This window comes from Dryobates pubescens, chromosome 2, assembly GCF_014839835.1.
Source record: "Dryobates pubescens isolate bDryPub1 chromosome 2, bDryPub1.pri, whole genome shotgun sequence".
NCBI classification, from domain to species: domain Eukaryota; kingdom Metazoa; phylum Chordata; class Aves; order Piciformes; family Picidae; genus Dryobates; species Dryobates pubescens.
In genome coordinates this window covers 50,204,730-50,308,725 of record NC_071613.1, presented here as the reverse complement: position 1 = coordinate 50,308,725, position 103,996 = coordinate 50,204,730, and the positions used below count along the sequence as shown (strand labels likewise).

Genomic DNA, 103,996 nt, shown 5'->3' with positions numbered 1-103,996 from the left:
TCCCGGTAAGTTCTGGCGGCGAAGCGGGGGCCCGAGGTGCCCCGTGGAGGATGGGCGCCGCCGGGCCGTGCCCGCTGCCCGCCCTCCCTGCCGTCCTGTGGGGTCACAGGGAACCGCGGCCCCGGGCGGGACCCATGCGCGGGGCTGGGGCTGAGGCAGCGGCGGGACCTGCCCCGCTCCGCCCCGCGGAGCCGGTCCCTTGGAGGGGCGGCCGCGGGGTGCGCGGGGCGGGGACTGCTGCCGCCCGCTCCCAGTGAGCTCATCCCGCCGACGCGCCGGGCCGGCCGCCGAGCAGCCGTGCCTGGGCCGCGCCGCAGGAGCGCTGGGCGCGGGGGCCGGGCCCCGCGGGCGGAGGTGAGTCCTGCCGCCGCCCCCTCGCCGTACGGGGCGCGCCCCTCGCCCGGCCTCTCGGGGGCTGCGCGGGGGCTCGGCGGAGCGCGATCGCGACAGAAACTTTCTGGACGAGCAGCCAGTCCGGGCATGTCGGGCTGCGGCCGCGCCCGGCGGATGCGGGGCGGGGGCCGCGGCCGGGGCCGAGGCGGCGCGGGGGGGCGGGTGGAAGGTGGCGGGACGGAGGCGGCGGCTGCCCCACGCCGGCGGGGCCGGGACCGGGACCGGTGTCGGGGCCGGCACAGGTGGGGGCAGGGTGGGGAGGAGCGCGGACCGGGGCGGGCGGCAGTAGCTGGCCGGGGCCCGGGGCGGGAGGGAGGAGGCGGCAGCGGCACTGCCGGGCGCTGCCGCGGGGGCGAGGCCTGGTGCTCCCTGCGCGGCCGCGGTTTCCGTCTCCTCGCACACACCTTTCCGTCTCTGCCTGGCACAGTTCTCGGTGCCTTGGCTAGCAGAGATTGTGGAGAGGAAGATCCTGCTTTCAGGAAAACTTGGGTTTGCGGCTGGTTTTGGTAGTGAGATGCGAAGAAGCGCCTGCCAGGGACAGGAGCCGCGATTGCCGGGGCGATGGCACTGAAGTTGGCGGCGGCGGCAAGGGGAGCTCCGCGGTGCACAGCCGGGTGCTGGGGTGTCCTGGGCAGCGCTGGCAGGGGGAGAGGTGTGCGAAGTTCAGCCATTCACCCTGCAGACTGGCAGGGATGTGTGGCCGTGGGCAAGGACTTTCCTGTGACTGCTGCAATCGAAGGTCCTGCCCTTGTGGTCGTTACTGTTGCCTGCTGTGATCTCGAGAATAAAATGATAATTTGATTTGTCTTTTAATGCTAATAATGTATAGTAACTGGGTATTTTACCCTGTGCTCTCTAAAGCTTCCTCATTTCTCAGCAATGTTATTTCAGTTAACTGCCCCTAGCCTCTTAATGTTTATTGGACAGAGAATAACAGTGCTAAAGGATTGCTTTCAAAAATAGAATCTATCTGAAGATGTTTGTGTGAGGATGAGCATGGGCAGGAAAAAAGGGGGTATAGATCTGAGTGGGTCCCCTCAACCCCATTCTCTGCTCTATACCCACCTGGTTGACCCCTTTGGTGCCAGAGTGAAAGTGGCACTTGCCTGGTCTGCTTCAGAGGTGGTGTTTTCTGACTGAACCAGCAAGCGCTGCGCTAGCGTTTGGAGAGCTAAACAGTTGGGGGTGTGGGAGGTTTGCTTTGGGCTCCTGTCACTGCTGCCTGTCAGCTTGCAGGAGGTGTGCTGCCTTCGAGTATGCTGAATGTTTTGCTCATCCAAGCTGCTTCAGAGTTTTGCAGGATTATTCAGTGCAAGCAACAGTCCTGTTTTAGATGGTATTTTTTGATAGCTGTTGCTTAAAAATAGCCTGATGCTTATAAAATAAAAAATACCAAGGAAATAAAGGGAATAAATGTGAGAGCTTGGATCCTGCAGAATTCTCTCCTGCTGTGGCCTGATGTGGAGCTGCCAAAATTGAACCTTTCCCATTTGTTCTGATCTGACAGTTAAGTGCTGGAAAAATAGAGCTATGTTATTAGATAATTCCCCTAAACAAGGTCAGCACAAATGCAATTTCTTTCGGCTTACTGCGGTGTACTCGGAGCCTCATTTACAGGGATGCTCTAAAGTGCTGGTTGTCTTGCTTTCTCGGTTTAGCTAACCATTGGAATGTCCAAGTGGTGATGAATTATGTCTGCTTTGGAGCCAAAACATATTTGGTTCATGGCCAGAGTTGCTCAGCTTCCCATAACAGTCTGTAGGAAAAAGACGTTTTGTGTGTCTGACCACAGTCCTGAAGTTGATGCCATAGCAACTTTGTGATCTGAGCATAGACTTCTGAAGGCAACTAGGCAGCCTCAGCAGAGCTGTTCTGTTTTTCTTTAGCTGAACTTCTTACTGTCATCAAGATGAAACCTTTCTTTGAAGATGAAAGATTAATCAGCAAGCTTTCAAACCCTTGCGTATAAGAACATCAGCCCGATCTGTTGGTTATTTGTAATGACACCCATAAACATCTGTAAGTTGAAATGGATATTAATGGGTTTTAAATTAAGGTTTAAACTGAGAGATGTGGTTTTGACTAAAAAAAAAAATTGGTATTTTCAGGCTTTATCAGGAGGTAGACCTTAATGTTTTCCAGAAAAAAAAACAAGAGAAAGGTCAGCTTTGTTTTGTGTGTGGCTAAGGTCTGAGAAATCTGGGTTAGTTCATTTCTTTTGGTTGCTTTCAGCTCCCAAGACTTTACCAGGGAGGTTGGAGAGTTTATTATGACAGAGCTGAGGCAGTGGAAAGAGACAAAAGCATATGGCCCAACGAATGTGTAAGGTCTTACTGCTAAAAACTACGTTTGTGTGTAGGAGACGCTGCTGCTATTTCTAGTGGCTGCTGAATAATAAGTAAGGCATTGAGCACTTCCAGAGAGGGGGCATCCACAACTTCCCTGGACAACCTGTTCCAGTGTCTCACCACCCTCATAGTGAAGAACTTCCTACCATCTCATCCAAATCTACCCTCTTTCTGTTTAAAACCGTTACCCCTGGTTGTGTCATTGCACCCCCTCATAAAGCGTTTCTCCCCACTTTACCTGTGGCCCCCTTCAAGCACTGAAGCCTCCATAAGGTCTCCCTGGAGCGTTCTCCAGGCTCAACAACCCCAACTCTTTCAGCCTGGCCTCACAGCAGAGGGCTTCCAACCCTCTGATCACTGTTTTAGCATCCTCTGGACCAACACAAGCAGGTCCATGTCTTTATTACACTGGAGGCCCCAGAGCTGGACACAATATTCCATGTGGGATCTCCCCAGAGTGGGGGTGGAGGTCATCTCTCTGGACTTCTGCAGGGACTTTCACATGATCCCCCACAACATCCTTCTCTCTAAGCAGGAGAGAGATGGATTTGATGGGTGAACTGTTTGGTGGGTAAGGAATTGTCTGGATGTTCACATCCAAAGGGTAGTGGTTGATGACTCAATGTCCATATGGAGATGGGTGAGAAGTGGTATCCCTCTGGGATCCATAATGGGACCGGTGCTGTTTAATATCTTTATTGACAATACAGACAGCAAGATTGAGTGTCTGCAAATGACATAAAGCTGAGTGGTCAATATGCCAGAGGGACATGATTCCATTCAGAGAAACCTGGACAAGCTGGAGGAGTGGGTCCAAGTGAACTTCATGAAGTTCAAGAAGGCAAAGTGCAAGGTCCTGCACCTGTGTTGGGGCAGTCCTTGTTAGCAATCCAGGCTGGGGGATGATGAAATTCAGAGCAGCCCTGCAGGAAAGGACTTGGGGATGCTGGTGGATGAGAAGCTGGGCATGAGCCAGCAGTGTGTCTTTGCAGCCCACTTGAAACTGAAGCAGGGTAGATTTAGAAGTTTTTTTACTCTGAGGGAGTTGGAACACTGGAATAGGTTGCCCAGGGAGGTGGTAGAAGCCCCATCCCTGCAGACATTCAAGGTCAGGCTTGATGGGGTGCTCAGCAACCAGACATATTTGGGGATGCCCCAGCTGACTGCAGAGGGGTTGGACTAGATCACCATTAAAGGTCCCTTTCAACCAAGTGCACTCTATGATTCTATGACCTTGCACTTGGCCTTGTTGAACCTCATGAAGTTCACATAGACTTGCCTTTTGGATCTGTCCAGGTCTGTCTGGATAGATCCCTTTCCTCCAGTGTGTTGGCTGCACCACACAGCTTGGTGGTGTTGAGGGTGCATTGATCCCACTGTCCACATCCCCGACAAAGGTGCTGACCATCAGCAGTCCCCGTATTGATCGCTATCTTGATACCTGAACTGCAGTGCATGGTCTCTCTGTGTAAGGTTCCTGCACCTAAGGAATATTCATGAGAGTCTGGAGGCTGAAGGCCAGGTAACCAAGGTGTCTGTTGAAGTTCTCTCTCCAGTGTGTGACTGGGAGCAGTTACTGGAATATGTGTTTGATTTCCCTGGGCAGTGCCATCTCCAGCTTCATGTTTCACTTACCCTCCTTTATCTTCTTGGTCTAGAGTAGTAATTTCTAATGAGGGTGCCAATTTGACAGCAGAAGTTCCACTAGCTCGTTGGACTAAATGTCTTGCAGAGCAGCCAGCTTGCCAGATTTGAAGTGTCTCTTCACTGGTGTCTTGTTGTGAGGGATGTCAGTTGGTAAGTGCTGGAGGAGGACAGCGTGATGGGTTTCAGGGACTGTCTCATGCTTTCAGCTTGAGAATCTCCCTGGGTCTTAGAAAGGGAGCACTTCAGTGATAGCAGTAACTAAGTGCTTTGCTTAGTTTTTCACAGGAATTTCCTTGTCTTTGAGGTCAGATCAGGAGCAGCTCTAGGGTCTCGATGTTGTTGAAGTTGGTGGCAGTGCTCGATAAATCACTGCACATTTCACCCTTTGCTGTAGATGCTCTGTGTCAGCAGGTGGAGGGGTTGTGGTTTTCTTGTGTCTGCACAGTGACTGACCTGGTGAAGCACTGCTTTGTGAAGTGCTTTTTGGGCACCTCTGCAGTCCAGTGACCAAACCAATTTTGGGAGCAGGGCTGGTCTTGAAGTTCTTTAGCTCTTCCTTGTGTGCCTTGGTGAATTCAGCTATACCTAGACCTGTATGAAACTGCAAAAATAGATACAGCTTAGAGTTCTGGTATTCTTAACTATTGTACCCATGACAGGTACAAAGCTGCAGATTCACAGCTGGAATCTCTCTCTCTGTCTCTGTGTTTTTTTCTCAGCTGCCTTAAATTCCTGGTGTTGTCTTTAAGTTTGAACTTGTTAATTATCAATAAACATTTCAGATTTATAAACTATGGGTTGGTATTAAAAGAGAACAAAAGTCGCCATAGTCTAAGGTCCAGTTGTTCACAGTAACATTTTGGCCCTTAGAAGACTTTCTCTGATTAGTGATCCAAGTATTACTCTACCACCTTTAAGGACAAGATGAAGGTATTCCAGCACTGCTGAAGAAGAGTGTGGAAGGTGAGTGTCTGACGTGTGCTTCACTGTGTGGGAAGTGAAGGAGTCGTGCTGCTGGAGTGGAAACCGCCAGCGTGGGCGGTCTGGAGAAGGAGCTGCATTGGCATCTTGGGACAGTGGAGGTGTGTGAATGTGCCAGTCTGTGGCTGGAGTCAGCAGCATGGATGTTGAAGCTCCTTCGCTTCACCTGGTTTCTAACCCTTCTACCTGCATATCCCCATCTGGCTCAGACAAATCTGTAATTAAAGCCTTCAAGAATTAGCACGTTTGGAACAAGGTCTGAAGACTTTGTAAGGCGACTTTTCGGCTTAATCCCAGCTACTGCTGTGGTTAGTCCTCTAATCCAGATAGCAAAGCACACTTGGCCATAGCAAAGAGCCTTGGCTTCTGGCTGAACTCCTGACTTCCCCTGTGAAGGTCACTCACTTCTCCATCCATTTACTGAATTAGCAGCTGGTGTTAGTGCTTGTGTTATCTACACCTCCTGGCATACAAAGCACCGCTTCAGAAATGCATAGGGCAAAAGGGTGAGGGGCTGCTGCTTGTTCTCTGTATCACTATCACAGATTTGATAATTAACAGCTTGAAAAGCAAAGGTGCCTCTGAAATGCTTGCTGCATTGCACCGAAGTTGCATAGCTGGTGTGGGTTCGTTTTTCCCCCCCCCCTTGTTTCTACTTTGTAAGTGGGTTGGGTTTTATGTTTTTAATTTGGTTTGTTGTTGGTTTGGTTTTTTTGTTTGGGCTTCTTGTTGTGTTATTATTTTTTTTTTTTCTTCTTCCTAAGACTTGATCTTAGTCTTGGTTAAATTTAGATGGAGCAGGAGAGAAGCTGGAACTTGTTAGCAGCACAGGAAACGCCCTGCAGAAGGTTTTTGATGTGTGTGTTTGTGTGAGCGTGACCTCTCAGCTACATGGCTGGAGTTAGGCTGCTGGGGAGCTCTGCTGGGCTCAGAGCAGTTTTGCACCTTCAAATGTTTTATTAGGCTCTGGAGGAACGTCGCTGCCGTGGACTTAATGCAATTAAGTATTAATCATTAAACGTCTATGACTTGTCAAAAGCTGGGAGTTTCAAGTCAAATTCAAAGCTATGGCCCTTAAAACAGCTGAGATGTTTAATTGCTGGAAAGACAGAGTACAGATTAAACTGTCTCAGCCTTGTTCTACCTGGAAAAATACTAGGACTTGAGTAATCTAAGGATTCTTGCAGTCATTTACAATTAAACTAGCCCATTTTTTTCCTAACAGATGTTCCTTTCCTTTCCTTAGAATGTGTGTTTCTGACTAGACTTGAACAAGGTTAGGGTTTGAACAACAATAAAGGGAATAAAAAGAAAATAAAGAGAAGCAGAATATGACCTTTGCTTTTTGAAACTTAAATGAGATGGAATTTGCTGGAGACTTTAATGTGTGGGTTGGTTTTCATTCAGCCTTGGTTTTAGATGGCTTCCCCTCCCCCTTTTTCTGTGGTGTTTTGTGCCTTTTTTTCCCCCTTCTTCTTGTTTTTGATCAAGAATGACAAAACCCAAAAATATTCTTAATGGTAATTTTGGAGAGGAACAGGTTTTGTGTTTTACACCAGAAATGCCTTCGAGTTGTGTTGATTATTTAGTTAATATCCTTCAAGATCTGTTTTCCTCAGGGCTAAATTCCCATGGAGATCACAAAGGTTTGGGTGGGTTTTTTTTTGTATTAGTTAAGGACTGAGTTGCTGGATTTTTTTTTTTAACAGTATTTGCCAGAAACTGAAAGTTTGAAGGATGGAGTGAGGAATATATTCCTGCCACAAAGTGTAAACATGGGTTTGCTATGACAAAGTAAACTTTTCAGCATGCAAGTAAAATTTTCTTTGTGCATGCAAGGAATCACTTTGAAGAGTTCAAGAGCCAGTGGGAAGGCAGCAAGGTTAAACTTCACTTTGTCTTCAGGTAAATTATACTTGCAAAAGTAGAAGGGAGTGTAGGGGCACTGTGCCTCTGGAATGATGTGCCCAACTGACCTACAGCTTCAGATGCATTTCAAACCTCTAGGAATACAGAGCTGGAGTGTGCAGAGCTCTTGTTTGTTCTCCGCTTAAGCTGTGTTTTGTGCCTCTCTGGTGCATTTCCAGATGTGTTTTCTCTAAGTCTGCAGTAGGTCAATCAGTGCCTGACAGGAACACTTGATAATTTACACTCATTCAGAGGGTGCTCGGCGCATTTTGAAAGCTCAGGGGAAAAAAAGATCTAATTAATGGTGGTTGGGTTTTTCCCTGACCAAAAATGCTGCTCTTTGTCTTTAAAGGACAATAAAGAAAGGAGAACAAAAGTGACATTAAGTTATTTTCTTCTGCTAAAGTTCAAAGCTTTGTAAAAGTGGTTTGTTACAGAGGACTTTGTTCTTTTTCTCCTCCTTGCCCTGTGCCTGCGTCGAGGGTTCTTCCAAGGCATCCTCTGCAGCAGCGTGTGCCACCAGCACGGCATCTTGGGTCACTTGGGCTTCTTGAGAGGGAGCTTCTTTTATTAGCAAAGTGTTCCAAGAATCTGGCTACCTGGATCTGACTGAGAAATCCAACCCTGTCCTCTGGTCTGGTGGAAACAAGATTGGTTTCTTCCTGTTTTTATCATGTCTGCTAATAGGAGAAACAAAGGCTTCTCTCCTCAGTGAGCCTGGCTTGAGCCTCCTTTCTTCAGTTCTTACGTTTTCCCCTGGAGAAACCTTGAACTCCATTTCTTTGAAGCTTTTCCCTCTGTTCACAGGATTTGGAGCTAAGTGAGTTCTTGGTGGTGTTACATCTGTTCTCCTTGTGAATCAGTGAGCTCTGTTCCCTGAGTTACACAGGACTTGAAAGCATCCCTTTAACAGGTCAAGGTGAGGCAGAACAGACTCTCTTGGCAAACTTGTCCAGATTTAGACAGACCTAAGAGTTTAGTGAATATTTAGGTTTTTGAAGGCTAAAAGTTGCCATCCCACCACTAGGTAAGTTCTGGCTGTGTGGTTGTAATTTTTGTATTCTTTTTTAGCACTTGCCTGTGGAGGGAATGCTTTCTGAATCAGAGGTGTTAGTGGTGTTGGCTGTTTAATTGCTGCCAGCAATAGGACAACTGTAAAATTTTCATAAATACAGGCTTGCCAGGTATTTCATATTTTTGGTAAGAGCATGTAGGATCTTGTCTACACCAGGGAGTTACTGCAGAATGAAGCAGGGTGTGAATGTGAAGCACTCTTCCCCTTGTATAGGCAAGCCTTTATATTTTCTTCAAGAGCAAACTCTGGGATGTTCCATGCATGCTTTTGTCCCTCGTTTGAGCCCTGCAGTGGACTTACAGCTGACAAGGAATAATACCCAAAGCGTGTGTATAGTTTCTGTGAGTAATCTCATTGATTTCAGTGGTCTGCTTGTGTGCAAAGAGAGTGCATACATGCTGGGTGGGGGCAGGATTGGAGGGCTCGCTTGTAAGCCCGTTGTGCTAGATACCGCTGGTCATAAATGTTCAAACAGAGCTTATTTTAACCCTGGAACAAGGTCTCTTGATGCTGCTGCACTGCACATTAACATGGAAAGTGCTTTAAGGGAAAGGCAATTAGAGGAATATGGATGTTAGAGTTTTCCCTTGTAGTTTACACTCTAGAAGAATGCCTGAGTCTGGTCCATGAAATAGCATCATCAAGTAATTAAAACCAGAAGGTTTACATTTCACAGGAGACAGAAAACTGTGGCATCCCAGGATCAGTGATGGGAAGCAGGGAAGGTAATATTTCTGATTTGCCACATTCCTATGGGTAAGAGATTTCAGGAGATAATTGATCTGTGATTCAAAGAAGTGTTTTTTCTTCTTTCTTTACCTTCCATGAGATCCTCCTGCTCTTTTTTCTCTGTCATCTTCACTGCCTGTCTGACTCCATGGTGCAGTTCAGCATACTGACAGAAAATCTTGTCAGTGCTGGCATGGCACAGCAGGAGCACACAGCTGACCCCTTTGGCTGTCTTGTAAAGACCTGGAGCCTGTTCTGACCTTGAGCAAGCTGGGTTTTGCTCTTCTTGACTAAAATGGAACTAGTACTCCTACTCTCCCTGCAGGCTGCTAGGAGCTGTAATCTGTTTAGAACTGCTCTGAGAGAGAAAAGGCAGTAGATGGAGATGCCTGAGATACATTGTGATCTATATATCCTCTAGATGATGTTAGCTTCAATGTCTAGTCTCTGGATGGCCTTGAGAAAGTTCATTTTAGATTCCCAAGTTTGCTGATTCATTTTATCCACTCAGTTTACAACTTTATACTCTCCTCTTGTGTGCATGTGTGGAATTATGCTGATGTGTCCTGGACAATGACTACAACCCTGGTACGTCTGAGTCTTATTTCCCCACTTCTTTCCACGTTTCAGTCACTGAGGAGTTGCACCTTGTTCCCCCTTTTTTGAGACATGTTTATTAACAGATCCATTTAGACAGCTGCATTCTCTAAAGGAAATAAGTCTGACTGCATTGCATTTTTAATACCAGTTTCCAAGATTTTCTCGTGTACTTGCTTGACTCGAGGAGGGGGTTGGGCCAGATGGCCTCCACAGGTCCCTTCCACCCTCAGCTGTTCTGTTGCTCTCCCTAATCAAAGAAATCTTATTAATGAGTGTGGTTACTTCTTGTCATCATGGGTATTTCAAGCTGTTGTTGCACATACACCACTCCAGTAAAGGAGGCTAGAAGATGAATGTCCTAATGTGAAAATGTCAGGATCAGTTTGAAGGCAGAGTAGTGTATTTAAAAAGTCCTGTTACAGCCTCCAGAAGTGCTCACTTAACAACAGACATGTTTATCTCCTTCTTTAGGCCTGTGAGGCAGGAAGTGTATAAATAATGTGTCCTTTGTATGCAGGGTAGGGATAGAGCTCTGCTTTTGGTTTCTGGCAACAGTGAGTGGCTGTGATTCCCAGCCATTGCAAGATGAAGTATTTTATGATTAGGGATTATACAAAACATACTGTCCTAGAATTTGTAAGGGTAGCTGACATGGGAAAAAACACCCAGCAGCCCAGGACGTGGCACCTGTGTTGGACATTGGTGTCTGAAATGGAGACCTGTAGCGTTAGGAGAGAATTCTTAAGTAAAACAGGAGGAGAAGGACCATTTTTGGATGAAGAATATAGGAGATCTGGAGTTAGATATGATAAAGACCTAAAATAGGAAAAAAGCTTTGAGTTTTATCAGCACCATCTTGCTATTATTCAGGGAAATGCAGCTGTCCCAGTGTGTCCTTTTTTAGCAAAACCCAATCTCAGGCATTTTGGATCCCCTGCAACCATGGGAAGGAGCTGTGGTAATGAAGCAGTCATGTTTGCTGTGCTCTGGATGTAATGCTGCCCTTTCCTGTGGCCAGCTTTAGCAAAGGGGCACTGTGTTGGGGCAGCTGGGTTCCAGGGCATCTCTGCATCATGTCCCTGAGCAGCAGAGCAGTGTCTGGAGGAGCTCTGGGCTGGAGGGGAGATGTTGCACCAATGGAACTGCTCCCTTGCCAGCTCACTTCACTCTAATGGTAGTGGTGGTACTTCATTAGTGCTGGTGGTTCAGCTTCCTTCACGTGTCTGTAAAAGCATTCAGGAACAGACCTGGTAGGACTGCAAGCTCAACAGCTGTGTGTAAGAGAGATGGTGATGTACCAGTGTGCAGAGGCTGAGGGCAGCTGGGTGGCTGCCTCCTCCACCTGTGCATTCATTGCAGTGTCAACTCTCTCAATATTTTTCCTCTTCTGATAGATCTTCTCAGGATCTGTAGGTATCTGTCACACTGAGTATCTGCAGCCAGAGACAGGGCTGAAGACTCTGAAAGGAAGGAAGCTGTGGGGCAGTGGCTTTGGCAGGCAGTGCACGGTGCCAGCACGTATCAGCACTCTGTAAATTCAGCAGGGGTTTGGCTGGTCCCCTTTCCTGTTTGTTCCAGAGAGATGAGGACAGTCATCCATACTTGCTGCAAATTTGCTTTTCAGTGGATGAAAGAAATGGTGGAGGAAGCCTTCACTTGCAGGCACTAAGCATGTATTTTCATACTGTCTCCTACAGTGTTTTCCTTGAGTTCTCTGTCTACTGATCAAATACTGCCAGGCTTCACCAAGTGCCTGCTTTGGCTTGGTATCAAATGCCTTCACTTAGCATTTGGAGGGAATTTGTTAATCCTTTGCTGCAAGGATCGCCAGTTAGTCTGTTCCACTCTTTGGGACTCAGTGATCTGTTGGTGTAGGAGGTGGTACCATTGCCAGAGTACCTGTGGTAGATGTGGCAGGTGGCATTCCAGCTTTACAGGAACATCCTTCTTTTAAGCGTCTGACCGATGACAGCCATGCTGCTTGTGTAGTCTGGTGGTAAAATCATCTCATTTTGAGGTACAACAAAGGGGTTTTTCCAAATCTGGAACCACCTGATGTTGTTTATCCTTTGCTTTTGTTTTGATTTGCTGGTTTTGCTGTGTGTATCTCTGTAGACAAAAGAAACAAAGAGGGAAATGAGGGTGTTTGTTGGACCATGTGCTAATTTTGTATGTCCAGGTGGTACCTGTGGTGGTACATCACTTTGAAGGCACATTTTTTTTGGCTATTACCTGGAGTGCTGTTTTGAGAGCTGCCTTAGCTGACCAATATGACTGGTGGCCAGTCACTAGTGGTGTGCCCCAAGGATCAGTGCTGGGCCCCATGCTCTTTAACATCTTTAGTGATGATCTGGATGAGGGCATCGAGTCCATCATCAGTAAATTTGCTGATGACACCAAGCTGGGGGCAGGAGTTGAGCTGCTGGAGGGTAGAGAGGCTCTGCAGAGGGACCTCGACAGGCTGGGCAGATGGGCAGAGTCCAAGGGCATGAGATTTAACACATCCAAGTGCCGGGTTCTGCACATTGGCCACAGCAACCCCATGCAGTGCTACAGGCTGGGGTCAGAGTGGCTAGAGAGCGACCAGGTGGAGAGGGACCTGGGGGTACTGGTCAATGGTAGGCTGAACATGAGCCTGCAGTGTGCCCAGGCAGCCAAGAGGGCCAATGGCATCCTGGCCTGGATCAGGAACAGTGTGGCCAGCAGGAGCAGGGAGGTCATTGTGCCCCTGTACACTGCACTGGTTAGGCCACACCTCGAGTACTGTGTCCAGTTCTGGGCCCCTCAGCTTAGGAAAGATGTTGAGTTGCTGGAAGGTGTCCAGAGAAGGGCAATGAAGTTGGTGAGGGGTTTGGAACACAAGCCCTACGAGGAGAGGCTGAGGGAGCTGGGGTTGCTTAGCCTGGAGAAGAGGAGACTCAGGGGTGACCTTATTGCTCTCTACAACTCCCTGAAGGGAGGTTGTAGACAGGCGGAGGTTGGTCTCTTCTCCCAGGCAGCCAGCACCAGAACAAGAGGACACAGTCTCAGGCTGCACCAGGGGAGGTTTAGGCTGGATGTTAGGAAGAAGTTCTATACAGAAAGAGAGGTTGCCCATTGGAATCTGCTGCCCGGGGAGGTGGTGGAGTCGCCATCATTGGAGGTGTTCAGGAGGAGACTTGATGGGGTGCTTGGTGCCGTGGGTTAGTTGTTTGGGTGGTGTTGGATTGGTTGATGGATTGGACACGATGATCTTGAAGGGCTCTTCCAACCTGTTTTTTTCTATTTCTATTTCTGTTTCTATTTCTGTTTCTATTTCTGTTTCTATTTCTGTTTCTATTTCTGTTTCTATTTCTATATGCTTCACTGGAATTCTCCTTTTAGCCAGGTCTGATTTTGGGAAAGACAGGCTGCAATTGTTTTCTTTTCCTTAAACTATTCAGGCTGATAAGAGCTTGGTTGGTGTTCTTTGGACTGAAAAGGAATAAAAATGGCTGCCTTGCCAGATCTGGGTTACAAATAACACATCTTAAATCTGCAAACAAAATTCTGTGCAGGCACAAAACTGGGTAGGTTCATACAGGATTTTTTTTATCTGTAGGATTTCTTCTCTGCAGTATTTGGCAAGTTGAAAGTGTTAAGCAAGATGAAAGTGAGACAATACCTTTATCCATCCTGTTGTTGGTTTAGCCTGATCTTTCCCTCTAATAGAGTATTTTATGTTATTAAATCTTTGTCCATGGGATAACTTCCTTCCCTTAATTCCAAGGTGGTTGAAACAAGCAGTAATTTATTTGTTTGTCTATGTGAGCTGCAGTCTGAAAGCCACAATAAACAAGCAGATGGTGGCTCCCCCGGCTCAGCTGCAGTAGGTCACTTGCTAAGCTTGCGGATTTTAGTGATATTTAGTGAGTCTCGGAAGGTTAGGTCATCAGTATTCAACCTCCCTGGGTGGACTTTATAATCTTCTCAGTAGTCCCAAATGAAGGAAACGCCACCCTTGGCTGCTCACTCATCATGAGGCTGGAGAACTTACCCATCCTTTGAGGGGGCTCCAAGTAGAAGTGATAAATCTTGGTTAAGACATTTCTGTTCTGCACTATGACAGCCTGCAAGTGTTGTGTATGCTGTCTGATGAGGAAGCACTGGCCAGCTTAAAAGAAATTTCTGCACCAAAAACCTGATTAATTCAGCTGCCATGATGTCATTTTCCTGACCACTAAATGAAATTTGGGGGGGTGGGTGGGGTGGGTTGGTTGGTTGTTTTTTTTCTCCTGTGGAAGAGAGCATTAAAATTGCACACAGAGCTGGGGGAGGCAGCCCTGTGAGTTGCAAAGCATCGTGGATCCGATGTGCCAGGTAGTGTTTCTGAACCAGCTGGTGGGATTACAGTGCCATGCAGACACCAAATGAGCTGTCACTGGGCTCAGTTTTCATGTGGTGAAGACATCACTCCCGGTGCTCTAGGAGAAGCTATGTTTTTTGCTTTTGCTGCAGCACGAAGGAAAGAGAATCCCTGACCAGAAATAGATGTTGTAGCCCTTTGAAAACCCTGCCCAAAATGATTGCAGGTTTGGTGTGTGGCTGGTCAGTTTGGTACTGTTACAGGAAGTTTTTTACTACAGTCACAGATTTTTTTTGCAAAGTAGGCATTACTTGTAGTTATTGCTTGTGTTTAACACTAAAATGTTTGTTCCATCTGGAGGGGTTTATTCTTTTGGGGTTGGTTGGTTTGTTTGTTCCCCTGCATCACTTTCTAGACCATGAAGATTCCTTAATAATATGTGTAGGTTAACAGGAGCAGAAGCAGCTTGTCTAAACACAAACTGCAAAGACTAACACATACAGGCTGCCTGTCAAACTTATTTAGAGAAGGGGGAACCCACAACTCTTCTGAAGGGTCTGCTGGACACTGCATGATGCCTGAGGAGTCCAGAGGCCCAGCCTGTCGAAACATCAGTTAATGCAGATGCCAATGTGATCTCTGATCCCAGTTTCACTTTGCTAGATCAATCCTGTCTTCAGTTTTATGGGTCATGAAACAGTGTCTGGAATTGCAGCAGTGTGGAGGAAGCAGGTTTGAACTGGAGTGGTGGGCTGAAGGAGGCTGAAACTGCAGCCTGGGTAACGTCAGATGGATGCATTCTGCATTGCACTTCCTTTTGGCTGCTGGGAGTGAGTGGTTGTGTTGTTTTACAAGCAGCTTGTTGATGTTCATCTGGAAATTAGGACTGTATCTAGGGCAGTTGAGAAACTGGAGACAGATTTTTATCTCTGTACTCATCTTCCATGGTTTGTGGAGAGGACTGTGTTGTCATAACCTCAGCGTACAGCTGGTTGGTGAAACAAGACTTGATTGCTGTGAGTTGGGTCAGGATTTGGGGTAGCATGATTGTCACCTTCCTTTCATTTCCTGTGTGCTCCTAAAGCTGCAATGACAGTTTCTGACCTAGTTTTCATCTAGTTTTAGGCTTCTGATTTTCTGCTGACATAGTGTGTGCAGGGTGTCACTTCTGCCAGCTGGAACGCGGTGAGTTTTCTTCCCCTATGTTTTGGCCCTTTCATAATTGGTTTTAAAGTAGGGAGTTTGTCACTTTTTCTGCATTTAACATGGGAAGATGGAGAGAGATGTGGTGAGAGTGGCCATTATGACAAAGGCAAGAAAGAAACAGCTCTATGGTTATATTTAATTTTCCTTTGCTCACTCCTGCCTTAGTGCAAACTGTGTCTGTGACACCCACTGGTTCCTAGGAATTGCTGGCTGGAATGCTGGCAGTGGGGGTTCATCAAGACTCCTTTTTTTTAGGCCTTATTTCACTCTAGAAAGCCTCTTTAAATAGTGACCTGCCACTTAAAGAGGGACCAACTGGATTTTTGAAATCTTCATGTTGAGGAGAGGATTATTGTTGCACACAAGCAGCAAGGAGTCTTCTCCTTATCCACCCTTCATTATTCTGCTCTCACCACACCCACCCACCTTCTTCTTGCCCCTGAAGCAAAAAACTGGTTTTGTGGCATGATCTATCTGCACTGATGCCTGTCTTGCAAAGCTGGAGGAGGGGAAAGATAAACCATTGAGTTCAGAAATAAGTGGCAGTGGAATGGTAGAGGGTAATGTACTGCTCCGATACCTCGAGGCAAACTGGATGGAGAAAACAGCCCTGGTCAAAGCAGAGCTAGGCTGAGTGAGATGAAACCAGGAGGGCACAGTGGAGCTTTGAAGAATTTGGCAGTATCTTGTGAATGAGAAGAGCTGGAGGGGTGAGGTTCAGAGCGAAGGAACAGCTGCAAATCTCAAGGATTTTACAGCTCCTCTGTTGACAACTGCGGCTCATTTCCCCAGTGCAGACTGGCAAGTGACTCAACCCATGAGTCTTCATCTGAATTACGTCTGGAACCGTTCAGGTCCTCTCAAACAGGTGCTTACAACCTTTGGAGTTGATGTTTATGCCTTGTTGAGTGCTCTTCATCTGCTCCAGGGCAAGAGTAGTTTCTTCAGTGCTTCAGGGTAGTAACAAGTAGCTGGGGAAGAGTAATCTCTGAAACTAATGAAGAGCCATTTCTGCAGTGTCTGGCACCTGACCAAGAATTTTTGGACAGCAGTCAAGTGAAGAGACCATTTCTTCCCCTGTGTTCACAGTCTGTAGAGGCTCTGGCCAAATTTGCAGCTAAAAGAGTAGCCTAGCAGAGAACTGGGGGATTGCAGGCTGAGCAGATACATCTGTGACATCTGAGAAGCCAAGTCTAGAACCAGACTGGTGGGAAAAAAGCTACTGCAAAAGCACATTCTAATAGCTAACATGATAAAGAGGGTTTTCTCACGCTTCCTCATCTTTCACCTCTTTCCTTGTATTTTAATAGTGCTCCAGGGCATCATTCCACTACTGAGAAGTGAGCAACAAACTGGAAACCTCAGTGCTCTTTTGCAGGCTCCTGTTAAACTGGTGCATAACTTTTAGGAGTGTCAGATGGAAGTGGGGGGTGATGTGGATCTCATAGGTTATGTAATAATTATTTATGGAGTGAGCAGCAGTGAAACAAATGCAGTGTAGCTTGTCAGTTGGGTTATCTATATTGATCTTCCCACCTAAGAAACATCTAGAAAGGGCAAAGACCATGTTTGTTTAGGGCATCGTAGAAAAATAGTTCAATAAGAGCTGTTGAACTTTAGTTAGTTTGTTTAGATTTGGCTAAATAAAGTCCACTGGAAACACCATCAATGTAATTTACCTTTTTATTGCTTGAAGTCAGAGTCCTTCAGTGTATCTGTTTTTACTGATTTTTTACTACCCAAAGAGTGGTGGTGAATGGTGCCACATCCAGCTGGCAGCCGGGCACTAGTGGTGTCCCCCAGGGATCAGTACTGGGCCCCATCCTCTTTAACATCTTTATTGATTATCTGGATGAGGGCATTGAGTCCATCATCAGTAAGTTTGCTGATGACACCAAGTTGGGGGCAGGTGTTGATCTGTTACAGGGTAGGAGAGCTCTGCAGAAGGACCTTGCCAGGCTGGACAGATGGGCAGAGTCCAAGGGCATGAGATTTAATACATCTAAGTGCTGAGTTCTGCACATTGGCCACAACAACCCCATGCAGAGCTACAGGCTGGGGTCAGAGTGGCTGGAGAGTAGCCAGGCAGAAAGGGACTTGGGGGTACTGGTTGATAGTAGGTGGAACATGAGCCAGCAGTGTGCCCAGGTGGCCAAGAAAGCCAATGGCATCCTGGCCTGTATCAGGAACAGTGTGGCCAGCAGGAGCAGGGAAGTCATTGTTCCCCTATACTCTGCACTGGTCAGGCCACACCTTGAGTCCTGTATCCAGTTCTGGGCCCCTCAGGTTAGGAAAGATGTTGAGTTGCTGGAAGGTGTTCAGAGAAGGGCAACAAATCTGGTGAGGAGTTTGGAGCACAGCCCTATGAGGAGGGGCTGAGGGAGCTGGGGTTACTTAGCCTGGAGAAGAGGAGGCTCAGGGGAGACCTTCTTGCTGTCTACAACTCCCTGAAGGGAGGTTGTAGCCAGGTGGGGGTTGGTCTCTTCTCCCAGGCAACCAGCAGGCAACAAGAGGACACAGTCTCAAGCTGCACCAGGGGAAGTTTAGGCTGGATGTTAGGAAGAAGTTCTTCCCAGAAAGAGAGACTGGCCATTGGAATGTGCTGCCCAGGGAGGTGGTGGAGTCACCATCACTGGAGGTGTTTAGGAAGAGACTGGATGAGGCACTTGGTACCATGGTTTAGTTGAGGAGATGGTGTTGGGTGATAGGTTGGACTCGATGATCTCAAAGGTCTCTTCCAACCTGGTTAATTCTAGTCTATTGTATTCTAATTCTATTCTATCCTATTTTAATTTGTGCATTTGAATAATAGTAAAACAAACACATGTCATCAGAAGCAGCACCTTAAAAAGAGAGTCACAAGCACTATTCTCTTGCTTTCAAATGTTTCTGTTCATTCTTGCAGTACGAGTCCCTTAGATCTATGTTTTATGGTAAAATATTAGTATTGATGACCCAAAATGCAGTCATTTTAAAGGTGTTTTTTTCTTTTTGCTTACCACCTTGTTTTGGTTTCTGTCACATCAGTAACACCTTGCTGCTTCAAGCCTTTTCATTACCCACGTCCTCGTTGGAACGATGCAGTCCAGCTGAAGGAACTCAAATTTGCCAGGAAAGGAAATACTGAAACTTCTCTGTATGTAGACAGGCAAATTGTTAATTCATTTGAAGGCAACAAAAGCCTTAAAAGAAGTTTTCTGGAAACCTTAGGACCAAATCTGGGGATCCATTTACAAAGTCTACTCTTTCAAACAGAGCTTTTTGGTTTTGAAGCATCTGTTTAATAAATCCCACGCTGAAAGGTGGCAAGTCCTTAACACTTCTGTGCAGGTGGTGGAATGACCAACAAGTCCCACTCTTCATTTCCTTGCAAATACATGCCAGCTGGTTGTTGTTTTGTTTTTTTTCTTTCAGGATTTAAATGAGAAGTTGAACACCACAGCTTGGGGAAGCAGGAAATGTGGGGTTCATGGGAGTTAGGTGAGGTAGTTACATGCTGTTTAGTTTGGGCTCTCCGGAATTGATGAATTCTCATAGATAGATCTTTGAAAATAGAATAGAATAGACCAGGTTGGAAGAGACATTCAAGATCATTGTGTCCAACCCATCATCCAGCACCATCTAATCAACTAAACCATGGCACCAAGCACCCCATCCAGTCTCCTCCCAAACACCTCCAATGATGGTGACTCCACCACCTCCCCGGGCAGCCCGTTCCAATGGGCAGTCAAAATAACCCACTCTGATGGGTAAGGGATAGAAGGCAGGCAAACAGAAGCCATGGATCATGTTGGTACTGTTGTTGGTATCTGTCACTTGCAGCTAGAGGTGGAAAATAGTCTCATGCAGGGAAGCTGCTGAGTTTTGAGGAGAAACTCACAGAGTAAGATTTTTATTTCTCATCACCATAGAATCAATAAGGTTGGAAAAGCCCTCGGAGATCATCAAGTCCAACCTGTCACCCAGCACCTCATGACTACTAAACCATGGCACCAAGTGCCGTGTCCAATCCCTTTTTGAACACCTCCAGGGATGGTAGCTCCACCACCTTCCTGGGCAGCCCATTCCAATGGCAAACAACTCTTTCTGGGAAGAACTTTCTCCTCACCTCCATCCTAAACTTCCCCTGGTGCAGCTTGAGACTATGTCCTCTTGTTCTGATGCTGGTTGCCTGGGAGAAGAGACCAACCCCCACCTGTCTAAAACCTCCCCTTTACTTTTCAGAGGGGGTTTCCTGAGTAGTGAGGTTAATTTGTAAGAGGTTAGTAATGAAGTAAACTGTTGTGTCTGTGCTCCCAACTCTTTACATAACCCAGCATTTGTATGTCAATAACCCTCCATCTTCTCTTGGAGTCCCTCATTTATGAACAAGTTGATCATACACATTCTTACATAAGGGACCTTCTGCCTCTTCCCTTTGTGCTCTGAGGATAAGGCAGTTGTGTGGAAGCTGTCATGGATCTGAAGACAAACAGCTGGGCTAGTGGGAGGGTAGCATCCATTTTAAAATGTATGCAGCACGAGCTGGGATCCAGTTGGCAGAGTTGATCTTTATACAACTGTCTAAGTGGTTTATTTTCTCATATCATCAGATGGGCTTTTCCCAGCTGACCATGACCGAGTCTCTCAAAAAGTCATTCTTTTTGGCTAACAGCATAACTGGGGCTGTGACTTGCCATCTTCCCATGTCACTGCTCTTTGAGCAAGCTGCTGAGTAAGGGAGAAGTGCTGCTTTTTCCCTTGGCAAAGCCAGAAGGCGTAAGTCATGGGAAAGGGGAAGCCATGAGCGCACACAGTGAGTGAGAGTGGAGATCCAGCACTTGGTTGGCTTTCTCATTCCCCCCAATAACTGGCTGTTGGAGAACATGAAGTGTATGGTGTTGCAAAGTGAGGAACCAGGCCTGCAGCTGAATTTTGGTTCAGGCTGTTCCGTTTTAAACTTCTTTTCTAGTCGTCGGTGCTGTTGGTTCATCGTGGGAGATGCATTGCTATGGTGGATTGTGTCTGGCTCAAACAGACAAGTGAGGAATCACAGAATGCTTTGGGTTGGAAGGGACCTTGAAGATCATCTAATTCAAACTCCCCTGCCAGTGGCAGGGACACCTCCCACTAGCAAAGGCTGCTCAAGGCCCCATCCAATCTGGCTTTGAATATTTCCAGGGTTGACTCCACAGCTTCTCTGGACAACCTATTCCAGTGCAGGAAGAGAGAGTGCATTCACTTTTTCTTTCTCATGATTTTATAGCTGAATTTTAGGAGAATTTTTCTTACTCCCAAAAAACTGGGCATCATTCAGGGGAATGTCATTAACCACATTCTTTCAATCCAGCCTTTTCTGCGTTGCTGGACAGATACATGGAGAGCTGGCTCGCTTTATGGGCACACTGCCTATAGAATATGATAGATACCAAGTCGCTAATGAGTACACAGAGTATGTGGTTAAAATTTTGGAGGTGTTTTTTGTGGCCTTTTTCAAAGGTATTTTTTAATGCTGAAGCTGGAGAGGGCTGCTCAGTTAAGGTTCTTGGGGAAACACCCAGGAGTGCTGCAGAACTTGTTTGACTCCTCAGGTTGCAGAGCGATAGTATCGGCAGAGTGCCTGTTCTCCATGTGCAATCCCGAGCAGATCCTTTGCCCGGGCTGCAGAGCACAGAGGATGGTGTGCTGGCTGCCTGCCTGCTCTGTGCTGTGTGCCACTGAGGAGTCAGCTTGTCAGAGGTGTGTCCCTGCCAGGTGACAAACAGCCCTTGGTGTGCCCAGCTGTGCCTCTGCAGAGCTGGCCCAAAAATTCCTGCACGGGGTGTGAAATAAGCTCTGGAAACCTCCCAGTGAGTCTGAGTTAGCTGTGTGTGCTTCAGGTTATTCATAGAAGCTGAAGATCTCTGCTGTACTCATTGTTCTGCTTTACTTCAGTAAAAAAGAAGTGAACTTTCTGAAGAATCCATGGTTTTTTTGGATGGACATTTTTTGCTTTGCCATGAAAAACACATGAAATCAGCAGGAAGTCCTTTACACAAGGCAGCATGGTCAGATTGCTCTTGGTTTTTTGGACTTCTTCTTGCACACTCTGTACTTCACGTTCCCTAAAATGAGATATCTTTGGAATTTTTCAGTAAACAAATGAAATTACAATTTATAGGTGCTCTTTTTGAGAAAGACATGCTTTCTCTGATTCCTCTCCTTCCGTGTTCCTCACGTTCTGACTGAAGATAGTTACCTGAAGCAACTTAACTCTCTTCCTACATACATTTTTCTTACAGAATCACAGAATCAGTAAGGTTGGAAAAGACCTCAGAGATCATCAAGTCCAAGCTATCACCCAACACCTCCTGACTAACTAAACCATGGCTTCAAGTGCCACGTCCAATCCCTTTTTGAACACCTCCAGTGATGGTGACTCCACCACCTCCCTGGGCAGCACATTCCAGTGGCCAATCTCTCTGGGAAGAACTTTCTCCTCACTTCCAGCCTAAACTTCCCCTGGTGCAGCTTGAGACTGTGTCCTCTTGTTCTGATGCTGCTTGCCTGGGAGAAGAGACCAACCCCCACCTGCCTGCAACCTCCATTCAGGGAGCTGTAGACAGCACTAAGGTCTCCCTTGAGCCTCCTCTTCTCCAGGCTAAGCAACCTCAGCTCCCTCAGCCTCTCCTCACAGGGCTGTGCTCCAGACCTCTCCCCAGCCTTGTTGCCCTTCTCTGGACACGTTCAAGAGTCTCAATGTCCTTCTTAAATTGAGGGGTCCAGAACTGGACACAGGACTCAAGGTGTGGCCTAACCAGTGCTGAGTCCAGGGGCACAATGACTTCCCTGCTCCTGCTGGCCACACTGTTCCTGATGCAGGCCAGGATGCCATTGGCCTTCTTGGCCACCTGGGCACACTGCTGGCTCATGTTCAGCCAGCTGTCAACCAGTACCCCCAGGTCCCCTTTATAATTAACAATCTTCTGGAGTCTGCCACTGCTGCTGAGGTGAAATTGATGGTTAGATCCAAGATGTGTGGGACAGAAAGGCGTGCTCACCAGCACAGGTGTGCAGGCACATGGGCATGGGCACAGCAGGGCAGTGCTCAGGGGAATCTCTGCAGCTTTGCCTATGCTGGTCAGTGGTGTTCTGCACACAGGTGAGGAAGAGTCCTGTGGATATCATGTCCCATTGGCACCTCTCAGCTCTACACTCCTGCAGTCTGGGGTCTCCAGCTGACTCTGGGTTTCTAACCTGTGGCTGCTTCCCCAGCAGTGCAGATGAATTCTGGTCAGGAGTTAGATTTTTCTTCTGATTTATTTTCCCCCCAGTCTCTTACAGTAACTTGCACGGGTTTAGCCTTATAACCCTAATTAGATGTGGAATGTGGGGAATGCTGGAGTATTTTCCAGTGCAGGAAGACAGTGAACTTCTAATTGCTTAGCTCAAGTATTAAAACATTCCTTGTGCATCAGGACTTTCCTTAACCAACCTACCACGTATAAGTGAATGTAACTACCAAAATATCTCTTCTGCCTGTCTGGTTGTTTTATTTATATCGATGCTGACTTAATTTTGTTTGGTTTTGTGTGAATGGATGCTGTTCATGTGGCATTGATTTCTGTTTCTTTCTGTTTTCTTTCAGGACCAACATTTAAAATGCTAAAGGCAGTTTTAAAGAAGAGTCGAGAGGGTGGAAAAGGGAGCAGGAAAGACTCAGGTATGAATATCAATTAAATTCCTTCTAATGTAGATGAGTTGTGCATGATAAGTAGAATAGAAGTAACCAGGTTGGAAAAGTCCTTTGAGACCATCAAGTCCAACCCATCACCCAACACTATCTAATCAACTAAGTGCCTCATCCTGTCTCTTCTTAATCACCTCCAGTGATGGGGACTCCACCACCTCCCTGGCCAGCACATTCCAATGGCCAATCTCTCTTTATGGGAAGAACTGCTTCCTAACATCCAGCCTAAACCTCCCCTGGCACATCTTGAGACTGTGTCCTCTTGTTCTGGTGCTGGTTGCCTGGGAGAAGAGACCAACCCCCACCTGGCCACAACCTCCCTTCAGGGAGTTGTAGACAGCAATAAGGTCTCCCCTGAGCCTCCTCTTCTCCAGGCTGAGGAACCCCAGCTCCCTCAGCCTCTCCTCACAGGGCTGTGCTCCAGACCCCTCCCCAGCTTTGTTGCCCTTCTCTGGACACCTTCCAGCACCTCAACATCTTTCCTAACCTGAGGGGCCCAGAACTGGACACAGGACTCAAGGTGTGGCCTAAGCAGTGCTGAGTTCAGGGCAGAATGACTTCCCTGCTCCTGCTGGCCACACTGTTCCTGATGCAGGCCAGGATGCCATTGGCCTTCTTGGCCACCTGGGCACACTGCTGGCTCATGTCCAGCCTACTAGCAACCAGTAGCCCCAGGTCCCTTTCTGCCTGGCTGCTCTCCAGCCACTCTGACCCCAGCCTGTAGCACTGCATGGGGTTGTTGTGGCCGATGTGTAGAACCCGGCACTTGGATGTGTTCAATCTCCTGCCCTTGGACTCTGCCCATCTGTCCAGCCTGTCAAGGTCCCTCTGCAGAGCTCTCCTACCCTCTAACAGATCCAACACCTTCCCCCACCTTGGTGTCATCTGCTGATTTACTGATGATCAATAAATTTACTGATCATCAATAAAGATATTGAACAGGATCCAGCAATTACCCCTGCTCTGTTGCAGCAGAGATGCCCCATCGTGGGGCACCGGGTGGCTTCTGGTGCTGAGGCCAGCTGCCAGGAGGTCTGTAGGCCACAGCCCCCACTCTGTGTTGGGCATAGCACAGGGAGCAGCTCTGAGCCTTCCTGGGAGGTGAATCTAGGGCATTCCTCACTGGATTGCTGCCAGGAGGCACCGGTGACTGCAGCCTGCCCTAGGTGCTGACCATGGAGATAAAAAGAGCAGGCTGTGTCCTGCCAGCCCAAACACATCCAGAGGTTCAGAACCTGAACTATGGAAGTATGTTTAAAACTACTTTTCCAGCTATACTATGGAAGCAAAATCTATGGAGTATGGGCAAAACAATTGTATTCTTTATATATTTAGGAAAAAATACATATTGAAAAGAAATTGGCTATCAAAATTCTATCCTATTCCAGTTTTTGCTCTACAGGGATTTTTGAAGGTAAAATTAATCACCAACAGATTTGACTTTTAAAATAAAGCTTATTTTATATTAACCATAAATTTAGTAGGACACTGCTTGCATGTAAAAAGAGGGTAACTAGGAACTGTAATTGCCAGTTTGGAGGGCAGAGAAGGACCAGCAGTGCTCTTTGAGGAGTGATGGTTACAGAAGTGCAGAGGTGGTGACTGAGAGCATGACCTGCACAGGGCAGGCAGGTTTAACAGAAGTCTTGCCTGCAGTGGCTGTAAAGCTAATGGACATGAGTGGCAGGTGGTGGAGTCGCCATCACTGGAGGTTTTTAGGAGAAGACTTGACGGGGTACTTGGTGCTGTGGGTTAGTTGCTTGGGCGGTGTTGGATTGGTTGATGGGTTGGACGCGATGATCTTGAAGGTCTCTTCCAACCTGGTTTATTCTATGTATTCTATTCTATGTATTCTATGTACTTTTTCTTCACAGTCACCTTTCTACCTTCAAACTATTGCTGTGCACTGACACATCTGATTTTCTGATGAGTTAGGTCCTAAATTACATAGAATACATAGAATACATAGAATAAACCAGGTTGGAAGAGACCTTCAAGATCATCGCGTCCAACCCATCAACCAATCCAACTCCGCCCAAGCAACTAACCCACGGCACCAAGCACCCTGTCAAGTCTTCTCCTAAAAACCTCCAGTGATGGTGACTCCACCACCTCCCCAGGCAGCCCATTCCAATGTGCAATCACTCTCTCTGTATAGAACTTTTTTGTAACATCCAGCCTGAACCTCCCCTGGTGCAGCCTGAGACTGTGTCCTCTTGTTCTGGTACTGCTTGCCTGGGAGAAGAGACCAACATCCGTCTGTCTACAACCTCCCTTCAGGTAGTTGTAGAGAGTAATAAGGTCACCCCTGAGTCTCCTCTTCTCCAGGCTAAGCAACCCCAGCTCCCTCAGCCTCTCCTCGTAGGGCTTATGTTCCAAACCCCTCACCAACTTTGTTGCCCTTCTCTGGACTCGTTCCAGCAAGTCAACCTCCTTCCTAAACTGAGGGGCCCAGAACTGGACACAGTACTCAAGGTGCGGCCTAACCAGTGCAGTGTACAGGGGCAGAATGACCTCCCTGCTCCTGCTGGCCACACTGTTCCTGATGCAGGCCAGAATGCCATTGGCCCTCTTCGCTGCCTGGGCACACTGCAGGCTCATGTTCAGTCTACCGTCGACCAGCACCCCCAGGTCCCTCTCAGCCTGACTGCTCTCCAGCCACTCTGACCCCAGCCTGTAGCTCTGCATGGGGTTGCTAAATTATCTTTGAAAGTGAATTTGATGCTCTTTGCTAACACAAAGCTACGCTCACAGAAGAGAAAAAAAATGTAAATATGATTACTCCCTGAATGTGTTAAGTACAGAATGTTGCACAGCCTGACACACTCACAGTTGTCAGAACTTCTAAAAATGCCATCCTGTCTTCTTTTGCAATCAAGTTACCCATACCTCTTGCACTGCAGCTTTTAAAACCACACCGAGCTTTACAAGGAGCTTTACAAGGGGAAGGTATTTTAAGTGCTCTTTTGCAGGAAGCAGCTCTGTGTTCCTTTGACAGGTAATGTGTTCTTCAGGAAATTCTTGTGGTCTTCTGAAGTTTGCATTCTGCCACAGTGTCTCTCTGAGTGACAGGGCGAGGAGAGCTGTCCTGAAGATAGAAAACATTGACACTAGAGCAGAGATGCACAGAAGCGATGGCAGAGCAAAGCAAAAGGCATCCTGTTAATTTTGCGTGTGCTTGCTGACTTGAGTTACCAGCTGGAGTTGTTTAAATATAGTGGGCTAAAGATTCCTGTGGTGAGGCTTTCATTGGTACATTTTTCCTTAAAATACTGGATGGAAATTGGTTTAAGCTCAAAAGGAAAATGAGGCCGTTTGGAGCACAGCTTTGACCAGGCTTTGATTAAAGCCTGAAGCTTGGAAAGCCTTTTTCCTTCAGGTCAGAAAGCACATAGTTTTTAACTTTAGGATCTCCTCACATCTGTCTGGATTATTATGTGCACAGGAAAGGATTTTCTTCCTTTGTTTTCACAAACCAGGGTATTTCTTAACACTAAGGGGAGTGTCAAAGTGTGGGAGTTTGGTTTTTGTTTTAGTTTCATTTTTGGTTCGGGTTTTTTGGGTTTCTTTTGTGGGGTTCTTAAAATATGAATTGAATGTTATGGAAAGCAAGTACTTGGGAAAAAAATGTTGGGTAATGCCTGGCTGGTGAAACCTACAGCAAGGAGGAGTGCAGGAGCTGCTTTTTGGAAGGAAGTAATCAATTTATGCAGTAAATTCCAGAGATTTTGGCTTATATTGTATTGGAAGATGTTGTGAAGAGTTTGAAGCGTGTACATTCCGTTCTGTGTTACACCCAGGACTTCCTGAAAGGTTCTGTTGAGTTTTTCTCTTTTTGTTCCAAGGGACCTGCCAGTTCTTTCAGCTGTAAGATACCTCTCAGCCTTTAGAGAGGATGTGAGCATTGGTCTTTGCAGACCTTGTATTCTGTTTGCTCTTCTCCCTGGTCCTTAAACTCCAAACGATGAGAAATGGAATTTATTATTTTTTGTAGTTGTAGAGTTGTCCCATTTCATGTCCCTTCAGGTCATAGAATCAGTCAGGGTTGGAAGGGACCACAAGGATCATCTAGTTCCAACCCCATTGCCATGGGCAGGGGCACCTCACACTAGACCAGGCTGGCCAGAGCCTCATCCAGCCTGGGCTTAAACACCTCCAGGGACGGGGCCTCAACCACCTCCCTGGACAACCCATTCCAGGGCTTCACCACTCTCATGGTGAAGAACTTCCTCCTCACATCTAGCCTGAATCTCCCCACCTCCAGCTTCATTCCATTCCCCCTAGTCCTATCACTCCCTGAGATCCTGAGAAGTCCCTCCCCAGCCTTCCTGTAAGCCCCCTTTAGATACTGGAAGGCCACAATGAGGTCACCTCGGAGCCTTCTCTTCTCCAGACTGAACAGCCCCAACTCCTTCAGTCTGTCCTCACAGGAGAGGTGCTCCAGCCCTCTGCTCATCCTCGTGGCCCTTCTCTGGACACCTTCCAGCATGTCCATATCCCTCTTGTAATAGGGTCCTTAATGACAACAGCAGCTCTTAAAATTTACTTCTCTGAAGAACCGTGAGTGAAAATGCATTCTAGTGCTGGAAGCTGGCTTGGAGACAGCTGGTGTGGAAACACTGATCCTTCCAGCCACCCTTTCAGATGAATGCAGTAGTTTAGTCAGATGCTTCTCTTGGCTTTGTGGGCACAGAGATTTGATTTTTTTAATTATTTTTTTTTTCTGATGAAGTTTTGAAAAGGTTTTCAGGTTTTTCAGAGCTTGAGAATGTAGCAGGAAGTAGAGGAGAGAGTGCAGCTGGGTAGAGCCAGACTGAACCCATAAGGAAGACTTCCGTGACCTTTTTTTCAGCATACACCCAGTTTAGGAATGGTGCTGGATAGCTAGAAGGTGGTGGAATCTGTTTCAGAATGGACAGCATGAAGGTGCCTGCAGACCTTTGCTCAGGTGCTGTGTACACCCATGCCTTTGCATCCCAGCAGGCAGAGGAGATACGCTGAGGCGCAGAGCTACAGCTGAGGAGCAGGAGCTCCCGGAAGCTTGGTCCTGACCTCTGTGATTGTTCCGCTCCCACTGAAGTCAAGATAGATGAGACTTAGCCTAAACTGAAATAGCTTATTCTCAAACTGAAGTAACCCTGTTGTTGAAGTGAACTCTGTTGTCCCATGGGATTGCTCGTGCACCAAAGGAAGGCCTGGAAGTGTGCGCGATTCAGAGCCGAGCGGGACGGTTCCTGTTGGACTGAGCGGAGCTTCCTGTTTGTGCATGAGCTGTGTCTCACTGGCTTCACATCTGTCAGCCTTGCAGAGCTACTGCAAACAGCAGCAGGGCTTGTTCTGGATTGAAAATGGGCTGTGAAGACAGGCTGAGGGAGCTGGGGTTGTTCAGCCTGGAGAAGAGAAGGCTCCAGGGAGACCTAATAGCAGCCTTCCAGGAGCTGAAGGAGGCCTACAAGGATGGAGAGAGGCTGTTTACAAAGGCCTGTAGGGACAGGACGAGGGGCAATGGCTTCAAACTAGAAATGAGCAGATTTAGATTGGATGTTAGGAACAGGTTCTTTACTGTGAGGGTGGTAAAACATGGGAACAGGTTGCCCAGGGAGGTGGTTGAGGCCCCATCCCTGGAGATATTCAAGATGAGGCTCAACAGGGCTCTGGGCAACCTGATCTAGTTGAGGATGCCCCTGCTGACTGCAGAGGGGGGGTTGGACTGGATGACCTTCAGGGGTCCCTTCCAACCCAGACCATTCTATGATTCTACAAAGGCACAACTGTAGCATTAAAAAGTCCGCAAGAGGGTTAAAGGGACAAAATTAGAGCTGTTTGTTAAAAATAGCTTGCACAGGTTTTAATGTTAGAATTTCCCTGTTAGCCCTGACATAAAGGCTTAACAACTGAAGATGTGCATAACAGTCCTGAATCCCTGCTGCTGAGGATGTTAAATACAATTTTTAATAGTGTGTTATATTCATAGTTATCTTGAAAAAGAGGGTGGCAGAGTGTCAGTGTTGATGCTTTTGGGAGAGAGACTGAAGTGCCATGCTAAAGACCATTAGAGGGTCTTCATAGAAACAGCTTCTTCCCTAATCAGGTGGAAAGCTGTCATGTGGGAATCTCACTTTTGAATGGAACAATGCCACCAGTAGTGACAGAAAACCATTTGGTGAATGGTTGGAAGCAAGAAGGAAGAGGATAAACAGGGTCATCAGTTTTTGTGGCCTGGAACGTAATCTGTGGTTTCACACCGAGCTGGAAATGTACAGCAGTTACTCTCAGTTTTCCTTTGTCTCTTAAGGCTTTCATTCAGTCTCAGAAAGAAAGCAGAAATTTGGTAATTTCTCCTCTTGTTGTCATTAAATAAATATTATCTCTGTAAAGACAGAGTTTCCAGGTGCTTTAGAGATTCCTTACAAAGTGTCTTTCTAGTAAGCAGTGGCAGACCTGGTCTTTCTGATGGGGAGTCTCTTACTAGTCCTTGTGACTTGTGCTTAGGGCCCACATTCTCTTTCCCTAGCATTTTCCTTTGTTCTGCTAATGGACTTTATTTTCTAGATGTAAGATGATCTTGTCTCTTTGTTTTTACTTCTAGCCTGTGTTTCTTTAACAGCCTTAGAAATTTGTTTCTGCTTTCTCTTCCGTGCTGTTGCCATAGTTGATGTGGGTTGTTATGCTTTCCAGTCCTTTCCTTGAGGTTTTTAAATCCACCTCTGTGGTCACTGGGAGACTCTCTGCCTCCGGCCTCTCTGGGAAGGAGTTCATCTTTTGACTTTAGTATAGCACAGAAACTTGGTATCTTTGTCTCAGAGGCACTCCAGAAATGGGAGCCAGAAGACCGTTGTTCAAACTCAAGTTCTGCAGGGTTACCTGCCCGTCTCGCCTGTGCCCACGATGAAGTGATAGTAGGGAGAATATACAGAATAAGTTTCAGAATGTGAACAAAAATGACTTCATAATTGTGATTGGTGTAGTAGAAGTTCTCCTCTGTTACTCAGATGCTTAAAAATGCTTCAGAGAGAGGTTTGTATTAGTATTTCCTGTTGGTTTTGTATGCTGCCAGCTGCTTTGCAGTATATAATTATGTTTGTTTTCTGGAACTGTCCTGAAGGCAGCAAGGCAGCAACTTGTCTGCATTCTGGGAATCTGCTTTGCCTTTTTTTGAGGCTTTTTTTTTTTTTGAGTTAGGAAGGAAAAAACCATTCAGTAGGTAAGACTTGTAAGGCATTTCAACTTAAAAAGCAAATCCTGTATATTAAATTTCTACAGAACATGCTCAGTTATTTCAGATGGCTTTTTAGTAGCGTGAGCATTGTCATTCTGTTGACCCAATATCAGGCCTGAAGGAACATGAATAATGGAAGTATTGTGCTTAGTTTGCAGTGTTCTTCCTGCACTAAATCCCACCAGAAGTTTAGCATCAAGTGTGGTACACAGTATGCAGGAAAACTTCACTGATTTCAGTAGAAATTAATGTGGTAAGTAGTTGGGGCTTTAGGTTTTCGGCTTAAAAGCTTGTTAGACATTCCTCTAGTGCTTAAATAACAAGGGGCAGATTATTATGCCTGCAAAAAGATAATGTTGAGAAAGTAATACCCTAGTGCTTTAAAGGTAGAGGATCTGGAGAGATCAGATGAGGGGGTTTGATTTCTGGAAGATGACACAAAGGTGCATTGGTATGCATCATACTTTGAGTGACTGGCTTCAGATGTTTTAATTGGGGCTACATAAAAGTTGTAGGTTAATAAATCTCTCTTGGATTTTGTTGGATCCTTCTTGTAGATCAGGCTTAATTTTTCCCAGTACACGTGGGAGTCTTAGTTTGTTTGGTTTTCCTTCTTGTATTCCAGTGTCTCTCTCAAAGTATCTCTGAGCTAAGCATGAGTGTAGAAATTTTGGAGAGCTGGGATGGAATGGATCCTTTTATCTCTGCACGGTGTTCTGGTGTGGATTGGTATACTCTTTAGTCATTTTGTCTGTATGCTTTGCTCTTACCAGCTTCTTCTACTAAAGTTGGGTGAAATCTGTGAATTGGAAATGTCTCCCTTTTGTGTTTTTTTTTTTTTCCCACTTATGATCAGATCCCATTGAGAAATGGAGATCCTAGTTAGCTGTCTGGTTGAAAAATGAAATTACTTTCGTGGGTGTGAGCTGTGGTGGCTTGTATGACATTCTGCCATTCCTGTTTTTCTCTTCCCCTTTCCCTTTAGCACAGGCTGCTGTTACAAGCACTTGGAATGAGACACAGAAATCTGCTCACATTCACCGACACTTTCTTTTCTTTCCTTTTTTTTTTTTGCTAATGGCAGCTGAATTGCTACTTTAACATAAAAATGAAGTTGCTGTGCCAGAAGGCCTGATCTTTTATTAACACCCACTGCTTAATAATTATTTTAAAATTGAGTCTTTTCAGAGTCATTTCCCTGTAGCAGAAACTTTGTTCCGACGCTCAGCTGAACTTGTTTAGTTAAATGCATATTTGGACCCCACCTTTCTCGTGTTATGTCTCATGAAAGATCTCTATCTAATAGACTTGAAACCAGGCACCAAGAACTTAATTCACCCTTCTGGCTTGAAATCATTCAATACAATAAGTTTGCATTTTAAAATGGAATATGCAGATTTAATTGGCTGCTTCTCTCCAGGCTCTCTCTCTCTATATATATATATGATATTAGGCTTTGAATTTGAAGTGCAAAGGGACTTTGTGGTGCATAAAACACACATCCACTAGCTGGGACGTTGAACTCGTAGTGGAGTACTTCAAAGCTTTGGTTTGACTTTTTGTTGCTGCTCTAAAAATATCTTGCAACAGAAGGAGCATTGTTTCATGCTTAAAATATGGAGCTGGTTTTGATTATTCTGTGTTGCTTTGCCCACTTTCTGCAGCTGCTGACAGTTATTTAAGAGTTTCAACTCTGTTTTGCTTTTTTCTCCTTTGCTAAGCAGTTAATGTGGTGAATGTCTTTTCCCAGAAGTTAATTCCAGTGATGCATCCCATGTAGATACAAACAAACAAAACTCCACTCTTTTCTGTTAAAATTGGTTGGTTGTTGGGGGTTTTTTTTAAGTAAGCACTACAAGAGAGCACTCTTAGTTTGAGTACTGAAAAAGTAATCCAGAGTTCAGAAATAAATGCCAGAAAGTGAGCAAATAATGTCAAGTACGAGCATAGTTGGCAAAGGTTGTCCTTTTGGACCTTTTATTCTAATCTTCACTTCTTTTGTTTCTCACTCAATGCACTTCGCTGCTTCTCTTGCTCAGGTCATAATGAGTTTTCTTCCCATTCCAGGCTAGTTTCCCCCTTTTCCTGGTCTCCCCAGGGTCTTGAGCAAAACAGCTAAATGTTGATCTTCCCTCCTGCCTGTATTTTCTATGCCAGAAGCCTCTTCTCCTGCCCCAGAAGGCTGGCTGATGACTGACTGCACTTGACTTGAATTTTTCCTCAGCTCCCAGTTAATGTTGGTAGCAGTGAATGATACATCGTCCTAATCACTTGGTGAGCCTTCTGTCCTCCTAGACTGCCCTCTCCCTAAATTGAGCTGGCTGTGTACCTACAAGTCCATGCAGATACGTAAGCACTTTAATTTAGGCTCAAGGTGAGGAGAAAGTTCTTCCCAGAGAGAGTTGAGAGAGTTGTTAGCCGTTGGAATGTGCTGCCCAGGGAGGTGGTGGAGTCACCGTCCCTGGAGGCATTCAAGAGGGAATTGGATGTGGCACTTGGTGCCATGGTTTAGTAGTCATGAGGTGTTGGGTGACAGGTTGGACCTGATGATCTTTGAGGTCTTTTCCAACCTTATTGATTCTATGATTTGAAAGACACAGATCCTTTAAAGGCAAATTATTTGTGTTCTGCAATTAAAATAAAGCACCTCATACACAGTCTGTGCTGAACTGTCTGAACAGTCTGAACTGTGCTGCAGAGGTCTGTCCACAACTGCCTGTCAGTTCTGTTGAACTGGATAAATAGGATGGGAATGGAACAAAGAAGAAAACTGGACTTTAAAATATCAAAATCACTGGTTTTGGTAATCATTAAACAGTTCCTTACTGCTTGGACATACTGATGCCTTGTTCTGGAAAGTGCTTTCCAGATGCATGGCTTTCCTCATGCCATACAGCTGATTTCTTCTTCCCACTCATTAATTTCCTCCTGAATTTGTCTGTAAAGTCTCTCAGCTTTTCTTAACACTTGTTAGAATGAAGCACATTCTATGAAGCAGAATAAAGTTGAATAGGTCTGTCAGTAGCAGCCTGTAAGCACATCTGAACGCTGGGTGCTCCTCTCTGCAGAGAGTCTTTCTTTTCACAGCGCTCATGTGCGTGTCAGTGGGTACAGTTTGCTTCTTGTGCTGTTCTTCAGACTCAGCAGTTTTCTGAGAGGTATCACAGGGAGCTTGATGGGAAGAGAGCAGAACCCTCGTGTAAAGCAGCTAACAAAACACCCCAGCAGCAGTTACTGTCCTTACAATCTTCTGCATGCTCCCTGTGTCAGTGTGTCCATCTCAACTCAGACTATTGTCCTTGCTCTATCATAGCAAAAGATTTGTACCTCCTAAGATACTATTTTAAACTTTTGCTGGCAAAGATTCTCTGAAGAGCATTGCAGGAGTTTCAGTGATGGCTGTGTGCAGTAGGTACCACAGCACTGCAGCACCATGCTTACCCAGGCTGGTTTTGAGTCTCTGCAGCTCTCCTGGGCAGCCTTTCCCTCTGCTCTGCCACCCCACAGTTCTGGACCAGGACAAGGCATCGGTGGCTGACACAGTTTGGTAATTCCTTTGTGCCAGTGGCAGTGCCAGGGCAGTTTGCAGGCAGAGCAGTTGCATACAGGTTGAGGACCAGCCTGCCAACAGATTTGAAGCTGATTGTCTCCTCTTTATGGGCAATACCAGTGTCTGTCTTGTCTTCACTGGATGCTCATCTCTGAGAATGGTCGAGGAAGTGGGACCCAGGTTTTTGCTACCTTCTAGCCTTCTGCCCCAAACATACTATAAATATACAAAGTTTTAAGCTGTTCCATGGCAGAGTTTCTTCACTGCTTCTTTACTATTCAGCCCATGCTCTGCTCAGAGGTGGTTGTTAGAGTCAAACTCTTGTCTGGGAGGTGTTGTCAGTGCACTTCAGCCCATGGTGCTAGCCAGGAACACTCTTCAGCAACAGGATCCTGTAGTGTTAGCTTCTTTTTTGTTGTTTTTAAAATCAAACATCTCAGGCAGAACTGCAGCATTTCTTCCCCTATGGCACAATTTGGGTTGAGAGTCTCTTGTTTCACTTTAGTAGATAGGCTAAGGGGAAGAAAAGACAAAATTGGCTGCCTCGGAAATGGATTTTTAGAGTGGAGATTAGGATGAAATTCTTTATTCTGGAACAGGTTGCCCAGGGAGGTTGTGGATGCTCCTTCCCTGGAGATGTTCAAGGCCAGGCTGGATGAGGCCTTGAGCAACCTGGGCCAGTGGAAGATGTCCCTGCCCATGGCATGGGGTTTGGAGCTAGCTGATCTTTAAGGTCCCTTCCAACTCAGCTCATTCTGTGTGTTTTCTGTTCAATGTTCAGATTTCTACACTCATTGGTTTAGATTTCACTGTTCTGAAGGTTGCAGTCCTATGCCTTCAATTCCAACATCTGCACCCAACTCCAGTTTACCCATTTTGGTTGAGGCCTTTAGCATTCTTCTGGTTTCCAGGCAACATGTATTGAATGAAGAGTTAGACCTGTTTGATACTGACATACACACTGTATAGGTTTTCATTTTAGTTATCCTCTCTATTCAATAGAAGGATTAGTTTAATCTTCCAAGTTCAAGTTCTCTTTTAGGATATTAAGCTCTCCAAAATAATTACTTGAGTTATCCTTGTATCTTTTTGTACCTTAAGGAAAAAAAAAGACAAGTAGTTTGTTAATCAGATTATGCCTTTCAGTTGCATCCCTAGGTGCAACTAAACTGGGATTTGATTTCCACTCTCAAAGCTTGGACTGTGTGGTTTTAAAGCTACTAAGTTGTTCCTATGGTTACTTTGACCACTGGGGAAGAACTCTGGTGTTGATTGATGCTTATGAAACTGTTTTGTCCAGAGGCTGTTTGGCAGTGGGAAATGTACAAGTCAGAGTTTTTAAAAGCAAGAAAGTGGAATTTTCACAGGACCTCTCCTTATGTTTTAGTTTGACATCATAAAAACACTTGTGAGAGGTCATCTTCCTCCTGTTGCAGAACTGGTGTTTTGTCTGCTGACATTGGGGTAGAGACCAGGGAACACCATGTAAATGTAAATGATTGCTGTGTTAGCTAAAATATTTCAAAGTATGATTTCCCTAATACCAAACTGTTGTGTGGAAAGCATAATATATTACCCTGGGGACCCCACAGTCTTGTTCATTTGGGGGTCTGTCTTCTCATAAGTGTAGGCCTAAGTGTTGTGGGGAGTTTGTCTCTAAGCTGGATGAAATGTGTATTGGTCATCAGCTCAATTTATACAGAACAGCAGATGCAGGATTAGGGTAAATTAAACATACATGGTAGATTCAGGGACTTAGGAAAGGATGTACATAAGTACATAAAGTGAAGCTTGCCATGCCACATTATCTGCTGTAATTTAACCATGGCCAGCCATGAATAGCATCCCTTGTGTGGATAGTCCCTTCACACTGTACTGCAAGCATAACACACTTTGTAGGTTCATTTCAAAGAGCCTGTGGGACCAAGAAATAGAGGTCATCTCCCTCTCATTTTGTTCTTGCTGGCTACAGGAGCCTATTACAGAGTTGTGTATGTCTGAGGCAAGTGCTTTGATAGTCAGCTGAACTGGATTGTCTCTGTGGGAACTCAGTATCTCACTGTTCTGACCTACCCTGGAGCAGCTGTTCCTCCTGCTGGGACTTGGCTACATGGGATGGGTAAAGGTGAGCCTCATCCTAGTACCAGCCAGAGTCTGGTTCCAACCTCCTGCAGCTATGGCTGGGGCAGTACTTGGGGGGCTGGGGTGTATGAGTTCTGTTGGCTCCCTTCTATGCCTTGTCGCTGATGTTTCTTGAGGTCGCAGATGTGGGATTGGTCTGACAGCTAGTGTTGTGTTTAGTTAATAGCTTTTAGAAAGGGCCTGGAGAAACAACAGTGCAGTTTCTGCTTTCTTGGAATGATTTGTGCCTAGTGGCTGTTTGCTATTCCATAGCAACCTACCATATTTTGAGCAAAATGTGCTTTTTTGTGTGTGCTTCAGCAGAATCCGCCACTGTTCAAACACATTCCAAGGGCACTGAGGCTATGGTGTCCTCACAGGTTGAAGCTAGTTGGGTTGGGTTTTCTCAAGGTGTGACTTTGTTGCTCTAAAGAGCTATTTCATCTCAACAATGTGGGTATAGGAGTGACAGTAAGCAAAAGCTTGTTACGAAATTAGGAAAATAAGTGATTAAAAAGGAGAATTCCTGTGGTAGGCATTTTGCATTTCTGGGTTTGAAGTCATACTGCTCTTAGACTCTGAGTCATGAAAACACACCTTTATACCTCTCCCTGCAGTGCTAGCAAGAGAACAGCATCATAAAAAAAAAAAAGGCAGCCTGAGTACTGCTTAACAAAAATTGCTAAGATGCAGTGGTGCATATACAGAGCCTGTGAAAGACCCACCATCAGATAATCCAAACCTATTTATTAGCCTTGCACCAGCAGAGATTTGAGCCCCATCTAGCTCTCTGCCGTGGTGTAATGTTTCATGTACAATAGGGAAGGATAAACTCAACTTAACTCAGAATTCAAAAGCCTACTAAGAAGGCATTGAATTAAAACGCTGATTGTGTGTGTCGTAGTAAAAGGGAAAACAGAACCGGGGGAACTGGAGGTGGAGTTACTAACCCTGGAAAGGGGGGGGAGAAGGTAATTTTTGTTTGCTGTTCTCTTGCCTTTTGCACCCCCTCCCTGGCATTCCAGCTGGAATAGAATACTTACACAGATTCCAAATTTCAACCTTGGCAACGTGTCTGGTAAAAAGCTAACAAGAACAGCAGTATTTCCCTAGTTGTAGTTAGCTGCATTCCCATGCTTGTGTTCAAAGGCAGTAATGGAATATCACAAGTTCCTCTGTGCATTATTCAACAATTTCTGAAGCAAGCTCACATGCACTCTATTGAATAATAAATAGTAATAAACCTAATGTTACATTTGTGTTTAAAACCAGCTGTTGTGGAAGCTGCATTTCTAAAGGAACAGAGAAACAAGATCCTTAGCCTCTTGATTTCCACGGTAAGGGAATGGAAACTCAGTAACTGAGATACCTTGGTGTTCCCCCCAAAAATCTCATACATGTGATTAGAGTGTCTCAAATATTTAGACTTTTTATTTTAACTATATGCTTAGGCTGTAATTATTTTTCCCTCCTAACAGCAGTGTGCTACAGCCACACTTGCTGAAACATGAGAAATGCTTTTGTAGTTCACAGAATTTTAAATCAGTAGTCAAAGAATCATAGAGTGGTCAGGGTTGGAAGGGACCTCCAAAGTTCACCTAGTCCAACCCCAACCCCTGCAGTCATCAGGGGCATCCTTAACTAGATCAGGCTGCCCAGAGCCCTGTCAAGTCTCACTTTGAAAAGCTTCAGGGATGGAGCCCCAACCATGTCCCAGGGCAACCTGTTCCAGTGTTCTTCCACTCTCATAGTAAAGAACCTGTTCCTAACATCCAATCTCAGTCTGCTCCTTTCTCATTTGAAGCTCCTGTAATAGTTGCAGTGAACTTCAGGGGGAAAAAAAAGCATAAAATTACAGTTATTTAGTTTTTAATTTCCATATTGACTTGATGAAACCAGAGTTGTTTCCTTAAAACCATTGCCTATGAACTTTGTTAAAATAGAGAGGAGAAATTTTGGAAAGTAGTTTGGTTGGTTTCAGAGGAAAGAAAGTTTTACAGTTATGAAATGTTAAGGATAGGATAGGATAGGATAGGGTAGGATAGGATAGAATAGAATAGAATAGACCAGACCAGACCAGGTTGGAAAAGACCTTCAAGATCATCCAGTCCAACCTATCACCCAACACCAGGTGACAGGTTGGACTTGATGATCCTTGGGGTTTGACAGGTTGGACTTGATGATCCTTGGGGTCTCTTCCAACCTTGGTTATACTGTGGTTATACTGTGATACCATCTCATCAACTAAACCATGGCACCAAGTGCCTCATCCAGTCTCTTCCTAAAGACCTCCAGTGATGGTGACTCCACCATCTCCCTGGGCAGCACATTCCAATGGCCAATCTCTCTTTCTATGACAAACTTCTTCCTAACATTCAGCCTAAACCTCCCCTGGCACAGCCTGGGACTGTGTCCTCTTGTTCTGTTGTTGGTTGCCAGGGAGAAGAGACCAACCCCCACCTGGCCACAGCCTCCCTTCAGGGAGTTGTAGACAGCAATAAGGTCTCTGAGCATTTGACTCTAGCATAGCATTCTCCAAGGTCACTTATCATACCCATTGCCCTCATGCATGGTTCTTGTGAGGAAAAAAGTGTGGCTAGGAAAAAGCCCCTCTAAATAATCTTAAATGCAGGCACCTTTGGAGATGGAGAGTTGGACTTTAACATTCAGGCACGTTTAGTTTTCTTATCTTCCATGGATACTTTGAATAAAAAAGAGTTAAATTGACAAACCATCTTTTTTTATTTCCTAACTTTTCTCCAAGGGCTAGGTTCTGAAACAGTGTGGAAGTTCATGGCATGCAGTTCATGCTGCCCGTGGTGGAATGTGGTAGCAGAACAGCTGTTAAAAGCTGAAGGCAACAGTTGAATGACAACAGAATGAAGCAAAACCTGGCTTTTGTAGAGCCACATTTATCTGAAGTGTTTCCTTACTGTACAAAAATAACCCTGGTACGAGTGACTGGCACGTGAGAAGATATTCTCCTGTGTTGGTCTTTTCTCCTAGTTGTCCTTTGGGGTCAGCCATGCTGGTGTGTTGCACATGCACTTGGCTATGAAGTGTTCTGACCTTCCCTCTCTTCTTTGCACCAGTTTTGTTTTGCTGGGTTTTTGTCTTTGGCCACAGCAATTCCATTTCAACAGTAACTCCTGTAAATGATTTGGCAGTACCCTAGTTTGGGTATTGAAAAAAGCAGCAGATAGTTGTTAACCTTTGTTTTTCAAGCTCTGATTCTCTGCTTTCACAGAATCACAGAATGTTAGAGGTTGGAAGGGAGTTCAACCCCCCCTGCCAAAAGTAGGATCACCTAGGGCAGTCCACACAGCAATGCGTGCAGGTGGGTTTTGAAAGTCTCCAGAGAAGGAGACTTCACAACCCCCCTGGGCAGCCTGTTCCAGTGCTGCATCACCCTCACTGTAAAGAAGTTTCTCCTCATGTTGAGGTGAAATCTTCTGTGTTCAAGTTTGTATCCATTGTTCCTTGTCTTATTACTGTGCACCACCAAAAAGAGATTGGCCCCCTCCACTTGACACCCACCCCTCAGATTGGTCAGATCCCCTCTCAGTCTTCTCCAGACTAAACAGCCCCAGGGCTCTCAGTCTCTCTTCATAGGGGAGATGCTCAAGTCCCCTAATAATCCTCATGGCTCTCCCTTGGACTCTATCTAGCAGATCCCTGACTCTCTTGAACTGGGGAGCCCCAAACTGGACACTATCTAGCAGACAGTGGATTTTATCTAGCAGATCCCTGTCTCTCTTGAACTGAGGAGCTCAAAACTGGACACTATCTAGCAGACAGTGGACTTCATCTAGCAGATCCCTGTCTCTCTTGAACTGGGGAGCCCAAAACTGGACACAATACTCCAGATGTGGTCTCACCAGGGCAGAGTAGAGGAGTAGAAGAACCTCCCTAAACCTGCCAGACGCACTTTTCTTGATGCACATCTGACTGGGAAAAACATAGCACTTTCAACCTGTGTTTCTGCTGTCTTTGACTCATTACTGTGAGCAATATATTCTTATGTTGTTTTGAAAATAAATTCTTGATTTAGCTGAAATGGCATTTGTGGCATCAGCAAGAAATGTCTCTGTTTGGAGAGCATTTCCCCGTGTTGATGTGCCACTTCAGTACGGGGTGAACCAACAGCTTCTGTTTTCCTTAGAAAGAAAAATAAATCAGTGCTCTTGTCAAATTGCACAGAACTGGGCCTCTCAGGTTTAAAACATTAAAAATAAAGCTTAGGCTGGCTATCTAGGAGTGTACCTTTTAGTGATTCACCTTTGGGGGCAACCCAGTTCCTCTTTGAATTAGTTTGGTGAACTGTTTTGCGACCGCCTTGGTTTCAGGATGTAATCCAAAAATACCCTTTCAGCTCTAAAAATACTTTTAGCTTTATAGGAAATTTAGCTTTACCTCTAAGGATGAAATCTGAAATGTACTTACTTTGCTGAAGGTTATGTTTTCCTTCCCTGTTTCAGTAAAACATTCTCTGGGGAGGGGTTTGGAGCACAATCCCTATGAGGAGAGGCTGAGGGAGCTGGAGTTGCTTAGCCTGAAGAAGAGGAGGCTCAGGGGAGACCTTGCTGTCTACAACTACCTGAAAGGAGGCTGTAGCCAGGAGGGGAGGTTGGTCTCTTCTCCCAGGCAACCACCACCAGAACAAGGGCACACAGTCTCAAGCTGCACCAGGGGAGGTTGAGGCTCGAGGTGAGGAGAAAGTTCTTCATAGAAAGAGTGATTGGCCATTGGAGTGTGTGGCCCAGGGAGGTGGTAGAGTCCCTGTCACTGGAGGTGTTTAGGAAGAGACTGGCTGGGGTGCTTGGTGCCATGGTTTAGTTGATGAGATAGTGTTGGGTGATAGGTTGGACTTGATGATCTTTGAGGTCTTTTCCAACCTGGTCTATTCTATTCTATTCTATCCTATTTCTATTTCTATTTCTATTCTATTCTATTCCTGCTTGTGTATTTCCTTTTTTTCTGGTGGTTGCCTGCATCCTGCAGAAAAGGATGCACAGCAAGATGAGTCGGGCTGAATTGTTGCCGGCAAAGACATTTTCCTGTCTTAAATACTCCTATTTCAGTGCAACTCTCTGCTTTTTATGTCAGTGCCTCACCTAAAGGATGACAAAACTGTGTTTTTAGCAGGTGACCCGTGCCTGGAGAGCACCTCACAGGTCACAGCCACACCTGGCCATGATGCAGACTTCCCCGTGGGCGATCAGCTGGGCTGTGACGACTCCTACAGAATGAACTTGGCCAAAGGAGTCTCCATGTCTCTGCCATCCTCCCCTCTGCTGCCACGCCAGTCCTATTTGATGCAGTCAAGAGCAAACAAAAAGTCTCCAGGTAAAGTGAAACTGCTCAGCAACTAAAATCTTGAACTCAGCTTTTCATACACACTAAAATCATATTAACCTTTTGAAACAAGAGCAATGAATGCTTTTTTGCATGTTTCCAGGGAAAGAAGGCAACTGGTGATTCATAAAGTACTTTATTTCATTCAGATATTGCAGATACCTGTATTGAAAGGTCTGGATGTGTTTAAAACCGGTTATTTATGATGTGTTCACCAGTTAGGTAGAAGACAGCTGCAAAACCTTTGTGCCTGTGTGAGAGTGAATGTTGTTTGTGGCTTTAGCAGCTCATTTACGTTGCTCATAGCTACCTACCTAAATGTATGACTAGATAAACTGCTGCTGAAGTGGTGACAAGAAACTTGTTAATTTTCAACAGTTGTTTCCTTAGTAATGACCTCATGCTTCTGTGTGAGCCTGGCTAAATAAGGTGCTCCATCTGGTTCCCTTTTTATCAGCATTCTGCACATAGAAATCATTCCAGCCCGCTAGCATCACTTGGGTTCGCTCAGGTCACAGCTTGAGCGTCAAGTGAAATTGTCCACGTTCCTATTGCTTCTGGAGACACTCAGCAGTTTTGGTGTTCTTTTATTGCAAAGTTTGTAAGATCTAGGAACAAAGAGCATCAAAAGTTGGGATTTGTCAGCACTGAGGAATTGTGATCATTAATTACCTGTTTCACATAAAAGTAAAAGGAGTTGCTGAAAGAATTGCCCACCAGGTGGTAAATAAAGTTTGTTAAAAGTATTCTTAGTTCAGGTTGCCTATTAATGCTTAATTTTTCCCCCCCCCTTTCAGAATTTAAAAGCAATCACACTTCTTGTCTAAATAAATGTTGAGTTGTTTTTGATGCTTCACATAAGTATTTTGAACCGCAGAACAGTATTCTGTTGGCCTCTTGCTACAAGGGATCTGTGTGCTGAAGAGCTTTACAACATAGAGTGAAGTCCTTGTAGTGGAGAAGGAAATGGGATTTTTGCCAAAGACTTCAGTGACTGTCAGGATCTAACACTTAGCTTTGTTACTGTTGGGAAAACTGAACTGCATTCTAGGTATGTTTGAGATCGTATCTCGTGTCTTACCAACTTCCCCACTCCACGTTTAGCTCAGTGATACAGATTTGAATGAGCAGAGGGCAGGCTGCTGGCAGTTTCTCTTGCAGAAAGTGCAGTTGGTAAATTTTTAATGAAAAGCCATATTCATGATGGCTTCTAAGTCATTCTGCTGTGACACATAGCCAGAGAAAAAAAGACTCCTTAAAGCTCTGCAGTGCTATGAATGCTTTGGATTTGTGGAATCAGAATTGTTGTGTCTGGAAAAGACCCTAAAGATCTTATGTATCATTATCTGCTGCAAATACTCAACCAGGTGAGAGGGGCTGATGGAGATATTCTGTGCTGGTCTTTTACCTTTCAGCAGAATATAGCTGATGGAAGATGAGTTAATGCAAATTATCTTTCTAGCATCTGTGACAAGAGTAATAAAAAGAGAGAGTATACCAAAGTGCTGATTTCAAAGCACTCTGGTCTCACAGCTATCAGGTAGTAAGTTAAAGATTATTCAGGGCATGGTGGATGAAAGAAGAAAGGATTGCACAGAAAGTTAAAAGTAGTGTTCTGAAGTTAAGATGCAGTAATGAAGTTATCTATCCAGTGGTAGAACAAAATTCTAATTTCAGTCCTCTCAGTTTGCAAGTGAAGACAAAGCAACTACTTAGAGATGTACTTGTCACTGTAGAACATATTGTTAATAGTTTTTTAAGTCTTTGGAGCTGTGTAATAGGGCAGAGGAAAAGCCTGTCCCTTGGCATGCAGTCATTTGTTCTACTTGTGCTGCTGTTGTATAGTTCTGTTTGTATAACCCAGGCACGCTGGTGGTCAGACACAAGGTGATACCCTTGCGTAACTTATCACAGCTTATATGACAGGTGTACACAACTGAGAGGCATCTTTGTAGCAGCACATGTGGGCTCATAGCTGCTTTGTTGCCCATCCATCTGCAAATAGGTCAGCCACTAGAACCTCATAACACACAGGCAGGCAAAAACAGGGCAGAGCAAGCTGAACGTCTTCACTGGGACACAGGGAGCCGCACAGTCCCATATGCACTGTCTGCTGTGAGTGGCACTGTCTGTTAATTATTTGCATAGGAGGTGGGGGAGATTTCCTTTGTGAGAAGAACTTGGAAGAGCACCAGTGTTTCTGGCCCCAGTTCAGTCCTCTAACTACAAAAGGAGGGAAGAGAGAAACTATATCTTAAATTACTAAGGAGCCTAACATTTTTTTTGGCACAACTAAAGCAACCAGTTCATTTGGAGTCAAGAGCTCCCTTAATGAAATAGTTGATTGAGGAGGAGGAGGAGGAGGAGGTGGATGAAAGAGCAGAAACAAACAGAACAAGGAAAAGGTTGTCAGTAGGACCAGTCTGGGAAGGAAGAGCACTAAATGGAAAAGCCGTCACAGTAAGTTGAGTTTCTTCTGCTATAAAGCTGGAAGGAGCATCGCTTGGATTGGTAACCATACAGGAGTGCAGGGGCAATAGTTGACTGTACTCTGGCTTAGAGGGGTCAGCTAAAAGAATGAAAATACTGATTTAAAATGGAGATTAAAAAAAAAAAAAGGTTTCAAGGAATTTGTGAATGAAAGATGATGCTGCTGCCCTTGAAGTAAATGTTTACTGACTTAATCGTGCTTGAACAGGGCAAGGAAGCAGCTTTCCTTTTAAAGACATCAGTGACTGCTGGCAGAGGCTTCCATAAATGTGCATATGGAACTTTTTAGATAGTTTTAAAATTGAAATGTAATCAAAACTTTTGATTCATAAAGAAATTGATCAGCATACCTAATAATTGAGACTAAACTAGGTAAGAGAACTGGTTTCACTTAAGGCTTCAGTTTTGCAGACTGATCGTGAGCACGCTGGAAAGCAGTTTCTCTTGCATGCAGTAAGCTCTGCTCTGGGTCAGAATCGATCCCCAGTATCAGTAGAGGTACAGATTAGTTTAATGCTGATGGGAGGGAAAGCCAGGGCAGAGAATTTGAAAGGGGATCCACAAGTTAAGATATTCTTGTGAAAAAAAAATCAGATCTGCTGCAGTCAAAAAAGAAACATTAAAAATCACTAGGAAAGCAAAAGATCATAACCTCCCCAAATGCATAGTTCTGCTTCCTCAGGAGGATACAGGTGTAGCTCTAGTGGTACCAACTTTAAGAGTCCATAGTAGAGCTAGGGGAGAGCTAGAGAAGGGCTGCAGAAGTGACTAAAAATGTGAAAAGGCTCTCAAAGGGAAGTTATTTAAATCAATTTGGCTGGTGTTTTTCTGCCAGGGAAAAAAAGGAGTGGTGAGAAAGACACTATGATTACCATTTCATACAGTGTTGGTTCATTGTGGACAGTGCAGATTGTTAAAGAAAGGCCAGGATAAACTCTTGGAAGGGAAACCCATCCAGAACTCTGACCCATTCTGACTCAGGAAATTATAAGCCACTTAGCACGGGTCAGGAGAAGTGTACCAGGCAAGCATGTTTTCCCTAGCTTAGATTCTTCTCTGCTGTTTGCTGCTGATAAAATGCTGCCCCAGATGACCTTTTAATCAGACCTGATTCAGCCATTGTACAGGTTTGGAAAAGGACTTCCCTTGTGCAGCTACAGCTCACCTTTGAATGGGTCCCTTTTCATCCATGGGTTAATTCGTGCGTCCCATTCCAGATTAGTGCATGAAAACAAACCTAACATGAATTTTCCTGGCTAGTGCAATGTTGTCCATCAGCTCTGCAAGTACTGTAAGTCACCTCCACATCAGCTTGGGAGGGAGAAAGTTCAGTAAAGGGTCTCTTCCACAGCTTAAAGTGTGAGTGTTAAAAATACATCCTGAAGATATTTCCGCTCTGATGTATTTTACATGACTGCTACGTGTCGTTCTGGTTGCTTTTGTTGTTCAGCTTTGGCACATCTAATTATACTGCTGCCTACAAATGGCAGATTTGGACTATTGTCCCCTTAAAGAATGAGATTTTGTTTCAAAGGAGCATATTTTTAGCTACTTCCACCAAGGCCAGTGCCCCTTGTTTTTGTTAGGAAGCAGCGTTGGAAGAGCACCCTCTGGTGATGGTTGGTAACTAAGTGGTCATTGGCTTAAAACACTTGGAAGGAGATGGATTTCAAAAGTCATCTCATCTGCTCTAGGTGGAGGCATAAACATCTGTTCATACCTGACTTATGTCCCCCAGCCAGTATGCCTTAGCTGAGAAATTAGGTTCCCGCCATATTCTCCTTTTCCACTTCAGGTGGCAGTCTGAGAGAAGGTAAGTCTGCTCCTGAAAAGCCTCCACACTTCTGAGAGGGCTGGTACGGAGATCTGGTAGAACCAGAACCTGGGCCATGATGTGTGTAGGCCTGTGAGGTAGCAGGCACACTCCTCCAGGTCAGTCATGGTGTGGCAGAGCAGAACGGTACCAGGGGAGGCAAAGAGCAGAACAGAGAGTGTCACAGCTTGCCTTTAAAAGCCATCATCAGCTTTAAAGTACTCGCAAGAGTGAGCAAGGCCTCAGTGTAGCTCTCAGAGACTCGTGTAGCACCTGAGACTGCTGTCAGAAGGCAGAATGGGACCCAGGGTGGCTGCAAGCGTGGCAGCCTAAACAGACCATGGCTTTTGTTAAACAAAATGTGGGCTGGCAGAGACCTTCGGCATGCCCTTGGAGTTTGAGCCAAGTAGGATTGTGTGTGGAGACCCAAACAAGATAGGAAAGCCACCTTGTCAAGGGCAATGTGGTGAAGTTAGCCTCAGCCCTGCAGTCTCTGCCCAGTGCTTTCTGTGTGGGTTAGTTTTGGTGAGGGGGCTGCAGGCCGCAGCGTGGCGGAAAGTTGAAAGCCCAAAGTGCAGTCCTGAGTTACACTCAGCCAGGGACCCATCAGGATCATCAAGTCTTGATTCCTAACTCTTCACAGGGCTACCTAGAACTAAACAATATGAGTAGGAGCATTGTCCAGACAGTCCTTGAACTCTGATGGGCTTGGTGCCATGGCTGTGTCCCTGAGGAAATGTTCCGGTGACTGAATCTTTTCAGACAATTCTGGCTTACAGAGCTTGAGTATCTTAAAGACAAAGTTACTGCCTTCTTTTTGCTCTGGTTCCATGACATTTAGCACCACATCTGCATTTGTCACAGCCTTTAAAATAAGCCTTTGGAGTGATCTTTAGAGGTTGGAATGTTTCAAGTGGCTTTGTTACACACATTACAAGAAGTTGGGATTGCCTCAATGAAAATCACAGGGCAAAAATCTGGGTTTGACTCTTCAGTCCCACAGATTCCATTCCCCATGCCATTTAAATACCTTAGCTTTCCACTGTAACTTTGCAGGTTTCCCTGGTCATGCTTCTCCAGGATTCATGTTGCAAATAGATGCTTCATGGATATACAATTCTGTTGGCATTATTGTTTAGGATGTGGATAAACATGTGGTAGAGTTTCAGATCTGTGATACGTTGTGCATCAGCATGCCAGAGCTAGCTGTCAGTTGGTGAATGAAGACCAGAGTTTCACCCTGTTCGTGGTGCCAGAAGGTGGTTGCTGGCTCAGTAGTGTCAGTATATGTCTTCTGGTGAACCTTCAGAGGGCAGCCTCACTCCCCTTCTCCTGGAGAAGTCCTGCAGTTAGCATTAGTTAATGTTTCCTGTGCTTGCTGCTGAACCGTAGTTAGCAGAGAACAGAATCCTGAGCAGCCTGAAACCAAAGCATGAGGCTAAAAGTGAGAGTACAGAGTGCATCAGTTTAATTTTGGATCTGTGTGTGAACACACTATTCCTTTCATACTGAAGGTGTGTGGCTCTGAACTTCCTGTGTTTGTGACTGAGAATGCTGCTGTTTAACAGAACCAGGACCTGTTAGTAGCTATTAATATTCTTTTTTCTCTTCTGAACTCATCTTCACCATTCTTGATCAAGACATGTGTTAGTATTTGGAGAAAGCATGCTGTAATAGAAAGCTTCTTGAGTTTGAATTATTTAGTGTCTTGGTGTTGCAAGCTGTCTTCCTGTAGCCTTTTTCTCCTAGCTTCAAAGATGCTGATAATGAAATTATCTTCCTGTTAAGAGTTGAAAATCAAAGCTCCAAACCAAGGAAACCCATTGAAAGTTGTCTTGAGTTTGAACATGAAAAAGTTGCTCATTTTATATATACACAGGGGACATTTTCAGGTTTTACAGAATCACAGAATGTTAGGGGCTGGGAGGGACCTCAAGAGATCATCTAGTCCAACCCCACTGCAAAGCAGGATCACCTATCCCAGATCACACAAGAACTCATCCAGGTGGGTCTTGAATATCTCTGGAGAGGGAGATTCCACAATCCCCCAAGGCAGCCTGTTCCAGTGTTCTGTCACCTAAGGTTTGTCACAACCAGTAGCTTGGGTTTGTTTTCCAGCAGGCTTTGCATTCCAACAAGCCCAGAGAAGGCCTTCCCTGCTTGAGGTGAGGAGAAAGTTCTTCACAGAGGGAGTTGTTAGCATTGGAATGTGCTGCCCAGGGAAGTGGTGGGGTCACCATCCCTGGAGGTGTTCAAGAGGGGATTGGACTTGGTGCCATGGTTTAGTAGTCATGAGGTGTTGGGTGACAGGTTGGACTTGATGATCTTTGAGGTCTCTTCCAACCTTATTGATTCTATGATTCTCACCAGAGGGAATGTACAGCAGCTCAATGCTCTTTGCAGTAGCAGCTGTATATGTAAGGAATAATTCCTCTACTTAGTTTAGTCTTGAGAAGAGAAGGCTAAGAGAGGATCTTATCAACATTTATAAATCTCTGAGGGGTGAGTGTCAACATGAAGGTGCCAGGCTCTTTTTGGTGGTGCCCAGTGACAGGACAAGGAACAATGGGTACAAGCTAGAACACAGGAGGTTCCACCTCAACGTGAGGAGGCACTTCTTACTGGTGAGGGTGCTGGAGCCCTGGAGCAGGCTGCCCAGAGAGGTTGTGGAGCCTCCTTCTCTGGAGACTTTCAAAACCTGCCTGGGTGTGTTCCTGTGCATCCTGCCCTAGGTGATCCTGCTTTTGGACTCAAGGATCTCTGGAGGTCACTTCCAATTCCTACCATTCTGTGATTCTGTGATACTCATCGTGGAGAATCACCACAGGACATAGGAAACTTGTGGTCCATTTGGGAAAGCTTACATACACTCAACTCATTCCCATTGCAGGTCCAGTCAGGAAGCCCAAGTACGTGGAAAGTCCTAGAGTGCCAGGCGAGGCAGCTTTGCCACTGAGAAGAGGATCAGAGCAAGGAGAACCCACTCAGAATGGTAAGCCTACTTTATGTGGTAGAGCAACTCTTCATTTCAGACAGTGACACAAAGGATCCTGCATAATAAGGACACCTGACATTTGTAAGGGTGCTTTGCAGATGTAGTATGGTAAGGAGGAGATGCTTGCCATGGTGCTACAGGATCTGGGTTCTTGGAGCTGTATTGCTGGCCGAGTGATGTGCCAGTGCTGTTGAGTGCTAGCCACCAAAGGCCTCCTGGAATTTTCCTGAGCATGCTTTTAGTGTAAACTGATTCCATGCATGTAACTCTGCACTGGCTGCAGTGCTTCATCTTGGAGATGTGAAAGTTTGCTCAACAAGGAGGCAGTAACAGCAGACTGCTGTGTGGTAGAGCTGGGATAAGCTACTTCCCTGGAGTTACTTGGTGGTGCTGGAGAGTTTCATGTCCATTAAACTGGACTAGTTCATAGCAGAGTGTGGCTTTGACAGTGAATATCATGGTCAGAGCAAAGTCACTCCTGTGTTGGTACCTGTCTGTGTGCACCATAGCATGGATTTCATCTGCCTTGTATTTGTAGATTAATTTTTCAGTTTGGCTGACCTCACTGGATTCCTTCTGGAGGTTCCAGCTGAACATTTTTTCTGTTTTCTTTTTCCTTCAATTGTGAAGGAAACTGCAGTTTTAAAAACTGTTTTAAAGAGCACCAGGGAATGTCAGCTGTGTCTTGGGTGGTTAGACACCATATGCTTGCCATACTGGCCTGATGCCTTTTTGGCTTAGTGAAGCCATAAAGGAAAGACCAGAAGAAAGGGGGCAGCTCAGGCCAGCCCCTGTCCCCCCTGCTTTTTTCTCCCCTTTTTTTTCTGTTCCATCTACTTTCCTCCCCCTTTCCTCCCCCTTTCCTCCCCCTTTCCTCCCCCTTTCCTCCCCCTTTCCTCCCCCTTTCCTCCCCCTTTCCTCCCCCTTTCCTCCCCCTTTCCTCCCCCTTTCCTCCCCCTTTCCTCCCCCTTTCCTCCCCCTTTCCTCCCCCTTTCCTCCCCCTTTCCTCCCCCTTTCCTCCCCCTTTCCTCCCCCTTTCCTCCCCCTTTCCTCCCCCTTTCCTCCCCCTTTCCTCCCCCTTTTTTTTCCCCTTCTCCCCCCCCTTTTTCCCCCTTCTCCCCCCCCCTTTTTTTTCTTTTCCCTCCCACTCTCCCCCTTTTCTCCCCTCTTCTTTTTACCCCCCTTGCCTCCCCCCACCTTTTTTTTTTTAAGCACTGTACAGGTAAAACTAAACCTTTTTGCAACCAGAAAAGCTGAGACCTTTTGGAAGTGATGTCAGCATCCTTTGCAGAGCCAGCACAAGAAAAATCTGTGGTGTTAGCTGTAGCTTTAGCTGTGAGATTACAAAACATCTGTATTGCTGCCCTCTGCTTTTCATGTTTTTAACATTACAGGAAGCTATTAAACATCACTGGGCAGAACCACAGCCTGCCCTTGAGTTTTGAGAGCCCTGAGGTGAATGCTGCTGTTAGAACAGTCACACAGATCATCAGTACAGTGATGGGCTGGTTGCCCTCAGCCATTTCTGGACTGACTGGCAGGGCTGGGTTTATCCTTCCTTAGCTATGTGTAGGTATGCAGAGGATCCAAGACCCACCACCAATTTAAAGCCTCATGGGCAAAAAAGCTTAAATGGCCTTAGCTTCTCCCCAGATATGCTGCTGACAGAATTTGCCAGGCAGATATATTGCTGGTCTTTACATTTGATTGTGCTTTTTCTACAAGGTAAGCCTTTCACCTTCAACTTTTGTTTCCTCCCCTCCAAAGCAAAGCCTGATAAAGACTCGAGCTGTTCTCCTGCAGCACAGGAATTGATGACGAGATTGGGCTTTTTACTGGGAGAAGGGATCCCAACCTCTGCTCGAATAGAAGAGAAAAATGAAGTCATGGTAGGACAATGGAAAAGAATATATTTGATGTATTCTTTTTATATTTCATATATTTAATATTCATCCTGAGGACTAATGGTATTTCCTCTGTTTGCTGGTTGCAGCTACTTGATACTTAGCAAAAGACAATCTGCACTTGCAGACGGCACCAAGCTGGGGGCAGGTGTTGATGTGTTACAGGGTAGGAGAGCTCTGCAGAGGGACCTTGGCAGGCTGGACAGATGGGCAGAGTCCAAGGGCATGAGATTGAACACATTTAAGTGCCAGGTTCTACACATTGGCCACAACAACCCCATGCAGTGCTACAGGCTGGGGTCAGAGTGACTGGAGAGCAGCCAGGCAGAAAGGGACCTGGGAGTAATGGTGGATAGTAGGCTGAAGATGAGCCAGCAGTGTGCCCAGGTGGCCAAGAAGGCCAATGGCATCCTGGCCTGTATCAGGAGCAGTGTGGCCAGCAGGAGCAGGGAAGTAATTGTGCCCCTGTACTCAGCACTGGGTAGGCCACACCTTGAGTCCTGTGTCCAGTTCTGGGCCCCTCAGGTTAGGAAAGATGTTGAGTTGCTGGAAGGTGTCCAGAGAAGGGCAACAAAGCTGGGGAAGGGTTTGGAGGACAGCCCTGTGAGGAGAGGCTGAGGGAGCTGGGGTTGCTTAGCCTGGAGAAGAGGAGGCTCAGGGGAGACCTTATTGCTGCCTACAACTCCCTGAAGGGAGGTTGTAGCCAGGTGGGGGTTGGTCTCTTCTCCCAGGCAACCAGCACCAGGACAAGAGGACTTGAGACTGTTCTCAAGCTGCACCAGGGGAGGTTTAGCCTGGATGTTAGGAAGAAATTCTTCCCATAAAGAGAGATTGGCCATTGGAATGTGCTGCCTAGGGAGGTGGTGGAGTCACCATCACTGGAGGTATTTAGGAAGAGACTGGATGGGGTGCTTGGTGCCATGGTTTAGTTGATTAGATGGTGCTGGATGATAGGTTGGACTTGATGATCTCGGAGGTCTTTTCCAACCTATTCTATTCTAATAGTCATATGGTAGTAGAATTGTAAATTAACTGTAAAAGTAGTGTGTGTTTGTTGTGAAATTGTGAGGTGATCCTGCATTCTTAGAAACAGAATAGTAGGCTTATTTCTGGAAGATAAATCTGCTCTGTTATGAATGTGAACAGCTTCTAGGGCTCTCTGCCTTATTTTAGTATTTATGAGGAGCTTCTTTTTCCTTCTACTCTCAGTGATTTGTGAGAATGGAAGATGTTGATGGCTTGTTAGGAGAGGAGTGTGCTTCTGGGACCTTTGTGTTTCATTTTATCCAAGAAGTTCCCTTCCATTTGACAATATTTCCCTGTCATTTGGAGGCAGGGCAGAAGCAAGCAGCTACTGCCTGTATGAAACTGATCTAACCAAAACTGCACAGTAACTACCAGTATGTCTCTGTTCCCCTTTCTCTCTCCACTTCCAGCCCCCAGCCTCACAAATCTTGGTGCCTCCATTTGGGTTTTGTTGGTAGTGAAATGTGAATCAGACTGCAGCTCTGGTGTTTTAAACCCAAAAAATAGATCCTGGGGGCAGAGGGGAAGGGTATCCAGTAAAATGTTTAATCCATCTCACTGCATCTCTTCAACTGAACTGTGCAGTTCCCTTGTTTCTTCAGAAGTGGCTTTTAACAGTGATCATTTTCACAGTAGCATGTCATTAAGGTTCCCCAATCAAGGTGAAGCTTCTGCTACTTGGGAGGTTCTTTCTTGAGCAGTGGGCTCCTTGCTGTGCTCTTACTCTCCTTCACCTTGATGTGTCTGACATTCAGCACAGTGGTGTGGTGCCTCCTGTGCAACAACTCTCTGTTTTCCCTTCACCTTGCAGTGTACAGTAGCCAGCCAAGGAGTCAGCCCCTGCTCCACCCTCACAAGCAGCACCACATCACCCAGCACCGACAGCCCCTGCTCGACGCTCAACAGCTGTGTGGGCAAAGCAGCAGCTAACAAAGGTAGTCCCTGTGGAACCATCAGCAGCCCTAGCTCCACCCTGGAGAGCAAGGACAGTGGAATTATAGGTAAGCATCTTAATTAGTAATAGCAGTTATTCTTCTCTGAACAGTACAAATCTGCTGCTTCCTGTCATTGTGGTCCATTTTCTGCTGTCCATGGGGCCTGTCTCAAACCCTGTGTACCTGAAAGACTGAAATCACATCTCCTCTCTCTCACTCCACTAGGACATTAGGAGAAAAGTTTTCAGGGAAAGAGTGGTCAGGCACTGGAATGTGCTGCCCAGGGAGGTGGTGGAGTCACCAACCCTGGATGTGCTTAAAGGTGGTTTGGATGTGGTGCTTGAGGATATAGTTTGGGGTGAGCCATGTAGAGTAGGGTTGTTGGGGTGACTTGATGATCCTGAGGGTCTTTTCCAACCTGAATGTTTCTGTGATTTCTTATTTTCTTCTACCTTTTCCCCTTTCCCTTGTATGTGTCTCTGCAATGCATTTCATAGTGGTGGAGCACAGTGTGGCTTAGAGCTGGTTTGAATTGCAGCTGAAGGAAAAATAGCTTAGGAGAATAACCTAAATCAAACTGCTTAAAAACAGTGCAAACTTGTGAGTAATAGGCATGAAAATGAGGCTAAAATAGGACAGCAGGGCAGAGATGTGTGATTCTCCACTGAGTAGATGACTGAGCCAAGGCTTTCCACAGTCCTCCTCTAGGGAGCTGGTTGAGAGCAGGGGCAGAAAGAGAAGATCAGAGGGTGGGGGAACTCCTGTGTATAGCTCCATCAGCCAAGTGTAGATGGCTGGTGATCATGGGACCATATGAAATTCACCTGCTGGAGTTCTGCCAAGCTGTGACTTGGGTCTCAAATTAAGGGAGAATCTGAGCACCCCTTGTCCCTTGGCCTGCTGTGGCAGCAGCCCTTACATCTCAAAAGGCCTGAAACCAAGAAGGGAGAGAAGAGGCATCTCTGTGACAAGTGACCTGTGGTTTTGTTACTTGTTTTTGAGTCACAAAGGTGTCTGTGCATTCAAATTTGTTAGTAGTGGTAAATGTGCACTTTAAATTATGACTACCAAGTGTGTGTGCTCTGATGTCCTTGACAGAATTCATCCAGCCATGAGAATAGCCTCCTCTGTCATCTGGGTTTCCATTGTGTTCCTACTCCCACTGTGTTTTCTGGGCCAGCAGACTCTGATGGGAAATCTCTCCTTTCTCCTTTTCCCTCTTTTTTACTTATGGATCAAGTTTCTTTTAGCTTTTCTGTTTTAGTGCTCCAGCTGAATTCTTCTTTGCTTCCGTGGGGTTTGACAATAATAGTGGTGGAAGCAGATTTTAATCTTCAGCTGTGAGCTAAGTAGGAGGAAAGACTGGGCCACGGGCCAGAGCATAAGCTTGTGTGGATATGTGCCACTGCTTCAGTATGGAAATCAGCAGCAAGGGTTCCTGATGCCACATTTCACTCCAAAAAGAATCACAGCTTTAAATATTTCATACCTCAGGAGGAGTCAGATTGATTTATTTCCCCTCCCCCCCCCACCAGCCATTAACAATGAAATGGATTTTGTCATACAGAAGCACAGTCTAGGCTGTGTGCAAAGGTTACTGGAATGCCTGAAAAGCTTTTCCTTCCATTGCCTCTAAAATGTGTGTCCTGTTATTGGTATTCTTCAGAATATGAGCTCTTGAATGAAAGCAGCAGATCTTAAATGCCTTGTGAATGTGAGGCTAAGCTGGAGGAATGCTGAGTTGTGCAAGTGCCTCATCATAGAATCATAGAATCAGTCAGGGTTGGAAGGGACCACAAGGATCATCTAGTTCCAACCCCCCTGCCATGGGCAGGGACACCCCACACTAGATCAGGCTGGCCAGAGCCTCATCCAGCCTGGGCTTAAACACCTCCAGGGATGGGGCCTCAACCACCTCCCTGGACTATCCATTCCAGGGCTTCAGCACTCTCATGGTGAAGAACTTCCTCCTCACATCCAGCCTGAATCTCCCCACCTCCAGCTTCATTCCATTCCCCCTAGTCCTATCACTACCTGATACCCTGAGAAGTCCCTCATCATCCTGCAAGGCTGCAGTGTAGTTGATCTGAAAGAAGAGGAGTTGGCACTTTTGGTTCTTCTTTGGGTTGGACAAGCCTCAGAGCTCTAAGGAGCAGTCAGTGTATTTGCATTTCATGAGCAGTCCACTAGGCTGGAATGTTTAACCTCATGATTTGGTCAGTGGAGTGTAGAGTCACCACACACAGACCTTTCACATTTTAGCCTGGGGCTCACATAGATATTATTTGAACTGATATTGGTTGTGAGTTTTATTATTTACTTTATTTTATCCTGTTGTCCTTTCATCCTGTACATTGTGCCTCCCTCTGGTGCATTCAGGTGTTCAAAATGCATTGGGTGATAGATTGGTAGATAAATATTTGTTGTTTGGATATTTTGTAGGAGTTTAATGTATTGGAAGTGCTTGCAGTGAGACAGGCTTGAGAAGTGGGCCACTGCCAACTGCATGAGGGTCAACAAGTCAAAGTGCAAGGTCCTGCATCTGGGTCAGGCCAGTCCCAGGCACAACTCCAGGCTGGGTGCAGAGTGGGTTGAAAGTAGCTTGGGTGTATTGATTGGCGAGAAGGTCACCATGAACAGGCAGTGTGCTCATGCATCCCAGAAGGCAAATCATGTCCTGAGCTGCATCAAGAGGAGTGTGGCCAGCAGGTCAAGAGAGGGGATTCTGTCCCTTTGCTCTTGTGAGCCCCCGCCTCGAATGCTGCATCCAGTTCTGGCATCCCCAGCATAAGACGGACGCAGAACTGTTGGAACAAGTCCAGAGGAGGGTCACAAAGATGATCCAAGGGCTGGAGCACTTCTGCTATGGGGATAGGCTGAGGGAGTTGGGGTTGTTCAGCCTCTCCAGGGGCACCTTACAGCTGCCTTCCAATACCAGAAGGGATCCTACAGAAGGCTGCAGAGGGACTTCTCGTAAGGGTGTGCAGCCAAAGGACAAGGGGTAGTGGTTTGAAGCTGAGAGAGAGTAGGTTTAGACTGCATTTTAGGAAGAAGTTCTTCAGTACAAGGGTGGTGAGACTCTGAAATAGGCTGCCCAGGGAGGTTGTGGTGCCTCCTCCCTGGGGGTGCTCAAGACCAGGTTGGATGGGGCCTTGAACAGCCGAGTCTAGTTGAGAGGCATCCCTGCCCACAGCTGGAAGGTTGGAGTAGAATGGCAACAAAGCTGGTGAGAGGTCTGGAGCACAATCCCTATGAGGAGAGGTTGAGTGAGCTGGGGTTGCTTAGCCTGGAGAAGAGGAGGCTCAGGGGAGACCTTCTTGCTCTCTACAACTCCCTGAAGGGAGGTTGTAGCCAGGTGGGGGTTGGTCCCTTCTCCCAGGCAACCAGCACCAGGACAAGAGGACACAGTCTCAAGCTGTGCCAGGGGAGATTTAGGCTGGATGTTAGGAAGAAGTTCTTCATAGAAAGAGAGATTGGCCATTGGAATGTGCTGCCCAGGGAGGTGGTGGAGTCACCATCACTGGAGGTGTTTAGGAAGAGACTGGATGAGGCACTTGGTGCCATGGTTTAGTTGATGAGATGGTGTTGGGTGATGTGCTGGGCTCAATGATCTCAAAGGTCTCTTCCAACCTGGTTAATTCTAGCCTAGCCTAGCCTAGCCTAGCCTAAAATTAGGCATGTGGAAATCCTCCTAACTTTGGAAGAACTCTGCAAGCCTTTTCAAGGAACTGAATTATGTTTTATGCAAAGATCAGTCTTTCAAAATGTGAATTATCACAAAGATGAGTTTCTTTTTCTTGCTTCAGATGCTGCTTCTTTGGTGGCTGTCTCTTCTTTTTTGTTTCCATGTCTGCAGAATGGTTGGAAATTTTTCAAGGCACTCTAGAATTTTAAAAGCAGTTGGGATATGTTTTGTTGGAGTACTAACTTCTTCATATACAAATTGCACAGTTCTAAAGATACACCTGGATTCTTCAGAACCTTTTCTTGCCTCCTTCCTGAAGGGTTTTTCCCCCCCCCCCGTCTGACAAGCTGTATTGTTTGGCTCTTTTAGATCAGTAACATTCCTTATATTTAATAAAACACCCAGTGGAGAAATTCTGGAGTATCTGCTGGCCCCAAATGCCATTTAAGTATGAGAACACAAGTGCACCATTGCACACAGTGTCAGAGCACATCACAGTGCATTAGAGACTGGAAGAGACCTCCAGAGATCATTGAGTCCAACCCCTTACCAACCCAATCACTTAGGGTAGCCTGCACAGGAATGCATCCAGGTGGGCTCCCTATGTGCAGTGTTGACCCTCCACGATGAACTCAGTGAACTCAGTGTCCCAGTACATTAGAGGTTGGAAAGGACCTCAAGAGATCATCAAGTCCAACCCCCCTGCCAAAGCAGGATCTCTTAGGGTAGTCTACCCAGGAATGCATACAGGTGGGTTTCCTATGTCCAGTGTTGACCCTCCACAATGAGTATCACAGAATCACAGAACGGTAGGGGTTGGAAGGGACCTCCAGAGATCCTTGAGTCCAAAAGCAGGATCACCTAGGGCAGGATGCACAGAAACACATCCAGGCAGGTTTTGAAATCCCCAGAGAAGGAGGCTCCACAACCTCTCTGGGCAGCCTGTTCCAGTGCTCCGTCACCCTCACTGTAAAGAAATTTCTCCTCATGCTGAGGTGAAACCTTCTGTGTTCAAGTGTGCCTTAGTTTGATTTTCTCTCTTTTTCAGCAACAATAACAAGTTCCTCAGAAAATGATGACCGCAGTGGATCCAGCTTGGAGTGGAGCAAGGATGGGAGTCTCCGCGCTGGAAAACACCAAGGTATCGGTCACGAGCGAAGAACAGACAACTGCTCACCAGTGGCAGAAGAGGAGGCTGCTGAGAACCTGCCACAAGAAGTTCCAGCAGGAGAGGGTCCTACTAATTACGCACAAAGTTCTGGCTCCTTGATAATGCCTCGTCCAAACTCGGTTGCAGGTAAAGGCATGGAGCGGAAGGAAAGCTTTTCTCACTGAGTCTTCTGCTGAGTCTTCTGTGGAAGTTATGTTGTTAGTATGAAAGTGCTTTTGTTGGACAGAGAGAAGAAAATGTGGGTTCTAAACTGAAAAGATGAGCATTGCCAAAGCTGTGCTTCTGCTTTGTGCTCTGCTCTCTGATCACAGTATCACAGTATAACTAAGGTTGGAAGAGACCCCAAGGATCATCAAGTCCAACCTGTCCCGACAGACCTCACGACTAGACCATGGCACCAAGTGCCACGTCCAATCTCCCCTTGAACACCTCCAGGGACGGTGACTCCACCACCTCCCTGGGCAGCACATTCCAATGACGAACAACTCGCTCGGTGAAGAACTTTTTCCTCACTTCGAGCCTAAACCTCCCCTGGCACAGCTTGAGACTGTGTCCCCTTGTTCTGGTGCTGGTTGCCTGGGATACTGATACTGGGATACTGGGCTCCTGAGCTCCACAATCCCCTGGTCACTGCCAGCTCAGAATGCCCTCAACTTTTGCAAGCCCTGTGAGGAAAGGCTGAGGGAGCTGGGGTTGTTCAGCCTAGAAAAGAGAAGACTCTGAGGAAACCTTAAAGCTGCCTTCCAATACCTGAAGGCATCCTACAGGAAGGTTGGAGAGGGACTTTTCATATGGATGTCCAGCAGTAGGACAAGGGGGAATGGGTTTTAAGCTGAGGGAGAGTACATTTAGACTGGATCTTAGTAAGAAGTTCTTCAGTGTGAGGGTGGTGGGACTCTGGAACAGGTTGCCCAGAGAGGTTGTGGATGCCTCCTCCCTGTGAGCGTTCAAGACTAGGTGGGATGGGGCTTTGAGGGGAGGTTGGAGTAGATAATCTCTAAGGTCCCTTCCAACTGAAGCCATTCTGTGATTCTGTAATGCCCCCTCTGATGTGGTAGTACTCACAGTACAAATGAACATGAGAAGTGTGAGGAAGTTAAGGCAGGTGTGAGGGCTATCTGGAAGGGGAAAAAATCCACCTCAATCTTTAGTGAGCTTGATGGAAAAGATTTTGTAAATGTTGTGAACCACTGCCATTGTCTACAAAACCCTGGCTGTAAGCTCTCTGTTGAGGAAAGCACTGCAATATGTAATAATGTTCCTTGTAACTTACATAACCTTCCATCCTTTAAAACTGCAGCCACGAGTTCAACCAAACTGGAAGATCTGAGTTATTTGGACGGACAACGAAATGCTCCTCTGCGCACCTCCATTCGCCTGCCGTGGCACAACACTGCTGGTGGCAGAGTGCCTCAGGACAGCAAAGGTATGCGCAGCTCTCCTGGCACAGCACAGCTGGGCAGCTCTGCAGCTTGGCAGAGGGGCAGGCTGAAGTCAGCTGGGCTGTGTCATTTCTGTTCTTGTGGCTTCGAAAGGATGGAAAGCTGGGTAGTGATATTGTCGTCGTTGTTATTACTATCTTTAAAAAGGTAGGGAGTTTTCAACCAGGAGATGTTATTCATTCTCTGCTCCTTGTTCTGTTTCTCTCTAAATGTCTTTACAGATCTGGAGACCTGACACTGAGAGGCTCAGCAGTGTAGTTCTCTCTAAACTGCAAAATGTTTGGCCCTTCCCCATTTGCAGAATTATTAATGTGTGTTTTTTAAGAAGGTGATAGGTTGGACTGGATGATCTCAAAGGTCTTTTCCAGCCTGGTTAATTCTATTCCATTCCATGCCATTCCATTCTATTCTTTCTATTCTATTTCATGCCATTCCACTCCATGCCATTATGCCATTCCATTCTATTCCATTCCATTCTATTCTATTCTATTCTATTCTATTCTATTCTATTCTATTCTATTCTATTCTATTCTATTCTATTCTATTCTATTCTATTCTATTCTATTCCAAAGAAAATCCTCACTTATGTTTGTAGCATCTCTCCTCTAGCATTTAGATCACATAGGAATTATGCAGTGACCTGAGTGACTATGGAGCTAGCTGAGCATCTCAGTCTTCATTGTTTTCACGATGAAAGCTCCAACAAGTCTGACAATGAATGCTGTCAACAAGGGCACTGAATGAAGTGATCTAAACCAGGGCTGGATGATTGCATGCAGAGTTTCCTCTAATAAACTGCTCTCTGTGCCACCTCTCCTCAGCTCGTTTCATCCCCTACAAGCCTCAAGACATTTTGCTGAAGCCGCTGTTGTTCGAAGTGCCAAGCATCACAACAGACTCGGTGTTCGTTGGAAGAGAATGGCTGTTTCAGGAGATTGAGGACAGGCTGGGGGACAGCAACCCAGCAGAGAACAGGGGAGCAGTCATCACTGGCAACGTGGGATTTGGGAAGACTGCCATCATTTCACGGCTGGTGGCACTTAGCTGCCATGGGAGTCGCATGAGGCAAATAGCTTCCAACAGCCCTCATTCATCTCCCAAAAGTATGTTCCTTTTTCTGAGCAGTTGTTGGGGTTATTGTGCTGGTAACAAGAGCCCAGTGTTGTTTGCTTTTTTTGGATGGGGGTGGTCAGGCTTCATGAGCTCCTCAGCAAATAACTTGCTTCCTCCTCCTGCGAGGAAAGGAAACTTAAAATTGCTTGCTTTGACAAATGCCTTCCACATAAGGCGGCATGGACTCAGCAGGCCGGAAGAGAGGGGAAAATGGAGATGCAGAATCTCTTCCTGTGGTCAGGCAGTGAGTGTGTACCCTAAACTCATTAGCATTGTGACTGTGGGAACTCATTCTTTTGGAAGGAGAGGAGCGATGTCTTTCTTCCTCACCCTGTACCACACGCTTGCCACACAGTTTCAGTAATGGCAAGGATAAAGCTGTGGAGAAGCCTGTTCTGCCTTCTGCTGGCATCCACAGCTTTCTTCATCTGACCAGTCCAATGCCTGTGTTAACAGGAAGGATGATGTGACTGTTCATGGAATAATGGAATAGTTTAGGTTGGAAGGGACCCTAGAAATAATCTACCCCAACCTCCCCCACCATGGGCAGGGATGCCCCTCAGATAGGCTCAGCTGCTCAAGACCTCATCCAACCTGGTCTTGAAACCCCCAAGGAGGAGGCATCCACAACCTCCCAGGGCAACCTGTTCCTTATACTGAAGAACTTATTCCTAAGGTCCAGTCTAACCCTTCTCTCCCTCAGCTTCAGACTGTTCCCCCTTGTCCTATTGCTGGGCACCTTTAATGAAAAGTCCCTCTGCAGCCTTCCTGTAGGATCCCTTCAGGTATTGGAACGCACCTATGAGGTGCCCCAGAGAGTCTTTATTGCTGCTGTTTCCCCTGCTGACACTTCTGTTATTGTTGTTAATATTTATTTAATTATTTATGATTATTATTACTACTATTTTTAGTGATTTTTATTATTATGATTATTGTTGTTGTTGTTTCCCAAGAGTTCAGGCATATAATAACTAAGCCATCACATACATCATTATCCTAAGGAAATTTCACTTCAGCCTGATTTTGCTTTCAGTAACTCTGTAGGTTTTGATCTAAAAGTCAGTTGAACTGCTTACAAAGTGTGCAGTGACAAATATGTGCCTTTATTTATCAGACTAGTTGCAGGCTTCCTCTCAAATCCTGTTGTTCAGTTTTAATTTGTACTCTAGCAGTAAAGATACTCCATGAAGTTTTCCTGTAAAGCAACCTGCTGCCAGCAAGTTTAGGCTCTTTTGTGTTTGTTGTCTTTGAAATGTAGGTGGTGACTCCTGCCAGGAGATTCCCTTAAGCCACTTGCCCTCATCTGCTCCTCCAGCAAGTGGTACCAGCACAATGAGGACTCTGAGCTGTCCTGGGGCTCCTGAATACCAAACTCAGATTCTGGGTGATTCTGTCCGACGCCTTGCCTCAAAGGTGAGCTTTCACTTCCCAAGAGATTCTCAGTGTGTTAGAAAACCTCTTGCCTGGGGGAGGTGGCATCTGCTTTGCAGGGCCTGCTGGCTAGGCCAGTGGTCACTAGTGGGAGGAGAGGTGGCAACCATGGACAATTCTAGAAGGTGTGTCTGTTTCCTGACTGGTGAAACCAGTTTCCTGCCTCTTCTGCCTCTCAGGTTATTACTTGAATTCTGCTTGGTCATAGGAAAAGTTGCATAAAAAAATGTCACATCTAGTTTCTGTTTGTACAGGAGGATGGGATCTGTCATAGAATCATAGAATCAATAAGGTTGGAAAAGACCTCAAAGATCATCAAGTCCAACCTGGCACCCAACACCTCCTGACTACTAGACCGCGGCACCAAGTGCCACGTCACTTGCCAAAGGGGCTTCTGTAGGTAGATGCTCCCTCAGTGTACTTTCCAAAAGCAACATTCTGGGAAAAAGTGAACATAAAATGTTTGGCCTATGTGTAATCCTCCTACATTCTATGACACAGGCTGAGTCTGAGTGCAGTCCTTCCATTTTTCCATACTCTGAGGGTCTAAAGGAAGCAATTAAAAGTAATTCCTGCATTAGATTGTTATGATGTTTTTCATTTCTTTGCCTAAGATGTAAAAAGCACTTAATGTCCTACTTGCACACTTCCTGCAAACAGCTGTGAAGAAAACTGGAGGTCATTGTTGCTGATGACACAAAACTGGGTGGAGTGGCTGACACGCCTGAAGGCTGTGCTGCCATTCAGTGAGACTTAGGCTGGAGAGCTGGGCAGGGAGAAATTGGATAAAGCTCAACAAGGGCAAGTGTAGAGTCTTGCACCTGGGAAAGAACAACCCCATGGATCAGTATAGGTTGGGGACTGACCTGCTGGAGAGCAGTGAAGAGGAAAAGAACCTGGGCATGGTCCTAGTGGATGGAAGGATGACCATGCTCTTGTGGCCAAGAAGGCCACTCTGGAGTGGATTAGAAGGGCTGTGGCTATTAGGGAGACAGAGGTTCTCCTGCCTCTCAACTCTGCCCTGGTGAGGCTGCATCTGGAATATTGTGTGCAGTTCTGGGCGCCTCAGTTCAAGAAGAACCTCAGGGAGCTGCTTGAAAGAGCCCAGTGCAGAGCCACAAAAATGATGAAGGGAGTGGAACATCTTCCTTACAAGGAGAGACTGAGGGAGCTGGGGCTCTTCAGCTGGAGAAGAGGAGACTGAGAGGTGACCTCATTAATGTTTATAAATATGTAAAGGATGAGTGCCAAGAAGATGGAGGCAGGCTCTGCTGGGTGATGAGCAATGACAGGACCAGGGGCAGTGGGTGGAAGTTCCATGGAAACAGGAGATATTTTTTTTTTTCCCTATGAGGGTGACAGAATACTGGAACAGGCTGCCCAGGGGGTTGTGGAGTCTCCCTCGCTGGAGATATTCAAGACCTGCCTGGATGAGTTCCTGTGTGATCTGCTCTGACAGGGGGGGTGGGCTGGATGATCTTTCAAGGTCCCTTCCAGCCCCTAACACTCTGTGATTCTGTGATTTACAATGTTTGGAAACCACATTATGGAAGTCAGTGAAGTGCAGACTTTATTTACTGGGAGCACCATGTTTTCCTTCAGGTTTGTTTGGGGCTCTTCCCCCAGAAATCTGGCCTATCTTAAGTTCTGGCTTTAAGTAATAAACACTTAATAGTCAGAATAAAGCAAATTGTTCTCTTCCTCTGTTTGCTGTATAAGGGTGTCTTTATTGGCTGTCTGTCATTTACTTCTGCCTGATGATGATCAAATTAGTCCTTGGGTGGTGATGATCAGATTAGTCCCTGGGTGATTACAGCACAGTTAAATCCCAGCTATTGGGTTGCTTAGTTGGAGCTCAACTTAGCTGTTTACTCACTGTATCCAGATAGCCTGAGCTCACATTACTCTGTTTTCATGCCAGAATCTGACATTTTGATTTCCTCTTTGCATGCCCTACAAGGTCAGAATCAGTTTCACTGTCTTCCTTTCTGTGTCTCTGACAGAGGCCCTCGGAGACCAGCCTGGGGGTTAGATAATTATTCTAACACTGAGAAATGTTCTGTAGTTGCAAGAGAAACAGTTTGTTGCAATTAGACTAAGTAGTGCCCAGCAGGAACACTGAAGGGTGCCACTTGTGTTGTGTTTGTCCCAAACTCTGCAGGTAGTTGCTTACCACTACTGCCAGGCTGACAACACCTACACCTGCCTGGTGCCGGAGTTCGTGCACAGCGTGGCCGCTCTGCTCTGCCGCTCCAGCCAGCTGACAGCCTACAGAGACCTCCTGATCAGAGAGCCTCACCTGCAGAGCATGCTCAGCCTCAGGTCCTGTGTGCAGGACCCAGCAGCAGCTTTCAGAAGGGGGGTGCTGGAACCACTTGTGAACCTCAGGAAAGGTAGGTTGAGCAGGAAGTGACTTGGAATCAGAATCTAAACTGTGTTCAAAGCGGGAATTTGAGGGGGGAGAGAACTAAGAATGTGTGTTTCCATGCTCTGAGGCAAATGAAGCAAGTAGAACATGCCTGGAGAAAGGGATTCCTTAACTGGGGTAGCTGTTTGTAGCAGTATCAGGCAGGTTTTGAACAGTTGTTTCTCATGTTTTAAAATAAAATTCTATGAATCTGAGTAAAGGTCATGGAAACTTCACATTTACTTTTCTGCCAGGAAGCCCAGAGATAGCTTTGCAGCTTGCAGTGAAGGCCAGCAGGTTGGCAGGAAAGGTTGGTGTTTGCAGATGCTGTGTTGAGTTTTGCCAAACTTCCTCAGTTTGTCATTTTCTGTGCATTGCAAATTCCTGTACCTAAACGCCTGCAAAGCAGATGAGGCCTTTGCTTGCTTCTGAAATGGATACAGCAGTTTGTCAAGAAAGCAGGTGGCAGGATGAGTTCCCTCCTGTAGAAAACCCCAGCAAACCCCTGCCATCTCTCCTTCTGAGGAAGATGTTCCACTTCCTTAATTTTTGTGGCTCTGCACTGGACTCTTTCAGGCAGTTCCCTGAGGTCCTTCCTGAACTGAGGGGCCCAGAACTGGACACAATATTCCAGATGCAGCCTCACCAGGGCAGAGTCGAGGGGCAGGAGAACTGAGTCTGAATGCAGTCCTTCCATTTTTCCGTACTCTGAGGGTCTAAAGGAAGCAATTAAAAGTGATTTTTGCATTAGATTGTTATGATAAGCTTTTCATTTCTTTGCCTAAGTAGCAAAAACACTTAATGCCTGAGTTGCACACCTTGTGCAAACAGCTGTGAAGAAAACTGGAGGTCATTGTTGCTGATGACACAAAACTGGGTGGAGTGGCTGACATGCCATGGCTGTGCTGCCATTCAGTGAGACTTAGGCTGGAGAGCTGGGCAGGGAGAAATTGGATAAAGCTCAACAAGGGCATGTCTTGCACCTGGGAAAGAACAACCCCATGGAGCAGAGCCTGTGCTGCACTTTGGCCACAGCAACCCCATGCAGAGCTACAGGCTGGGGTCGGAGTGGCTGGAGAGCTCCCAAACAGAGAGGGACCTGGGGGTGCTGGTTGATAGTAGGCTGAACATGAGCCAGCAGTGTGCCCAGGTGGCCAAGAGGGCCAATGGCATCCTGGCCTGCATCAGGAACAGTGTGGCCAGCAGGAGCAGGGAAGTCATTGTGCCCTGTACTCAGCATTGGTTAGGCTGCGCCTTGAGTCCTGTGTCCAGTTCTGGGCCCTTCAGTTTAAGAAGGACATCGAGATGCTTGAACGTGTCCAGAGAAGGGCAACAAGGCTGGGGAGAGGCCTTGAGCACAGCCCTGTGAGGAGAGGCTGAGGGAGCTGGGATTGTTTAGCCTGGAGAGGAGAAGGAACAGGGGTGACCTCATTGCCCTCTACAACTACCTGAAAGGTGGTTGTAGGCAGGAAGGGGTTGGTCTCTTCTTCCAGGCAACCAGCACCAGAACAAGAGGACACAGCCTCAAGCTGTGCCAGGGGAGGTTTAGACTCGAGGTGAGGAGAAAGTTCTTCACTGAGAGAGTTGTTAGCCGTTGGAATGTGCTGCCCAGGGAGGTGGTGGAGTCACCATCCCTGGAGGTGTTCAAGAGGGGATTGGACGTGGCACTTGGTGCCAGGGTCTAGTCGTGAGGTTTGTGGTGACAGGTTGGACTGGATGATCCTCAAGGTCTCTTCCAACCTTAGTGATACTGTGATACTATGATTCCTTTGAAAACTAGTTTGCAGTTCTTGAACTTTGTTGGCAGTCCCCAAAATTCCTGTGAAATCCCCTGGCAAGTCTCATGTTAACCCCTGGGATTTTCATCCTTAAAGGGGTGTTCAAAATGAGCGTTGCTGCTTCCCCAAGCTGTTGCAAAAAGAACCTCTTCTCCTCAGCACTGAAAGTGCAAACCAATGCCTTTGATATTTGTAAACTTATTTTTGTTTGGTAGCTCCAAGAAAGGAGCTCTTTATAAATCAGTTGTGAAATAGATCCATCACAATAGGGCAGTGAAAAAAACCCTGCTGTGATTGCTTCCACTTCTTTCACTTCATGGCAGTGTTGTTTTATATCTCCTGATGGTATTTTGACTCTCCTAAGTAATGCTTAATGCCATAAGGTGTATTGCTGTGCATAAGAAGATGTTTTTAATCTCTTGATGTTCAAAACCTGGGGAGGAAAATGTGTCATTGAATAGGAGAATTTGCATTCATTCCTTCCTCTCCTGTTTTTTGCCATTTCAGAGCAGAAAATTCCTGAGGAGGATTACATCATTTTGATAGATGGTTTAAATGATGCTGAGTTTCACAAACCTGATTATGGGGACACACTTTCTTCGTTTCTGACAAGTATCATCTCTAAGTTTCCTCCCTGGCTGAAGCTGATTGTGACTGTAAGAACCAACTTCCAGGTAAAAACACCCTTTTAACTTTTCTCTTACCCTCAAAGACTAAGGGATTTTTTGGACAAACACTGGGTGTAGAGGAATTCCAAGTAAAGCCTCTTGGGGTTGTTTTTTCCCTCCCTTCCTTTGTTGTTGCATGTTTATTTACAGTGCACAAGTGTGATACCTGAAGGCTATTTTTGTTGTGAATCACTTTGAGTCTGATAGTGGAATCAATAATACAAGAAGTGGTGAAATCAGGCTGTGCTTCCTTGACCTTCAAGAGTGAAATGGGCCAAGGAATTTCTTTTTAACCTCTCTGCTACTCATTGCAGAAGAGAAATACAGCAAAGATGCATTGTTGAGTTTTTTCTGCTGGACTACTCTAATGCCTGTGTGGTTTGTTTCCTTTTCTTTCCCTACCTCTTCCCCTCGTAGGAAATAGTAACTTCCCTGCCCTTTGTCACAATATCCTTGGACAATTTTCCAGATAACAAAGAAATTCATGAAGACTTGAATGCTTATATTCAGCACAGAATTAATCACAGCCAGGAGATTCTAAACAACATATCTTTAAATGGAAAAGCTGATGCAGCTATTATTGGGAAAGTGAGTAACCACCTGATCACGAGAAGCCTGGGCTCCTACCTCTATCTGAAACTCACTCTGGATCTTTTCCAAAAGGGTCACTTAGTAATCAAAAGTGCAAGCTACAAGGTTGTCCCAGTGTCTCTGTCAGAACTGTACTTGCTGCAGTGCAATATGAAGTTCATGACCAACTCCGCCTTTGAGCGAGCCCTGCCGATATTGAACGTGGCGCTGGCGTCCCTGCATCCCATGACAGATGAGCAGATCTTCCAAGCTATCAATGCAGGCCAGATCGTTGGTGAGCAGAAATGGGAAGACTTCAGCCAAAGGATGGAAGCCCTCTCCTGTTTCCTGATCAAAAGACGGGACAAAACGCGCATGTTCTGCCACCCTTCCTTCAGGGAGTGGCTGGTTTGGAGAGCAGAGGGTGAGACTACTGACTTCTTGTGTGAGCCAAGGTGAGTAGGACCTATAGCATGGCCAGAGAATCAGAGAGCCATAGAATGGATGAGGTTGGAAGGGACCTGAGATCATCACCTCCAACCTCCGCTCCTCTCAACTAGACTCAGCAGCTCAAGGCTGCATTCAGCCTGGCCTGGTTTATTCCATGCTATTCCATTCCATTCCATGCTATTCCATTCCATTCCATGCTATTCCATTCCATTCCATGCTATTCCATTCCATTCCATGCTATTCCATTCCATTCCATGCTATTCCATTCCATTCCATGCTATTCCATTCCATGCTATTCTATTCTGTTCCATTCCATGCTATTCTATTCTGTTCTATTCCATGCTATTCTGTTCCATTCCATGCTATTCCATTCCATTCCATTCTATTCTATTCTATGCCATTCCATTCCATTCCACAGATTTGCCTTTGACTTTCCTACCTTCCTGGAGACATGAGGGTACTAGGTTATTAATAGAGCAAAATTGGTGAGAATGACATGCAGCAGCACCTTGTCTGTTTAGAGCACAGGAATAGAAAGAACAGATTGTTTGGGCTCTTTTAGACATAAAAACACTAAAGCATTTCAATTCTATAATTACATCCTTATGGCATAGCTTCAGTTTGTTCCATCTCACCTTTGACTTAGCATGAATTAGTTAGCTGGGAGACAGCAAAGCTGTTTGTGCACACTCTCCCAGCCCGCATCTTCCATTTTTTTTCCATGCTCCTCAGGGTTTTAGTTGTTTGGGTTATTTTTAACCAAATAATAAACACTTCTGCCATTTAAAATTGTCACCAACCCAGAACCTCTGTGTGTTGGAGTGGATGTAACAAAGGTGGCAGTGCCAGGCTGTTCAGCCCCACCATTTTTCACCTTGCCAGCTGCACACTGGACAGACCCGTTGGGTTCCTGAAGTGTGGCTGCCTGCTCTGCTGGGAGGTGGAGCACTGCCCACTCTGGCTTAGAGCTGCCCTCCTTGGAAAGCTCTGCTCAGAAGTTTCTGAAGATGGGGTGAGAAGGGCCCTGCAAATTGATCCCCCAGATAAATAGTCTAAGTGGCATAAGGTTAGTTGTCCAGTTCCACTGCTAGGGAGATCATTCTGCCCTTGTACTCAGCACTGGTTAGGCCCATGTGGAGTACTGTGTCTAGTTCTGGGCCCCTCAGTTCAATAAAGATGTTTTGTTGCTCAAACATGTCCAGAGAAGGGCAACAAAGCTGGGGAGGGATTTGGAGCACAGCCCTGTGAGGAGAGGCTGAGGGAGCTGGGGTTGCTTAGCCTGGAGAAGAGGAGGCTCGGAGGAGACCTCATTGCTGTCTACAGCTACCTGAAGGGAGGTTGTAGCCAGGTGGGGGTTGGTCTCTTCTCCCAGGCAACCAGCACCAGAACAAGAGGACACAGTCTCAAGCTGTGCAGGGGAGGTTTAGGCTGGATGTTAGGAAGAAGTTCTTCCCAGAAAGAGAGGTTTGCCATTGGGATGGGCTGCCCAGGGAGGTGGTGGGCTTGACGTCACTGGAGGTGTTTAGAAGAGACCGGATGAGGCACTCAGTGCCATGGTCTAGTTGCTTAGTTAGGGTTGGGTGATCAGTTGGACTTGATGATCTTGGAGGTCTCTTCCAACCTGGCTGATTCTGTGTGGTGACCTTGTTCTCTCAGGCTTCTGCTGTTCCCACTCTTTCCTAGAGCACTGCCCACCAACTAATGTAGATGGTCAATTACTGAATAGACATTTTATCTCACATTTCAAAGGAATTCACAGCACCATAGAATTGTGTAGGTTGGAAAAGATCTGTAAGATCAAGTCCAGGTATTATCCCAGCACTGCCCAGATTCAGATCTTCTAAAAGGATTGGGGTTTTTCCTGAGGTAAAAACCTGCAGTTTCTGACTGGGAGATGGAACAAGACAGGATGGGGAAGCAGTGTGCAGATCGGTGTGCTAGGCTGCACTGTTTCTGACATGGGCCTCCTAGGAGGTGACAGGAGAGAAGTGTTGGGAGTGTGTCTCAACTTGAAAATTTGCCTTTTTGTTGGTTTTGCATCATTTGGCTGGGGAAGAAGCTTTGTTGGGATGGCATTTTGTTGGGTAGAAAGGCTCTGCAGAGGGACCTCGACCGACTGGACAGATGGGGGGAGTCCAATGGGATGGCATTTAACAAGTCCAAGTGCCGGGTGCTGCACTTTGGCCACGGCAACCCCATGCAGAGCTACAGGCTGGGGTCAGAGTGGCTGGAGAGCTGCCAAACAGAGAGGGACTTGGGGGTGCTGATTGACAGCCGCCTAAACATGAGCCAGCAGTGTGCCCAGGTGGCCAAGACGGCCAATGGCATCCTGGCCAGCATTAGGAATAGTGTGGCCAGCAGGAGCAGGGAAGTCATTGTGCCCCTGTACTCTGCATTGGTTAGGCCACACCTTGAGTACTGTGTCCAGTTCTGGGCCCCTCAGTTTAAGAAGGACATCGAGACACTTGAACGTGTCCAGAGAAGGGCAACAAGGCTGGGGAGAGGCTTGAGCACAGCCCTGTGAGGAGAGGCTGAGGGAGCTGGGATTGTTTAGCCTGGAGAAGAAGAGGCTCAGGGGTGACCTCATTGCCCTCTACAACTACCTGAAAGGTGGTTGTAGACAGGAAGGGGTTGGTCTCTTCTCCCAGGCAACCAGCACCAGAACAAGAGGACACAGTCTCAAGCTGTGCCAGGGGAGGTTTAGACTCGAGGTGAGGAGAAAGTTCTTCACTGAGCGAGTCATTCGTCATTGGGATGTGCTGCCCGGGGAGGTGGTGGAGTCACCGTCCCTGAGGTGTTCAAGGGGAGACTGGACGTGGCACTTGGTGCCATGGTCTAGTCGTGAGGTCTGTTGGGACAGGTTGGACTTGATGATCCTTGGGGTCTCTTCCAACCTTAGTTATACTGTGATACTGTGGCATGGCAAGTGTCAGAAGTCTGCCAGAGGAGGCTGAGCTTGTGTGACAGGCATGCAGCTGTCACAATGTAGAATGCAAATAGAATGTAAAGAGCCATGCTGAGAGGACAGTTCTGAAAGCAGTTCTCTCCCCATCCTTTCTGCTAGGAACGGGCACTCTCTGCTGGCTTTCATGTTTTCTCGACAAGAGGGGAAGTTAAACCGCCAGCAGACGATGGAACTTGGTCACCACATCCTTAAAGCTCACATTTTCAAGGTAAACTTTTACACTTTGATAGCTTTTATGACCTTTTCATCTGACTGCATCTTCGGGGTTCTCCTCTGAGTTGCTTTATTTAATACTTTGTTAGAAGCTTATGTTAGTGCTGACACACAGGACTGTTGTTTCTCTTTGTACTGCTGAGGGGTAGCTATCAATTGCATTTCTAGTCCTACAGAGAGATTTCCTCTCTTATCATTTCTGTTAGGGTCTCAGTAAAAGGACTGGGATTTCTTCCAGTCATCTTCAAGCCCTGTGGATTGGTTACAGTACTGATGGACTGTCTGCAGCCCTCGCTTCTCTGAGAAACATCTACACACCCAATGTGAAGGTAAGGGAATAAGCATCATGTGCTACTGTTGCTGGGACTCTGGTGATGAGCATTGAAATCAGTGTCATAGTATCAGTCAGGGTTGGAAGGGACCACGAGGATCATCTAGTTCCAACCCCCCTGCCATGGGCAGGGACACCCCACACTAGATCAGGCTGGCCAGAGCCTCATCCAGCCTGGTATTAAACACCTCCAGGAACGGGGCCCCAACCACCTCCCTGGACAACCCATTCCAGGGCTTCACCACTCTCATGGTGAAGAACTTCCTTCTCACCTCCAGCCTGAATCTCCCCACCTCCAGCTTCATTCCATTCCCCCTAGTCCTATCACTCCCTGAGATCCTGAGAAGTCCTTCCTCAGCCTTCTTGTAGCCCCCTTCAGATGCTGGAAGGCCACAATGAGGTCACCTCGGAGCCTTCTCTTCTCCAGACTGAACAACCCCAACTCCTTCAGTCTGTCCTCATAGGAGAGGTGCTCCAGCCCTCTGATCATCCTCATGGCCCTTCTCTGGACACCTTCCAGAATGTCCATATCCCTCTTGTAATAGGGGCTCCAGAACTGGAGGCAGTACTCCAGGTGGGGTCTCACCAGAGCTGAGTAGAGGGGGAGAATCAGCCCTTAGAAGAAAAAAAAAGCCACCACTCTGCATCTGTAACTGAACTCCTTTGGAACAAGTTTTTCTGTGCCTATTTTAGGCTGTTGTTAAATTCCACTTCAGTTTTCCTTGATAGCTTCAATGGAAAGCAGGGTTTCACCCTGGTGCTGAGGCACCCATGCTCTGTAGCAGGGATCAGTGTGTGGATGCATCCTGAGGGGTTAGATGTGCCCCCTGGTTTGCTGGCCACACTTCAGCCATGTTTGCCTGTGTGGGCAAGTACCTTGAGAATCATAGATTCAATAAGGTTGGAAAAGACCTCAAAGATCATCAAGTCCAACCTGTCACCCAAGAGAACTATAAAAGGAGAAATACTGTGAGTGGTAGGATGAGGACACAAGCTGTGCCAGGGGAAGTTTAGGCTCGAGGTGAGGAGAAAGTTCTTCCCAGAGAGAGTTGTTAGCCCTTGGAATGTGCTGCCCAGGGAGGTGGTGGAGTCACCATCCCTGGAGGTGTTCAAGAGGGGACTGGACGTGGCACTTGGTGCCATGGTTTAGTAGTCATGAGGTGTTGGGTGACAGGTTGGACTTGATGATCTCTGAGGTCTCTTCCAACCTTATTGATTCTATGATTCTATGATGTAAAAAGCCAGATCTTTGCTCTGTTATTGGAGTCACTGGATTGTGGATAGGAAAACCCGAAGGGGACAGCTGCAATTCTAGCCAGCTGCTAAGCCTTTTGATTGGCAATGTGTGTGTACTTGCACACACACTCACACCCAGGCTCTGATAGCTTTTGTCAGAATGCTGTCTGGTTCTTTATTGATAGAGTCAGTTGGAGAGTAGTTGCAAGTCACAGGGATGAAACTGTGGTGAGAAAGTAGAGAGCCTCAGGGAAGGGGTGAGTAGAGAGATCAGTAATGCAATAATCTGTTTGCTAACAGATGATTTTAAACTTTCATAGTGCTGTATATGAGATAAAACCCACCATCTGCATCAGCATTAGGCAGGGACATGTGAATACCTGAATCAGGATGTCAAGCCTCTCGATCAGACAAAACTGAGGAGCAATTGTTCTGTTTCAATTCAATTTTAGGTGAGCCGGCTGCTGATCTTGGCAGGAGCAAATGTGAATTACAGGACTGAAGTCCTGAACAATGCTCCAGTGCTGTGTGTTCAGTCACACCTGGGACATGAAGAAGTGGTCACTCTTCTGCTGGAATTTGGAGCTGCTATTGATGGAACTTCAGAGAATGGGATGACAGCGCTTAGCTACGCAGCCGCTGCGGGCCACATGAACATAGTTTCACTGCTGTGCAAAAGAGGTGCAAAGGTAAGCAGGTGCTCAAAGACTGCAGTGCCTTCAGCCAAAAAATCATGCAGAGGCCTAGGAAAGATGTTGTTGATACACAACTCACACACATGGTCTCAGGGCAGGGCAGTGGGGGAACATCCACACTGACTTCCATGAAGCATTTTCTACCTAGCCCATCCAGCCAGTTCAGGTCTACCTCACTGTGCACTTAGGTAATCAGCTTGTCCATGACTGTGTCATGGGAGACAGTGTCAGAAGCCTTACTGAAATCAAAGTAGACAGCATCCACTGCTCTCCCCTCATACACTAAGCCAGGTATAGATGGCTGTCAGTTTTGTCAACTGTGATTTCCCCTTGGTAAATCCATGTTGACTCCTCCCAATCACCCTCCTGTCCTTCATATGTTTGGAAATGGTTTCCAGGGTTAGTTTTTCCCTCACCTTCCCAGCAGCTTTGGTGAGGCTGTTTGGTTTGTAATTCCCCAGATCTTCCATCTTGCCCTTCCTGATGATAGGATTGACAGTTGTTCTCCTGCAGTGCTTCTCCTCTCCGTGGCCTTTCACTGGACTTTCTAACTCTGAACATTATTTTTCCTTCAATGCAGGCTGACTATGTGGACAAGAAAGGCCAGTGTGCATTGGTCCATAGTGCTTTGAGAGGACATTGTGACATCCTGGAGTACTTACTCAATGTTGCTTGGACAGCTGCTTCTTCCCAAGAACAAAATTCACTAAGAAAAAGCCAGGCCCTGCAGCAAGCTCTGACAGCAGCTTCCAGCATGGGACACTGCCAGGTAGGTTGGGTAGCTCAGGTGTTGTGTTTGAATTCATGAGAATTGTACAGCACTGCTTGCAGCTACTTTTAGAAAGAGGTTTGAAAAGCAGAACTGTTGAAACTTAAGATACTTGGAGTAGTTTGCATTCTTAGCAGCTGGTTTAAATTAGCTACCATTAATTACCCAATAATGGTATTTCCTTCAGGATTTGTTTATGTGTAATTTTCTGTCTACCTTTTGCCCTGTGTTTTTGGAAGCTGACTTAAATGGTGATAACGATGTGCTGTATCAGTGATCCACCCCCAGTGCGTGTTCTGCTTCAGCCTGAATTATTTTGTTGTCTGTAGTGTAACAAATTCTGCGCTGCACATGCTTGGCTTTTTAACCTGAAGCACTGCCAAGGTACAGACATCTGCTTGCTTCAGCCTGATGTCACCTAAGACTCAAGTGTTGGATTGTGGGCATGTCTGTGATGAGCAGAGTTACTCAGCATTGCAGTGTTACTCAGTGAAAGCAACACTAGAAGTAAATATAAGAAACACACAAGGTGCTTTAGACAGTTAGGTAATGCATGTCTCCTGTTGGGTGGGAAAATACATCCTAACCTTGCTAGCAAAGTAATCAGTAAGAAGTGGTACCTGAAGAAAGATGGCACGAGGCTGATGGGAGTTCCTCTGTAAGTATTGTAAGCAATGTGGAAAGTAAGTGTATGTATAAGTATTGTGAGCAAAAGTGGAAGCTTAACCAGCTCTCCAGCAGAACCATTTTGATAATCACTTCTTTGTAGGTCTATTTTTCATTGTTGCAAGGTCAAGAGCCTGATCTTTTAAGTTCTTTACATGATTCAGACATAGAAATGTCTGTGTACAGTTAATTGATGATGTGGTATGGAAGCCATCACTGTCACATTTGAGCATTCCAAGCTGTGGTTAACTTCAGTTCATGGACAATGCCTTCACTCTCAGAAGAGTTCCTGGTTGCTATTCACTGACTAAATGGAAACTCCTGAATCATAGAATTGCTAGGGTTGGAAGGGGCCTCAAGGATCAGCCAGTTCCAACCCTCCTGCCATGGCCAGGGACACCTCACACTACAGCAGGTTGCTCACAGCCACATCCAGCCTGGCTGCAAACACCTCCAGGCATGAGGCTTCCACCACCTCCCTGGGCAACCTGTGCCAGTCTCTCACCACCCTCATGGGGAACAACTTCTTCCTCACATCCAGTCTCAATCTACCCATTTCTAGTTTTGCTCCATTCCCTCCAGTCCTATCACTCCCTGACACCCTCAAAAGTCCCTCCCCAGCTTTCTTGTAGGCCCCCTTCAGATACTGGAAGGCCACAATAAGGTCACCTCGGAGCCGTCTCCTCTCCAGACTGAATAGCCCCAACTCCTTCAGTCTGTCCTCATAGCAGAGGAGCTCCAGCCCTCTGCTCATCCTCATGACCTTTCTCTGGACACCCTCCAGCACTTCCAGATCCTTCCTGGACACAGTACTCCAGGTGGGGTCTCACCAGAGCAGAGTAAAGGGGGAGAATCACCTCCCTTGACCTGCTGGCTCTGCTTCTCTTGATGCAGCTCAGGATGTGATTGGCTTGATGTTGAGCTTCTCATCCACCAGCATCCACAAGTCCTTTTCTTCAGAGCTGCTCTCAAACTAGATCACATCAACAATAAATACTTGCTCTTACCTGAAAATGTCCATCTTCTCCATTTGTAGGGCAGTAAGATGCTTGATTTATCTTAGCCAGGGAAAAAGGCCAGTGTGTCTCATGGATTTGAAATACATTATATTCTAGCATGTTGAGGTTGAGGTTTTTTGTGTGCAGCACTTCTCATAAAGCCTAACACAAACTTTCTCCTTCCCTGCCACTTTCCCACAGCATCAGAAATTAAGTGTGGTTCTACTCCCTTCCCTGCTGCAGTCTCAGTGACAATGTTCTGTGTGGACCTGGTACTTCGTGGCATGGTTTAGTGTTGGCCCTTCAGTGCTGGGTCAGGGGTTGGACTGGATGATCTTGGAGGTCTCTTCCAACCAGATATATTCTGTGATTCTCCATTAGAAAATTCTGTTTAAAGCAGCCTTCAGGAGAGGCTTTAATTTAATAATCTCCTACTAGGAGTGACAGGTTGGACTCAATGATCCTCGAGGTCTCTTCCAGCCTTAGTGATACTGTGATACTGAGTTGGTTACAGAACAGAGGTTTCCTTAACAAAATAAAACCACAGCAAAACTTAACCTCTAACTCATCTCAGTTTAACAATTAGCAACTGACAAGGTGTGCTTAGAGCATTCTGTGGGAAAGGTTTGAAACCCAGGCTCTGGGTGGCCTGGTCTAGTTGAGGGATGCCCCTGCTTACTGCAGGGGGGGTTGGACTAGATGACCTTCAGAGGTCCCTTCCAGCCAGGACCATTCTATTATTTTATGACACAGACAACATAAAAGGAAAAAGCCAGGACTCACCAGCTAATCAGATGTATGGGGATGCTCTTTTTTCCCTCCACTCCTCTGTTTTAGATAAGATGGAATTTCCTCACTTCAACTGCAATGCTTTACTTTTACTTTTAGCATTGTTTGTCTTGATAATTCTGGTATCTGTAAGTCACAGAATCACAGAATTGTCAGGGTTGGAAGGGACCTCAAGGATCAGCCAGTTCCAACCCCCCCTGCCGTGGGCAGGGACACCTCCACACAAGATCAGACTGCTCAGAGCCACATCCAGCCTGGCCTTCAAAACCTCCAGGGATGAGGCTTCCACCACCTCCCTGGGCAACCTGTGCCAGGTCACACTGGAGCTCACTGGATCATAATCATGCAAAACATCCTGAACCAATTAATTGAAAGGCACTGGGCTTGTTAAAAACTGCTTCCAACAGCATTCAGCCATCTTCCAATCATACTAAAACCCACTCAGACCTTGCTTGAACTTGATTCATATGCATTGAGAGAAGCCCTCTCACTTACTTTAAATCTTTTACCCATTGCTGTGTCTTGTTACAGCAAATGGGTTTTGTGCCTCACTGCATCTCTGCTTTGACAGGTGGTTTGCTACATCTTGGCAATTGAGAAGGACCTTGACATAGACATCAATGAGACTGATGCCTTGTGGGGAGAAACAGGTAAGGCCTTTCTCAGAGCTTCCCTAACTCAGCTGTTCACTTTAGAAGTAAGAGCTTTCAATACTGATTTGTATTCATTTCAGGGGTTTTTGTGGCTTGGTTGTTTTTTTTTGGTTGGTTGGTTGGTTTGGTTTTTCATGATGGAAGTTTTGGGAAAACCCCAAATTTTTAATAACAAAATAGAGTTTATAGGTGTAAGGGTTTCTGACTGACTTGAACCTACCTATGTGTGGTACTGAAGAGTTATTTGATATTGGAATTGCTGTAAATCACTGACTTAAACTGAAAATTGTCTGTGGAAATAGAGTGCTTGGAGCTTCAGTGCAGATTGTCTGTCTGAGAACTCATGTGTTTGTAGGAAGTGTGAGGTGAGGGCCTCAGTTTGTCTTCTGACACCTGGGTAAGGTTTAGGGAGTTGTGATCACAGGCTCATAGGATGTTAGGGATTGGAAAGGACCTCTGGAGATCCTTGAGTCCAACCCCCTGCCAGAGCAGAACCATAGAATCCAGGACAGGTTGCACAGGAACACATCCAGATGAGGCTGGAAAGTCTCCAGAGAAGGAGACTCCACAACCTCTCTAGGCAGCCTGTTCCAGTGCTCTGTGACCCTCACAGTGAAGAAGTTCCTCCTCATGCTGAGGTGGAACCTCCTGTGCTGGAGTTTCTATCCATTGTCCCTTGTCCTGTCCCAGGGTGCAAGTGAGCAGAGCCTGTCCCCTCCCTCTTTGTTGCTGCTGTCCTGAGAGTTACACCTTGAGCCAAAATGCTGGCAGTAGCAGAATCACAAATGTAGAAGTTTGTGGACAGGACAGCTTGTTCTGCCTTTAATGGGAATTTCTCTGACAGCTCTTTTCCAGCTGTTCAGAACTAAACAGCTGATGTGAGAGTGAAGCAGCAGGGAGTGAAGAGTGGCTGGAATATTGTTTAGAAAAGAGACTTTGCTGCTTCCCGCAGCGTTGGGAATTTCATCCACTTTCAGCATCTGCTGGAGTTTGTTTGAAAACGCTAAAAACCATAACAAATTCGCTATTGGACTCAAGTCTTACTGGAAAACAGACTTTCTTGGGTTGTGGAAAGTGGAGGGGTGAGTCTTTCCCCGCTCCCTGCAGAAGCTACTGCACGTGGCCCCAGTTTCTACACGGTGTTAGCCATCACCGACGCTTCCACACAAACAGCCAAAGCATTTGAATTTCAAGCTCCATTTCAAGCACACAATGAGTTGATGTAAACAAAATGGAAGAGGCAGGGGGGGGAAAAATCAGGGTGGGGGAAATATTTTGTTGTCAAGCTTCAGTGAGCATCCTAGTGAAAAGCAGGGAGCGTAACCAGCTACAGGAGGAGGTGGCGAGTGGCACTGCTGCAAGGCTCTATGTTTGAACTTCAGCCTTCTGCTGCCAGGCAGAAGAACAAAGTATTGGTGCCAGATGTGGGGAGTTGTCCTGCTTTCTTACAAGCCAGAGACTGTGAACAAAAAGATGCAGGGATTTGTAGCTTTCAGAAGTCTAAAATAAAGATCACAGCAGTGGCTTTATCACTGTGCTGTCCGGAGCTGATTGCTGCTGCGCTCTTGGGCTGCCCCATCAGCAGCCTGCGTGGGGGTGTGCATGCAGTTGTGGTGCTCTGGTGTTAGCAGCCAGGGCTCAGGAGGTGCCTTCTGTCTGTGCAGGACTTGCAAGGTTACTGCATTTTAGCTGGCTGTCCAGACAACATACACTGTTCTGCTGACAAGAGGTTTTTAAGGTGACCTAGGATGTCGATGTCTCCTGTGTAATGGGAAATGTACAATAATCCCCTGATGCCTAGAGCAAAGGTGAACACAGGGATTGCAGCTCTGGATTGATAACCTGCTGTGCTTTTCACCATGAAAAACTAGGAGAACAATTCTAACTGATGCACAATGAAGCTAAATTGTCCAAGTGTTATGGCTTGAGACTGGGTGCCTTTGAAAACCATAAAGTTACAGACCTCCAGAGGCTAGATAGGTACCAACTGCCTGCAGAGACCTGCTTCTTGGTATTGCATCACTGCTAGGGATGGAGTAAACAGAGCTTCCTGATACTTGAGTTCCAGGCCTCTTGTTGAATCCCAGCACTGTTGCCATCTGCACCTTTGAGCAGGGCCTGATGGAAAGAGGTGAAGCTTACTTGTCATGAAAAAGTGTTTAATGAAAAAGGACCTGCCTCAGGCCAGTGGGTTTATCCAAAACCTTCATGAAGATTCCTTTTAGCCCAAAAGCTATGTACGTGGTACAGTCATTACCTTTGAGAGCCACCTTTTTGTTCAGCAGAGAATGACTTGGCCTATTGACTTGGCCTAACCTGATTCTGACTAACTTGAGCCTGAAGAGAGTGATGAAATTCTTACGGAGCAGCTGAGCTGAAACAAATGGGGGATTCAGTAAGACTCTGGGAACAATGTGCATGTGTCAGAAGATGTGGTAAGACAGCTAAGAGCTGCTGTTGATGAACGTGCTTTCTTTAGCCCTGACAGCTGCTGCAGGAAGAGGAAAGCTGGAGGTCTGCGAGTTCCTTCTGCAGCACGGAGCAGCCGTGACGAGAGCCAACAGGAGGGGGGTGCCTCCCCTCCTCTGTGCAGTACGGCAGGGGCACTGGCAGGTCTGGCACATCTCTGCCAATCAAAGGGATTCCTTTGGGGAGTGGGCCTTCATTTCTCCTCTCTCTAGCCCTCTCATAAATCGGTGTACATTTCTCCTGTGCCTTTGCATCGGCTTCAAAGGGACCTATTCTGAAGCTCCCTTTTGAGGTTACTTGAAGAGATACAAGGGATTCGGAAGTACGTGGGCTGCATGACAACCTGAGGTGTGATAGACCTCAATGGCAACACATGGGAGTTAAAACAGTCCCTAGGCCGAGAAGAGAGGCAATTTCAGATCCTCTGCTGCTCCTCTGTTAATGGGGAGAGAACCTTAGAGTCAAGAGCCTTCCTAGTGCTGGCTGCTCCACTCAGGAGAAGGCCCTGAACTGCCAGCAGCGCAGGCCTGAGCTGTGCAGGATTTCTCACTGATTGCCAGAAACACCTTAGCCCTCTTCTCTGTGCTATTAGGGCTAAAATCTAAGTCTGCCAATCGATTTTTAAACTGCTGTTTTCTCTTTCAGATTGCTAAGCTTCTAGTGGAGCACGGGTCTGACGTGAACTTCAGCGACAAGCAAGGCCGAACTCCACTTATGGTGGCTTCTTGTGAAGGACATCTAAGCACTGTGGAATTCCTGCTGTCTCAAGGTAGAAAATAAAGGGTTGATTTAAAGAGCTGCACAGCTGTCCCAGAGACCACAGCTGTGTCAGTGAGCTGGTTGTCTTATTGAACAGGACATAAGAAAGCTGATTTCCATTTTACAGGGGCAGCTATTTCGTCTTTGGACAAAGAAGGACTAACAGCTTTGAGCTGGGCCTGCCTGAAAGGGCACAGGGAGGTGGTTCAGTATTTAGTTGAGAAAGGGGCAACAACGGATCAGACAGACAAGAACGGACGGACCCCCCTGGACCTGGCAGCTTTTTATGGAGATGCTGATATTGTAAGTGGAGCTAACAGCAGAAAAACAAAGCCTGTGCTGAATCTCCAAAATGCAAACCAAAGCTCAGAGAAAACCTTGCTGACTGAAATAGAGAGGAAAGGTGGGGAAGTGGTCGAGGTGCTTACACTGCTGGCATCTGGACTGCAGTGCCAGGGTGTCCTCAGGAAAGCATTTTAGTACCAAGGAAGTTCACAGAATTGCAGAACTAACCAGGCCCAACCTATCACCCAACACCATCTAATGAACTAAACCATGGCACTAAGTGCCTCATCCAGTCCCTTTTTAAACACTTCCAGGGATGGGGACTCCACCACCTCCCTGGGCAGCACATTCCAATGGCCAATCTCTCTTGCTGGGAAGAATTTCTTCCTCACCTCCAGCCTAAACCTCCCCTGGCACAGCTTGAGACTGTGTCCTCTTGTTGTGACAAAGTCCAGCATGGTTCTGTTATGGTTTACAGCCTGCTGTTGTACAGAGCAGATGAAATGCAGGAAGCTTTTGCTTCTCCATCAGAAGGCAGCATTGCTTGGCTTTGATGGGTACTGCATGTGCTTTGCATGACTGGAGAGCAGCTGTTGGAAATCCTTACCCCTGTGAAGGTGGCACTGAACACATCAGGATGCGTACTCGGTGTATTTCAAGGATAAGTGGTAGCTTGCACATTTTGCTCTTCTGCCTCTCCTATCAAAAACACCATTGCAGGCCTGTCTTGTTTCTTCTCCCAGGTGCAGTACTTGGTGGAGAAAGGAGCAATGATTGAGCACGTGGACCACAGTGGCATGCGGCCGCTGGACAGAGCTATCGGCTGTCGCAACACGGCGGTGGTGGTGATGCTGCTGAGAAAGGGAGCCAAGCTAGGTGAGTGGAACCGCCTCCTGCTCGAGAGGAACAGCCAGGTGTCTGCTCTGCCAGATGGCTGGTGGTGTTGTAACGTGGATTAAACAAGCAACTGTGGAAATACACATGGGGTCTGCAGGATGTGCAGGTGCCTGCTTGGGAGCAATCATCCCTCTCTTGTAAAGGCAGGCACTGAAGGCTCACTTCAGAAGAGAGGCAATGCAAGCGATTGATTCTGTTCCTCTCTCTGATGTGTGCTGAGGAGGAGGCTACAGGAGACAGTCTTTATCTGCTTACTCTATCACAATATACTTGGAACAAGAAACTTGATTACTAGTGATACTTAATTGTGACACTGTTAATGATTTAGATTTCAAAGTGTTAGCTTGAGTAGCATCCTTTTATTAAAGTCATAGCATTTGTGCAGTTTTGCAAGGGGTGGGCAAAAAACCCAGCAACCTGTGTCCAAATCATGTCATATCAGTAGGCAGGTAGGTGGTGCAGGTGTGTGCATGATAATTGCTGCATCCCTAATCGCTTTAAATCCTCATTTACTGTCATAAGTATAACCAAATACAGGGCCTTCCAATAACCAAATACAGGGCCTTCCAATAACCAAATACAGGGCCTTCCAATAACCAAATACAGGGCCTTCCTTAGGCCTGACCTTTACTGTGACTTTCATACTGTCCTGTATTGGCTTTAGACCAGGAGTGAAATGAGTTGGACTGTTTTAATCCCTGGCTGCTTTCTTTGTAGGGAGGCAGGGGGCAGGTATGGACATATAAATGTATCTATAATGCAGCTCTATTTGCACACACTAACCATCATAGATCCAGGCAGGTAGAATATCTACTGAGGTAGGATTAGGATTTCTGGTGTGAGTAGGTATCAGAGACACTTTTTCTTCCCTTTTATCAGAGATCCTTAAAATTTAACTTGCAGGAAATGCAGCATGGGCAATGGCCACCTCAAAACCTGATATTCTCCTTATTCTGCTACAGAAACTGATGGAAGAAGGAAACATACTGTACAAGGTAGGTAAATAATTTCTTTTATGACAGCAGAGCATTTTTAATGGACTTCTGTCTGAAGGGAGATTGAAGTTTTTTGCACCTCCTTTCCTGTTAAAGCACGATGTGCACTTGCACAGCCTCTCATGTGGGGAATCAGACCCTGACATCTTGAGAACCCTGGGAAAGAAACACTGAAACCTCCTGTGTAAAATGAATGAAAGACTGAAGATGGACAGGTGCACTTTCTCTCTGTTGAGCAAGTCTCTGTGAACATCTGTACCAGTCAGTTGTTTCTTGAAAGTAACTCCAAATGTGGGCTGCTGGTTTGAAGGTGCTGTGTTGAATGAAGTGACCTGTAGTCATCTCCTTTTCTTCAGGATAATGTTCTTTTGTGCACTATTTAAACACCTAGTGAGAAAAGTGACAGCTCTCTGGATACAGTCTCTTTGCTTGTGGTGCTCTACTGCTCAGGAGGGAGGCTGGAGTTACTGTTGTGTGCTGTGTTGTTTCACCAGTGCAGCACACTTGCATGGCTTCTATGAGCACCACTCGGTGTCTGTTCTAGCTACAAGACTTGTAATTTGTAAGGGTTTTATAAGGGCCCTCAAATATCTCTGCTACCTTAACTGTGACCTTTGTTCTGTACCAAATGGCTTTGTGTACAACAGAAGAGAGCCCCCTGAGACTTTGCTGTCAGGTGGACTTGCTTGGAGTCTCCCAAATGTTGTACAAGAATCTTGTAGAATAGAATAGGATAGACCAGGTTGGAAGAGACCTTCAAGATACACTTAGATAACTGACCAGGTGTGTTGAGCCTGAAACATGTTTAGAGCTCTACATGCAAGCAGATGCCTTGTAAGCAGCCTAAAGGATCACAGATTTTATGCCACTGAGGCTGTTCTGCCAAGCCTCCCCAGTATCACACCGCTGCAGTGGTGTGCTGAACATGACTCTCACTGGTGGTCAGGGAAAAGGTGCCACCATGTCACCAGCACCAGCTCATTTTCTTCATGCTTCCCTTTAGTTGCTGCTGGGACTCTTGAGACCAGAGAGTGGGGCAAGACTCAGGGCTAAGATGTTTTACAGTTTGTTGAACTCCCTGCTGGTCTCTGTCTTTAGATTGCTAAGTTTATTAGAGTCATTTAAATGGACTTCCCAGAGCTGTGGTAGGTCATCAGCTTCTCCCAACATGCTCTGATTTTATTTGCTAGATGTTTTAAACTGATGGTTATTGTGCAGAGTAACATTTATTTGAGCATGCTCGGGGTATGCAGTAAATTTTCACCACTTCATTGAGATGAATTAAATAAAAGACATCAAATACCCTTGTAAAATGTCAGTCAAGAACACAGCTCCTTGAAGAGCACCCCGTGGGAGATGTCAGATACGAAGGGTGGCTTTTTGCAAGAGTATTGCAACAGGAAGAGTTTGTGACAAGCCTCTTGTTCCCTACATCTGCAGAAAGGAAAGATGAAGGAAGCAGCCCAGCGCTATCAGTATGCCTTGAGGAAGTTTCCAAGAGAAGGATTTGGAGAAGAGATGAAAGCATTCAACGAGCTGAGAGTTTCCTTGTACCTGAATTTATCCCGATGCCGCCGAAAAACAAACGTAAGCGCCTGCTGCTCGTCTCTCGGGCAGGCACCTGGGCTGTGGCAGTCAGGCTACATCTGGGACATTTATTGTTGCTGTTGCTGAATCCTTTTCACTGCACCCTGGATATGGGCTGTGTCCAATGAGAACAGTTCATAACATAAAACACTGTTGCCACGGGGGATCTGTTAGAGCTGTTCTTGTCACGGAATCAGCATGGGTTGGGTTGGAAGGGACTTGAAAGGCCATCTGGTTCCAAACACCTGCCATGGGTAGGGACACCTCCTGTTAGACCAGGCTGTGCAGGGCCTGGAACTCCCTGAGATGGGGCAGTGTAGTGTAGTTACTGTGCATGCAGTGCAGGTGGTTTGGAACGCTGAGCTGCTGGATGCTTTTGGTACTCTAAAAAGACTAAATGGAAACTGCCACCACTAGCCCTGGTTACTGCACAGCACAAGCTACTGCTGCTGTGGCTGTATCACGTCTGCTGGGTGTTCTTGGCACCTGCTTTGCTCTGAGGGATTTCTAAGCACGCTACAAAGGCAGCTGAGTGCTTTGCACAGCAGCACTCATCCTTTTCTTTCTGTGCTAGAACTGCCTCTCCTGATGCCTTCCTAGGCAAGCCTGCCTTTTTCACTTGGGTCACGTTAGCAAGAAGTGGCTCTGCAAACAGCTCCCGTGTGGGGCTCTCACCACACCCCACTGAAAAATCCTCTCTTTTACACCTGATAATCCTGGAGTGCTCCACCTCACGTCCAAAGCTGACGTTACTCTGCTCTTGCACGAGATCTCGGGGTGTGGCTATCTGCTGTTACTACTTTCCAGCCTCCTGCATCAGCAGGCTCACTTCATTCGGGATCAGGAAGGCCCTGTGCTCTGTGTGGCTGTTACAAAAATTAGCCCTGCTTCTGCCTCATCCTCCCTAGAGCCCTCTGTGCCCCCCTGCAGTCCTGCTTTGTTAATTAACAGTCTTTAGTTTAACCAGCAAGTTGCCAAACTCTTACTCTGTGTTCTTGTTAAATGAAGACCAAATACTTTATGTTTAGTGCAGCTGTTCTCTGAAAATTCCACCTGCCTTACCGAAGCAGGCTCTGGACTGGTCCAACCCAGCTCCTGATTCTTCTCCTCTTTCTCTACATTCCTAGGTCTTTAGCTGGCCTTTTTTCACAACACAGTCTAAAGTCATTTAGCCTGTTAACCATTCAGCCCCATGTAGCACTTTGACACCTCTGGGTTGAAGATAACCACCTCTTATCTACAGTGATATTGCTTTTTAGCCACCTTGGAGTCAGTTTCCCTTAGACACGAAAGGCAGGGGTGGCAAGGCAAGCCTGCTCTCAGTCTTTCAGAAGACATCTGCTCCCACTGATGACTCCTGCACTTCACAGGTTCTCCACACTTCTGGAGCTGTACCAGAACCAAAGAGCATGCAGCTTGCTTTTGTTGTCAGTGTATAATGGGGTGCTTGTGTTGACATTCCAGGACTTTGGTCTGGCTGAAGAGTTTGCTACAAAAGCCTTGGACCTGAAACCCAAGTCGTACGAGGCCTATTACGCTCGAGCACGAGCCAAGAGGAACAGCAGGTACTGTCTGATTCACGCCTGCACAGCTATTTTTAACTCCCTAACACTTGCAATAACTTCCTCCCTCTCTTTTCCATTAGTCCTGTTTGGAATTTGCAAAGTTATTTGTCTTGTGCCCCTTCTGTCTGTATTAGGTCTCTGCATCAATGCCAACCAAACCCAAAAAGCAATATTCTCACTCAGGTCATTATTTGGCAGTCCAGAAAGTAACAAATGGCTATGAAGAGAGGTTATTTGAAGTGTAAGGGTGAACGGCTCTGCTGTTCCACGTGCTCAGCAGAATGCAGCCAGCAGAATTATTTACCACCAGGAATAACTGAGTGTTGAACCATGATCAGTTTGAGATAAAAACAAGGCTGGAGAGGAGGAACCACCTCTTGAAGGTGGAAAAACACCAAAGTGTGTGGCTTACTTGAAGCATAGGGAGAGCTGGAGAAACACCACAGTGTGGTGGCATAGCTGAAGCACAGGGAGAGCTGCCTGTTTGATTGTGGCTCTTCTAAGCAGCACAACAAATGGTGACAAGGCTGAGTTCAGCAAGTCACCTACACTTAGGAGAACAGTGCAGAAGACAAAGCCTCAGCAGGCTTCTGCTGCTTTTGTGACAGAGCTGTTAAGATGCAAGGGGAATGGTTTAGGGCTGGCTCTGCATTTTCACCCTACAGAAGAATTTCCTGGCTAAGGTCCAGTTCTTACATTGTCACCACCTGCAGCAGCAGGTGACAAATCTGAATATATCTTTGCAAGTGACACGGGTGGATTATCACTAGCAATGCTGAGACTCAGGCTTGCCCCAGGTTTTTCATTCAGTCCCTGTTTTTTTTCCCCCTCCCCTGCACAGAAAGCTGCTTGCTGCTCTTGCTGACTTACGTGAAGCCACACAGCTGTGTCCCAGCAATCAAGAGATAAAACGTCTGCTGGCTCGAGTGGAGGAGGAATGCAAACAGCTCCAGAGAACACAGCAACAGAAGCAGCAGTCTCCACAGCAGCTACAGCAGATTACCAGCTCTGATAACGAGGAGGAGGGCGTTACCCAAGCAGTGAAGGATAATTTTAATCTTCAGGACAGGGAGGATGAGCTGCCACACCCTGATGAATCTGTCTCCTCTCCACAAAGGCTGCAACAGTCCACAGCTGCCTCCTACAGCAGGACCCTTCAAGAAGCTGTTCAGCAGAAGGCACGTGCTGCATCTCCTCAGAGGAGAACAGGCAGCAAATACCTGAGAGAACCAGGCTTGGTCATGCAGCCAACGAAGCAAGCACAGATTGTAAAAACTAATCAGCACCTGAGCTCCATCCAGCCTGGGTCCAAAGCGGGAAGCAGCCAGGGCAGCACAAAGACACAGTCATCCTGTCAGCATCTTCCCCAGAGTGCCCTGCCAGTCCAGCACGCCAAGGTTCAGCATCTGGACGGGACACACACATTAACGTCTGGCAGCGTTCCCACAGGCGCTGGGTCTGAGCTGGTGCCACCTACCCACTGCTCCCATCCGCAGCGTGCCGAGGGGCTCTCTGCTCATCCCTTCACAAGCAAGTCTAAAGCCGCTGACCGGCCAGCAGCCCCCACTCAGGCAAGCTTGAGTGAAACCAGGCAGCAAAGCCCTGCAGCCAGTGCTGCCTCGTCTAGTTCCCCAGCCAGCAGCACCATTCTGGCCACCTCAAGCAGCAGCTTATCTTCAGCCAGCAGTTTCTCAGAGAGTATTAAGGGGCTGGGCCCAGATGTTCGACTCAAGGAGAGCCATGTTAGCCAGGGTCAGGGTGCTGCTGCTGAGCACAGACCTCGCAGTACCCCCTTCATGGGCATCATGGACAAGACTGCAAGGTTCCAGCAGCAGAACGCTCAGGCCAGTCGCACTTGGCACCCTCAGGCTTCGGATGGACTATCAACCAATGCTGCTTCTGGGGGCGTTCAGTCCTCCACTTTTGAGCACTTCTCAGTCAGACACTACCAAACTAAAATCTACTCTGCTGGTGCTGCCCCAGGAGACAGCAGCCAGAACGGTGTGCAAGCTAAGGAATGTGAGGAGCTTAAGTGCCAAATACCCACCCACTGCCAAGATGGCAGAGCCCCCAGCCAAGCCCCGCAGCAGCCTCACCTCACTAAGGAGGCCCATCTGAGCCAGGTGACAGCCACAAAACCAAAGCGATCGTTCATTGAGTCAAATGTATAGCTGCTGGCAGCGCTGCAGAGCTGATCTCGGAGCTTCACAGAGCTTTTACTCCTAGAAGGAATCCTGACTTGGCTGGTCCTGTGTGCGGTGGTGCAGGCCATCCCTGTAGGCCAGTGCTTAATGGGATACAACCACTTCCAACTGTTCCTACCACCACAGGACAGTTACAGTAACTGGAAGAGCAAATCTATGTAGAAAGATGCAATTGGGATCGTCAGGCCACCAAACCAGGACATTAAGCAGAGAAATCCTTTCCATCAAGACTTTCCTTTTATGCAGGGCTTTAAGTCTTGGCTTTGGTTACCTTACAGCTCACCACTGACCCAACAGCCATGCCTCTGCAACGCCTAAGTGCTTCCATCCCAAGGCAGCGGTCAGGATGGTACCTGCTGCGCAGGGCTGGGAGCTGTGTGGGGTTTGTAAAGCAGAGTATTTTATCACTTTCTAGTGGGATCTGACTGGGGTTGCATGATGTACATTTAGGAGGCATCAGTTGTTTGTGTATGAGCGAAAAACCATAAGCAGCCATGTAAATAGAACTATTTTTAGTAACTAGGAGATACCAAGTTAAAAGAACAGCGCCGTTTGCATGTGTGTGGGAAGGCTGTGACCATATTGGTCGCTGCCCCGAAGAACACAACTTTAAGGCATATTAACAATAATCGCACTTTATCTAGGTTACCTAATCACCTCTGGGTGCTATCTTCAAATGATTTAAGTGTTGGTCCCTGAAAAAGGTACAGAACTGGTTGGCAAGTGTGTTTGTGGGAACCGTGAGCGAGGGCGAGAGCTTGGCGAGAAGTGTCTGTGCAGGGTGAAGTTGTGAAGCTTTGGGGAGGAAGGTTGGTTTTGTGTTGGTGAGACTGCTCTGGAAATCGCCAGCTGTGGGGAGGGATCCCAGGAGCGGCGAGGTTGGTCAGCTCCACGTGGTCACCTTCACCTGTCTGTGTTCCCTGGACACGGAAAGCAGCTGTGCCCACCTTGACAAACCCTTTTCCTGAGTTTGCATCATTATGCTTCAGCTTATTTATTGTTTACTGTTTCTTTGATATTTTGTACATGTCCTATATTAGTCTTGTCCTGTAGTTCTATTTTTGCACAGCTACTGTATTTTTTTCCATTCAAAATAAAGATTATTAATATAGCTGTGGGAGGAGCGCAGTCGCCGCTGGCTACAGGAGAAACTCTCCTCCATCCTCAGTGACAGGGAACAGAGAGACACACACCCAGGGTTTAAAATGAGAATAAGAAAGAGGGATTAGCCACTTGGCTGTTTCTTACCTTCCTCTTGGTCTTAGCAAAATCAAGACTCATAAAACTCAGTAGTGAGGATTTAAAGAAAGCCTTATCTGAAAATGTGTGAGTCTGAACACTCCATTTCCTAAAACAGAAATGCCACAAAATTAAGTTACCAATAACTTAGAAGCTGTTCAGTATTCTCTGAGAGCTTCCAACAGTGAAGACTTTCTTCCTATCACACATTTACATGACAGCTGTAGATCAGAACAGGAGCAGCCTTGTTTCTGACACAGTGGTCTCCTTTAGCTACATCCACTGTCAGTTAACGTCCACAAGTTCCAAATGCAGTGGTTTATTTCTGCTGAGTCTCCAGCCAGCGGCTGATGGCCATTTTCAGTGTCCTGTTTGGTGTGAGCATGAGGGAGGGGAGAGGAAGATTTGTCATGGGACTCGATCGTCGTTTGTTGGTGATCCAGTTCTCCATCGCTTCCCTCTCATAGGAGTAGCCATCTACAAAGAGAGCGTCACAGACCGTGCAGGGGTTAGCTGTTCCAGCCCAAAAGGCATGGGAGGAAGGGCATCGGCATTTCCCAGCAGGAACACTGGGATGGGAGGAAGGGCATCGGCATTTCCCAGCAGGAACACTGGGATGGGAGGAAGGGCATCGGCATTTCCCAGCAGGAACACTGGGATGGGAGGAAGGGCATCGGCATTTCCCGGCAGGAACACTGGGATGGGAGGAAGGGCATCGGCATTTCCCGGCAGGAGCACTGGGATGGGAGGAAGGGCATCAGCATTTCCCAGCAGGAGCACTGGGATGGGAGGAAGGGCATCGGCATTTCCCGGCAGGAGCACTGGGATGGGAGGAAGGGCATCGGCATTTCCCAGCAGGAGCACTGGGATGGGAGGAAGGGCATCGGCATTTCCCAGCAGGAACACTGGGATGGGAGGAAGGGCATCAGCATTTCCCAGCAGGAACACTGGGATGGGAGGAAGGGCATCGGCATTTCCCGGCAGGAGCACTGGGATGGGAGGAAGGGCATCAGCATTTCCCAGCAGGAACACTGGGATGGGAGGAAGGGCATCGGCATTTCCCAGCAGGAACACTGGGATGGGAGGAAGGGCATCGGCATTTCCCAGCAGGAACACTGGGATGGGAGGAAGGGCATCGGCATTTCCCAGCAGGAAAACAGGGAGGGAGGAAGGGCATCGGCATTTCCCAGCAGGAGCACTGGGATGGGAGGAAGGGCATCGGCATTTCCCGGCAGGAACACTGGGATGGGAGGAAGGGCATCGGCATTTCCCAGCAGGAGCACTGGGATGGGAGGAAGGGCATCGGCATTTCCCAGCAGGAACACTGGGATGGGAGGAAGGGCATCAGCATTTCCCAGCAGGAACACTGGGATGGGAGGAAGGGCATCGGCATTTCCCGGCAGGAGCACTGGGATGGGAGGAAGGGCATCAGCATTTCCCAGCAGGAACACTGGGATGGGAGGAAGGGCATCGGCATTTCCCAGCAGGAACACTGGGATGGGAGGAAGGGCATCGGCATTTCCCAGCAGGAACACTGGGATGGGAGGAAGGGCATCGGCATTTCCCAGCAGGAAAACAGGGAGGGAGGAAGGGCATCGGCATTTCCCAGCAGGAGCACTGGGATGGGAGGAAGGGCATCGGCATTTCCCGGCAGGAACACTGGGATGGGAGGAAGGGCATCGGCATTTCCCAGCAGGAACACTGGGATGGGAGGAAGGGCATCAGCATTTCCCGGCAGGAACACTGGGATGGGAGGAAGGGCATCGGCATTTCCCAGCAGGAGCACTGGGATGGGAGGAAGGGCATCGGCATTTCCCAGCAGGAACACTGGGATGGGAGGAAGGGCATCAGCATTTCCCGGCAGGAACACTGGGATGGGAGGAAGGGCATCGGCATTTCCCGGCAGGAGCACTGGGATGGGAGGAAGGGCATCAGCATTTCCCAGCAGGAACACTGGGATGGGAGGAAGGGCATCGGCATTTCCCAGCAGGAACACTGGGATGGGAGGAAGGGCATCAGCATTTCCCAGCAGGAAAACAGGGAGGGAGGAAGGGCATCGGCATTTCCCAGCAGGAACACTGGGATGGGAGGAAGGGCATCGGCATTTCCCAGCAGGAACACTGGGATGGGAGGAAGGGCATCGGCATTTCCCAGCAGGAACACTGGGATGGGAGGAAGGGCATCGGCATTTCCCAGCAGGAAAACAGGGAGGGAGGAAGGGCATCGGCATTTCCCAGCAGGAACACTGGGATGGGAGGAAGGGCATCGGCATTTCCCGGCAGGAAAACAGGCATGGAAAAATTTGCAGTCAGTGAAAGCTTTACCCATACACTCCTGCAAGATTTGTTGCTAACCACATAGTGAAATGTATTCCAATAAAACTTTATACAGCAGCAGTAAAATCAAAACTTGGTTCAACTTTTTTGGTTATCCTGGACTTTGTAACCTGACCAAGCTGCTTCCACAAAGCCCTGCAGATGCATCTCTCACTGCTGCATCAGTTCACTGACCGCTAGCAAGCTTGGTCAGCGTTGCTGCTGCTGCTGCTTGCTGTGGCATTCTTCTCCCCACCAGAGAGGTCTTTTGGCACATGAAGCATGCACCACAGCTCTCTGTTCCTGCAGCAGCTGTTAGAACACTTTCTGTAACTGGTAAGATATGCCAAATTTTGTGTTCCCACACATCTCTTTACCTTTAAGTAAGCAATCTTAGCCAACACTATTTAAAGACTTACCTGCTGCAATGACAGGATCCTTCATAAGCTCCCTTGTTATGGGACACAAAAACTCATCAGGGACAGGAACAGAAACGGCCCTCCTGTCCATCCTCAGTGCTTCAATTTTCTGGAGGACTTTATTGCGCAGGCCCAGAGACTCTGAAGAGTTATTTGTAGGTGAAGTTAATAACACAGCCATGTAAGGCAAAGAGCTTGGCTCTTCCATTAATTAGCAGCTAAGTTACAGGAGACACAAGCCCTAGGAGGAGAGGCTGAGGGAGCTGGGATTGTTTAGCCTGGAGAAGAGGAGGCTCAGGGGAGACCTTATTGCTGTCTACAACTACCTGGTGGGGGTTGGCCTCTTCTCCCAGGCAACCATCAACAGAACAAGAGGACACAGTCTCAAACTGCACATGGGGAAGTTTAGGCTCAAGGTGAGGAGAAAGTTGTTCAGTTGTTGGCTACTGGAATGGGCTGCCCAGGGAGGTGGTGGGGTCCCCGTCCCTGAAGGTGTTCAAAAAGGGACTGGATGTGGCACTTGAAGCCAAGGTTTAGTAGTCATGAGGTGTTGGGTGACAGGTTGGACTTGATGATCTTTGAGGTCTTTTCCAATATTATTGTTTCTATGATTCTATGGCAGAAAGATCTGCAGACACCCACTGCCACCAAAATGAGCAACTCAACTACATCATGTCACACTGTCAGCCCCCCAGCCACCTCACAGCTCTGCCTTTTCCCCACTCCACCACGCCACAGGCACAGTTTAACTGCCAGCTGTGCCAGATGTAAAAAACAACAAGCATTGAAGATGCTGCCCTGCCAGAGGCACCCTGAAAAAGAGCTCAGCAACAAATCTTAGGATGGCTTTTTAATATTAGTCTTAGAAAAAATGCCTTTACTGACACAACTTTGAATGCTTAAAATGTTTCAGTTGATGTAAGCATTGCTTGAAATTTAATACAAGCCATGAAATGGCAAGAACCAAACCAGAAGGAGCTGGCACAAAACTAATTCCAAGCCACAAAGAGAGGCATTTCTCTAAATGCCCACCGTGTTACAAAACACAGCACTGGCCCAGTGCCTGCCTGCTTGCAGGGCTGAGAAAAGTGATTCCAGAGGAAAAATCTGAATAGCTCTTACATCCTCTTTGTACTAGCTGTTGTGTCCTCCCAGCCGTGCCAAATGGAAGGACACACCACTTCAGCATGCTCCCATCAACTTCATTTTAGCTGCTGTCATACATGGTCACTCCTCTCCTCCAGGCTAAGCAACCCCAGCTCCCCCAGCCTCTCCTCACAGGGCTGTGCTCCAAACCCCTCCCCAGCTTTGTCGCCCTTCTCTGGACACACAGTATCATAGTATCAGTCAGGGCTGGAAGGGACCACAAGGATCATCTAGCTCCAACCCCGCTGCCATGGGCAGGGACACCTCACACTAGATCAGGCTGGCCAGAGCCTCATCCAGCCTGGTATTAAACACCTCCAGGGATGGGGCCCCAACCACCCCCCTGGACAACCCATTCCAGGGCTTCACCACTCTCATGGGGAAGAACTTCCTCCTCACGTCCAACCTGAATGTCCCCATAGAAGGAGATCAGGTTGGTCAGGCAGGACCTGCCCTTCCTAAAATCCATGCTGGCTGGGCCTGATTGCTTGGCCATCCTGTAAGTGCTGTGTGACTGCACTCAAGATGACCTGTGCCATAATCTTGCCTGGCACTGAGGTCAGGCTGACAGGTCTGTAATTCCCTGGCTCATCCAACCGGCCCTTCTTGTGGATGGGCATCACGTTGGCCAGCTTCCAGTCCTCTGGGACCTCTCCAGTGAGCCAGGACTGATGAAAAATAATGGAGAGTGTCTTGGCCAGCTCATCTGCCAGCTCTCTCAGCACCTAGGGTGGATCCCATCCGGTCCCATGGACCTGTGGGGATACAAGTGGCTGAACAGGTCTCTTAACTGCTTCCTTCTGTATCACAGAGGAACTATACTGCTCCCTGACTCCCATCTGCCAGCTCAGGAGGCCAGTTGTCAGGAAGACAACTGATCCTGCTATTAAAAATTGAGGCAAAGAAGGTGTTAAGTACCTCTGCCTTTTCCTCATCTTTAGTTACTATATTCATTCCCCTCCATGTCCACTAAGGAGTGGAGCTGTCCTTGCCCCTCCTCTTGCCATTAATAGGGCACTGGCCCCTAAACTGAAGGTACAAAGAAGAAAAGAGAGCATTGAGGATAATGTGACATTAGGGGGCATCAGCCTTGGCAATGAAATAAAACCAGGGAAAAAACATGGATGTCTGAAACTCCTAACTTGCTTTCATTCCTATGTTTCAGAGGTACTCAAAAGATTAAAGGTTCTATGGATTTCTATACTCTTACCAATTTTTAACTCATTAGCCAGACTTTCTTTAGTAAGATTCAGGAGCTCCTTGCCATCAATGTTATTCATTTTGAAAAGCCCAACGAAGTCTGCCAAGTCTTGTGCACAAAGCCAGGCTGAAACATCATCCTCTGACCAGTCCTCGACAGCCACCTTAGATTCATTTTCTCCAGCATTTCCTTTGAAAAGGGAAGACAAATGACAGTTAAAAAACCTCCATACAACACCCTGCAATTGCAACCCCAGTTCCAACAAAAATGTCAGCCTTCTCCCAGATGTTCTCACTATAACCCCAACACTCCTAACAGCAGAAATGCCTATTGGACATCATGGGTGGGGTCAGGAATTTGGCTTTGTCTTTTACTATGAATTTTCAGTCTGAGGAACTGAACCTCTCAGATGCCTACACTTGTGTCGAACTCGACAGAATCAAGTCTCAACTCCAGACCAGGTTTATTCCTGTGCTTTGAACAAAGAGGTGGTGGAGTCACCAGCCCTGGAGGTGTTCAAAAAGGGATTGGACATGGCACTTGAAGCCATGGTTTAGTTAATCACGAGGTGTTGGGTGACAGGTTGGACTTGAGGATCTCTGAGGTCTTTTCCAACCTTATTGATTCTATGATTCTATGTACCTTTGGTTCCACATACTTGCAACATTAATTATCCTGGGTTTTACACTTGTAACAACTGGTTAGCTGTATTTCCTGTTGACAATTATGCAAGTATAATTAGTACATTTTCTTTTTAACTCCTTGCCAATAACACTTGTCCAAGAAGTCTTTCAGTGCTCTGGGAATATAACATTCAGGACAGCATTTAAGAGATGAGAGTTAAAAATGGGGAGTATCAGAAAAGAAGATAGAGCAGATCAGTATAATTAAAATACTTCCAGTACACCTTTCCTTTAAACACCCAAAAGAGAATACCTCTGTAGGACATTAATAAGGTCAAAAGATAAACAGCAAGCATGTAGCCTGAGGTTAGTAACTGCATGTAAGAAAAAGTGGGGCTTAGAATCATAGAATCAATAAGGTTGGAAAAGACCTGAGAGATCATCAAGGCCAACCTTCTGCATCTTCAGAAAGTGTGCAACAATACCATGCTTTAAATTGAAAGAGCAGATCACAGATACCTGCAGAGGCTTGCTTAAGGTCAAACTGCCATATGTTCACAGTTTTATCCATTGAACCTGTGGCAAGCAAGGGGCTGCATGGTGCAAAAGCACAAGTGGTAACGTACCTACAAGTAAAAATAAGCTTGTGAACAAGACAAGGATGCCCTTTCTTTTATGTATTAAAACACAACAATCATACTGAATTCTTACCTGGTATGCTGAGACAAAGTATGCAGGGTACTGCCAGTACTCTGCAAAAGAATATTTGTGATTTAGATTCTGAAAGAATAAAAAGAATGTTCATCTCTTGGTACACTTCCTTTCAAGATAAGCAATGATTGCTGCTTGGAAGATGACAGAAATGGTGTAACTTCAGAGAAGCTTGACAAATGCTGACCAGCAGCAGAATCAGGAATGCAACTGGAAATTTGCTGCTTGAAGCCTCCCTCTTCAGCTCACTGGAACACTGCCAGCCTCCAACAAGCAGCCTGCATGAAGTGTCAGCGTAACAATGCAGAAATACCAGCTGAATTCATTACACCCATATTGGCTGGTTGCTCATGTGGGTAAGGACTGGCTATGAATCTCAGGCTAGAAATGACCAGAAGTGCAGAGGTAACTGAAACTGAAGTAGACTTCATGCTCTAGGTCTTCAGCTGGGCTATCTAATCCCACCTGTGATTCTCCATCTGCCCACTAGATGCTACCAAAACCCAAATTCCTCGATTTCCACACAGCCTTAACTGATGATTTGAAGGATTTTTTTCTTCTTATGAAAGACACTGTTTCTTTGACAGGTACAGACAGATTGGAAGGATGAAGAGCAAAGATATTCTCAATCACTAATTGATTAGTCAGCTGTGGTGCCCTGTTTTAGGCTGAAATCTCTCTCTCTCCTACAAGCTTTTACTGTCCTCACTTCTCAAGAAGCTGTGAAAGTTGTTCTCTCATTCAGTAAAAACCTAAGGACACAAAGGTGACAAACTGTTAAGAAACACTTATGCTGTACACTTGTGCATCTTTCAATTTTCTGGGGTCCCAAAGAAATCTACATCCTTGTCTGAGCCTCAAACTACTGGAATAAATGGGCCAAAATTTGTGAAGGAACCCAAAATCAGTGATTTTAGTGAAAAACTGATAAGGTGTATCAGTACAATACTAATTGCAGAGCAAGCTGGAGAAGCTCAAGATTTATTCATCCTTCATTATTATTTTTAATGCTATACAAGTACTGAAGGCAAATATCACTTACAGGTGAACAGTGAAGGATGCAACAACAGTATGATACAAAATGCTTAGACTATACTTTAAAGACATTTTATTTAACATTAGAAAAAATATTTACTTCTTTATTATGCTTCTATTTTGTGTGCACTTGATATGTAAGTAACTAAAGAATTTCTATTACCACCATTCCCAATTTTAGGCCAGAAGCTAGAGCACTTCTTGCCTTGGAAGTTAGGATAGATTTAGGGTAACAAAAAAGTCCTTCTGCTTCACTGTGAAGATTATGTGTGTGTATGGAATTCACTGACTAATGCTCTCCTGTGAAGAGACCAAATAGCCACCCTCTCATGAAATATAATAAATAAATATTGTGGAAGTCTGATCAATTCTCAAGAGGGATTTTTCCTCATACTCCTTCCCCTGCTCCATGTGCATTAAATATTTAGGGTTTATGCAGCTTCTGTTGTTTAATATGTCTTTATGTTGATAAGACACTGCAGAAGCAGTGCTGATCTTTAAAGACAACCACCCAATTAATTAACCTTGCACTGTTCTGTACTTACAGTTTCATGTACTATGACACACTTGTCCACAGACCTTTAAAAAAGAGAATAATCCACATTAAAACTATGCAGAAAAGAAAAAAACAAACTGTTTTTAATTAAGAGGAAGGAAAACCCCAACCTTTCCCACAAACGAAATAAGAGCAAACAGATTCCTTAAACCACTTCATGAAAAGCCCCTCACTCCAAGAAGGACACTGAGGTGCTGCAGTGTGTCCACAGAAGGGCAATGACAGTGGTGAAGGGTCTGGAGAACAGGTCTGGAGAGGAGCAGCTGAGGGAGCCGGGGTTTTTCAGCCTGGAGAAGAGGAGGCTGAGGGGAAACCTCACTGCTCTCTACAACTACCTGAAAGGAGGTTGAAGCCAAGTGGGGGCTGGTCTCTTCTCCCTAGTACCAGGTGATAGAATGAGAGGAAGTGGCCTGATATTGTGCCAGGGGAGGTTTAGGTTGGAGGTTAGGAACAATTTCTTTCCCACCAGAGTGGTCAGGCACTGGAACAGGCTGCCCAGGGAAATGATGGAGTCACCATCCCTGGAGGTGTTCAAGAAAAGTGTGGGCATGGCACTTTGGGACAGAGTTTGATAGTCATGGTGGTGTTAGGTCAACAGTTGGACTCAATGACCTTAGAGTGCTTTTCCAACCCAAAGAATTCTATGATTCTATCTAAATCCCTTCTACCCATGTCCACCTTAAAACACCACCAGTAATTAATTCCAGCAGTGTAAAACCCAGTCATTAAAAACAAAAACTCTGCAATTCCATGAGAATTTCTGACTTGGAGGATCTGCACAGTGCTGATGCAAACTGCCCCCCACTCCCACCGCTCCCCAACTCTATGTACTTTGTGTCTTTGCAAGAAGTTCTCTGTAAGGCAGATGGCCAGAATCTAGCTCTCCATGATCTGCTCTCAGCACCTCTATTTACTTCTGAAAGCTTTTCACTTGCAAAGCGAGCCAGAGGAAGCAGTGCAATAAACACACACGACAGAATGCTGCAATGCAATCAATACATATCTCACAAAACACAGGCTGCACAGCACAGTTATTTACCATGACAGCAGTTTTTCCTGCAAGACATTATGAGGCAGACATTTCACTTACAACAATGTAAGTGAAAACAAGAATCCATTTATCTAATGGAAAACAACTCTAGATCACAAACAATCCATAATGATCTTCAAACACTGAAAAAGACTCCTTTAAAAACAATACAGAGTAAAATGTCAGAGCAAGCTGATGTCTCCTGGGGCTTCTATGGATTTAAGTTTATTTTCTGGCTATTGTAGTCTTTTCATTCTCCTATGAAAGGCATCAGTTTTTGTGGGTCCACTTAAGCTGGCACTGAGAGACCACATCGAAAGCTGTGCAACATCCTGGATGCCAAACCTCATCACCCACAAGACACAAAACCAATTGGAAAGACACTTCAATAGTTCTGGAGGTCACAGAATTATTCCTTAATTATTGCTATTATATTCTGAAATCTCCAACTCTTTTTTAATTGCTGTTTTACAACACTGAACCTGGGCAGCACGAAATTCAAACACTTCAAAGGTACTGCTTACCCTGAAACTAGTATCTGCCCATCATGAGAAAATGCACAAGCCAGGACTGGGGCAGAATGTCCATTCAATGTACATTTATGTTTCAATTCAGCACCTAAAAATAATAACAGTAATAAAAAGAAATCAGATATGGCTATATTTGACAAGGTGTAACACAGCTGCTTTTAGAAGCATAAAGCTGCACCCAAGATCTGCACTCGATGATCTCAAAGGTCTCTTCCAACCTGGTTAATTCTATTCTATTCTACTCTATTCTACTCTATTCTACTCTACTCTACTCTACTCTACTCTATCCTATCCTACTCTACTCCATCCTATCCTACTCTACTCCATCCTATCCTACTCTACTCCATCCTACTCTACTCTACTCCATCCTACTCTACTCTACTCTGTGACATGCTTTCTACAAAAAAAGGGGATAAAAGACCACAAGACAATTTTAACACCTTTGCCTTCCTCACTTTGTAATCTTAGCATGCCTATGAGTATGTTAGATAATGAAATGTGCACCTGTACAGGCAATAGTCATTCTTCAGACTTCCATATAAAAGTGATTAGAAAGAAAAAAATGCCCTCTGAAGATGGTTTTGGCCGTCTGGCTTGTGTCTGCATAGCAGTTGCACATCTAGACTGCAGTTCTAGCAGGAGAGGCAACACTTTCCATGTCTCCAGCTCTTGCTGAAGGGCCATGGTGTAGTACTGAAAGATGAAAGGAAACCTCTCCCTGATAGGTTTCAACCTATCAACCTGCTCAAATGGTTGCAATAGAAATGTTACTGGTTACAAAAAGATAAGAATGCTAATTCAACCCAAATGTTTGTCATAAGTTTGAGGGAGTTAGGGAAATTACTGGGGTTTTTTCAGTCTTTACTTGTACAATTGATCAATTTTACAATAGATCACTAAACAGAACCTACAGGGCCCAACGTCACAAAGTGCTGCATGCCTGAACAACTGAAAGCAAACTTTCAACCTCTAGTTAGTTTGGCTGTGAATCCATGACAGCAGTATAAATTTGATCTTAGATGTCAAGTCACTAAAGGCTTAAAACACTGGAAGCAAAACACACACAAAACCAAAACCCACCAACATGATACACACCTGAGGAATCTGCACACAAAATAAGCCAGAGTTTGATGTGATTATCTTGACCACAAGAAGCCATCTGGAAGTATCTCAATGTATGTTCACCATCTGATAAAATTCAAATGTGTTACTATGAATCAGAAGCACTGACAGTAGCAGCATATCAGTGAAGTAGAGCAGCATTTGGCAAATTTCCTTCATCTCAGAAGTTCTATAACCATTTACAAGTAAGAGATAGGGATCACTGTTACACTGCTTCCTAGAGCAGGCAGATAAAGAACCAGAACTGGGCTCATATTTTATGTTTTCTTAGTGGTACGTGTTTGCTTCCTGTGTCTACTGAGTAAAGCACTAGGACCTTGTAATGTAAATGATGTGGTTACATCCATTTCTTCTACAGTTAACTAGTTCTCAAACTCATCCACATATGCATGTACAACACCTGAGAGTATCTGACAGCCCATTACCTTTTTTTCTGGTTTTGGTGGGTTTTTTTCTTTCTTTCAAGTCCTGTACCAAATTATTTCTGCTCTTCTACTCCACAGAGCCTGGCCAGCCTGACCTGAGTCACCACAGCAATCCCTCAGTGGCATTACCTCTGCCAGTGCCAAGTCTAAGAATTCCTACAAGAATCACCAGGACTGAGGCTGGAAATCAGAGAATTCTAACACAAATATCAAGTATCTCACAAAATAACTCCAGAGATTTTATCTCCATTTTTCCACCACAGAAAGTGTACTTGAATTTTCATGTGGCTATTGCAACAAACTCCTAGTGCACACGGACCTGCCCACAGCAACCACCAGAGCTGCATGACTGTGGCAGACCTCAGGACACACCTGAAATCTGTTGAACATGAAAGTACCAAAGTGCATCAGCACTGCCAGGATTCCCCAGTCAGGTTTGTATCTTCAGGACAGAGAGGAGCAGCAAGTCTTAGCTATTCTGTTGCAAAAATGTTTCTTAGTAAGTAAGAACAAACTTGTGACTTGGGAACTGGGTTTGGGTGAGAATAGTAACAATGAACACTGGCTTTGAGACTGTTTTACAAGCTACCAATGTGTTAATGGGCTATTTACAGTGTTGTACAGGCAGAGCTCCTTGAGCTAACTTAGAGGAGGAGTATGCTGGCTTCCAATAGGGTCACTAGAAAATTTTAGCAAGATCTGCCAAGTTTTTGTTAGTAGGGCTAGGTAATTTCACTGAAGTTTACTTATTCAGGAGGAAGGAGCAGTGCAGTACCACAGCTTTTAGAGGAACACAAGAGATCCTGAGCTTGCTGCTCCCCCAAATTCCTCCAACTGAGAAAGTGAGGCACAGGAAAACAGTCTATCTATTCACATCCCACAGCTTGTTAGCTTTGCAGTTCTCTGCACTGCTTTAATCCAGTTCTGCCCCTTGGGGAACCAAAGTATGAAAGAGGAAACAGTACTCAAAGCACTGCATCTTCTAACACCTTTGTCAGCCCTGGCCTAGGCTTCACTGTTTACAGCCACTGCCCAAATATTTTCCAAAGCATGGTAGGATAATTGGCTACTGAAAGCTATTATAAGCATACCAATCACCTTGTTTGTTGACCCAGATTCCTTGTCATCCACCTGACAACAACTTTTAGACAGGATTATTCAGAATATTCTAAAACATCAGCTCTTCCCAGCATCATTTGTATCAGGAGCACTGATGGCAAAGAGTATCAAAACAAAAGATAGAGAGAAATAAAGCAACTCTATTTTCCCTATGTTCCTTGCCTGGCAAATTAAGTGACTAACCAGAAACTGGCCGTGAAGAAATATCACAGCAGGTAACACCAAGATCATGTGCTTTTTCATTACACAGGCATCTCATTTTGTCATCCCAAATGGTCAAATCACCACACGATGATCCTGTGACAAAGAAGTTTCCTCTAGGAGCAAATGCACAGGCCACCAAGGAACCATCGTTAACATTCCCAGATCTGAAAAGCAAAGAGTACACAGGACATGAATTTAGAGTGAGCAATGCTCTGAGTAAGTGATCTCTAAAATTCAGTGTGATACAACAATCCAAGCTGTTCTTTTATGCACTTTGGAACATGGTAACAGAAGGCAGAGAAACTCACACCCACTGTGGACAGAGAGGCAAAGTAAGTACAGTACAGCTGCAGGAACCAGGATCTGCTCTTTGACTGCAGGAGTGAAAATGAGAGATGGCTTCCCATGGCAAAAAATTTACCTAGGTGATGAAATAATTTTCAAACTAAAGACAATGTGCATGGACTTACCATTTGACAGACACAATGCACTGTCAAGCTTCTATGGCAGGACACGTTTTAAAAGTCAAATACAAATACAGAGCTATCATAACACAGAGTTACACATGCACAAACAGTGAAAACAGACCCTCCAAACTGTTTCAAAAGGCAAAATAGAACACCTCCTAAGCCATATGACAAGCTGTAGCCAAGAAGAATACTTCATGATTTATGACATAGGGCTAATTTTGGACTACTCATACACAAAAGGAAGCATCATGAGAAAACATTGCTGCTTTTTAACTAAGTCAGTCAAAGTGCAGTGTAAAACTCATCTTAAAGGGAAATTCCTAGCAGATATGGAAGTGTGGTCAAGCCTTGGGAAGGAAGCGAGATCAAGCTAACATCCTTTAGGTTATCTGAATGCTCCTTCTAATGGATGCTAGATCCAGCCCAGCACGCACAGCGGAATCTTTCAGTGCTGCCATAAGCAAGTCACACAGCCAGACAAGCCAATCTTATTTACTCTGTCACTGCATTGTGTAGAACAGCTGCTCATTCTCTTCTGCTGATAAAACTTTTATTTACTGCCAGAGGTGTCAAACTTAATGCCACATAAGGCAATTTCAATAAACTTTGCTGAGAATCTCTACAACAGACCCCGGACCCTTCATCCTTGAAAACGCATTACACTGCCTGCTGGGTTTATTTGCACCACCCTCTTTCCTTAGTGCAGCCTTTAAAACTTACTTTCTTCCACACAAAAAGCTGCAGATTCTGCTCTGAATACCTAACAGTAAATCAAATAGTACTAGACACATTCAGAACAGGCACTGAAGACTCTCAGGGCCCAGTACCGGTATGGTAACTACAGAAGGGAAACAGAAAACACCCCAAGAGGCACACATGCCCCCAAGAGACACACATCCCACGGGCAAACACACAGCCCAACTTGGTTTGGTGTTGCTCACACCCATCACAGGGATCATGTAAATCGCCATCTTACTTCACAATTTGAACAGTCAGTTACCACAGCTGAGCTGATAAAGAGTAGCTGCTTATCTTTGTTGTCAAACACCACCCATGCCAGGTGTGGTAAAAGGTGCTCTCTTTCCTTAGCATCAACACAACCAGCTGTTGTAAAAGAAACTGAGGACCACAGGTGGTTAACTTAGATCTGATACAGATTTTCAAGCCCTTTGATAATTTCTAAGTAACATTCTGATACAGATTTTAAGCCCTTTGATAATTTCTAAGTAACATTCTGATACAGATTTTAAGCCCTTTGACAATTTCTAAGTAACACCAATCTCAGCTTTAAGAAAAGAGAACAGGTGCACTTTGCAATTACAAATGTGAACAGTATTATTATTGATGATAATAATCTGAAAATATATACACACAAAAAGATTAGGTGGTGTTGGATGATAGGTTGGACACGATGATCTTGGAGGTCTCTTCCAACCTGGTTTATTCTATTCTATCCTATCCTATCCGATCCTATCCTATTCTATTCTATCCTATCCTATTCTATCCTTTCTATTCTATCCTATCCTATCCTATTCTATTCTATCCTATCCTATTCTATTCTATCCTATCCTATTCTATCCTTTCTATTCTATCCTATCCTATCCTATTCTATTCTATCCTATTCTATTCTATTCTATCCTATCCTATTCTATCCTTTCTATTCTATCCTATCCTATCCTATTCTATTCTATCCTATCCTATTCTATTCTATCCTATTCTATTCTATCCTATCCTATCCTATCCTATCCTATTCTATCTACACTCTTCTCATTGGGAACGAGGCTATCAAAAAGCTTTTGGCACTCACCTGTACAGCTTCAACGTCTGCACGTTCCAAAGGACTACACTGCCATCCGCTGCCCCTGACACCAGACAAGTGGAGTCAGGAGAAAATCGGCAGACTCTAACAGGACTGCTGCTGGGCTGCTCCAGCACCGCCAGCATCTGACCACTGCCAGCGTCCCACACCACACTAGTGCCATCTGTGGAACACGAAGCTAAAAAGTGCCCTGATGGAGAGAAGCAGCAGCAGTGGACAGCGTATGTATGGCCTTTTAAAGGCGAGTAAGGAAGCTGGGTGAAGTCCTTTAAGGAATAAACACGAACTGTTTTGTCCAGGGAGCAAGTAGCCAAGCTCGACGACGAGAAGGCACAGTAGTTGACATCGTCACTGTGATCTGCTAAAGTGTGAATTAACGTCACCATTTTGCCTGCTTTTAACCAAAGTATCTGAAAAAGAGTGTAACAGTTAGTCTTAGCTATGTCATAAACAAAACACACTACCTCAACAGGACACATTCTCCAGGGAAAAAACAAACAAGCAAGCAATAAGTTCACTTTCAGAGGCAGAATTTTCACCACAGTTGTGGCTTTGACTTAAACCAGAGATCAACCACAGCAATGAGGTAAGAGTTTTATGGCTTGATGGTTAGTATTAATGTATCTAAACTTTTAATGTCAGCTTGCAGTTCCATAGTAGAACATGCAAGATTACATCGTAGCTGCTTGGTCTTAGAGCAGCAGCAAAACAAATTATTCTAGCTATTTAGTTTATGCTCAGTTGGCATTCACATTTGTTACAATTTCCAAATGGGCACTGTGGAAGACAGTCAAAGCATTAATTAAGGTTGCCCCAGGAATAGAAAACGATAGAATGGTTTGAGTTCAAGGGACCTTTCAGAGATATTCTCTTCTAGACCCTCTGCCATGGGTATGAACACCTTCCACTAGATC

General features: G+C 46.1%; 2 protein-coding genes across 2 annotated transcripts; one reads left to right on the top strand and one right to left on the bottom strand.

The window, feature by feature from the left end:
• Nucleotides 1–271: 271 nt before the first annotated feature.
• On the top strand, nucleotides 272–87,867 carry TANC1 (tetratricopeptide repeat, ankyrin repeat and coiled-coil containing 1). Its single transcript, XM_054177379.1, has 26 exons — nucleotides 272–354; nucleotides 22,818–22,892; nucleotides 40,952–41,155; nucleotides 48,358–48,459; nucleotides 50,230–50,351; nucleotides 52,204–52,393; nucleotides 57,061–57,309; nucleotides 58,484–58,609; nucleotides 59,447–59,728; nucleotides 60,997–61,151; nucleotides 63,331–63,562; nucleotides 65,862–66,028; nucleotides 66,440–67,047; nucleotides 70,107–70,215; nucleotides 70,427–70,549; nucleotides 72,240–72,476; nucleotides 73,063–73,251; nucleotides 76,276–76,354; nucleotides 78,837–78,970; nucleotides 79,472–79,595; nucleotides 79,713–79,888; nucleotides 80,614–80,746; nucleotides 81,671–81,762; nucleotides 83,203–83,349; nucleotides 84,814–84,914; nucleotides 85,756–87,867. The coding sequence occupies exons 2-26, from the start codon at nucleotides 22,832–22,834 to the stop codon at nucleotides 87,083–87,085; spliced, it is 5,472 nt and encodes a 1,823-aa protein (XP_054033354.1). The 5' UTR covers nucleotides 272–354; nucleotides 22,818–22,831; the 3' UTR covers nucleotides 87,086–87,867.
• Nucleotides 87,864–103,487, bottom strand: WDSUB1 (WD repeat, sterile alpha motif and U-box domain containing 1). Its single transcript, XM_009896793.2, has 10 exons — nucleotides 103,071–103,487; nucleotides 100,773–100,957; nucleotides 99,019–99,111; nucleotides 97,918–98,011; nucleotides 96,353–96,386; nucleotides 94,773–94,813; nucleotides 94,581–94,687; nucleotides 93,448–93,627; nucleotides 91,092–91,232; nucleotides 87,864–88,834 (listed from the first exon to the last, which is right to left on the bottom strand). Exons 1-10 carry the CDS (start codon nucleotides 103,466–103,468, stop codon nucleotides 88,677–88,679), a joined length of 1,431 nt encoding a protein of 476 aa, XP_009895095.2. The 5' UTR covers nucleotides 103,469–103,487; the 3' UTR covers nucleotides 87,864–88,676.
• Nucleotides 103,488–103,996: the final 509 nt, after the last annotated feature.

Coding starts and splice junctions, on each gene's coding strand:
- TANC1 (XM_054177379.1), top strand. CDS start 22,832: ATGCTAAAGGCAGTTTTAAAGAAGAGTCGAGAGGGTGGAAAAGGGAGC. Junction 52,394..57,060: donor CAAGGACAGTGGAATTATAG/GTAAGCATCTTA, acceptor TCTCTTTTTCAG/CAACAATAACAAGTTCCTCA. Junction 70,550..72,239: donor TCTACACACCCAATGTGAAG/GTAAGGGAATAA, acceptor ATTCAATTTTAG/GTGAGCCGGCTGCTGATCTT.
- WDSUB1 (XM_009896793.2), bottom strand. CDS start 103,468: ATGGTGACGTTAATTCACACTTTAGCAGATCACAGTGACGATGTCAAC. Junction 96,387..97,917: donor GGGCAGATACTAGTTTCAGG/GTAAGCAGTACC, acceptor TCTTTTTTAAAG/GTCTGTGGACAAGTGTGTCA. Junction 91,233..93,447: donor GGCTAATGAGTTAAAAATTG/GTAAGAGTATAG, acceptor ATAACTCTTCAG/AGTCTCTGGGCCTGCGCAAT.